This window comes from Saccopteryx bilineata, chromosome 10 (assembly GCF_036850765.1).
Source record: "Saccopteryx bilineata isolate mSacBil1 chromosome 10, mSacBil1_pri_phased_curated, whole genome shotgun sequence".
Classification (NCBI taxonomy): Eukaryota; Metazoa; Chordata; class Mammalia; order Chiroptera; family Emballonuridae; genus Saccopteryx; species Saccopteryx bilineata.
This window is the reverse complement of record NC_089499.1, coordinates 50,960,519-51,085,575: the sequence shown is the minus strand read 5'-3', so window position 1 is coordinate 51,085,575 and position 125,057 is coordinate 50,960,519. Positions and strand designations below refer to the sequence as shown.

General features: G+C 45.8%; 6 protein-coding genes across 15 annotated transcripts in view; 3 read left to right on the top strand and 3 right to left on the bottom strand.

Annotated features, from left to right (window-relative positions):
- Positions 1–15,332: 15,332 nt before the first annotated feature.
- Positions 15,333–28,115, bottom strand: TADA3 (transcriptional adaptor 3). Of its 2 annotated transcripts, none has more exons than XM_066245948.1 (10): positions 27,760–28,115; positions 27,366–27,423; positions 26,427–26,659; positions 24,725–24,975; positions 24,499–24,604; positions 22,731–22,872; positions 22,536–22,639; positions 20,294–20,403; positions 18,571–18,756; positions 15,333–15,918 (listed from the first exon to the last, which is right to left on the bottom strand). In XM_066245948.1, exons 1-10 carry the CDS (start codon positions 27,958–27,960, stop codon positions 15,726–15,728), a joined length of 1,584 nt encoding a protein of 527 aa, XP_066102045.1. In that variant the 5' UTR covers positions 27,961–28,115; the 3' UTR covers positions 15,333–15,725. The 2 variants fall into 2 exon arrangements, with proteins under 2 accessions (XP_066102045.1, XP_066102046.1); XM_066245949.1 differs by having other exon boundaries at positions 27,542–27,902.
- A 20-nt stretch (positions 28,116–28,135) lies between these two features.
- ARPC4 (actin related protein 2/3 complex subunit 4) lies at positions 28,136–42,427 on the top strand. Of its 2 annotated transcripts, none has more exons than XM_066245959.1 (6): positions 28,136–28,266; positions 33,380–33,498; positions 34,682–34,793; positions 36,063–36,158; positions 37,118–37,288; positions 41,560–42,427. In XM_066245959.1, exons 1-6 carry the CDS (start codon positions 28,264–28,266, stop codon positions 41,563–41,565), a joined length of 507 nt encoding a protein of 168 aa, XP_066102056.1. In that variant the 5' UTR covers positions 28,136–28,263; the 3' UTR covers positions 41,566–42,427. The 2 variants fall into 2 exon arrangements, with proteins under 2 accessions (XP_066102056.1, XP_066102055.1); XM_066245958.1 differs by having other exon boundaries at positions 28,217–28,314.
- A 3,373-nt stretch (positions 42,428–45,800) lies between these two features.
- On the top strand, positions 45,801–80,442 carry TTLL3 (tubulin tyrosine ligase like 3). The gene is given in 17 exon segments (XM_066245947.1): positions 45,801–46,248; positions 46,448–46,539; positions 50,742–50,910; positions 51,051–51,148; positions 51,990–52,118; positions 52,817–52,931; positions 53,511–53,609; positions 54,868–55,063; positions 61,294–61,442; positions 67,134–67,377; positions 68,758–69,193; positions 77,104–77,374; positions 78,190–78,416; positions 78,606–78,638; positions 78,640–78,732; positions 78,735–78,867; positions 78,870–80,442. Coding segments are annotated over 17 exon segments (2,937 nt in total). The 5' UTR covers positions 45,801–45,881; the 3' UTR covers positions 78,956–80,442.
- A 2,021-nt stretch (positions 80,443–82,463) lies between these two features.
- On the bottom strand, positions 82,464–93,495 carry RPUSD3 (RNA pseudouridine synthase D3). Of its 4 annotated transcripts, XM_066245950.1 has the most exons (9): positions 93,371–93,495; positions 92,917–93,056; positions 91,925–91,969; positions 91,694–91,793; positions 90,914–91,021; positions 90,749–90,833; positions 90,399–90,522; positions 87,260–87,399; positions 83,855–86,506 (listed from the first exon to the last, which is right to left on the bottom strand). In XM_066245950.1, the coding sequence occupies exons 1-9, from the start codon at positions 93,493–93,495 to the stop codon at positions 86,315–86,317; spliced, it is 1,059 nt and encodes a 352-aa protein (XP_066102047.1). In that variant the 3' UTR covers positions 83,855–86,314. The 4 variants fall into 4 exon arrangements, with proteins under 4 accessions (XP_066102051.1, XP_066102047.1, XP_066102048.1 ...); XM_066245954.1 differs by lacking the exons at positions 83,855–86,506; positions 87,260–87,399 and adding an exon at positions 82,464–83,514; XM_066245951.1 differs by lacking the exon at positions 91,925–91,969.
- Positions 93,496–99,507: 6,012 nt separating this feature from the next.
- CIDEC (cell death inducing DFFA like effector c) lies at positions 99,508–114,681 on the bottom strand. 5 transcript variants are annotated; one of them, XM_066245395.1, is made up of 6 exons: positions 114,632–114,681; positions 113,218–113,295; positions 110,433–110,586; positions 105,169–105,327; positions 104,896–105,083; positions 99,508–100,069 (listed from the first exon to the last, which is right to left on the bottom strand). In XM_066245395.1, exons 2-6 carry the CDS (start codon positions 113,268–113,270, stop codon positions 99,907–99,909), a joined length of 717 nt encoding a protein of 238 aa, XP_066101492.1. In that variant the 5' UTR covers positions 113,271–113,295; positions 114,632–114,681; the 3' UTR covers positions 99,508–99,906. The 5 variants fall into 5 exon arrangements, with proteins under 5 accessions (XP_066101492.1, XP_066101490.1, XP_066101491.1 ...); XM_066245393.1 differs by lacking the exon at positions 114,632–114,681 and adding an exon at positions 113,707–113,725; XM_066245394.1 differs by lacking the exon at positions 114,632–114,681 and adding an exon at positions 113,544–113,628.
- A 9,137-nt stretch (positions 114,682–123,818) lies between these two features.
- The window catches only part of JAGN1 (jagunal homolog 1), a 3,467-nt gene continuing 2,228 nt past the window's right edge, over positions 123,819–125,057 (top strand). Inside the window, exon 1 of the mRNA XM_066245627.1 lies at positions 123,819–124,036. Coding sequence (XP_066101724.1) covers positions 123,948–124,036 — 89 coding nt within the window. The 5' untranslated portion in view covers positions 123,819–123,947. The remainder of the gene's footprint in view (positions 124,037–125,057) is intronic.

The following is a 125,057-nucleotide window of genomic DNA, read 5'->3' as shown; positions in this document are numbered from 1 at the left end:
TGAATAAGAGAATTCTGAGATGATGGATGTGAAGTGCCTGTAGGGATTCAAAATATAAGAGCTACACTTAGTGTAGGCTGAGACTCAAATAAAAGACCTGATTTGTACAGGGATGGGGCAATGGGACAATTTCTGTCCTTCAAATCTTGCCCTGGCCTGTTGGCTGAGTAGTAGAGCATCAGCCCAGCGTGAGGAAATCTCGGGTTCAATTCCAAGTCAGTGCACATGGGAGAAGCAACCATCTGCTTCTTCAACCCTCCCTTCTCTCTCTCTCTCTCTCTCTCTCTCTCTCTCTCTCACTCTCTTCCTCCCTCTCCCACAGCCATGGCTTGAATGGTTCAAGCATGTTGGCCCTGGGCACTGAGGATGGCTCCATGGCCTCGCCTCAGGTGCTAAAATAGCTCAGTTGCTGAGCAACAGAGTAGTGGCCCCTGATAGAGCATTGCCCAGTAGGGGGCTTGCCAGGTGGATCCCGGTTGGGGTGCATATGGGAGTTTGTCTCTCTGCCTCCCTACCTCTCATTTAATAAAAAATAGTGTATATATATATCAGTATCTCAGACTGTCTAATCCATGGAAAAACATGTTTCATGTCCAGGGCTGAACCCCTAATCTCCCCTCCATACACACACCTCCAACACATCCACTAAGGTGAGGTTATCAAAAATTCCTGTTTATCTCATTAACATTCTCAAGGTGCTAAGGTAGCCTCTGTCCTTCTGAGGACTTGCATTTTTTTTTTCTAAGTGAGAGGAGGGGAGATAGTGAGATAGACAATAAACTCCCACGTGCACTCCGATTGGGATCCACCTGGCAACCCCTGTCTGGGGAGGATGCTCAAATCAGTCGAGCTATTTTTAGCACCTGAGGCTGATGCACTGGGACCAACTGAGCTATCTTCAGCATCTGGGGCCAATGCTGGAACCAATAGAGCCACTGGCTGCAGGAGAAGAAGAGGGAGAAAGGAGGAAAGCAAAAGAGTGAGAAGCAGCTGGTCACTACTCATGTGTGTCCTGACCAGGGATCGAACCCAGGCCACCAACACTCTATCCACTGAGCCACTGGCCAGAGCCAATATTCTCTTTCTTTCTTTCTTTTCTAAGATTTTATTTATTGATTCCAGAGAGAGGATAGAGAAAGAGAAAGGTGGTGGGGAAGAGCAGGCAAAATCAACTCATAGTAGTTCCTTCTCGTATGTCCCTTGACTGGGCAAGCATGTGGTTTCAAACCAGCAACCTCTGCATTCTAAGAGACACCTTATCTACTGCACCACCACAGATCAGGCTGAATCTTTCTTTCTTTCTTTCTTTCTTTCTTTCTTTCTTTCTTTCTTTCTTTCTTTCTCTTTCTGTTTTTGTTTGTTTGTTTTTTGTTTTGTTTTTTAGAGAGAGAGGAAGGGAAGGAGAGAGAGAGAAACATAGACCTGTTCCACTTATTTATTATTTATGCATTCCTTGGTTGATTCTTTTTTATTTTTTTCTTAGTGGAAGAGAGGGGGGGGGACAAACAGGGACAGACACACAGGCACACAGGAAGGGAGAGAAATGAGAACCATGAATTCTTCGTTGTAGTAACTTAGTTGTTCATTGATTACTTTCTCATACGTGCCTTGACCACGGGGCTCCAGCCAAACCAGTGACCCCTTGCTCAAGCCAGCAACCTTGGGCTCAAGCCAGTGACTTTGGACTTCAAGCCAGTAACCATGGGGTCATGTCTCTGATCCCATAATCATTAAGCCAGCAACCCTGTACTCAAGCTGGTAAACCCACGTTCAAGCTGGTGTCCTGGGGGTTTTGAACCTGAGTCCTCAGTCCCAGGCCGATGCTCTATCCACTGTGCCACCACCAGGTCAGGCTGGTTGATTCTTGTATGTGCCCTGACCAGGGATCAAACCCACAACCTTGGTATATTGGGCTGATGCTCTAACCAACTGAGTTACCCAGCCAGGGTAGCTTTCTTTTTTCTAGCAAGCACATTCTGTCTTTTTTTCTCTTAAAAATTTTTCCACTAGCCTGACCAGGCAGTAGCACAGTGGATAGAGCATCAGATTGGGATGTTGAGGTCTCAGATTCAAAACCCTGAGGTTGCCAACTTGAGCATGGGCTCACCAGCTTGAGCACAGGGTTGCAGGCTTGAGCGTGAGATTGTAGATGACCCCATGGTCACTGGATTGAGTCCAAAGGTCGCTGGCTTGAAGCTCAAAGGTTGCTGGCTTAAGCCCAAGGTCACTGGCTTGAGCAAGGGGTCTTGGTCTGCTGAAGGCCCATAGTCAAGGCACATATGAGAAGGCAATCAATGAACAACTAAGGCAGGGTAGTCAACCTTTTTATACCTACTGTCCACTTTTGTATCTCTGGTAGTAGTAAAATTTTCTAACTGCCCACCGATTCCACAGTAATGGTGATTTATAAAGTAGGGAAGTAACTTTACTTTATAAAATTTATAGAGCAGTGTTACAGCAAGTTAAAGCATATAATAATAATTACATACCAAGTACTTTAGGTCAGATTTTTGCTAAGTTTGGCAGAATAAATCTTTATAAAACAACTTACTATAGTTAAATCTATCTTTTTTTTTTTTTAAAGGAAAGGTTTTTTTTGTTTTTTTTTAATTTTTTTTTTATTCATTTTAGAGAGGAGAGGGAGAGAGAGAGAGAGAGAGAGAGAGAGAGAGAGAGAGAGAGAGAAGGGGGGGGAGGAGCTGGAAGCATCAACTCCCATATGTGCCTTGACCAGGCAAGCCCAGGGTTTCGAACCGGCGACCTCAGCATTTCCAGGTCGAGGCTTTATCCACTGCGCCACCACAGGTCAGGCCTAAATCTATCTTTTTATTTATACTTTGGTTGTTCCACTACCACCCACCATGAAAGCTGGAACGCCCACTAGGGGCGGAAGGGACCAGGTTGACTACCACTGAACTAAGGTGTCGCAACGAAAAACTGATGATTGATTCTTCTCATCTCTCTCCGTTCCTGTCTGTCTGTCTCTATCTGTCCCTCTCTCTGACTCTCTCTCTGTCTCTTTGAAAAATAAAAAAAAATTACATAAAATACTAAAAGTACACACAAGACCATTTTTGCCACTGATCAGATTCCTTCACTTGCCAAGTAACGGAATCCCAACCTAAGCCAATTTCATTAAAGAGAAACATATGGCTCACAATAGCTGACTCAAAATCAAAGGGAAAACACTAGGGATCAAGGTTTTGTAGACTGGGACTAGAAAAACAGTACCCTTAGAATTTGCTTTCTCTCATCTCTCCTTATTTCAATGTCTCTTTGCATGTTGTCTTCCTTTCTCCTGCAGAATGATCTCTACCTGGCAGGAAAGATAGTATGAGACAGCCCTAGCTTTCCATCTGAAAACAACAGAAAGAGAGCTATATACTTAGGAGAGGGCTGCTGGAGTGACATGTCTACCCTTTGGCTCCAGAAACTGTTGCCATGTAATCATGGACAAATGTACTTAATAAGCAGCCACACCACAGTCACAAGGAATGAAAAGGAGTATCTTGCCCAGAGGAAATAGGGTTGTTGGGCAGGCATGTACAACAAATTCATCCCAGCCCTGTTCCCATCAATCAGAAATAACAAGTGTTAATATTTTTTGGTACATATTCTTCTAGAGTTTTGGGGATGTATATCCACATATACATTACATCTACAGCTTCCACCCCTCAGTGAGCGTATTTCAAGGTATGAAAACAAAAAGGGTGTCAAGGAAAGTCAAACTTATGAAGAGAAAAAGGAAATAATCTTCTCTCCTTTGTTATTTAAAGGTGACAAAGTGACTAAGACATCTTCATCAATTCTTGAACCTGACAGAAAATAAGCCATTGGAGGAGTGAGTGGTATTCTAAGATTAGAGAAAATGGAAGAAGTCACAAGGAAAAGATGGAAAGATGGACAGGTTTGTTTATAAAACATTAAAATATTCCTAAACACACACACACACACACACACACACACACACACAAACATTAAAACATTCTTTAAATTTCTGTTGCTGGAAATAAACCAAAAAACCCATCCCCTACTTCAAAATTATAACCAACAGTAAACTTCAGACTACAGAAATGTTTTATGAACAATGGGTTAATATTTCTACTAATAAAGAACATAGCAGTCTATGGGCAATTGCCTCAGTGGTAGAGTGTCAGCCTGGCCAGTGGAAGTTCTGGGTTTGATGCCTGGTCAGGACACACACGAGAAGTGACCATCTGCTTATTCCTCCTTCAACTCCTGCTTCTCTCTCTCTCTCTTTCCATGGCATGATTGGTTCGAGCATATCAGCCTCTGGCGCTGAGGATGGTTCCATGGAGCATCGGCTTCAGGTGCTAAAATAGCTCGGTTGCAAGCGACCCCACATGGGCAGAGCATCGGCCCCAGATGGGCCTTGCCGGTGGACCTGATTTGCGGTGCATGTGGCAGTCTGTTTCTCTATCTCCCCTCCTCTCACTAAAAAAAATGGAAGAAAGAACGAGAGAGAGAGAGAGAGAGAAAGAAAGAGAGAGAGAGAGAGAGAGAGAACGAAAAAGGAAGGGAGCCTGAACTGTGGTGCCACAGTGGGATAAAGCGTCGACTTGGAACACAGAGGTTGCCGGTTTGAAACCCTGGGCTTGCCCGGTCAAGGCACATATGGGAGTTGATGCTTCCTGCTCCTCTCCCTTCTCTCTCTCTCTCCCCTCTCTCTAAAAATCAATAAATAAAATATTTTTAAAAAAGGAAAAGAAAGGGAGGGAGGGAGGGAGGACATAGCACTGGTCTGATTGCTCAGTTGGTTATAGCATTGTCCCAATATGCAAAGGTTGCCAGTCAGGGCACATACAGAACAGATCAATATTTCTGTCTCTCTCTTGCTCTCTCCCTTCCTCTCTCTCTAAAATCAATAAAAAAGGTACCCTGGCTGGATAGTTTGATTGGTTAGAACATCATCTCAATACATAAAGGTTGCCAGTTCGATCCCCGATCAGGGCACATACAGAAGCAGATCAACATTTCTCTCTCTCTCTCAAATCAATAAATAAATTTTAAAAAGTAAAATCAAGAAAAAATTTAAAAAATATTTTTTAAAGAGTTTATTTATTGCCCTGGCCGGTTGGCTCAGCGGTAGAGCGTCGGCCTAGCGTGCGGAGGACCCGGGTTCGATTCCCGGTCAGGGCACACAGGAGAAGCGCCCATTTGCTTCTCCACCCCTCCGCCGTGCTTTCCTCTCTGTCTCTCTCTTCCCCTCCCGCAGCCAAGGCTCCATTGGAGCAGAGATGGCCCGGTTGCTGGGGATGGCTCTGTGGCCTCTGCCTCAGGCGCTAGAGTGGCTCTGGTCGCAATATGGCGACGCCCAGGATGGGCAGAGCATCGCCCCCTGGTGGGCAGAGCGTCGCCCCTGGTGGGCGTGCTGGGTGGATCCCGGTCGGGCACATGCGGGAGTCTGTCTGACTGTCTCTCCCCGTTTCCAGCTTCAGAAAAATGAAAAAATGAAAAAAAAAAAAAGAGTTTATTTATTGATTTTACAGAAGGGGTGGGAAGTAAGAAGTATCAACTCATAGTTGCTTCACTTTTTTTTTAAGACTTTATTTATTCATTTTTGAGAGGAGAGAAGGAGTAGAGAGAGAGAGAAGGGGGAGGAGCAGGAAGCATCAACTCCCATATGTGCCTTGACTGGGCAAGCCTAGGGTTTCAAACCAGCAACTTCAGCATTATAGGTCAATGCTTTATTCACTGTGCCATCATAGATCAGGCTAAAAAATATCTTTAAACACTGATAACACCAGCCTGACCTGTGGTGGCACAGTGGATAAAGAGTCAACCTGTAACATTGCAGTTGCTGGTACGAAACCCTGGGCTTGCCTGGTCAAGGCACATATGCAAGTTGATGCTTCCTCCTCCTCCTCCTCCTCCTCCTCCTCCTCCTCCTCCTCCTCCTCCTTCTTCTTCTTCTCTCTCTCTCTCTTTCTCTCTCTCTCTCTCTTCTCCTCTCTAAAATGAATATATATAGTTTTTTTTTACAGAGACAGAGAGAGAGTCAGAGCGAGGGATAGATAGGGACAGACAGACAGGAACAGAGAGATGAGAAGAAGCATCAATCATTAGTTTTTGTTGCGCATTGCGACACCTTAGTTGTTCATTGCTTTCTCATATGTGCCTTGACCGCGGGCCTTCAGCAGACCAAGTAACCCCTTGCTTGAGCCAGCGACCTTGGGTCCAAGCTGGTGAGTTTTTGCTCAAACCAGATGAGCCTGTGCTCAAGCTGGCGACCTCAAGGTCTCAAACCTGGATCCTTGGCATCCCAGTCCAACGCTCTATCCACTGCGCCACTACCTGGTCAGGCAATAAATAAAGTCTTAAATTAAAAAAATAGGCCCTGGCCGGTTGGCTCAATGGTAGAGTGTTGGCCTGGCATGCAGGAGTCCCAGGTTCGATTCCTGGCCAGGGCACACAGGAGAAGCGCCCATCTGCTTCTTCACCCCTCTCCCTCTCCTTCCTCTCCGTCTCTCTCTTCCCCTCCCGCAGCCAAGGCTCCACTGGAGCAAAGATGGCCTGGGTGCTGAGGATGGCTCTATGGCCTCTGCCTCAGGTGCTAGAATGGCTCTGGTTGCAACAGAGCAACGCCCCCGGTGGGCATGCCAGGTGGATCCCAGTCGGACGCATGCAGGAGTCTGTCTGACTGCCTCCCTGTTTCCAACTTCAGAAAAATACAAAAATAAAAATAAAAACACAAGCCTGACCTGTGGTGGTGCAGAGGATAAAGCATCAACCTGGAAACGCTGAGGTTGCTGGTTCAGAACTCTGGGCTTGCCTGGTCAAGGCACATATGGGAGTTGATGCTTCCTGCTCCTCCTCCCTTCTCTCCCCCCCCTCTCTCCCCCCCTCTATAATGAATAAATAAATAAAAAATCTTTTAAAAAAATTTAAAAACAAGATAACTTAAAAAAAAAAATAGGCCCTGGCTGGTTGGCTCAGCGGTGGAGCGTCGGCCTGGCGTGCGGGGGGACCCGGGTTTGATTCCCGGCCAGGGCACATAGGAGAAGTGCCCATTTGCTTCTCCACCCCCCCCTCCTTCCTCTCTGTCTCTCTCTTCCCCTCCCGCAGCCAAGGCTCCATTGGAGCAGAGATGGCCCCGGGCGCTGGCGATGGCTCCTTGGCCTCTGCCCCAGGCGCTAGAGTGGCTCTGGTCGTGGCGGAGCGACGCCCCAGAGGGGCAGAGCATCGCCCCCTGGTGGGCGTGCCGGGTGGAGCCCGGTCGGGTGCATGCGGGAGTCTGTCTGACTGTCTCTCCCCGTTTCCAGCTTCAGAAAAATACAAAAAAAAGAAAAAATAAAAATAAATAAATAAAAACACAAAAACTGATAACACCAAAGAGTGATGCTAGTGTGAGCAATGGATACTTCTACATTTCTGGTGGATAAATGACTTTCTAAAAATCTTTTAAAAAGCAATTTGAAACCCTAGCCAGGTCACTCAGTGGATAGAGCATCTTCCTAGAGCACTGAGGTTGCAGGTTCATTCCTCAGCCAGGGCACATACAAGAAGCAACCAATGAATGTAAAACTAAATGGAATAACAAAGCAATGAGTTGATGCTTCTCTCTCTCTCTCTCTCTCTCTCTCATTCCCTTCTCCTTTCTGTCTCTATGTCTCCCTTCCTCTCTCTCTTTCTCTCAAATCAATGGGAAAAAATGTAAAAGCAATTTGGAAATATAAATTGAAGGCTTAAAGAATGTACAGGCCCTTTTGACCTAGGAATTCCTCTTCTGGGGATTATTTCAAGGAAATAATCCTAAATTAGTTCAAAGCAATATGCTCCAAGATATTGAAGAAATATTTTGGTGGGTGTGTACCAATTTGATGTTCAATTATTTAAATTTTATTTACCCAAAAACAATAAAGAAATAGAATGGGTTTGAATGTCATATCCATCACATCTTTTCTCTCCTGCTGTTGAAACAGTGATGGCACATTAAAAGACATTTGGAGTCAGACAGACCTGGGTTCAAACTGTGCTTCTACCCCTTACCAACTGTGGGATCTTGGACAAATCATTTCATTGTTTTGAGCCTCAGTTTCTTCACGTATAACATGGCATAATCATACTGATAATTATACTTAACTTGTAGAATTATTTTAGGCCCTGGCTGGTTGGCTCAGTGGTAGAGCATCAGCCCAGCATATGGATGTTTCAGGTTCAATTCTTAGTCAGGGCACACAGAAGAGATCATCTGCTTCTCCACCCTTCTCTCCCTTCTATCTCTCTCTTCCCCTCCTGCAGCCAAGGCTCTGTTGGAGCAGTTGGCCCCTGGCACTGAGGATGGCTCCATAGCCTCCCCTCAGGCACTAAAAATAGCTCGGTTGCCTAGCAATGGAACAATGGTCCCAGATGGGCAGAGCTTCACAGGGAAGGGGGCTTGCTGGGTGGATCCCGGTCAGGGGGCATGCGGGAGTCTGTCTCTCTGCCTCCCAGCTTCTCACTTAAGAAAAAAAAAATTGTAGATTTTAAAAATGAGACAACTTAGCCTGACCAGTCAGTGGCGCAGTGGATAGAGTGTCAGACTGGGATGCAGAGGACCCATGTACGAGACCCCGACGTCGCCAGCTTGAGTGCAGGCTCATCTGGTTTGAGCAAAATCCCACCAGCTTGAACCCAAGGTCACTGGCTCCAGCAAGGGGTTACTTGGTCTGCTGAAGGCCCGCGGCCAAAGCACATATGAGAAAGCAATCAATGAACAACTAAGGTGTTGCAACACACAATGAAAAACTAATGATTGATGCTTCTCATCTCTCTCTGTTCCTGTCTGTCCCTGTCTATCTCTCTCTCTGACTTACTCTCGGTCTCTGTAAAAATTAAATTAAAAAAAAAAAAAGAGGCCCTGGCCAGTTGGCTCAGTGGTGGAGCGTCAGCCTGGCGTGCAGGAGTCTCGGGTTCGATTCCCGGCCAGGGCACACAGGAGAAGTGCCTATCTGCTTCTCCACCCCTCCCTCTCTCCTTCCTCTCTGTCTCTCTCTTCCCCTCCCGCAGCCAGGACTCCATTGGAGCAAGGTTGGCCCAGGCACTGAGGATGGCTCCGTGGCCTCTGCCTCAGGCGCTAGAGTGGCTCTGGTTGTGGCAGAGTGGCGCTCCAGATGGGGGGCAGAGCATCGTCCGTCCCTTGGTGGACATGCTGGGTGGATCCCGGTGGGGCGCATACAGGAGTCTGTCTGACTGCCTCCCCATTTCCAACTTCAGAAAAATACCAAAAAAAAAAAAAAAGAGAGAGACAACTTAGAAAGTGCCTTTCACCCAGTAGGCTAGTTCCCTTGCTGTCACTTGGGTTCCCAGGATGTCCCTGGTGCATAGTAGTTGATCAATAAGAAATGAGACAGAGGAATTCTTTTCTCTTTTTCTAGACATCAGCTGTCCTAGGACAACTGCTTGTAATATTATTTCTTCTTCCATGATTGAAGCCCCACATATTCTAGTCAAGCTCCAAATTTGGAGTTTTCCTTCTGCCTCATGGTACTAATATGTACTTCTTACTTTATGAGGAGCAGAGATCTCTCCAATATTTACCAGGTCTCACTGATCTCTTTCGGCTAATACAGGCATATTTTGGAGCAACGATTCTTGTGCTTTTCTCTGATTCTCAACCCACAATACCTTTAATTTTGTATGTGGTAGTGCTGGCAGGTGCAGGAGGGACAGTTAGAATAGGGCCTCTAGAGTCTAAGACATGGCTTACAAAACTGGTTCACCACCAGTTATCTGATCTGGCCCTTCCCCTTTCTTTATCCTAGTTTCCTCATCTGTAAAATAAGGGTAAAAGTATTACCTGCTGTTGAGAGGAGCAAATAAGAGGATTCATGTAAAGGGCTTGACACCATCCTAGCTTGGTCTCTTACAGAATCATCCTCCCAGAGTTGTGTTTTAATAACATGCCCTGGGTTTTCATCCAAGGTTGTGAAAAGAAGTCACATGTAGCCTGACCAGGCAGTGGCGCAGTAGATAGAGCGTCAGACTGGGATGTGGAGGACCCAGGTTCGATCCTCGAGCTCTCTAGCTTGAGCGAGGGCTCATCTGGTTTGAGCAAAAGCTCACCAGCTTGAGCCCAAGGTCGCTGGCTTGAGCAAGGGGTTACTGGGTCTGCTGAAGGCCCGCAGTCAAGGCACATATGAGAAAGCAACCAATGAACAATTAAGGTGTTGCAATGTGCAACGAAAAACTAATGATTGATGCTTCTCACCTCTCTGTTCCTGTCTGCCTGTCCCTGTCTATCCCTCTCTCTGACTCTCTCTGTCTCTGAAAAAAAAAAAAAAGTCACATGTGAACTTTAATTTCCATTTGCTGTCAAATTTATAGAGAATATGATAAATACATGACTTCAGCTGAGAAATTCTCCAACATGAGAAATTATTTGAATATTTGCCAGGGAAACTGGGAGTTGCCCTTTCCTTTCATATCAAACATTCTGAGACTGATTCATCTTATTTCCATTTTGGCTTGGCTTCCAGGAAGCTTGCAGCTAAATCTAATGCTTAATAACTCCTATAGGCTTAACTTTATATTTGCATTTTATGAAAGTCATTGTATACATCCTTAATTTAAGTGAGAAGAAAAGGAAGGAAGGGAGGGATGGAGGGACAAAGGGAGGGAGGGAGGGAGAAAGGAAGAAAAAAAGAAAAAGAAAGAAAGAAAGAAAGAAAGAAAGAAAGAAAGAAAGAAAGAAAGAAAGAAAGAGAAAAAAGGGAAAAAAGGGAAGGAAGGGAAGGAAGGGTGGAAGGGAGGAAGGAAGGAAGGAAGGAAGGAAGGAAGGAAGGAAGGAAGGAAGGAAGGAAGGAAGGAAGGAAAAGCCTGACCTGTAATGGCGCAATGGATAAAGTGTTGACCTGGAATGCTGGGTTTGAAACCCTGGACTTGCCTGGTCAAAGCACATATGGGAGTTGATGCTTCCAGCTCTTCCCCTCTTCTCTGTCTCCCCTCTCTGAAATGAATAAATAAAATATTAAAATAAATAAAAATATTCAATAAATTTAAAAAATAAAAAAAGAAAGAAAGAAAAAGAAAGGAAAGAAGGAAGGAAGGGAGGGAGGGAGGAAAAGAAAGAGAGAGAGAGAAAGAAAGAAAGAAAGAAAGAAAGAAAGAAAGAAAAAGAAAGAAAGAAAGAAAGAAAGAAAGAAAGAAAGAAAGAAAGAAAGAAAGGAAGGAAGGAAGGAAGGAAGGAAGGAAGGAAGAAAGACTGGCCTGTGGTGGTGCAGCAGATAAAGCGTCGACCTGGAAATGCTGAGGTCGTCAGTTCAAAACCCTGGGTTTGCCTGGTCAGAGCACATATGGGAGTTGATGGTTTCTACTTCTCCTCCCTTCTCTCTCTCTCAGTCTCTCTCTCTTTCCTTTCTAAAAAATGAATAAAGACATAAAAAAATTAAAAAAAAGAAAGAAAGAAAGAAAGAAAGAGAAAGAAAGAAGCAAAAGGAAAGGGAAGGAAAGAAAAAAGGAAGGGAAGGAAGCAGGTATAGTTTGAAAAGTGTGCTTGGCATGCCAAATGCACACTGTATCAGCTAGAATATAGATTTTGTTTCTCTCACAGATACCCAAAATAACAGTGAATTGAATTTAAAAAATGTATGACAATCTGGCCATAAGCAGTCCCATGCTGATATGATGACTATAAGGTAAGAGCAGTGGTTCTCAAACTTTTTGAAGTTGGGGCACATTTAAAATCCTACAAATAATTGTAGTCAGGATCATCAATATCACTGTTTTCCACTTCCACATCTTGTCACAGGGGAAGGTCTTCAAGGGCAGTAACATGCATGCCACTGTCATCTCTTATAACCACAATGTCTTCTTTTTTATTATTTTTATTTTATTCATTTTTAGAGAGGAGAGAGAGAGGGAGAGAGAGACAGAGAAGGAGAGAGAGGAGAGAGAGACAGAGAGAGAAGAGGGGAGAAGCTGGAAGCATCAACTCCCATATGTGCCTTGACCAGGCAAGCCCAGGGTTTTGAACCGGTGACCTCAGCATTTCCAGGTCGACGCTTTATCCACTGCTCCACCACAGGTCAGGCCCACATGTCTTCTTCTAAAGTATCTCCTGAAGAACCTGCCTGAGACTCTCCTTGAGGAGGTGTCACTTCTTTCAGAAATATGTTCATGGTGATTTACTTGGTTTATTTATTTTTTTAATCACATTTGCTTGAAAGGAGATAATGCCTCATGAACACTCCTCTCTATTAATGAAAACCTTTTGGTGTTGGGGATCAAACTTTTTAAGGAGCATATTAAGATCTGCAAAAACTTCTGCTAAACCTTTCACTGTGGATTTTCTTAGGGGTTCTTCTTATGGGACCACTGTCATATATGCAGTACATTGTTGACTGAAACATCATTATATGGTGTGTGACCATATTTATATCTACCTTTCCCTTCTCACAATCCTACCTAATTTGTGGGCCTCAGATCCCATCCAACCTCCTTTGCAAAACTATGTTTCTGGAACTCTCTACCAGTGATGCCTACCTTTCTTATGATCTGGCCTAATGAATATGGAAGTGAGTGGTTAATTAAGAACAGGGGGCCTGACCAGGCAAGTGGTGCAGTGGTGCAGTGGTGCAGTGGACAGAGCATCTGACTTGGATGTGGAGGACCCAGGTTCGAGACCCCAAGGTCGCCAGCTTGAGCCCAAGGTTGCTGGCTTGAGCAAGGAAGGGGTCACTCGGTCTGCTGTAGTCCCCCGGTTAAGGCACATATGAGAAAGCAATCGATGAACAACTAAAAAGCCTCAACGAAGAATTGATGTTTCTCATCTCTCTCCCTTCCTATCTGTTTGTCCCTATCTGTCCCTCTCTCTGACTCTCTCTGTCTCTGACACACACACACACACACACACACACACACACACACACACACGGAAAAAAGAACAGGGGGTCTGCCTGGGCCAAGTTGCTCAGTTGATTAGCATGTTGTCCTGACGTGCTAAGGTTGCTGGTTTGATCCCTGGTCAGGGCACATATAAGAAACATATAAGGGCCTGACCTGTGGTGGCGCAGTGGATCCAGCATCAACCTGGAATGCTGAGGTTGCTGGTTTAAAACTCTGGGTTTGGCCTTGGCCGGTTGGCTCAGCGGTCGAGTGTCGGCCTGGCGTGCGGGGGACCCAAGTTCAATTCCCGGCCAGGGCACATAGGAGAAGTGCCCATTTGCTTCTCCACCCCCCCTCCTTCCTCTCTGTCTCTCTCCTCCCCTCCCGCAGCCAAGGCTCCATTGGAGCAGAGATGGCCCGGGCGCTGGGGATGGCTCCTTGGCCTCTGCCCCAGGCGCTAGAGTGGCTCTGGTCGCGGCAGAGCATCGCCCCCTGGTGGGCAGAGCATCACCCCTGGTGGGCGTGCTGGGTGGATCCCGGTCGGGTGCATGCGGGAGTCTGTCTGACTGTCTCTCCCCGTTTCCAGCTTCAGAAAAATACAAAAAACAAAACAAAAAACTCTGGGCTTGACTGATCAAGGCACATATGGGAGGGAGTTGATGCTTTCTACTCCTCCCCCCTTCTCTCTCTCTCTCTGTCTCCTCTAAAATAAATAAAAAAATTTAAAAAAAGAAACATATAAGAATCAACCTATAAATGCATAACTAAGTGAAACAATAAATTGATGTTTTTCAAATCAATCAATAAATTAAAATATAGAAAAAAGAACAGGTTCTGCAAGCAGTGCTGCCTCATCTGGCTGTCCGGATTGCGCACTGCACAAGCCTAGGAGCACAGTTCACATAGCTGTAGGGAATGAGTTGTGCAATAAAGAGCCTTTGTCTGCAAGTCAGATGGACTGAGTTTGAATCTTGGCTCAACCATGTATCAATTGTTTGACCTAGCAAGGTATGTAACCTAAAATGTTGTTAGCACCTACCATATGGGGTAGTTGAGAAGATTCAGTAATTTAATGAGTTTAGAATAGTGCCTGGTACAGAGCTAATATTTACTGAACACTTCATTCAATGAAATTAAGTGTGGTGTCTTTTCTCTTTTAGAAGGCTATAAACAACCTGGGGTCAAAGAGTCACTGAAAAACTGCAGCAGCTAGGCCCTGCACCTTAGTGGGAGGCAGGGCCTCATGCTGTTCTCTCTCTTTTAGGACCCTAGTCCACCCTTTTTGCCACAATTCACTTTTATTTTAATTTATTGATTGTAAAGAGAGAGAAGGGAGAGAGAGAAGTTCCACTTATTTATGCATTCATTGGTTAATTCTTATATGTGCCCTGATCAAGGATTGAACCAGCAACCTTGGCATATCAGGACAATGCTCTAACCAACTGAGCTCCCCAACCAGGGTGAAAATACACTTTTTTTTTAAGTGCAAGAAACAGAAAGGAAGAGAAATGAGAAGCATCAACTCATAGTGACCCCATGCTCAAGCTGGAGAACCCCAAGCTCAAGCTGGAGACCTTGGGGTTTTGAACCTCAGTCCTCAGCATCTCAGGCGGATGCTCTATCCATTGTGCCACCGCCTGGTCAGGCACCATCCTTATTTTTATGGCTTAGTTCATAGGTCATCTACTCAGAGAAGCTCCCCTTTCCCTCCCCCATGTGGACCTTAACCTTCCCACAGTAAATTGCAAATATTCTCAATTTGAAGAAGGGACAAAAACTCATTTATTCATCTGTATTTCCCAGACCTAGCTTCCTGCCTGGGTTATGGAAGAGTCACTGTTGCTGGCCTATCCAACATCCACCACCCTTTTCTCAGATTTTTGTTTGGTTCCACCATCTCTCCCCATTGCCTTGGGCTTAGAAAGCAAGCAAAAACTCACCAGTTTAAACCCATTAGAGTCATTCCTTGTCACAGTGGTTGATTCAGGAATGGGTGTGTGAGACTTAGCTTAGGCAAGACATAAGGGTATCTGGAAAAGGCTTCTTGCTCTTTTGGGTGGGCCATGGAAGCCAGCCAGCTCCTTCCTGTCTTCTCTTGTGCTTACTGTAAATGAGGAAGCATTTGGCCTCTGTTGACTGCTACTGGCTGCCACCAAACAGCTGGAGGAGAACCCACTTTAGGTGAAAGCTGACATCAGGGAGGACAGGGGAGGCACCTGGACCTTTGATGGCCCTGTTGAATTGGTGGATTAGCCAACCTTGGAGGTCATACTGCCTCAGGATCATCAAGCCTTTAGCCAACATTATTTCCTTGTTGTTAATACACTTTTGAGCTGGAGGTGTTGTTCCCTGCAGCCACAAGTATCCTCAGAATGTACTTCCTAATTGCTTTATGAGTAAGTGGCCCATTGGCAAGAGCCACCAAGCATGCCCTCCTGAATTTTTGCCATCCATACCAGTAACTTTCTACCCCACAATAAAAGACATTCAAAGATTCTGGATGCTTTTTAAAAAAAACACAGCAGTCACTTTATTCTTAAGTTTGAACTTTACAAAACCACAAAGGAGAAGTCCTTGAGGGGGAAGGGTAGATAAGTAGGGGTGGGGGAGGGGGGATGGTAAAGAGCGGGAAAAGGAAGGCCCAGAAATATTGTCTCCCTCATCTTGGGGACTATGCATAGACTGGGCCCCAGGCCAGCCCAGCAGGGCCTCCCGTGTCCTGGCTGTAGAGAGCTAGGCCAAAGATGATAGGGAAAGACCATAGTCCTTTAGAGACTGCTGCCATGTGACAACTGACAGTCAGCTATAGGCTGAGGCTTCCAGCAGCCCAAAGAAGGAAGTGGGCCTCCCTCACTTCCTCCCCCAGGCCAGGGGGAGGGAGACTGAGGCAAGGGTGAGGGTTACCCATCCAGCAGCTTTAGGATGCTCTCACGCTCCTTCAGAGTCTTCCAGGCCTGATCCTTCTCCTTTTTGGTGGGAGTCCGCTTCTTTTGCCGGGCAGCCATGATCTTGCGGAAGGCATCCATTACCTCATTGTCTGCCATGCGGACCCGCTGCCTCAGCTCCTGCCGGCTCACCTCCTCCTTTGCCAGCCTGTGGACCAGCAAGCCAGGTGTTATGGGAAGCCCACCTCCAGAGTGGGGCCCCTCCCTCTTCTAGACTGAGTCTACCCACCACCCCAGGCATTCCTGTTGAAGGTTTCAGGCCAAAAAGCAAAGTTACTGAACTGCATTTATAAGTTCCTACATGCTAGATACTCTTAAGCTCTTCAAATATATTAGCTCAGTTAATCCTCATAACAACCCTGTGAGGTAGGTACTATTAATCCTACGTTACCAGTGATGAAACTGAAGCTCAAGAAGGGTAACAAATGCCTCAAGATCCCACAACTAGCCTGACCAGGCGGTGGAGCAGTGGATAAAGCGTGGGACTGGGATGCAGAGGACCCAGGTTCGAGACCCCGAAGTTGCCAGCTTGAGCGCGGGCTCATCTGGTTTGAGCAAAGGCCCACCAGCTTGAACCCAAGGTCTCTGGCTCGAGCAAGGGGTTACTCGGTCTACTGAAGGCCCACGGTCAAGGCACGTATGAGAAAGCAATCAATGAACAACTAAGGTGTTGCAACGCACAATGAAAAACTAATGATTGATGCTTCTCATCTCTCTCCGTTCCTGTCTGTCCCTGTCTATCCCTCTCTCTGACTCACTCTGTCTCTGTAAAAAATAAATTAAAAAAAAAAAAATCCCACAACCAGTGAGTAGAAGATATGAATCAAGGCAGGCAGGCTCCCAAAAATCTTTTAAAGGTGTTCTGGTGCCAGCAGAAGACCTGCTTACTTTAGTATCCAAATTTCAGAGGAACCTAAGGATCAAGGGAGTTCCACTGGAGATGGTTGAGATGCCAAACCAACCCTTCTGAATGAAATCCAACTTAATAAATCCCATTAATGGTGGAGATGGAAGGTTGCTTTGAGATCAGATCTACTCCAACCTGGTAATTTTCCAGAAGGGGAGGCTGCTGCTCAGGGCAGAAAATACCTTAAGACTCTCCAGCTGGTCCTAGTCAGGACTAAGGGCTGCACTCTGGACTTCTAATAGCCCCAAGCTAGTTTCTTCACTGCCCATTACTTCTATATCCACACATCCCTGCTTCGCTCCCCCTCCCCCTCCCCCTCCCTTTCTCAGCATTTCTTTCATCTGTATTTTCCTCTTCTTACCCTTGAGAGGGAATTAGAAAAAGACTTTGGATTCAGCCTTGGGCTCAAGTCACAGCTTGGCTATTTATTGGCTGTGTGACCTTCAGCAAGGCACTATCTTCAGTAGGCCTTTATTTCCTCATTTGCTAAACAGGGAAGAAATACCACCTTCCCCTGGAATTGAGATTAAGTATAAGGTTGTATATAAAGCCCCCGGTACACAGTAGGCACTCATAACACCCTATTCTTAAACACCCTAGCAGCTTGTCAGCAACTACCTCTCCTCTTAATGGTGCACATCTTTACTTATCATCCACTTGGAGACTGCAAACCCTCCGCTCTGCCTCTCTTGCTATCCAAACGTTTAAGAGGTAGAGTTGGCCAAATGAGTGAGTGTGCCCTGCCCTGCTGGAGCTTTGTGAGGCAAAGAGATAGCACCTGCCTGTGAGAAGAAGACTTAGGTGGGCTGCTTCTCTATCTCCCCAATAAAAGGCACCGGCTACCATGATCTCCTTCCAGATGTTACCTATATCCTTGTAGCGACCAATGCAGAATAAGAGTCAATATAAAGCCTGACCTGTGGTGGCACAGTGGATAAAGCGTCGACCTGGAAATGCTGAGGTCGCCGGTTCGAAACCCTGAGCTTGCCTGGTCAAGGCACATATGGGAGTTGATGCTTCCTGCTCCTCCCCCCTGTCTCCCTCTCTCCTCTCTCTCTCTCTCTCTCTCTCTCTCTCTCTCTCTCTCTCCCTCCTCTAAAATGAAGAAATAAAATAAAAAAAAATTTAAGAAAAAAAAAGAGTCAATATAAAATGAATGACATTGTGACCAATTCCTTAAAGAACTGGTCTTAAAACACTGGGTAATTTCAGATGAAAGGCCAAAACAATCACAGATATTGAACAGAATGTTAACAGTTGATAAATCTAGGTGGAGAGTATATTGGTGTGCAGTGTACTGTTCCGCCAGATTACACATGAAATTTTTCATAAAAAAAACTTTGGAGAACAGAGAGACTAAGCATGAAAAGATTTTAAAAAAATCACACAACAACATGAATACAGTTACTACCACTGAACTGTACACTTAAAAATGGTTTAGAGCAGGGGTCTCAAACTCGCGACCCGCCGAACAATTTTGTGCGGCCCGCAGACTAATCCACGAAGTTCAAAATATTTTGGATAAAATTAAGTAAGCCCATGGATTAGTCTGCGGGCCGCACAAAATTGTTCAGCGGGCCGCATGCGGCCCGTGGGCCGCGAGTTTGAGACCCCTGGTTTAGAGGGTCAATTTTATATTACATGTTTTTCACCATAATTATAAGTAAATGAATAAATCACAGATGCCTGAGTCCTAGACTGCAGGATTAGAATCTATCCGAGACATAATCTGTGGGTTTGTGTGTGGCATTAACAATTTTTTCAAGGCTCTCCAAGTGATTTAGAAGTGCGGCCAAGTTTGGGAAGCCTGTTGTAAAGCCCCCACAAGGCGACAAGCAGTACCAAGGCCTTGTTGGCCAATCCCTGGCCCATACATCCTGTCTACACTCTCACCTCAGCAGGTCATGCTTCTTGGTGCGGTTGTGAGCGCTGAGAGCCTTCAGCTCAGCCTGCCGTTTGCGCAGCTCTGCGAGGACCTCATCCTCTGAGTCCTCTGCAGGGCGGTCCTCAGACTCCAGCAGGCCCTGGGCAATCAGCTCCTCCTTGATGCGGCTCTCCAAGGACTTGGTATGTGGCACACTGCAGGGGAAGGTAGCCCTCAGTTGAAGGGCCAGCTTGGAGGGGAAACCCCCTCAAGGTCTCTAAGGTTAGTGAATCCCTTCCTTTCTCTTTGGGCACCCTTCTATAGGTATGTAGACATAAAAATAAAGAGACAAATCTGGTCTTGTTTCAAACACAACATATATCTACTGCCAAAATAAATCATATATAATGAACATATATTTTATATGTTATCATACATACATACACAGTAGTCCTCCCTTATCAGAGAGGGATACGTTCTAAGACCCCTCCCCAAGTGGCTGCCTGAAACCATAGATAGTACAGAACTCTATATATACTGTTTTTTAAAATACTTATAACATTTAATTTACAAATTAGGCACAGTAAGATTAATAATAACTAATAAAACGGGACAATTATAACAATGTATTGTAATAAAAGTTACATGAATATGGCTTTGGCCAGTTGGCTCAGTGGTAGAGCATTGGACCAGTATGTGGATGTCCTGGGTTTAATTCCCAGTCAGGGCACACAGGAGAAGCAATCATCCGCTTCTCTACCCCTCCCCCTCCTCTCACACACACTCTCTCTCTCTCTCTCCCTCTCTCTCTCTCTCTCTCTTCCCCTTCAGCAGCCATGGCTTGATTGGTTTGAATGCATCTGCCCTAGGCACTGAGGATGGCTCAGTTGTGAGCATGCCCCCAAATGGGCAGAGCATTAGCCCCAGATGGGGGTTGCCAGGTGGATCCTGGTAGGGGTGCATACAGAGAAGTCTGTCTATCTTCCTTCCTCTTACCTGGAAAAGAAGGAAAAAAAAGTTATGTGAATATGGTCTCTATCTGATAACCAGTTGATAACTAAGATGGCTGGCTACTACATGAAACAGGTGGATAGAGGACAGTATGGACAAGCTGGACAAAGGGGTGATTCACATTCCAGACAAAATGGATGGCATATGATTTCAGGTGGCATGGATTTTATCATGCTACTCAGAACAGCACACAATTGAACAATTTTATTGCTGGAATTTTCCATTTAATATTTTTGGACCATACTACTGTTTTATATATTCCAGATATTGTTATATTATTTCCAGCCTTTTTTTATAGATCATTAGTTTTTATCCCTATGAATATACTTTAAAATATATCTTAAATAAAAAAGGATCACCATCTGAATTGTGCTACAGCTGATGTTTTCCTCACTCAGCACTGTATTGTTTACATCTTTCCATGTCAATTAACTACATTTCTCTAATATGATTAATGCTTGCAAGCTATTTTATCATATAGAGTTATGACAATTTAGCCAACCACTAAACTTCAATTGGACATTTAGGTTGTTTACAGTAGGAAAGTTGCTACGATGAATGATCCTGTGCTAAGACTGTGCGTGCTGGAATGCTGGGCCAGTATGCATATTTGAAACTTTCACTGGGCTTTCTCAAACTGCCCTTGGCCTCTCTATTAATTAAGACCTCCCCATGTCAGGATGGTCAGAAGTCAACAAAGGCAGGGGCCAGACTGTGGGTTGTGGATTGGATGTCACTCACCTGAAGGGCTTGTTCTGATTTCGGGGAGAGGTGCTTGCCCCGTCAGCCCCCGATTCTTTCCCAGACATGTCAGGAATAGGAGAGTCCTCCATAGGGGAAATAATATTTTCCTAGAAAACCAGATAAATGGGGTGGAAGGAGAAAGAGCTGCAGTATTTTCATTTTCCTGCTCCCCTCTGACTTAGATAGTCTTCACAGACTAGTAATATTCTTTCCCATCCTACCCAGTCCAGGAGAGCCTTTCCAGCCTCTAAAAAGCTTTGATCATTTTAGAAATCCGTTTTTTGTATTGGTTCCAAAAGAAGGAAGAAGGAAGCGCGGAAGAGTGAAGAGAGCACTCAATGACAGTAATGAGAACAGCTACAGTTTATTAAATAAGGTTTATACAATGTACCAGGTACACTGTGGCAGAGGCTGCTAGCTGTCCAAAAGCCATTCCTGCCTTTCTTCCACAGCAGCCAGGCTTACTGCTGCCCATATACATTACACTTACCAACTCCCTTGCAGTCAGGAATGCTCACCTGATAAATTCTCTCCAGTGGAAAGTGATCAGAAGACATAAAAGCCACAGCCAGTCATGGCCCACTAGCATCTACATCCACTCCTAGCTTTTTCTTTTCTTTTCTTTTTTTTTGGTTCATATTTTTTTTTAGAAAGGGGGGGGAGAGAGAGAGAGGAAAGAGAGAAGGGGAGGAGGAGCAGGAAGCATCAACTCCCATATGTGCCTTGACCAGGAAAGCCCAGGGTTTCGAACTGGCGACCTCAGCATTTCCAGGTCGACGCTTTATCCATTGCGCCACCACAGGTCAGGCCACTCCTAGCTTTTTCTGTGGGCTTTGAGTGACATCACACCCAGAGTGAACTTGTGCAGAATGCATGTTTAATATGGTAATGCTACCATAGCTGGTGTGCCTCTCTAATGACGTGGGGCAGAGACTCCCACCCTCACCCAAGCCAACAGATAGCATGTGCCCTAAACTGTTACATGAGAGAGAAATACACTATTGTGTCTGGGCCAGAGAGGAAACTGAGGCTCAATAAGGTGAAGGGAGTATGTGCCTAAGGTTAGACAGAGAGCATGAGGAAAGGGTTCCTGAACCTGAAGTTTATTTTTTTTTGTTTAAAAAAATTTATTGATTTTAGAGAGAGAGGAAGGGGGGGGGAGAGACAGAGAGAGAAAGAGAGAAAGGAGAGAGAGAGAGAGATTTGTTGTTCCACTTATTTATGTGGTTTTTTTTGTTTTTTTGTTTTTTTACAGAGACAGAGAGAGAGTCAGAGAGAGGGATAGATAGGGACAGACAGACAGGAACGGAGAGAGATGAGAAGCATCAATTATTAGTTTTTCATTGCGACACCTTAGTTGTTCATTAATTGCTTTCTCATATGTGTCTTGACCGTGGGCCTTCAGCAGACCAAGTAACTCCTTGCTCGAGCCAGCGACCTTGGGTCCATGCTGGTGAGCTTTGCTTAAACCAGGTGAGCCCGCGCTCAAGCTGGCGACCTCGGGGTCTTGAATCTGGGTCCTCGGCATCCCAGTCCAATGCTCTATCCACTGCACCACCGCCTAGTCAGGCTGCGTTGATTCTTATATGTGCTCTGACTGGAAAATGAACCGACAACTTTGGTGTATTAGGACAACACTCTAACCACCTGAGCTATCCAGCCAGGGTGAACCTAGAGTTTGAGTCTTGCTTCTATGTATTAGTTGTGTGACCTCAGCCAAACAGTATGTTTTTTTGAGTTTTAATTTTCTTGTATGTAACATGGGGCTAACCACTGTCCTTGCCTCCAACATGATGTGTGCAAAGCCATTTGCACAGGGCTCAGCCCTTAGCCAAAATGCAAGGAAAGTGACTGTGGCCCTTGCTGGATGGCTCGGTTGGGGTGTCGTCCCAATATGCAGAGGTTGCTGGTTTGGCCTCTCTCTGATTAGGGTACATACAGGAATGGATTGTTTCTGTCTCTCCCTCTGCTTTCCTCTCTCTATAAAATCAATAAAATAAAGTTGAGAAAAGAAGTAACTGTGAAGTAGTGGCTACCTTTGTGGGAGGTTAGAGACTCATGAGAGGAGCTTCTAGGATACTAATAATATTTTATTATACAATATGCTCATTTGTAAAAAGTTATCAAGCTATAATTTCATGATCAATATACTTTTCTAAACATATATTTTAATAAAATAGGAAATAAAACATTAAAACAGAAAGTAAACGTGATTGCTATTTTGGATTGGGGTGCTCACCTCCACCAAGGCCTGTAGAAGGCGCTGTGTCAGGGCACCAAATGGGCACCCATCTTCCGGCTGCTCATGCTGGGCCTCAGACTTCTTCAGCAGGGCATCTACATCTGCAGTAGGCAGAAAAGTGGTGGATAACTAGGCTTAAGTTCTGGGAACTCAAGTCCTTTCCTGGGGGAGGCAGTGAGGTGAGGGGCCTACCTTTAGTGTCCAGTTCGGTCAGTGGCCCCATGAGGCCTTTCTTCTTGTCAGCCACAGCTGCTGCCCGGGCACCGTCCTTCTGCTCCTCCAGCAGGTCCTCCTGGGCCCAGCGTTGGGAGTAGTGCTTTCCCAAGGGTGGGATCTGTAAAAGAGATCCCATAGGCTCAAAGAGCTAAACACATGTTCTTCATTCATTTCTTCTTTAATTCACCTGCCTCCCAAGTACCTAGCTCAGGGCAGAGGCCTGTGCCTGGTATTGGTAAAGAGAGACAAAGGAGATAAAATCTCCACATTCGGTCTAGTAAGGGAAACAGGTATATAAAGAACTAAAACACACACAGAAGCCAACATGGAGCTATTTCTAAGAACAAGGTACAGAATGTTGCATGTACGTGGACAATCTCAGGTCCTAGTTCTTGTCTCTAGAGGGTTAGGGTCAGGAGAAGAAATTCTCTTTTGTATTGCTTGAATTTATTACTGCCCATGTGGATTATTTTTTTCAAATAAAGTTTTAAAAAATTCAGATAAGTGGCCCTGGCCAGTTGGCTCAGTGGTAGAGCGTCGGCCTGGCATGCGGGGGACCCGGGTTCAATTCCCGGCCAGGGCACATAGGAGAAGTGCCCATTTGCTTCTCCACCCCCCCCCCCCCCCCTGTTCCTCTCTGTCTCTCTCTTCCCCTCCCGCAGCCAAGGCTCCACTGGAGCAAAGATGGCCCGGGCGCTGGGGATGGCTCCTTGGCCTCTGCCCCAGGCGCTAGAGTGGCTCTGGTCGCAGCAGAGTGACGCCCCGGAGGGGAAGAGCATTGCCCCCTGGTGGGCAGAGCGTCGCCCCTGGTGGGCGTGCCGGGTGGAGCCCGGTCGAGTGCATGCGGGAGTCTGTCTGACTGTCTCTCCCCATTTCCAGCTTCAGAAAAATACAAAAAAAAAAAAAAAAAAAAATTCAGACAAGTGACAGAGGTAGATCAAGGTCTGTGGCAGCCCAAAAAGATACCAACTTTCTGTTGGAGGAGTCTGCAAAGGCATTTTGGTGGAAGTAACACAAGTTCAGGGTTTGAAGGTGAGTCTGTTTGCCAAGAGAAGAATAGCATGTGCAAAGGCCCAGAGCCCAGCAAAGACCGTGTCATGGGCCTGCAGTAAGGGTAAGGTGCTTGGTGGAGCTGGTAAATGCAGCAGTGAAAAGAAGGAGCAGCCAAGGAAACTAGAGAGGGGCACTGGGTCTGTGCCACTAAGGACTGAGATATTTGGACTCAATCCTGTGGTTAATGGGAGCCAGGAGAAGACTGGGAGCAGGGCCATGTCATATCTGAACATGACAGTAGACCTATAGGAGAGTTCCCCCAACACTTCTATTTTCTATTTACACTTTCTTTAGTGGAATCTGTTTCACTTTCATCATCAAAGAAAATAAACTTTTACATGTTAAAGAAGAAAAATCTCCTCTGGAGGCTGAAAGTTTTAAGAGGCTGTTTGGGTAAAAGCTATTGGAAGTCTTGAACTTAAGCAGAGAGGATGGAGATATGGGACAAGGGAGAGCTTCACTGAAGTCAATGCCTTAGGATGTGGTAACCATATGAACAGAGTAGAAGGAAGACGATGCAAGGAGAAAGCTGAGACAGATTGAGTGTCTGGGTGGGTTAATGGGACAGACAGGAGACTGGGCAGGGTAGGAAAGGGAAGGAAAATGATATATGGCTTTGGGATCTTTGATTCTGAGGTACCTCCTAGCCCTTCTGTTCTCCACCATGTCTACTGAGGCTCAGGGTTTCTACCTTGTAATGTTCAGCTTCATCTTCTGGGGGTTTCAATAGCTCCTCTAGTGTGCGCACTTCTTCGCTGGTGATATCAGCACAGTAGGGTTCCACCGAAGCCCAGAACCTGCAGGGAGAAGCAGATCCTAAGTGGGTATCCCATGCCCCACCTCTCCACTGCCAGAGGCCTCTCCACTGTTTCCACTTCCCAAATCCCAATGCCCCTCTATCTTCTCTGGTCCAGAACCTGTTGGGGGCATCATTCTTGGGGATCCGCGGCACATCAATTGGGTCATCAGTGAATTCGTATTCCTGGATCTTGGGCTGGAGGTTTTTGGACTTAGGTCGCCCTGGGCCAGGGCCTGGTCCGTGCCCTGCCTTCCCTTCCAGTTTCTGCTTCTTGGGCTTCCCATGTTTGGGGGGGGCCCCAAGCTCATGGTCTCGACCCAGCTTCAGGAATCGTCGGTCACCTTTCTTATCCTGCCAGTCAGTGAGGATCTGAAATTCAGAGACTGTCACTGAGAGGGAGAAGAAAAGATACAGGACAACTCTTTCTGCCTGAAGAATTAGGATCTAGAACTTAAGGAAGTGCCAAGATCTTTCCCTATCCCTTTTTTATTTAGCAAACTCCTACTATCCTTCAAATTCGGCTCATTTTCTGGACTCATCTCACAAAATTTTATTCATATACTTCTAATCATATCATGCATTTGTCTGTACTCTTATTCACCTCTGCAGAACTGAGTAGCAAGGCCAAACAAATGACCCCAGAACATGGCTAGCTCTGGGGAAATAAGCTGGTGGTAACTTTTTGGAAAAGACAAGCAAGTACCTCAGCAAACCTTCACTTCAGTGGGAAGCCTTCTCCACATGTTATTCATCTTTTTAGATGCTAAATTGCAACGGGTTGTGCCACAGCCCTACTCAAAAAGCTTCGGTGAATTTCTAGGGCCCATAAATTGGCTCCATTCATCCTTTGAGGTCCAGTTGAAACGGCATCTTCTTCCTTTATAAGTTTCTGGCACTTTACACCTACACTGTAGGCCCAATTGTGCTGGATGGTCATACTAAAATGAACAGCGTACTTTGTCTTTTCAACTAGATTAAAACTACTGGAGACCAGGAAGCTCAGCTTAACCAGCTCTATTCCCCAGAATCTGGCATAGCATCTGGCACACAGGCCTCAGGGGATGTGTGTGCGATGAATAGAAATAATCAGAGTAATACCAATAATTAACATTTGAAATGCTGACTTACTTTTAGATATTGAGCTGAGCCTTTACCAAAAAAAAAAAAAAAAAAAAAAATCCTTATTAATCCTCACAAAAGCTCTGAGGTAGGTCTTATTTTTCAGCCCAGTTTATAGATAGGGAACTGAAGCTCAGAAATAGGATGTAACTTTCCCAAAGTCACATTGCTAGGAAACAGCAACAGTAGCAAGTGCTTAGACCAGGATTCAAAAGCAAGTCTCCTCATTCCAATCCTCTTAGTCCTAATAGTAACAAAACACCTGACACTGAGGCCAGGTTCTATCTATCAGTCAATGGTCATAGGCCTGATTCATATATAAAATTAAAAAGTGGATTGTATGGTCTCAAGAAACAAACAAACAAAAAAACACCTGACACTTGTCTGACCTCCCCTCCTTTTAGTTGGTAAACTCCCTGAAAGCCAGTATTGTCCTAATTACCTCTTTCTAGTGATTTGTATAGTACCCATAACATAATGGAGATTGGCAGTGGTGGAATGTCAATAAATGCTTAGTGAATTATCTTATAATTTATGAGGATCACGCATGTTCCTGCATATCACACAAGCCCAATTTGAGTTCTTCTCTCTCCCCGTCTAACCTTCTGTACTCCGGGCCTTAGCAGATGAGGCTAACTCAATGACCCATCCATAAACTGTCACAATCCATCCCTGGTGATGTCCCCTAAGTAGGGTATCACCTGGGTTTCAGCCTCCAATACTCGCAGGCGCCGGCTAGCAGAGGAAAGCAGGGTCTCAAGCTCCAGCTGCAGAGTGTCCAGCTCCTCGATGCCGATGCCATCATCCTCTGAGCGGGCTAGCACTGCCGTGTAGCGTGGACAAACTTTCAGGTGGTCCACAGACTTGAAGTCGTGGAACTGCAAGGGGCAGTCCTTCAGCTCACTCATGGCCCAGGATACAGGACCCTGTGGAGCTGGAGAGGAGAGGGCCATTGATGGGAGATAAAATGGCACAAGAAAAGTCCAAGGCCTCCTTCCATCTTTGGAGAGCCTCAAAGAGAGAGCCAGGCTTTAGTACCCTATTGACAAAATTGATGGCACAGCTCTTAGTCACAGAGCACCTTGTGCAACAAGCACAGTGCAGACATTTTACCAGCTTCTCAATGAATTCCTCACCCAGCCCTGTGAGAGGACCATGGTGATCTCCATTTTACAATAAGGAAACTAATACTCTGTAAGGATGTGCACATGCTCATTGACAAGGTACAATCTGAACACAGGTAGTTCTGAGATTCTGCTCCCTCACCAGCATGATATACTATGCTCTGTCTTCCTGAAGCTCTTCCCTTTTAGTCTACTTCTCCTGGGTTATGCTGACCCTCTGAGGTCCAAGCATCCTATTCTTACAGTGTCCATGTTTGGAAGTTCCTTGTGCCTCCGAGCCTTCTATTCTCACCCCTTCCCACCTTTGTCCCTGATAATGGTTAAGAATGTGGCTGGTAAGCCAGACCTACTTGGGTCCAAACCCACGGTTTACCATTCTCTATTTATGTGACACTGATAATGTTTTTGACCTTCTGGAGTCTCGGTTTTGCCATATCTAAAATGAGGACAAAAGAAGTCTGTTGCCCCATAATAAATCAGTCTGAATCTGTAGAATGGGGTAACAATAGCACCTACCTCCCCGGGATGTTCTGAGGATTAAGAGATGATGCTTGTCAAGAGCCCAATTCAGTGCCTGGCATAGAAGAAGTGGGACTGCTTAACGGTTGATCCCACCCGTGGGTCGCCCCAATGCCCCACCTTCAAGGTCCCGGTCCTCTCGGGACCCCCTAACGCGGCCCCTGCCCCTCTACCTCCTCACTCCGGTCATCTACGGCCCCCGGGCCGCGAAAGGGGGCGGGGAGTTCCGGTTGGTGGATCAACCACCCGGAACTGGCTCTGAGCAGGTCCCTTGCAGTTGACGCGGGGGCGGAGAAGAGCAAGGGCGAGCCTACAGTGGCTTGCAGGGAAGGGTTTGCTAGCCTCCAGCTAGCTTACTGCAGGTGGGGTGAGGGGTATGCCTCGGGTGTACCCTAGGGAACAGCCGGAGCTGGAGGGTGGGACTCGGCAGCCGGTTTTCGGTCAGGCGGCTAGTCCTGCCGAGCCCGAGGGGCTGGCCATAGGAGGGGCTCGGAGATAGAACGGGTAGCAGAGACGGAAGGAACGAAGGTCTCCTCTGTCTTGCCTTTTCCAAATATGGTTTCCAACCTGCGACCAGGCTGCACCATTGCATAACTATGGGGAATGAAAACGGCAAAGGGGACAAGAAACTCAAGAGTCAAAAGCGAGAGCTCATGGGTAACGGGAGAAGCTTGAGTACCGATTTGAACCTTAAAGAGTCTAAAAAGTCAATACAGGCCCAGCGGGAAAACATAAAGAACCAAGTGTTTCGAGACTCCCTTGACCCCGCTCGGAGCAGAGATGGTACCGTCCGGAAGTTCGGGCGGAGACTGCGGCTGCGCTTCTCGCGAAAGGGCAGGCGTCGCGGGCTTGGCCACTTCCGCACTTCCGCTTTCCGGCCCAGCCAGCCCCCGCGATGGTGAGAGTGCCGGGCCCCGGGCCAGGGACCCCCTACTCCTCGTCCCTGGTTTGTCTCGACGCTGTGGGTCTGGGGGAGATGCGGCTTTGCAGCGGAGAGGCCCGGGGCCGAGGGGATACTGGAGGGTTGGGGAACGATGAGGCTGGGAGAAGGAGGGTGGGGTAGGGGCCGAATTGAGGAAGGGTCAAGCAGGTGACGCCCTGGTTAGGAGCACATCTGGTGGCTTCATGTTCAGACTCTCGGGACAGGTAGGGAATACTACTGATGCTTGGAGGAAGCCAGAAGTGATACTTGCAAGGCTCGTGTGAGTGCCTCCTAGGCACATAGTAGGCCTCAGAGCCCGTTATTGGGGGCTGAGACAAGTGGTAGGACCATCTCCCCGGCTCAGAATAGAATTTCACTAAATACACTGCCTCTCTTCTCTCTTGCTTGCTTGACCACACAGTTTCCCAAGCGAAGCGTCTACACTTCCGTATCCCACTCTTTTCCTCCTTGCCTTGATTCTACCGGACTGAAGGATCTTTTGTGCTGCCTTCTCACAAGCCCCTTCCTGGTCAGAATTCAACCGTGTTATTCCTACTGTTGTAGTATGTAAGACCTGATAGCTGCTGCTCCCTTCCTCCCTGGAAATCCTCCTGTTTAATAAATGTGGGCGTTCCTGGGATATAAGTGATAACTATCTAGTTTCCTGGCTTTGATGACCTTATGTGTTCTTATAACTCCTGAATCTGCCTTCCTAACTCTCAAGGTTTGCCTAGATATCTTGAAGACACCTTGCCTCTGGATCACGACTCCACTTCTCCTGAACTTGCGTGTCCTGCTTTGTTCCTTATACTGGCCATACCTCGATTTTAAAAAAACCAAGTTTATTGCAGTATTACTTGAGACATCTATTTTAATCGTGAAAGGGCAGGCATCACAGCACCGGTCACCTAAAATTCAACCTTTTCAGATTTACCAACTATGAATTTGGCAAACAGAATCTTATAACCAGTACTGGAATCAAGATACTGAAGATTTCTATCACCTCCAAATGTTCCCTCAAGGCCCTGGCCAGTTGGCTCAGTAGATAGAGGGCTGGCCCAGGATGCAAACATCTGGGTTTGATCCACAGTCGGCACACATGAGAAGCAGCCATTGGCTTCTCCCCTCCCTTTCCCCCTTCTCTCCCTTTTCTTCTCTCGCAGCCAGGGGCTCAGTTGGTTCAAGCGTTGGCCCCAGGAGCTGAGGATAGCTTGGTTGATTTGAACATTGGCCCAAGATTGGGGTTGCTGGGTGGATCCTTGTCAGGGCGCATGTGGGAGTCTGTCTCACTATCTCCACTCCTCTCACTTAAAAAAAAAATTGTTGGCCGTGGCCGTTTGGCTCAGTGGTAGAGTGTTGGCCTGGCGTGCAGAAGTCCTGGGTTCGATTCCCGGCCAGGGCACACAGGAGAAGCGCCCATCTGCTTCTGCACCCCTCCCCCTCTCCTTCCTCTCTGTCTCTCTCTTCCCCTCCCTCAGCCAAGGCTCCGTTGGAGCAAAGATGGCCTGGGCGCTGGGGATGGCTCCTTGGCCTCTGCCCCAAGCGCTAGAATGGCTCTGGTCGCAACAGAGTGATGCCCCGGAAGGGCAGAGCATCGCCCCCTGGTGGGCAGAGCATCGCCCCCTGATGGGCATGCCGGGTGGATCCCCGTCGGGCGCATGCGGGAGTCTGTCTGACTGTCTCTCCCTGTTTCCAGCTTCAGAAAAATACAAAAAAAAATTGTTCCCTTCAGTCCCTTTGTAATCAATCCTCTCCCCCCAACCCCAGGCAAGTGCTGATCCCCCCCCCATTCCAGATTATCATATAAATGGAATTGTTATTGTTCAGTATGTAGCTTTTTTTTTTTCTTTTTTCTGAAGCTGGAAACAGGGAGAGACAGTCAGACAGACTCCCGCATGCGCCCGACCGGGATCCACCCGGCACGCCCACTAGGGGCGACGCTCTGCCCACCAGGGGGCGATGCTCTGCCCATCCTGGGCGTAGCCATGTTGCGACCAGAGCCACTCTAGCGCCTGAGGCAGAGGCCACAGAGCCATCCCCAGCGCCCGGGCCATCTTTGCTCCAATAGAGCCTTGGCTGCGGGAGGGGAAGAGAGAGACAGAGAGGAAAGCGCGGCGGAGGGGTGGAGAAGCAAATGGGCGCTTCTCCTGTGTGCCCTGGCCGGGAATCGAACCCGGGTCCTCCGCACGCTAGGCCGACGCTCTACCGCTGAGCCAACCGGCCAGGCCCGTATGTAGCTTATTTAATGTGGCTTCTTTCCACAACATATTTGAGATCTGTCCGTGTTGTATCAGCAGTTGTTCCTTTTTATTGCTGAGTAGTACACTGCTCACAAAAATTAGGAGATGTTTTATAGCTTCATATTCATTCTGAAATATCCCCTAATTTTTGTGAGCAGTAAGTTTCATTGTATTGATGTACTGTAGTTTGTTGGGAAGTGTTTTTATTCCACTATCATTTACTTCTTACGTCAGTCTAACACCTTGGATGCTCTCTGCTTGTCTTCTACAGCCCTAATCCAGGCTTTCATCAGCATTCTTTGAATAACTTTCTCCGCCTTGTCTCACTTACCTCTCCAGTCCACTTTCTTCTTTTGTTTGTTTGTTTTTAGTATTTTTCTGGAGTTAGAAACGGGGAGGCAGAGAGACAAACTCCTGCATGCACCTGACCAGGATCCACCCAGCAAGCCCACTAGGGGGTGATGCTCTGCCCATCTGGGGCGTTGCTGCAGTGCAACCAGAGCCATTCTAGCCCGAGGTGGAGACCATGGAGCCATCCTCAGCACCTGGGCCTACTTTGCTCCCATGGAGCCTTGGCTGTGGGAGGGGAAGAGATAGAAAGGAGAGGGGGAAGGGTGGAGAAGCAGATGGGCGCTTCTCCTGTGTGCCCTGGCCGGGAATCAAACCTGGGACTTCCACACACCTGGCCAATGCTCTACCACTGAGCCAACCGGCCAGGGTTTCAGTCCACTTTCCACAGAGGCTCCATGAAACTGTAGTTGAATAATTTCCCCCTCAGAAAGCTCCAGCAGTTCCTTATCACCATAAAAGAAGCTAAATAAACTCAGTGGCCTGGCATTTAAGATTCTCCATTAATGTCCAGGCTACCATTGCAGCCTCATCTACCAAATCTAAAATATTTCTCTTCTATACGGCAGCATTACTAGTACTGTGCCCTGTTATGTTATCCTATCCTGCTTAAGTTTTTACTTTCATTCATTCATTCATTGTACAGAAAACGAATAAAGCACTAACTATATAAAGGGTGGGACAAAATAAGTTTATAAGTTTATGTTTGTTCATATGGAAAATAATACAAAACTTAATAAATAATACAAGAATAAGCTCTGGCCCTAGCCAGATAGCACAGTTGAGTAGAGGGTCGTCCCTGTAAACCAAGGTTGTATCAATAGATTTGGTCCCTGGTTAGGACACATGAGAATGAACCAATGAATGCATAAATGGTAAAATAACAAATTGGTTTCTCTCTCTTTTCCTTCCTCCCCCCTTTTTCTCTCTAAAATGAATTTTTTAAAAATCTGAGAAAAAAGAATCTATGTTTTGTGTATTTATAACTGTCAATCTACTTTTGCCCCACCCTGTATATTAGGCACTAACTGAGCCAGGTATAGGGCATGTAGATTTGAATAAAGTAGAAATAGTCTATTGACTGTGAGAGTCTAGTGAAGGAGAGATCACTTTTCTAAAGCTCTATAAAGAACGTGTCATTGTAAATGATAAGAAATGCTATGGAGAAGTTAAGAAAGACTTCTCTGAGGAAAGAAGAGACCTTCCCTGAATAAGTCAACATCTAAAGCATGACTTAGGCAAAGAGAGTTGAAAAGCCTGCAGATGGATGGTTCAGCATGTGTGAAACCCTGAAACGAGAAGAACTTTGCTAATATAAGGAAATGAAGATGAGTTAATGTAGCTAGAGGCTGATTCTTCTAGTGGGAATGCCCTTATTTTTCTTTTTCTCATTGTAAAATTCTAATCCTTTTCCATCTTCAAATCAAAGCCAATTTCTTGTACAAATGTAACTTGTAAATCTAACCATGTCACAATTATCCTTTATATCATAGATTTCCTTCCCCACTGAGCTACACTGCTCACAAAAATTAGAGAATACTTTATTGCTTCATATTCATTTGAAATATCCCCTAATTTTTGTGAGCAGTATATTTAAGGGTAGATATGGTCTTAATCTTTGAATTTCCAGTCCCCAGCTCAGTGCCTGGCACATAGTAGATTTATCTATTTGTTGATTCAAAAGGTAGATGGAGGACAGTCATTCACCTGTGTGCCTCTGGACCAGTTTCTCAACGTCAGCTCTATATGCAGCTGAATATATAAATATATATATTTTTTAACTTTCCCATTGATTTGAGACAGAGAAGCATCAACTCTCTGTTTCACTTAGTTGGTCCATTTAGTTGTGTCCTCACTGGTTGCTTCTCACATGTGCCCTGACTGGGGATGGAACCCATGACCTCAGCATGCTGGGACAATGCTCTATCCACTGAACAACCTGGCCAAAGCTGAATAATTCTTTGTTGTTTATTGTAGAATGTTTAGTGGTTTGCCTGGCCTGTATCTACTCAGTGGCAGTAGCACTCCCATTTCAAGTAGTGTCAGTGAAAAATATTTTAACATTGCTGAATGCCCCCTTGAGGGCATAACTGTACCCTGTTGAGAACTACTGCTGTAGACTTAGAATAGAAAGCACCTTAAAGACCTAGTCTGCTCCATTTACTTTGGTGTCTGAGAGCCCAGAACCCTCAATACTTTCTGGCTCCTGAGTAGCTAGAGCAGGGGGCCAGTGGGTTTGGCTAGGCCCTTGGTCGGCAAACTGCGGCTCATGAGCCACATGAGGTTCTTTGGCCCCTTGAGTGTGGCTCTTCCACAAAATACCACGTGCGGGTTCTACCTCGATAAGGAATGTACCTACCTATATAGTTTAAGTTTGAAAAGTTTGGCTCTCAAAAGAAATTTCAATAATTGTATTGTTGATATTTGGCTCTGTTGACTAACGAGTTTGCCGACCACTGGGCTAGGCAGATTCTGATCCTCCTTTGGGGTTTTTCCTACAGACTGCCACTCTCCGCCCCTACCTGAGTGCCGTGCGGGCCACACTGCAGGCTGCCCTCTGCCTGGAGAATTTCTCCTCCCAGGTTGTGGAACGACACAATAAGCCGGAGGTGGAAGTCAGGTAGGGAAGGGAAAGGTTAGGGTGGGGGTGATAAGTGCAGCCTCAGAGATAACTGTTTCTAGAATGTACCATGAACTTTCATTCTGGAGTTGTCAGAAAAACAGCAGTTCACACATATTTTGTCTTGCTGTCAGATGAACAATGACCCCCAATTTGGAGTTCAGAAAATAGGGTCAGTGGGTTGGCAGGACAAAACCCAGGGGAGAAACTACTCTGGAGCCAAGATTGCTTGATACAATGTATGACTTCTCAGAGTAGAGCTGTCTGAGAAGTATCTCCTCCAGTATTTTTGAACCCACTGGCAGTTTAAGGAGAGGATGGAGAATTGAGTTATCTTAGATGCTACCTCCATTCTTTTCTAATTTAAAGATAAGGCTTTTTTTCCCCAACCAACCTGGACTCTCATCTTCTCCAAATATTCTGCCTTTTGGGTTATATCTCTTACCTAGTTTATGTTTTGTAAACAATTATTTTTTTTTACCATTTCAAGTTTAATCTGGGACATATATAATAGATACATGGTGTAACCACACTATGTTGTATGATTTAAATTTTAAATGACAAGATGTTAGCGTGTGCTGTTATGTTATTTAACATATATGGTTTCTACAAGGCATTTTAATATGGCAACAGCTCACAGATGCCGCACCACATTTAATTATCATTATGTAGATCTAGGGATGCAGAGGCATCAAAATGGGAACTGAGCTGAGAGGGGTCTTAATGCTGAATCATTAGGGATTGATAATTAAAAGATGCCAAACTGTGTTAGCTTATCCTTTTCTCTACGGCAGCCTCTCTCTTCTCATTCCTTAAATAGTGTGTGGGTTTGCCTATAGTTATTAGAAGAACAGTTTTCATTTGAAAAGCTCTTACTGTGTGGCAGGCATTCTACTGGACACAACCCATTTTGATCTCTCAGTCCTTGCCAGTGAAATAGGAATCAGTCATTTTATAGATGAGAAAATTGATATTCCGATAAGGTAACTTGCCTAAGGAAAATAAAAGATGAAGCTGGATTTCAAAACCTTTTCGCCATGACTCCAAAGCCTGTGCTCTTCCATTGGAGAATACACTCACTGGCCCCCATCTTAGAGCATGCCTGCTTCTGAATCTCCTCTTCCTTGGACTCTGCAGAATCTCAGATAGTGATTCCATTACCTTTGTGACATTGTGTTTTCAGGAGTAGCAAAGAGCTCTTGTTACAACCTGTGACCATCAGCAGGAATGAGAAGGAAAAAGTTCTGATCGAGGGCTCCATCAACTCTGTCCGGGTCAGCATTGCTGTGAAACAGGTGAGCTCACCACAGAACCCCTGCCTCTCCAGGAGGCCAGAGATCCCCATCGGAGAGATCAGGGTGATGTAAACCCAGGCTCTGTTTCCTAGAATGTACCTGGAAACGATTTTCCAAGCTCAACAGGTCAGTAGAATAAAGAGTGAGCAGCTATATCTTCTAGGCCTTGCTTTGGATTAGAAGTCAGGAAATGTAGCAGCCAAAGCCGTGGGCCAGTTTGGTGTTAGCTCATAGAAACAATCCTAAGAAATGAAGAGTAAGTTCAGTTCAGAAAAATAAATAGTACCAGTACCAATTTGATAGTCATAAACTCTGAAAGTAAGATTCAGGGTAAAAAACAAAGTACAATTTCTTATGTTTCCTCCAACAACATTTTACAAATGTCTGACATTCCTATCACCCCCATAATTTCTGTCCTGTCTGTTTACCACCTGGACAGTAATAGATTCCATTAAATTAACTTAGTTTCTTTAAAAGAAACTATGTCATAGAGGAAAAACATCACTTGGCCAAAGAAATGAACATAATAAAAACAAAACAATTATTTTGTTGCCTACAGAAAGCTCCACTGCCGAGGCCTGCTCTCTGTTAAAAGAAGAGATTACCATGTATTGGGGACTGTTGGAGCATACCAGTACCCAGCTGCAAAATTCTTCCTTCAGAAATATTGAGAGTTAAGCAGAAAGAAACTGGGAATTTTTTGGTGTTCAATGTTATTAAAGCGAAGACCACCAAAGGTTATCTCTGATACCCTAGGTGAGGTCTATCACAGACTAGAAAATGTAGCATTCGTGAAATGAGAAAGGGGAAGGCATCTTTGTTTATAAGTGAGGACAAGGGAAGGATTGGATAGAAGACTGAAGTTCACCACAATTACCTGTCTGGAATGGGCAAGGATAAGATCATGATAATGCACTGTTTGGGAGGCTCTAGTGTTATAGACCCTCTTTTCAGTTGGCAACCAAATGTCCCATGAGTCAAAAGTTCAGGCAGTGATTGCTCTCAGTACCAAATCCCACAGCCCCCAGTGAGCCTGGGGGAAATTGAGTCAGAAGATCAGGCTACAGGTTTTTGTTGGTCTAGGGCAGTAGTTTTCAACTGCTATAGTCATTGGCTCTGTGATCTTATACAGCAGGAAGGTGGTTAACTCTTTTGTGGACCAGCATAAAATTTCTGGAAGACTGGCACTGATCTGTGGACTAGTGGTTGAAAAACACTGGTCTAGGGTATCAACTTTAGGGAAACAATATTTCTGCTCTGATCTCATAGGCTGATGAGATTGAGAAGATTTTATGCCACAAGTTCATGCGCTTCATGATGATGCGAGCAGAGAATTTCTTTATCCTTCGAAGGAAACCAGTGGAGGTGAGACCATGTGATTCACATGTTCATAATACCCAGGATTCTATTACTGAGTCTACTGTCACTGTCATGGGATTGTTTCTAGAACCAGGATTGCTACTTCTCCAGCTGCAGGGCAGCCACCCAGTGCTTGAGTTGAGAGTCAACCTCCATCTCAGCTAGAGTGGGAGTAAGGAGGGGGGGGGATAAGCTTAGGAGAAGTTGGGTCTGCTTCAGCCATGGAAAAGGCAAAAAAGAGCAGATGCATTGCTGAGCTTTCCAGAGTCTATTGTCTAGCAGCATAAAGGACATAATGAGTCAAATCTTTTCTAAGCTCTGCCACCAACTGATTTTATAGTCTCTGAAGGACACAGTTGACATTGGGTCAGTTGCTGACTTTGTACTTGAGTCCTCTCAACAGACTTCCTATCAGATTGGCTTTTAATATATCTGGTGACTGAGCAACTACCATACAGCAGTATGTACCATCATCGGATACATCAGAGGTGTTGGACAAGTTCATCCTCATTCTGAACTAAAATCTTTCCCCTGGTTCTAGACCTGAGGCCATTCAGATCCACACACAATCCATCTGATAGTTAAAGATGCCATCCTATTCCTCTCCTATAGCAGCTTTTTTCTCCAGAAAAGATGTTCCCTGTTTGATTAGAGTCTCCTATAACAAGATTTCAAATCCCTTCACTCTCCCTTGACTCATTCTGAATGCAACTGTTTGTGTCACAGATAGTCTTCCTAAGACAACTGATATACACAAAATCCTCAACTGGGTTCAATGCCTAGGATCCAACATAGACACCCAACAGAGCAATGTGACTGAAAGGTGTGCAGCTTAAGAGACAATCACAACCAGCTGGAAGCATGTGACTGAGTGTATACCGAGGACATGGCCAGCTAAGTTCCTCCCTGGGATACTAATATTCTTGTGTTTCTTCTCTTCTTCTTCCCTTGTCTTCTTGCTCTAGGGGTATGACATCAGTTTTCTGATCACCAACTTCCATACGGAGCAGATGTATAAACACAAGTTGGTGGACTTTGTGATTCACTTCATGGAGGAAATCGACAAAGAGATCAGTGAGATGAAGCTGTCGGTCAATGCCCGTGCCCGCATTGTGGCTGAGGAGTTCCTCAAGAATGTAAGTAGTAACCTTCCTGGTTCCTTCAGAGGTAGAAGGAGCCGTGGGTCCTGTTGAGAACTTAGCATCTTTCAGGAAAGTGGTGCCAATGTATGAATATTTCCTGAGGTCTCTAGGATCTCTGGTGGGTGGCAAATCAGCAAGGTGCCTTGGGGCTGGAGGACTTGAGGATCATCTTTGAGAGCTGCAGGGCATTTTCCTTAACTGGATGTCTGGAGGATACCTCTCTTAGTCTTTCATAGGGACTTAGATACTAATTTCTACATCAAAAAAAAAATACAGAGTCCCTCCCTATATCTAGTTAAAACCCCAAGTGAAGCGAATTAAATCCACATGTGAATTTTCTAGGAACATAGGAAAGTTAATTATAGTGCAATTTTATTTCTCAAACAGATTTAGATATTTTCATTCAGCATCTGTTTCTCAGGCTTAAAGTCACGATTTTTTTTTTTTTTTTGTATTTTTTCTGAAGCTGGAAACGGGGAGAGACAGACAGACTCCCGCATGCGCCCGACTGGGATCCATCCGGCACGCCCACCAGGGGCGAGGCTCTGCCCCTCCGGGGCGTCGGGGCGTAGGGGCGTAGCTCTGCCGCGACCAGAGCCACTCTAGCACCTGGGGCAGAGGCCAAGGAGCCATCCCCAGCGCCCGGGCCATCTTTGCTCCAATGGAGCCTTGGCTGCCGGAGGAGAAGAGAGAGACAGAGAGGAAGGAGGGGGGGGATGGAGAAGCAAATGGACGCTTCTCCTATGTGCCCTGGCCAGGAATCGAACCCTGGTCCCCTGCACGCCAGGTCGACGCTCTACCACTGAGCCAACCAGCCAGGGCCAAAGTCACGATTTCTTCAACCTATTTTTCATCACTTTCCTGGCCTAAGTCCTATGGGTCCCTCTTCAGTGGTGCCTTTCTAGCTGAAAGGACTACAGCCCTCTGAAGAGGAAGAATTGTAAACGTTGATCTGATGACACAGTTGTTCTTGTTTAGATATTCAGGACATGCCTTCTGATTTTTCTTTTTGTTTTTCAAACCAATCTTTGATTTGTTGACATGTTCTACTCAGAGTTGACTGTTATCTCTAGATGGTAGATTTAATGTTTATTCCTACCAGTCCATACAGGCCCAAAAGGAGTTAAGATCCCTAAAAATGGTTATTACGCCTGCTTTCCTTGGGCTTTAATTATACTAAGGGCAGCCAGCATGCAAAGTAGCTGTACTGTGCACACAGGGTAGCGTGCTTGTTCAGATCACACAGGCTGTGGAGTCAGACCACCTGGGTGTGAGTCCACATTTCACTGCCTGCTCAGGCATGGGACTGAACCTCTCACCCAAGCCTGTTTTCTCAGTGACAAAGCAAAAGACTGAGTAATTACATAATATGAACCTTTCAGTGTGGTTAAACGATGAGAAAATCTATGTGAAGCATATCACTTGGCACATAGTAAGTGTTCTATATATTGTAGCACCAAAGTTTTATGACCCTGGCTGGGTAGTTCAGTTGGTTAGAGCGTCATCCTGACACACCAAGGTTGTGAATTGGATCCCTGGTTAGGGCAAATATAAGAAACAGCCAGTGGATGCATAATTAAGTGGAACAACAACAAAAAATTTTTTTTAAATAAGTGGAACAACAAATTGATATTTTTCTCTCTCCCTCTCTCTCTAAAATCAATACTTTTTTTTTTAAAGATTTTATTTATTGCCTAACCAGGAGGTGGCACAGTGGATAGAGCATCGACCTGAGACACTGAAGACCCAGGTTTGAAACTTCGAGGTCTACAGCTTGAGTGTGGATTCATCCAACTTGAGCGTGGGCTCACCAGCTAAAACATGGGGTTGCCAGCTTGAACTTGGGATCATAGACACATGACCCCATGGTTGCTGACTTGAGCAAGGGGTCACTGGCTCAGCTAGAGCCCCTTGGTCAAGGCACGTATGACAAAAGCAATCAATGAACAACTAAAGTGCCACAATTATAAGCTGATACTTCTTACCTCTTCACCTTCCTGTCTATCTCTGTCTCTTGCTCGCTCGCTTAAAAAAAAAAATTATTTGCCTGACCTGTGGTGGCGCAGTGGATAAAGTGTCGACCTGGAACACTGAGGTTGCCGGTTCAAAACCCTGGGCTTGCCTGGTCAAGGCACATATGGGAGTTGATGCTTCCTGCTCCTCCCCCCTTTCTCTCTCTGTCTTTCTCTCTCTCCTCTCTAAAATGAATAAAAATAAAAATCTTTTAAAAAAATTATTTATTGTCTTTACAGAGAGAGGAGAGAGAGGGTTGGGGAGTGAGAAGTATCAACTCACAGTTGCTTCACTTTAGTTATTCATTGATTGATGGTTTGTTGTCTGTGGCTTAACCAGGCAAGCCCAGGCTTCTTTTTTTGTGTGTGGCAGAGACAAAGAGTCAGAGAGAGGGACAGATAGGAACAGACAGGAAGGGAGAAGAAAGATGAGAAATATCAATTCTTCATTGTGGTTCCTTAGTTGTTCATTGATTGATTTCTCATATGTGCCTTGACCGAGGGGCCTGCAACAGACCGAGTGACCCCTTGCTTGAGCCAGTGACCTTGTGCTCAAGCTGGTGAGTATTGCCCAAACCAGATGAGCCCACGCTCAAGCTGGCGACCTTGGGGTCTCAAACCTGGGTTCTCCACATCCCAGTCTGATGCTCTATCCACTGTGCTACCACCTGATCAGGCAAGCCTAGGCTTTTGAACCAGCAACCTTAGCATTCCACTTCGACGCTCTTATCCACTGTGCTACCACAGGCCAGTATAAAATAAATAAATAAATAAAAAATAACCTTTAAAAAAGTTTTATCGCTAGGGCACTAAGAGACCTTTGGATTTAACTAAAGAAAAATAGTTCGTACTCTACTTTATTATTTAGCTCATTCATTCATCAGTCATATTTATGATAATTACATTTTTATATATATTTTTATAAATAAATTTTTATTAATTTTAATGGGGCATTTTTATATTTATACAACTAAAAACACATTCACTTCTCATTTAATACCTTAAACAATCTTTGAGGCAGGTATTGATTCCCATTTTACAGATGAGTAAACTAGGGCTCTGGAAGTTACATCACCTGCCCAAGGCCCCTCATCCAGTTAGTGGGACTTCCAGACTCTAAGCTCTAGAATAGTACTTTGGCATTTGACAGGAATCACACAGTGAGGTGTGTGCAGGCGTCATGTAGGTAATGTACATGAGTGAAGTGGGTTGTGTGGGGACCCAGTAAGCACATGCCTCATGTGAAGAGGATCACCACTACACAACTTCATTTTATAGTTTTTCGAGAGAATTCAAAATCTGGATTTTTCTTCAAAGGCTCCCATATTTTCAAGGTTGGCAGCCAATTCACATTATTTTTTTTTAATTTTTTTGTATTTTTCTGAAGTTGGAAACGGGGAGGCAGTCAGACTCCTGCATGCGCCTGATCGGGATCCACCCAGCATGCCCACCAGGGGGTGATGCTCCGCCCATCTGGGGGCGTTGCTCTGCCACAACCAGAGCCATTCTAGCGCCTGAGGCAGAGGCCATAGAGCCATCCTCAGCACCCGGGCCAACTTTGCTCCAATGGAGTCTTGGGTGCAGGAGGGGAAGAGAGAGACAGAGAGGAAGGAAAGGGGGAGGGGTGGAGAAGCAGATGGGCGCTTCTCCTGTGTGCCCTGGCCGAGAATTGAACCCGGGACTCCTGCACGCCAGGCCGACGCTCTACCACTGAGCCAACCGGCCAGGGCCCATTCACATTCTTATAAATACTGGGCCAAACTGCTCTTTTTTGGGCTGGGCCATTCATTGATTACAGCCTCTGGTCTGTAAAATGTTCAGGGCTGTTCTTGGCACCAAGGGGGCTGCTTGATGGCAGAAAATGTTTCAAGGGACTTTCCTAGTTAGAGGACCACACAGAGCTTGACACTAAGTACTCAACCCTCTGAGTCCCCAAACCCTTGTGTCTCTAAAAGCAACCTCCATTCACCAAGCAAGATGCTGTCACAGTGCTTTATAGCAGCGTTCACAACATGGCCAAGGGGAGCTGTAGAAAATCCCATACCACCTTTAATTTCTCTGCCTTGTCTAGTGCTAATTTTAGGGCCAGTGCCCCAAAGGTCACTGCTAAATTACAACATGTCCACAGGGGTGTCCTGGGACCCAACCCTGGACCTCAGAGATCTTAGTGGCAGCTCTCATATCAGCCCACCTCGACACCCTAGCAGGCCTAAGCAGTACATATCATTCACTATCTCTTGGTTCTCTTGACAGTTTTAAACATCTGGCTGGATCTCGTGGCCTTTCCCTTCAGAATCCCGTGTCTCTGCGAAGGCGTCCTGGAGTTACTTCTTGGAGCAGCAGCGGACGCAGAGGAGGGGAACTGGGTTGGGGTGGGCATTAGATGCGGGAGGGGGGTGGTACGCTTGCTAGCTGGCAACAAAGCAGCAGTGGATCTGCCCCAAGGCCATATGTGCCTGGTCAGGCTGGCTTCTGATGTTCAGTCCCTGGGGCCGGGACAGTTTTTTTTTAACGTCTTTGAACTTAAACTCTGTGCTTGTAGGAGACTGTAACCTTTTTGTCTTTTTTTTTTTTTTAAACAAACAACCTCCACCTCCAGTGGCTGTGACTGGTCCCAGTGATTGTACCATATTGGTCGCTGTGGGTCTGGGCGGGCCTGGAGCCAGAAGGCGACTACTATTTCTCCCCCAAGCCGCCCCATGTGAAAAGGGAGGGAAGTTTCAGACTCTAGTTCCTCTCCCTTGCCCTCTTATTCTCAAGCCTTCTTGGGCCCAAGAGAAGTGGTGGCCAGCTTCCTGAACTCGGTCTGAAAATGGCGCTCAGCACTGGTTCAGGACAAGGGCTGAACCAGTGGCCATCAGCCTTGTCTAGGAGCTGGAGCCAGAAAGCCAGGCAACCTCTGGCCTCGGGGGCTACTCCCAGCTGAGAAGGGCCACTGTTTCGCCTTGTCTGTCAGTGCAGTGCCTGTGCTAGAAGTGGAGCGGTGAGTCCTAAGAGATTCCCGTCTGGGGCCCTCCCACCTGCTCTGGCTCCTATGCTCCCATGCTAGCTCTACCTTTTCTTATTCTGGTGGGTCCTCCCTCTCCTGATTAAAGTTTCTTGCCCCTTTGGGGCTGCATGAGGTCTGTGATCTGTTTGCATATATGAAAAGAGGAGAAGTGGGCTTTTTCCCCCCTAAGACAGTGTGGCTGGTACTTAAGGGCCCCAATCTAGAGATCTCCATTGCAGTCTAGGCACCATCCATTTCTAAAACTGCCCTCTCTGCCTATAAAGAGCTTTGATCCTTTTCACTTAATGAGCTCTTTTGACCTAAAAGTCAACCTCAGAGATAATGATCTCACTTTATGGCTAAGGAAACTCTGGTTCCATGAGATGCAGCAGCTTGCCCCAAATCTAGCCAGTGAGCAAAAGGGTAGATAGACTTCAGCCCTGGCTAGGTGACTCAGTGAATAGAGCATCATCCTGGCACACTGAGGTCATGGGTTCCATCCCCAGTCAGGGCACTTAAGAGAAGCAACCAAAGTACACAGCTAACTGGAACAATGAGTTGGCGCTCCCCACTCTCAACCCTGTCTCTCTCGCTTCTGGTTCCTTTTTTTTAAATCAGTGGAAATTTTTAAAAATAAGAACCTGACTGGTGGTGGTGCAGTGGATAGAGCATTGATCTGGGACACTGAGGTCCCAGGTTTGAAACCCCAGAGGTTGCTAGTTTCAGTGCATGGGATCATCAAAATGATCCCATGGTCACTGTTTTGAGCCCAAGGTTGCTGGTTTGATGGCCCCACCCCCAAGGCATATATGAGAAGCAAGCAATGAACAACTAAAGTGATGCAACTTGCCTCAAAAAAAATTTTTAAAGGGTAGACTATTGCCTCTACTGATTACTATGCTAAAATTAGTCGGTAGTCACATGTGGCTGTTTACATTTAAATTATTCAAACTAAATAGGGTTTAAAGTTCACTTCCTCATTCTCACCAGCAACATTTCAAGTGCTCAAATAGCTACCAGTGACTAATGCTTTCAGATAGTACATATATATGTAGAACATTTCATCATCACAGAAGCTCTGTTGGACACTGCCAGACTTCTTGGTGAAACTGCAAAGTCAAAAACACTTGTGTTTGAGTCCCAACTCTTGCTGCTGAATTTTAGCAAGTTATTTAAATTGTTCCTCAGTTTTTTGGGGTTTTTTTTTTTTTTTTGTATTTTTCTGAAGTGAAAAGGGGGGAGGCAGAGACAGACTCCTGCATGCTTCCAAACAGGATCCACCATGCATGCCCACTAGGGGGTAATGTTCTGCCCATCTGGGCCATTGCTTTGTTGCAACTGGAGCCATTCTAGCACCTGAGGCAGAGGCCATGGAGCCATCCTCAGTGCCCGGGCCAGCTTTGCTCCAATGGAGCCTTGGCTGCAGGAGAGGAAGAGAGAAATAGAGGAAGGAGAGTGGGAAGAGTGGAGAAGCAAATGGGCACTTATCCTGTGTGCCCTGGCCGGGAATTGAACCTGGGACTTCTACGCACCAGGCCAACGGTCTACCGCTGAGCCAACTGGCTAGGGCCTGTTCCTCAGTTTCTTAATCTAGAATATGGAGATAATGAATGTAAACTGACATAGTACCTGCTCTACAGGTAGTAAATACACAATAGCTGATCTTTCCACCACCCAACTATTTAAGCTGATAACTTCCATCATGCTAGACTTGGGGAAAAACATTACCCCTGGCTTGGAGAGACTTGGGGGACTATTAAAAGAGCCAGGTATGTAAATGGGTATGCTGAAGTGTTTCATATTCACTAATATAAATGTGGGCCCCACAAGGCATATATTTATGGAAGAGGTTGCCAGGAAATTTCAGAAGGGTTGGCCTTTGAGTTGAGCTTTCAAAAGAGTTTCTTTCAGATGGCCAAAGGGTCTCTTTAAAGTGATAGAAAGGTAATAAAGGGAGGAGGGGTTGGGGCTTAGGGCAGCTTGGACAGCTACCATACCCTTTATGACATTTCTGTGACCTCCCCATCACTTGCAGAATGAGGTGTGCCCTCCTCTGGGGCATGTCACTGTGTTCTAGCTTTGTAGTGAATGCTAAAAGTGCCTGCAGATGTTCGCTATAGAGTAGGACAGCTGCTCACGCAACCCTCAGGACTGCATTGCCTGGGTGAGCCACCAAAACTCTTGTCATGGATCTCCCAGGATCTGGAACTCCTAAAACCAGATTTGCTGCCCGATGAGAACAGGCTGGATGGTTTCCAATCAGCTGGACCTCTCAGGGCAGGGGAGGGGGGAGCCCAGTCACCAGCCAGTGGGTTGGGAGGGTGATCTGGTGGTTGGGTTTGGCTAGACAGCTAAGTGGAGGACCCACCTTCACTGAATGGGCAGATCTAGCTAGTGACAACACAAAGCTAGTTGTTTGGACCAGGATATTCTTTCCTGGACTCTGCCTAAACGGGCATTGCTAAAGTTTGCTTCTCAAATAACCTTTGATTTCCATGACAAATGGACAACCTTTATGAGTAATAACACAGGGTTATATATTTTTGTTTTTGCCACAGAGATAGGGGCAGACAAATGGGAAGGGAGAGAAATGAGAAGCATTAAGTCTTCGCGTGGCACCTTAGTTGCTCATTGATTACTTTTCATATGTGCCTTGACTGAAGGGGTTGTCTACAGCAAAGCTAATGACCCCTTGCTCAAGCCAGCAACCTTTGGGCTCAAGCCCGCACCCTGTGCTCAAGTTGGGGACCTCTGGGTTTTGAACCTGGGTCCCCTGTGTCCCAGTCCAACACTCTGTCCCCTGTGCCACCACCTGGTCAGGCAACATGGGCTTATGTTTAAGAGTGAGGCCTTAGCCTGAAACAACTCATGGGTCAGGGACCAGCCCATTGCCTAGCACAGTGGTAGTCAACCTGGTCCCTACAGCCCACTAGTGGGCGTTCCAGCTTTCATGGTGGGCGGTAGTGGAGCAACCAAAGTATAAATAAAAGATAGATTTAACTATAGTAAGTTGTTTTATAAAGATTTATTCTGCCAAACTTAGCGAAAATCTGACATAAAGTACTTGGTATGTAATTATTATATGCTTTAATTTGCTGTAACTCTGCTTTATACATTTTATAAAGTAAAGTTACTTCCCTACTTTATAAATCACCATTACTGTGGAATCGGTGGGCGGTTAGAAAATTTTACTATTAACAGAGATACAAAAGTGGGCAGTAGGTATAAAAAGGTTGACTACCCCTGGCTAACACATGGTCCTTTGTAAATACTGCGGACTGACTGAAACCCCAGGAAGTACTCCATGAGGAACCATGGCACTGATAGTAAGGGCAGCCCAGTGCTATGCGCTTTCATCAGCGCTTTTGCACATCAAGAGTTGGGCAGGTGAGGTTTGGAGTTCGCCTGCTGGAAAGAGATTCAGAGCCAAACAACCGGGGCCTGACTATGGCGGGTAATGGTTCCCAAGGAGACAACAAATAGAGGGCGGAGCCTCGGAACCGAAGACCCAGCTTCGGTCTCTGCAGGGCTCTCAGGCGGTGGCGCAGGGCGTAGGGGGGGAGCGGGCACGCGCGGCGAAGGCCGCATGCAGGGCCCCCGCCTTGCCGTGCTGCTGAGTAGGGGGGAGCTGAGGGTCACAAACCGGGGCTCTGCCGCCTCGAATGGCCAGGAGGGCGGCCCGGTATGCACCTGCGGCTTCCCGTGTCACTGGGCACGCTGCCACTTAGCGTTCCAGCCTCCAGAGACGCTGCCATGGCCCGGGCCCGCCTCCGCCCTACCAGACCCAGCTCGAGCAGCTGGCGAACGCCCAGCCGGCAGCCCCGCCTTAGTGCGCTGCCTAAGCCGCACCTTCGAGTCGCTAGCCCTCTGCACTCACGCCCAGGGCGCCTCGGATCTACGCCCTCTTGGGCCCTCTCACACCCTAGCCCTTGATGATGCAGGGCTGCAAGACGGTGAGGCCCATTTCAGTCGGCTCATCCTGGCCCGAAGCGGTGGTGGCGAGGACGAGGAGTTTAGGGTGGTGAAATGGGATTCGGGAGAAGAGTGATAGAGGTTGGGCATCCGGATGAAGGGTAGAGATATCGAAGGAGCGTGGGCTTTGGGAGCCAGGGGAGATGCCAGGCTGAGCTTTCACTACGCATCTTTTCGCAGGTTCCCTTGTACTCTGGCCAGGATTGTCCAAGGCGTCTAATCACATGGGCCGTCTCAGAAATGCCAAGATCCACGTGGAGAGAGCTGTCAAGGTTGGAGGGGGTTGGGGGGTGGAGTTCTAGAGTGGTTCAGCCTGCCTCTCTGAACTATTTTATTAACATTCTTAAAAAAACAAGGCCCTGGCCCTGGACGTTTGGCTCAGCGGTAGAGCGTTGGCCTGGCGTGCGGGGGACCCGGGTTCGATTCCCGGCCAGGGCACATAGGAGAAGCGCTCATTTGCTTCTCCACCCCCCCCCCCTTCCTCTCTGTCTCTCTCTTCCCCTCCTGCAGCCAAGGCTCCATTGGAGCAAAGATGGCCCGGGCTCTGGGGATGGCTCCTTGGCCTCTGCCCCAGGCGTTAGAGTGGCTCTGGTTGCGGCAGAGCGACCTCCCGGAGGGGCAGAGCGACCTCCCGGAGGGGCAGAGCATCGCCCCCTGATGGGCAGAGCATCGCCCCTGGTGGGCGTGCCAGGTGAAGCCCGGTCGGGCGCATGCGGGAGTCTGTCTGACTGTCTCTCCCAGTTTCCAGCTTCAGAAAAATACAAAAAAAACCCCCAAAAAACAAGACCCTGGACGGTTAGTTCAGTGGGTTAGCGCGTGCTCCCCAAACACCAAGGTTGCAGATTCCATCCTCAGTCAGGGCACAGTCAGAAGTGGCCAATGAATGCACAACTAAGTGGAACAACAAATGAATGCTTCTCTCTTTCTTTCTCCCTCTTTCCTCCCTCTCTCTGATCCTTTATCTCTCTCTCTAAAATCAATCAATAAAAGAAAAATATTTTAAATTAAAAAATATGTCAGTCTTTAAACAAACAACCCTGATCCCACACCTATCTTTAAATACCTCCCTATTTTTCTTTTTTTTGGGTGACACAGGGAGACACAGGGTACACCTCCCTATTTTTGATACCCTTTCTCTTAGCATACTTGTCTACTTCTTTACCTGGGATTCACTTCTCAGCTCTCACCACTCTGCTTCTGTGCCCTTCCCCACTTGCTTCTGGTAACCACTCTAGTCAGGGTCACTAGGGACCTCCCAGGAGCATCCCCTTTTCTGTCCTAATCTGATTGGGCACCCTGTGTCCTTCTCTACTGCTGCCCCACACATCCTTTCCTCTTTGCTATCTGCTCACTCCTGGTTTTTCTTTCTCCCTCCCTGCTGCTGATTTTTGAAGGTACCTGGGACTTTAGTGGGTCCCCGGATCCCTCCAATACATGTTTCCTTGGCTGTGAGTCCAGACTGTGTACTGTGCCCTCGACCTGTCCTTTCCTGCCCAGCCTGTGTTCTGACTAAACGCTAGGTAGATCTAGTCACCTACTTGACATTTCCATCCAGAGAACTTACAAGCATTTTCACATTTCAAACCATACTCTTGATTTTCCTGCCTAAATCAATCTTCACTAGTCTCTGGTCTTTCCCATCTCCTAGTTGCTTATGCCAGAAATCTGATCTTTGCTCACCCAACCACATATCTATTCCCATCAGCAAAACCAAGTCATCTCTTTCCTAACAAGTCTCAACTCTATTACCTTCTCCCCTTCTCTGTTGTAGCCACCCTCATTCTACCCATTTGTGATTTCTCTCCTACACAAACCACAACAGCCTTCTAACTGGCCTCCTTGCTTCCATCTTTGTCTCCTTTATCCAGTCTCCATACAGCAGCATGTCAAACTTATAAAGCCTCCAGTCACAGCATTCCCTCACTTCGCCTTTAGTGTTTCACACTGCTGTTGATATAAAATTCAAAACCACTTCCAGGGCCTGTAGGGCCTTCCACTGACTAGCCATGACATACCTCCTCAAACTCTCTCTTCATTTCTACCCTCACCCTGGCCTCCTTCTAGTTCCTTTAGACCTTTCTCCAGCTTTAAGACCTTTACACTTGCTTTCCCCTTTGCCTGAACCACCATTTGCCCAGCTCTGTAAATCATAGCTTCTTCTCCACCTTCCCTGACTGTGTATGTGGTATTTCTAGTTTCTCTGGATCTCCAGTAAGTATCCAGTTTTTGGAGCCAGTCAACCTGGATTTAAATCCCTGCTTTTTCACTTAACTGTGTGTCTAAGCTACTCAATCTCTCTATGCCCCTGTTTCATAACCAGTTAAATGAGGATGATGGCATCTGTTTTCCTCTCCTCTCCTCTCCTCTCCTCTCCTCTCCTCTCCTCTCCTCTCCTCTCCTCTCCTCTCCTCTCCTCTCCCTCTCCCTCTCCCTCTCCCTCTCCCTCTCCCTCTCCTCTCCCTCTCCTCTCCCTCTCCTCTCCCTCTCCTCCCCTCTCCTTTCTCCTTTCCTTTCCTAGGAGGGGAGGCAGAGAGACAGATTCTCGCATGCGCCCTGATTGGTATCCACCTAGCAAGCCCACTGGAGGGCAATGCTCTGCCCATCTGGGGCCGTAGCTCCACTGCTCAGCAGCTGAGCCATTGCATTCCTTTAGCACCTGAGGTGGAAGCCATGGAGCCATCCTCGGCAGGATAATGGCCTCTATTAAAAATACATGTTGCCTGACCTACGGTGGCACAGTGGATAAAGCATTCAACCTGGAGTGCTGAGGTTGCTGGTTCGAAGCCCTGGGCTTGCCTGGTCAAAGCACATACCAGAAGTGACTACTATGAGATGATGATTCCTGCTTCTCCTCACCCCCCTTTCTTACTCTCTCTCCTCTCTCTGGAAATCAATAAATTAAAAACAAACAAACATGTTATTGCCCTGGCTGGTTGGCTCAGTGGTAGAGCGTCGGCCTGGCGTGCAGGAGTCCCGGGTTCAATTCCCGGCCAGGGCACACAGGAGAAGTGCCCATCTGCTTCTCCACCCCTCCCCCTCTCCTTCCTCTCTGTCTCTCTCTTCTCCTCCCACAGCCAAGGCTCCATTGGAGCAAAGTTGGCCCGGGTGCTGAGGATGGCTCTGTGGCCTCTGCCTCAAGTGCTAAAATGGCTCTGGTTGCAACAGAGCGACGCCCCAGATGGGCAGAGCATCGCCCCCTGGTGGGCATGCCGGGTGGATCTCAGTCGGGCGCATGCAGGAGTCTGACTGCCTCTGTTTCCAACTTCAGAAAAATACAGGGAAAAAAACCAAACAGGTTATTGTTAGTAATGTATATAAATGCTTTAGCACATAGTAGGTGTTTGGTAAATATTAGCAATTACCATTATAATTTTGACCATGCATATCTATTTACCTACTTGTTTATAATCTGTCTCCCCTACTAGAATATATTTATTATTATTATTTTTTACAGGGACAGAGAGTCAGAGAGAGGGATAGATAGGGACAGACAGACAGGAACAGAGAGAGATGAGAAGCATCAATCATCAGTTTTTCATTGGGACTCCTTAGTTGTTCATTGATTGCTTTCTCATATGTGCCTTGACCACGGGCCTTCAGCAGACCGAGTAACCCCCTGCTCAAGCCAGCAACCTCGGGTCCAACCTAGTGAGCTTTCTTTGGCTCAAGCCAGATGAACCCACACTCAAGCTGGCAACCTCGGAGTCTCGAACCTGGGTCCTTCTGCATCCCAGTCCGACGCTCTATTCACTGTGTCACCACCCGGTCAGGTTCCCCTACTAGAATATAAAAATCTCCCAGGCTCTGGCCATGTAGCTCAGCTGGTCAGATCGTCATCTCAATATGCCAAAGTTGCAGGTTTGATTTCTGGTCAGGACACATAAAAGAATCAAACAATGAATGCATAAATAAGTAGAACAACAAATCGATGTTTCTTGCTTTTTCTCTCCCTTTCCCTTCCTCTCTCTTTAAAAATTAATTAAAATTTTTCTCTCTTTTTTTTTTTTCACGAGAGAGACAGAGACAGAAAGAGGAAGAGATGAGGACAGACAGACAGGAAGGGAGAGAAATGAGAAGCATCAACTTGTAGTTGCAGCACCTTAGTTGTTCCTTGATTGCTTTGTCATGCATGCCTAGACCAGGGGGCTACAGCTGAGCCAGTGACTCCTTGCTCAAGCCAGTGACCATGGGTCATGGCTATGATCCCATGCTTAAGCCAGAGACCCTGTGCTCAAGCCACATGAGCCTATGCTCAAGCCAGCGACCTCAGGGATTTGAACCTAGGTCCTCAGTGTCCCAGGTCAGTGTTCTATCCACTGTGCCACTGCCTGGTCAGGCTAAAACAATTTTAAAATAACTAAAAATCTGAAGGCAGAACCCATAACTGTTGGTTGACCATCCCCTATGTCTGGCACATACTCATACTACTATGTCTGAATACTTACTGAACAAGTAACCTTCTCTCACCTAACAGCAGAAGAAGATCTTTATGATCCATGGGTGCTACCCAGTAATCCGGTGCCTCTTGCGCCAGAGGGGCTGGGTGGAGAAGAAGATGGTACATTCCTCAGGCACTGCCCTGGCGCCACCCCAGAAAAATCTGGATAGCTCAGTAATGGGTGATAGCGACACCACTGAGGATGGTGAGCAGTTCCCTCCCTTTCTGTAAGCTGTCTCTCCTGAGTCCCTTTCCTTTGGTTCCCGCTGTCCCAAGGTTGAGACTTTGTTATGGGCCTAGGAGCATGGACAGGGGCTTCACCAGACCTGGGCTCTGCATTTTCAGAGGATGAAGTTGAGAACGAGGTGCTCCAGCCACCACAACTGTTCAGCTTCGATGATGTACTGGAATTTGATGACCTGGAGGAGACACATGATCTGATGGTGAGGGCCCAGGGGTCTGACAGGGGTTTGCTTAGTTGGAGGGAGAGCACTAGAATCCAACTGGATGACCTCACACAGGTTCTTTCCTTCTCTGAGCCCCAGTTTCCCCATCTGTGGTAAAACCTGATTGCTTCTCTAAAGCCTGGATGGGCCAGCAGAGTGGTGAGGGACAATGACCTCAGCATCCCTGGGAGCTCTGTCCACTGTGCCACCACCTGGTCAGGCCAAATTGCCATTTTTATATGTCAGGAAAGGTTGAGTATTGGCAATTTCACATGGTGTAAACTTCTGAGCCCTTGGACAAGTCACTTACCCTCTTCGTGCCTCAGTTTCCTCATTTGTGAAATGGGATAACTATAGCACCTGCCTCATAAGGTTGTGATGAGGATTAAATGAGTTGACACAGAAAGCACTTAGAACATGGTCTAGCATGTGATATTATTGTTTATTAATAAACTTACTCTCAAAGTTGTAGAAAAGACAGAGACGTAGAGCCTTTGTCACATGCTATGTGCCTATAAGTTTGAGGTCATCATCCTACTGCAGAGCAAGTCATTGATGGCCATAGGGCAGAACAAGGTGTGATATTCAGCTATATAGCTTAGTCACTGCCTAGGGGCATTTGGCCACAGAAGGCTGCAAGCCCACCTCCTCTCTGCTCACTATGTGTGCCCTGGAGGAAGAGCTGTCCTTTTTTATTTTACACGAAGATGGTATGTGGGCTAGAGGCCACCTTAGAAGCATTCTCTCTTTTCATCCACTCACCCTGCTCAGCAGGAAGGAAGAAGCCTCCTCTAGCCTTGTGCTGCCCACACCAGTCTCCCCTATCTCCTCTCCCCAGTCCCGCATGGTTCGGAATGAGATCCCCTACTTCATCTGGACCACTCGGAGGGATGTGCTGGACTTTCGCTTCCTCTCAAAGGATCAAGTGATAAACCACTATGCCCGGGCTGGCTCCTTTACCACAAAGGTGGGCTCCCTTAGGGAGTAGGCATGGCAGTTACCAACCCCCCAGCCCTTGGGCTGGCAACCCAATTCCCTGCTCTCCTTCTCTGTAAGAAAGATTTCTCAGGAGGTATTTGGTATATAATTCAGTGAGATTTGAAGTCCGACAGATCTGGGTTCAAATCCAACCCCTTGCAGAATGTCTGGCACATGTAGATATTGACAATAGATTCCAGGATACAAATGGATTCTAGAGGCAGAAGAAACACCGAGTCCAATGATTACCTTCTAAGTAGAGGATATCCGAATGATGGATCTATTCTCTTACCTGGTTTATTAACAGGTGACTCCATCACTCTGAGCTGCAGTTTCCTCATCTTTAAATGAGAATTTAAAATTATCTTTTAGGATTGTGGTAAAATGAAGTCTTTATAATTGGGACCTGCTAGTGTACTTTTTGATGTGGGCTGGGAAAGATTCCTAGAGGAAGCAGATCTTTAAGAATGTGAAAGGGTGGATAGGAGGGATATGGGGCATTCTCGGTAAAGGGACTGCATGGTATGAATATGTCAGGCATACCAAGTGTGCAGAGGCTCTGAGAATGTCCAGACAGAGACTCCCTAAGCTGCCTGGGGATGTGCCGGGGTGGGGAACCCCTGGAAGGTTATCTGGGAAAGCCCCCCTCCCCTGCCCCGCCTGCTCCCTCAGAAGCTAACTCCATAGGTGGGTCTGTGTCTCAATCTCCGGAATTTGCCATGGTTTGATGAGGCTGATGCTGACTCCTTCTTCCCACGCTGCTACCGCCTGGGAGCCGAGGATGACAAAAAGGCCTTCATAGGTAAGTAAATGTCCAGCTCTGTGCCTGGACCCCTCCGGCTGAAGAATGAAGGCTTTCGCCCTGGCTCATGTTGGAGAGCAAAGGACTTCTCTCCTCATGCTCTTGTCCACCCCAGCAGAATCCCTTCACTGCCCCTAATCCTTATTTTTCCCTAATATGCCTTCCTTAATGAGCCTCCTAGCTTGGTCAGCCCAGACTTCTAGAAGATCTTAGATAGTTTAATTTATATTCTAGAGCAGGTCCTAAAAGTTGGTCAGTGAACTGAGTCTGGAATCCAGAGTAGGTTCCAGCCTGTGTCAAATTCCACTGGGTAGAATAAGTATCAAAAGTCTATCAGGAACAGAAGAGAGAAGTCAGACAAGTCTAGGTCTGATTCTGAAGGCAGAATATGAGCCAAGTCAGGTCAGACTCTAGGTCTGGTTCTATAGTTGTAACAAGAGCCAGGTTCTAACCCAGGTTCTAGAGACAGAAAGTAGCCAGGTTCTGGATCCAAAATGGGGCAGATCATGATCAGGTTCCAAAACCAGAACAAGGCCGGAGCCTAAGGGCTGAGTAGAGTGTTCCCTACCCCGGGAGCAGAGGACTTCTGGTTGACAGCTGCCCGCAGCGTTCTCAAGCTGGTGGTCAAGTCTGAGTGGAAGTCATATTCTCTCCAGGCAGAAGAGGAAGAGGCCCCAGGTAAGTGTGGTGTGGTTCCCTCCACTGCTCCACCAATTTATCCTCCCACACATCCACCCATCCATTCATTATTCATCCACACATCTATGTATTCTCCATATCCATCTGCCCTTCCACCACCCCTTCCCACCAAACCATCCATAAATTTATCCTGCCATCTGTTCTTCCATCCATCTCATCTATCTACCTACCTACTCATCCACAGAACCACTGATCTCACATTTGCCTACCATTTATCCATCCATCCATCCATCCATCCATCCATCCATCCATCCATCCATCTCCCTGCCCATCCCCACACTGTTGATCTCATTCACTTACCTTCTCTCAGCAATACACTTTTCTATCGCTCCACTCCTCTGCCTTCCTACCTGTCCTTTCACAGACCCATCTCCCCATCTATCCACCTGCTTTTCCATCCTCCTATCCACCACCTGTGTATCCTCCAGTCCATCCACTTATTTATTATTCTGTCCCAGCTACCTACCAACCTATCTTCCTGTTCATTTGTTAATCTACTGCCTTATTCGGCTCTCCCATGGTGCTGGCATGTGCCCAAGCTCTCTAGTAAGGACAGATTAAGTCCTGCCTATAGGGAACTTAGGTCTCTGGAGGAGGGAGTAGTGCAACCATGTAGTTTTAGGTTGACTGAGGACCCCTGTGTCTTATGGAGAGGGACACAGAGAAGGCCACATTCCATATTGGCCCAACCCATTGCTTTCCCTTTCCTTTTCTGGACTTAACTACTACCTCAAAGTCCCCATGTTGTAATCCAGGAGGCTGTCATCCAGGGACATAAGGGGTAGTCTACTGGGAGGTGGGAAATCCCTGCCTCTTTCAGAGGGAGACCTCCCCATTGCTACTCCCTGGGTGTGTCAGGTGCAAAGAAGACTGTTGTGTGCCAGGATCAGGCACAGGGCCTTGTGTGTGTGTCAGAGGACCCAGTAGCAGAGAGGCTGCAGGTGTGTCTGGGGCTATAGGTACGGAGGCCCTGGGGATGGCTGGGGTGGGTTCTCAAGTGAGTGACAGGTCCTGGGACAGTGGGGGCCAAGGGTGAACACTAGGGCCTCTGGTAAATTTAGAACAAAACCTCAGGTAACTGACAGGTCCCAAGGCAGTAAGGGATACAGGTGTGTGCTGGACCTCAAGTGTGTTTAGGATGAGTCCTCAGGTAAGTGACAGGTGTTGGAGCTATGGGTGCCATGGCAAGTGTCATGTTACCTGTCAGTTAGTGACAGACCCCTCCCTACCTCTGCAGGAGACAAGAAGCCCAAGAAACTGGAGAAAAGGCCGGTGATGGTGTCCCCAGAGTTTGTGGATGAGGCTCTGTGTGCCTGTGAGGAGCACCTTAGCAACCTGGCCCACCGAGATATTGACAGTGACCTGAAGGCCCCGCTGTACCTCAGCCCTATGGGCTGGTCCCTCTTCCTCCAACGCTACTACCAAGTGGTCCAGTGAGTACCTCTGCAGCTATGGCGTGGGGCACAGGCAGGTGCTCCTTGCTAGGGGGCTTCCATGTTCTGAGCTAATTCTCAGGGACAAACCTCTCTTTCTAGTGCAGGTCCTCATCTCTTCCCTAAGTTTCTCCCTTTGCTCACCTTGTTACTCTCCTGCTCAATAACTCTCAGGGGCTACCACTGTCTTTATGATGGCATACAAACCATTCTTTCTGGATCTTGGCATAGCATATTCACAAGGATCATAGTTGTGCTGTCAGAGAGACAGTTCAAGTCCTGGCTTTGCAACTTTCAAGTTCTGTGACCTTGGGAATGTCACTAATCTCTGAGCTTTACTTTTCTCAAAAGTATATTAAAAATCTATGCATAGTAGATTTTAAAAAAATGTCTTTCTCAAAGGTAGGATTAGACAGTATAATTTGTATTATGTTCTGAGCAGAGACTATTAAGAATCTATTAAATCATTTAGATTTTATCCTAGAAACCAGTGTTTCCCAAAGTGTGTTACATTAGATGTTAATTCTACAGGATATAAATCAGTTTTGTAGAAAAAAGAGCTTTTGTGGTCAATCATATTTAGAAAACATTGGGTTAAACAAAGTTAATTAAAACAAGTGTCACCTGACCTGTAGTGGCGCAGTGGATAAAGCGTTGACCTGGAAACGCTGAGGTCGCCGGTTCAAAACCCTGGGTTTGCCTGGTCAAGGCACATATGGGAGTTGATGCTTCCTGCTCCTCCCTCCCCCTTTTCTCTCTCTCTCTCTCTCTCTCTCTCTCTCTCTCTCTCTCTCTCCTCTCTAAAAATTAATTTAAAAAAATTAAAAATTGCCCTGGCTGGTTGGCTCAGCGGTAGAGCGTCGGCCTAGCGTGCGGAGGACCCGGGTTCGATTCCCGGCCAGGGCACACAGGAGAAGCGCCCATTTGCTTCTCCACCCCTCCGCCGCGCTTTCCTCTCTGTCTCTCTCTTCCCCTCCCGCAGCCAAGGCTCCATTGGAGCAGAGATGGCCCGGGCGCTGGGCATGGCTCTGTGGCCTCTGCGGCCTCTGCCTCAGGCGCTAGAGTGGCTCTGGTAGCAATATGGCGACGCCCAGGATGGGCAGAGCACCGCCCCCTGGTGGGCAGAGCACCGCCCCTGGTGGGCGTGCCGGGTGGATCCCGGTGGGGCGCATGCGGGAGTCTGTCTGACTGTCTCTCCCTGTTTCCAGCTTCAGAAAAATGAAAAAAAAAAAAAAAAAAAAAAATTAAAAATTAAAACAGTGTCTGTTGTGCAGGGCTTTTAAAAATCTATTGGTCCCAGAGAGAGAGATTATGCAATACAGCAGATCCTCAAATAACGTTGTTTTCTTATAACATTGATGAAATGCTGTAGGAACTTAACTTTTGTTTGTATCAATTAGCCTATGGTAAAGTTGGTTTTGTTACACATCAATTAGTTGTAGAACCTATCTACAACGTGAGGACTTACTATGTATCCTTTTTTTTTTTTAAGTTTACTGACTTCAATTTGTTGTTCCACTTTTTTTTTTTTTTACAGAGACAGAGAGAGGGATAGATAGGGACAGACAGTAACAGAGAGAGATGAGAAGTATCAATCATCAGTTTTTCGTTGCGACACCTTAGTTGTTCATTGATTGCTTTCTCATATGTGCCTTGACCGTGGGCCTTCAGCAGACTGGGTAACCCTTTGCTCGAGCCAGCGACCTTGGGTCCAAGCTGGTGAGCTTTTTTTTTTTTCTCAAGCCAGATGAGCCTGCGCTCAAACTGGCGACCTCGGGGTCTCGAACCTGGGTCCTTCCGCATCCCAGTCCGAAGCTCTATTTACTGTGCCACCACCTGGTCAGGCAGATTCTATGATTTGATAGGGGAGACTGAAGAACTAATAAATGAACTTTAAATGACATACTGAGCAAACCCATACCATTGATAATTCATTTGTATCTTTTTTTTATTAAATTTTAAAATTTATTGTATTAATATGAATTCAAGTGTCCCACTCAATATAACAACCTCAACCCCCCACAACATGCCCCCATCATTTGTATCTTTTTTATTTATTTATTTATTTTATTTATTCATTTTAGAGAGGAGAGAGAGTGGGGAGAGAGAGAGAGAGAGAGAGAGAGAGAGACAGGGGGGAGGAGCTGGAAGCATCAACTCCCATATGTGCCTTGACCAGGCAAGCCCAGGGTTTCAAACCGGCAACCTCAGCATTTCCAGGTCGATGCTTTATCCACTGCGCCACCACAGGTCAGGCTGTATCTTTTTTAAATGTCAGAAAATGAATGTCTGACCAGATGATGGTGCAGTGGATAGAATGTAGACCTGGAATGCTGAGGACCCAGGTTAGAAACCCCAAGTTCACCTGCTTGAGCATGGGCGCAGGCTCACCAGCTTGAGTGTTGGGTTGCTGGCTTGAGCATGGAATCATAGACATGACCCCATTATCACTGGCTTGAGCCAAAGATCACTGGCTTGAAGCCTAAGATCGCTGGCTTGAGCAAAGAGTCACTGGCTTGACTGTAGCCCCTGGTCAAGGCATATATGAGAAAGCATTCAATGAACAACTAAAGTGCTGCAGCTATGAATTGATCCTTCTCATCTCTCTCCCTGTGTCTCTCGCTCTCACCTTCATTTAAAAAAAGTCAGAAGCCCTGGCCGGTTGGCTCAGCAGTAGAGCATTGGCCTGGCGTGCAGGAGTCCTGGGTTCAATTCCTGGCCAGGGCACACAGGAGAGGCGCCCATTTGCTTCTCCACCCCTCCCCCTCTCCTTCCTCTCTGTCTCTCTCTTCCCCTCCTGCACCCAAGGCTCTATTGGAGCAAAGATGGCCCGGGCACTGGGGATGGCTCTGGATGCAACAGAGCGACGCCGCAGAGGGGCAAAGCATCGCCCCCTGGTGGGCATGCCGGGTGGATCCCAGTCGGGCACATGCGGGAGTCTGTCTGACTGCCTCCCGGTTTCCAGCTTCGGAAAAATGAAAAAAAAAAAAGTCGGAAAATGAAAATGACCTTGTATTTTCCCCTTAGCTACTAGAATATGTAAAGCCACCCTCCTTAAACTAAGAATTATCAAGTCTGAGTTAGAGCATTATGTGAAAAGAATGTGAGTCCTATTTCTTTCTGGGTGTAGGGCAAGTTCTAGAGGGCTAGAGGAACCTCTCAAAAGTCAGAATTTCATAATATATATATATATGCATCATATGACATACACTGTTGAATTGTCCAGTACAGATAGTTAGCATTCATTAATTCATTCATTTAATAGTTACTGCTATGTTTCTCAACATGTTTCCCCCTATACCCTTTTCTACCTGCCCCCACCCACCTTCACCTTTCCCTCTGGTAATCACCATGCTGTTTGTGTTTCTCAACTTTTTATTTATTTATTTTAGAGAGGGGGAGGGAGGGAAAGAAGGGCAGAGGGAGGAGCAGGAAGCGCCAACTCTCACATGTGCCTTGACCAGGCAAGCCTGGGGCTGCGAACCATTCCAGGTCAATGCTTTATCTACTGCTCCACCACAGGTCAGGCTCTGTTTCTCAACTTTTTAAAACAAATCCATGACTCAGCAGCTAGGCTTTTATCAAGATTGACTTTCCACAAACACACTGGTTGTTTTCTCTTTTTGCTAAAAATAAAATCAGATTGTCATGTTGAGCATACTTTTAATTTTTTTAAAATTTTAAACTTTATTTTTTCATTTTATTAATTTTTTTGCAAGACAGAGAGAGGGAAAGGTAGGGACGGACAGGAAGGGAGAGAGATAAGAAGCATCAGTTCTTCATGTGACACCTTAGTTGTTCATTGATTGCTTTCTCATATGTGTCTTGACCAGGGGGCTACAGCAGAGCAAGAGATCCCTTGTTCAAGCCAGAGACCTTGGGCTTCAAGTTAGTGACCTTTTGGCCCAACCCAGTGACATGGGGTCATGTCTATGATCCCACGCTGAAGCCAGTGATCCTGCACTCAAGCTGAATGAGCTTGTGCTCAAGTTGGGGACTTAGGTGTTTCGAACCTGGGTACTCTGCGTTCCAGTCTGATGCTCTATCCACTGCGCCACCACTTGGTCAGGCTCTTTTTTTTTATGTTTATTTTATTGATTTTAGAGAGAGGAAAGGAGAGTATGAGAGAGAGAGAGAGAGAGAGAGAGACAGGAACATTGATTTGTTCCTGTGTGTGCCCTGACAGGGGATCAAACCGGCAACCTCTGCTCTTCGGGACGACGCTCTAACCAACCGAGCTCTCTGGCCAGGGCTGAACATACTTTTTCAAATTACACGTGCCCCTACTACCTCTATGTGACACTTTTCTGGGCCAAATCACAGACTTACTGAGCAGATTCTTTGTGCTATGGCTCATAGAAAAGTTACCAGTAAACCTAGAAATAAAAAGGTCAGGACTTTGATGTGAATAAGAGGCCCTGCTACACCCTTCCGCCTGGCTGTCCCTGTTCTTGGCACTATCCCAGTGGTTGGTGCTGCCTTCTTAGTAAGAGAGATAAGTTCTCCATGGCTGAAGACATTCAAGAGGCTAAGATGTTAAAGAGAGGTTAGCACCGAGTGAAGGCTTCCTTTCTATTCAGTTAGGAGAGAAGAAATGGGAGAGTTTGGATGAGGCAACCATCTGGGATATTTTGTGACTTGGTTTAGTTCAGGACATTTTGTGCCCTGTAGGGAACAGGGTATCTCTTTGTCCATGAACCCCAATCTGTGCAGATCAGTTGTGGAGGCAAGCTCATGCCAAAGTACTTGCTTATCCAACCATTCATTCATTTAACAAACTTTAAGGGAGTGCCAAATAAGTGCCAGATGTACTGCCTGGGGATAGGAACACACAAATAAGCATAGATGTCAGGTGGTAGGTGATAGGAAGGGAAGAGAAATAAAGCACGGAGATGTATAACACAGATGAGCTTGAAAAGAATTAGACTAGGAAAGGACTCATCTGTCAACCAGTGTTAGGTACAGATTAGAAGGGGAACGCAGGGCCTGGCCTGTTAGCACAGTCAGTTAAGAGTGTCATCTCAAAACAACAAGGTTGTGGATTCCATCCCCAGTCAGAGCCCACATAGGAAGCAACCAAAAAATGTAAGACAGAGTGGAACGACAAATGCTTCCCTTCCCCCTCCTCTCTCTTTCCCTTCCTCTTCCTGTCTTTCTAAAAATCAATAAAAAGTAAGCCCTGGCCTGATAGTTCAGTTGGTTGGAGCATCACCCCAGAGCATGGAGGTTGCAGGTTCGATTCCCTGGTCAGGGCACATACAGGAGCAGCTCAATGTACCTGTCTCTCTCTCTCCCTCCCTCTCTCTCTAAAAAAAAAAAAAAAAAGAGAGAGAGAGAGGAATGCACCCCCAAAAGCACTTTTAAGTAGAGGAATCAGGTAGGAAAGAGTGTATGTCCTGGTTCAACCACTTAACTCAGTTTGTGGCCTTGGGCAAGACTCTTAACTTTCCAAGCTTCCGTTTACACTGTTCTAAAATGGGAACAGTAAAACCTTCCTGGCAAGGCCATGGGGAGGATTAGTGATTATATATGTAAAGCCTTTGGTACTGAGCCTGGCTCTAGATGCAGTACAATTAAATTCTGCCAAGGTAATTTTTTTTTAAGCAAGAGAGAAAGGAGACAGACAGACAGGAAGGGAGAGAGATGAGAAGCATCAATTCATAGTTGCAACACTTTAGTTGTTCATTGATTGCTTCTAATATGTGCCTTAACCAGGGGGCTCTAGCCGAGCCAGTGACCCCTTGCTCAAGCCAGCGACCTTGAGCTTCAAGCCAGTGACCTTGGGCTTCAAGCCAGATGTAACCACACTCAAGCCTGATGAGCCCGTGCTCAAGCCAGCAACCTCAGGGTTTTAAACCTGGGACCTCATTTTCCTAGGTAGCCACACTATCCATTCACCACCAATGGTCAGGCCAAAGTCAATTTTAATGTGATGGAAAAGGGAGGTGGCAGAAAATGGAGTGTTGGAATGGGTGGGGGATGCAATAAGTGGCATTTTCCCATCCTCTCCCATTCCAGCAGTCTGGGTGGCTCCCTGGGCTGATTAGAATTTGGGGGACAGCTTAAAGGTAGATATAGAGGTTTAGAAGAGATCTATCTGGATCTTTAGGGAGGGGAGGGCATGACCAATGTTGGTAGGACCATGGCCAGGAGGGCTTGTGTCTCCCTTTGCCTGTCTACCATGCTGCCCCCAGACCCAGCCCTGCCCAAGACCCATCATCTCCCCACAGTGAGGGGGCAGAACTCAAGCACCTCAAGGCTCAGGTCCAGCGCTGTGAGGACGTCCTGCAGCAGCTGCGTGCCGTGTTGCCCCAGATGGACATGGAAGGAGATCGCAACATCTGGATTGTGAAGCCAGGAGCCAAATCCCGTGGCCGAGGTGGGTGTTAGCCCCTAATTCCTACACTAACACCCTACAGCCTACCTCCCCAACTAGAGACCAGGGCTGTCGGTAGTGCAGGCCCTATTGGAGCCAAATAATCTGGATTTGAATCCCAGCTCTGCTATCAATATGATGTGTGACCTTGAGCAAGTTATATCTCACCTCTTTGACCTTCAGTTCTCTCAACTATGAGAGATAGTAATACATCCTATGAGGTGAGACTACAAGAGGTAATATGTGTAAGGCTCAGTATGGTGCCTGGCACAGAGTAATCATCCCATAAACGCTGGCTGCTGTGATGATGCCAGCTTCTCCTCTCCTGCCCTCAGAGTTGGCTTGATGCTTTAGGTAGGTCTGTTGATACTCACGTGCAGGTGCTTATCATCTAGGGATCTCAGATTTGACCAGCGCATCCTTGTGAGGTATACAATAGTGGTTAAGGTTATGGGCAGTAGTGGGATTCAAATTATTTAACCACCAGTTCTCTGCCCTAATGACCGTTTTAAGTATAAAAAAAAAATGATATACCGAAAGATAGTTTATCATTTCATGGATTTAACTTTTAAATAAGAATAAAAGAGGTATACAAAACTAAATTATGTTATAAGAGTTTTAGCCCTGGCCGGTTGGCTCAGCGGTAGAGCGTTGGCCTAGCGTGCGGAGGACCGGGGTTCGATTCCCGGCCAGGGCACACAGGAGAAGCGCCCATTTGCTTCTCCACCCCTCCGCCGCGCTTTCCTCTCTGTCTCTCTCTTCCCCTCCCGCAGCCAAGGCTCCATTGGAGCAAAGATGGCCCGGGCGCTGGGGATGGCTCTGTGGCCTCTGCCTCAGGCGCTAGAGTGGCTCTGGTCGCAACATGGCGACGCCCAGGATGGGCAGAGCATCGCCCCCTGGTGGGCAGAGCGTCGCCCCTGGTGGGCGTGCCGGGTGGATCCCGGTCGGGCGCATGCGGGAGTCTGTCTGACTGTCTCTCCCTGTTTCCAGCTTCAGAAAAATGAAAAAAAAAAAAAAAAAAAAAAAGAGTTTTAAAATATTAATGAAGAAATATTAAATAATAACTGAAAAACAATAAAGCTGTTATTTAAGATATTTCCATATTACATATTGATTGGCATCCTCACCTGCAATTTTTTTTCACTTATGGATGGAATGAATATTACTCCAGGCGCTTAGAATATGCTGTTGCGGGTCCTGGCCAGTTGGTTCAGTGGTAGAGCGTCATATCGGTGTGTGGAAGTCCCAGATTCAATTCTCACAGGACACACAGGAGAAGCACCCATTTGCTTCCCTACCCTTCCCCCTCTCCTTTCTCTCTATCTCTCTCTTCCCCTCCCACAACCAAGGATCCATTGGAGCAAAGTTGGCCCGGGTGCTGAGGATGACTTCATGGCCTCTGCTTCAGGTGCTAAAATGGCTCCGGTTGCAACAGAGCAACGCCCTCCAGTGGGCTTGCTGGGTGGAAACTGATTGGGCACATGCAGGAGTCTGTCTCTCTGCTCTCTGCCTCCCCACTTCTCACTTGAGAAAAATACAAAAAAAAAAAAAAAAAGACTATGTTGTTGTACAGATGAATGTTAAAAAAAAGAGTAAGGAATGTAAATTTGTGATTTTCACATTGGGCAGGTGCCCAGGCACTCACCTTAGGGAGAAACCTGATTACAAAAGCCATTTTAACAACTGGTTCAACAAACTCAACAAAAAAATTAGGTATTGCTTCTACAGAACCAGTCTGAACCAGCTGAACCCACCACTGGATATGATAATGGAAGCTATTATTATGGCTGCTCAGTCCAATGTGAATGGAATCTGAACAGGAGAGCCAGTAAGCTGGGGTGGTGCCTTAGTCCAGCCTTTAAAAACTGCTAAGGAGCCTTACCTGTGGTGGTGCAGTGGATAAAGCGTCGACCTGGAATGCTGAGGTCGCCGGTTCAAAACCCTGGGATTACCTGGTCAAGGCACATAGGGGAGTTGATGCTTCCTGCTCCTCCCCTCTTCTCTCTCTCTCTCTCTCTCTCTCTCTCTGTGTCTCTCTCTCTCCTCCTTATCTCCTCTCTAAAATGAATAAATAAAGTCTTAAAAAAAAACTGTTAAGGAGCCTGACCTGTGGTGGCACAGCAGATAAAGTGTTGACCTGGAACGTTGAGGTCACCGGTTCAAAACCCTGGGCTTGCCTGGTAAAGGCACATATGGGAGTTGATATTTCCTGCTCCTCCCCCTTCTCTCTCTCTCTCCTTTCGAAATTGAATAAATAAAATCTTTTTAAAAAACCCACAAATGGCCCTGGCCGGTTGGCTCAGCGGTAGAGCGTCGGCCTGGCGTGCAGGAGTCCCGGGTTCGATTCCCGGCCAGGGCACACAGGAGAGGCGCCCATTTGCTTCTCCACTCCTCCTCCTCTCCTTCCTCTCTGTCTCTCTCTTCCCCTCCCGCAGTGAGGCTCCATTGGAGCAAAGATGGCCCGGGCCCTGGGGATGGCTCTGTGGCCTCTGTCTCAGGCGCTAGAATGGCTCTGGACACAACAGAGCGACGCCCCAGAGGGGCAAAGCATTGCCCCCTGATGGGCATGCCAGGTGGATCCTGGTCGGGCGCATGCAGGAGTCTGACTGCCTCCCCGTTTCCAGCTTCGGAAAAATGAAAAAAAAAAAACCCACAAAAACTGTTAAGGACTTCTAAGATGTAGAAAACAGACTTTTGGCAGATCCTTCTAAATACTTCATCCAATACCTTGGATGAATTTGTTTATGTCTAATTGAAGCTGTTACATCTCTGGAGACTGTGGGAGACTTTCTTAGGGTGTCACTTCAAAATCAACATTGTGGTCTTTCTTTTTCTACCTTGGAAATAGTTTCGTTCGTTTTTTCCAAGTATGAAAAAATATTTTTATTATATTAAAAATAAAGATTAGACAATACAGAAAAGCAGAAGAAAGCAGAGCCACCTTGACTTCACTGAGATGATTACTGTAACCTCTTGGTGTATTTCTTTCTACAATTCCTTTGATGCATTTGGAGAGAGAGGTATTTATTTTATTTTAAATAAAAGCATACTATGCTGTAGCCTCCTTTTTTAAAAATAATTTTCTATATCAATTAGTATTATTTATTCTTTGCATAGTTCTTTTTTCTTAACAATAGATCTTGGGGATCACCCTATTTTAGTACATCTAAATCTGCTTTTTTCTCTGTTTCTAACTTATTGTTATGGACACTTTAAAAATACACAAACTAGCAAAAATAACACAATGAGTTCCTGTGTACCTAGCATGAAATTTAAATTTTTTCTCTCTGTTTTTAGAAAAATTTAGTTGAAATGTATATATAATATACCTTATTGAAAAGGGTACACGTTTTGAGTATACAAGTCAATGAGTTGTCACATTTGAGGAAATAGCACCCAGGTCATGAAATAAAACATTACCTATACTGGACCCCCACCCACATTTCCTCCCAGTTTCTACCTCCCCACAATGATGATCCCTATTCTGATTTTTTTTTAAATTTTTTTTTTTACAGAGACAGAGAGAGAGAGACAGAGAGAGGGATAGGTAGGGACAGACAGACAGGAATGGAGAGAGATGAGAAGCATCAATCATAAGTTTTTCGTTGCGACACCTTAGTTGTTCATTGATTGCTTTCTCATATGTGCCTTGACCACAGGCCTTCAGCAGACGGAGCGAGTAGCCCCTTGCTCGAGCCAGCAACCTTGGAAGCTGGTGAGCCTTGCTTAAACCAGATGAGCCCACGCTCAAGCTGGCGACCTCGGGGTCTCGAACCTGGGTCTTCCTCACCCCAGTCCGACGCTCTATCCACTGTGCCACCGCCTGGTCAGGCCCTATTCTGATTTATAATACCATAGATTAGTGTTACCTGTTTGTGAACTTTATACAAAAGTATATTATGTACTCATACCTCGTTCTGTTTTACAGCTGTGTAGTCTAATCTTGTTTGGCTGTACTGTCACAGATTTACCTAATCCTTTTCTGATGGGTGTTTAGATAGCTGCCAGTTTTTCCCCTATTTGTTTATAGATTGATTGCTACTATAAACAACACTAATGAACATCCTGTACAGAGATCTGTGGCCTTTCCATTTATTTCTAGATAAATTCCTAGAAATGAAATTGCTGAGTCAAAGGGCATGAACAGTCTCAATCTTTTTTACACAATGCATCATGTTTTGGGGAATCTTGGTGATCAGTCTGGTCATTTGAGAAAGGATCTGGCTTGGTAACCAGTCACAAAACATTCTGTGTCATTGGCAGGAGATCAGATTGTTTGGGGACCAAACAGTGAAGGAACGAGATTGATTTGTGAGTGTGTGGTATGTGGTTTGCAATGCAATTCTGATATTTATCAGCATTAAAATGATGCCTTATAAGATACTTAACTTCACTAAGCCCTGGCCAGGATAGCTTGGTTGGTTAGTGTCATCCCAAAGCACATAGGTTGCCAGTTCAGTCCCTGGTCAGGGCACATACAGGAACAGGTCAATGTTCCTGTCTCTCTCTCTCTATCTCTCTCTCTCTCTCTCTCTCTCTCTCTAAGGAAAATAAAAAAGATACTTCACTAGTTATAAAAAAGATAAAATTAAAATAAGATACCATTTTCTACCCAGGAGAATGGTGCAAATAAATAATCAGCAGTGTTGAGTAGGATGTGGGCAAACACAATATCATATGCTCTGCTGAGAGTGCAGATCATTGGCAATATAAATGGAAAAACACACATGCCCTGGAGCCAGAAAATCTACAGCTAAAAATTTATTGTATAGGTGACTAATAATAATAGTATGAGTTAACACTTACTGAATTTTCACCATATGCCAAGCACTATTCTAAATCTTTAACATGTTTAAATGTGTAGAATCCTATGAAACAGGCACATGTAGACTCTCCCACAACCTGGAAGGATATGCATAGAACCTGGAGGCCACAGTTGGCTGCCTCTGAGGAAGGAGACATAATCTTTTTTTGTACTGTCTACTTTGGTTTCTTGTTTTATATTATTAATTATATTGAAAAAAACTAATCAAAGTCATATGTGCATACAGTTAAAAATGAATTCCAGTGCTGTTTGAATTTTTATTCATGTATATATTCTTTTTCAATCAAACTTGACTTTTTCTTTATTTTAATGAGAGAGGCACAGAGGGAGACAGACAGGAAGGGAGAGAGATGAGAAGCATCAACTCATAGTTGTGGCACTTTATAGTTGTTCATTGATTGCTTTCTCATATGTGCCTTGATTGGGGGGCTCTAGCTAAGACAGTGACCCCTTGCTCAAGCCAGCGACCTTGGGCTTCAAGCCAGTGACCTTTGGGCTCAAGCCAGCAACCAGGGATCATGTCTATGAATCCATGCTCAAGCTGGTGTCCCTGCACTCAAGGTGGTGAGCCTGCGCTCAAGCATGATGAGCCCGTGCTCAAGCCAGCTACCTTGGGGTTTTGAACCTGTGTCCTCAGCATCCCAGGTTGACACTCTATCCACTGCACCACTACCTAGTCAGGAAAAACTGACTAATTTTAAATCCTTAGCAGATTTTCAACTTTTCCAAAGGCAACAGGGTTCTGATTGAGGCAGGCATCCCTACCCACTTAGCCCTATCATTTTTATGGAGATGAGAACTCTGGTGAGCTGTCCATGGTCCTCAGCCCAAGCCTGACCTGGTCCCTGATCACCCTATTTCTCCCTTAGGAATCATGTGCATGGACCACCTGGAGGAGATGCTTAAACTGGTGGACGGCAACCCCATGATGATGAAGGATGGCAAGTGGGTTGTGCAGAAGTATATTGAGCGGCCCCTGCTCATCTTTGGCACCAAGTTTGACCTGAGACAGTGGTTCCTGGTGACTAACTGGAACCCACTTACTGTGTGGTTCTACCGCGACAGCTACATTCGCTTTTCCACACAGCCCTTCTCCCTGAAGAACCTGGACAAGTGAGCCCCGCCACTTACCTCCCATTAGCTCCAGGTCTAGTTGGGGAATTGGCAAGGAACAAGCAATTCTTGTGCAATGCTGGGCTCCAAACACAGACTCTGCAGGCAGAGAGGCAGGCCCTCCACCCAGCCATCATCCTTCCACCCACCAGATACATACTGAGTGTGTACCCTGTGCCATTCTCTGTTCCAGGCACTTGGGACACAATAGTGAACAAAATAAGAGCCAGCTCTCGTGAGATCACAGTCTAGCAAGGAGAAACAGAAAAGCAATGAACATAATAAGTAAAATAATCAAATAGGCTAAAAGGTGATATGAAAAAGGAAGAATGGAGAGCAGGATAAAAGGGGTGGGTCAGGAGAAATTTCATAAGAGAGAGGCAATTACAACATCATTAACTTGGGTGAAAGGAAACCTGTCTGAGCCCTGGATTCAAATTCCATCTTTGTGGCTTCTGAGCTGTGTGACTTCGGTCAAGTGAAAACCCACTTAAGCTTCAGTTTCCACATCTGAAGAATGGAAGTACCATGAAACTCATAGCTGTCAACAAAGCACAACTTACAAAGTGCTTTGTAAGTGGCAGGTGCTAAGTGCATTACCCAGTGAAATGGGTACTGTACTCCCATTTTTTTTAACAGAGACAGAGTCAGAGAGAGGGATAGATAGGGACAGACAGACAGGAACGGAGAGAGATGAGAGATGAGAAGCATCAATCATCAGGTTTTTGTTGCGACACCTTAGCTGTTCATTGATTGCTTTCTCATATGTGCCTTAACTGTGGGGCTACATCAGACCGAGTAACCCCTTGCTCGAGCCAGCGACCTTGGGTCCAAGCTGGTGAGCTTTGCTCAAACCAGATGAGCCCACGCTCAAGCTGGTGACCTCGGGGTCTTGAACCTGGGTCCTCCGCATCCCAGTCTGACGCTCTATCCACTGTGCCACTGCCTGTTCAGGCTGTATCCCCATTTTTATAGATGTGAAAGGAGCACTAGGATTAAACGACTTGCCTAAGATCTCACAATTAGTTGGTGGCGAAGATAGGATTTGAGCACACATCTTAGTGAATATAGGTCTTATACTCTTACCCACCTTCCAGGCACTGGAAGGGTTAACTGACACTATCCCCAAAGCACTTAGCACTGTGTTCTCCACAGTTAGTGCCCTCAAAAGAGGTCCTGAGAGATAAGGTTCGTTTTAATAGTCTAAACTCTAGATGAATGTTATGGACCACAGGTCTTTGTCCTCTCCAGCAGGACCCCATTTCAAGTTAAAGAGTCCATGGTGGCCTAGGGCTGGATCCAGGCTTTGCCTGCCTTCCCCAGGCTTGGGTGGGATGAGCAAAGGAGCCCAGACCATCAGCTTTTTGCCCTCTACCCCAGCTCAGTGCACCTGTGCAACAACTCCATCCAGAAGCACCTGGAGAATTCACGCTATCGGCACCCGCTGCTGCCCTCAGACAACATGTGGTCAAGCCAGAAGTTCCAGGCCCACCTGCAGGACATGGGGGCCCCAGATGTTTGGTCCACTGTCATGGTGCCTGGCATGAAGTCCGCAGTGATCCATGCTCTTCAGACCTCCCAGGACACCGTGCAGTGTCGGAAGGCTAGCTTTGAGCTCTATGGTGCGGACTTTGTGTTTGGCGAAAACTTCAAGCCCTGGCTGATTGAGATCAATGCCAGCCCCACCATGGCGCCCTCCACGTGTGTCACTGCCCGGCTCTGTGCCGACGTGCAAGCCGACACCCTGCGCGTGGTCATTGACCGGCGGCTGGACCGAAATTGTGACACAGGAGCCTTTGAGCTCATCTACAAGCAGGTAGGTGAGGTGGCCAGGCCCAGACAGGACCCCAGAGAGTCCTGCCTCCTTCCAGGCAGCCCCATAGTGAAGCATAAAGCACTGCAGTCAGACCCAGTTCAAATCCTGGTCCTGTCAGTGATTTAGTTCATCTGTTTTCTCATCTTTAAGGTGGAGAAGCTACTACCTTCTTTTTCATGGGGTTTGAGAGGATGAAATGAGTTACTTCATGTGGGTAATATTTTTAGAGAGATATGTAGCACGGTATTCCTAAACCTCCCTGGGTTCAAATCTCTGCTCAACAATACAAACTGTGTGACTTTGAACAATTTCCTAATCTCTAGGAAGAAGGGAGGGGGGGGTCTCAGTTTCCTTATCTGTAAAGCGCAAATGAAAACAGTACTTACCTCATAAATTTGTGAGAATTAAATGAGTTGAAAGCATGTTAGAATATGCCTAGCACATACTAAATGCTACAGAGGTTTTAGCTGTTGTTGTTATTACCTAATAAGGTTAGGTGTCTCATGATAATTGGTATTACCTGTACAGTGCCTGGATATATAGTAAATCCGTTAGTGAAAGTCGCTGCTGCTGTTCTTATAGACACTCCCACCCAAAAGGATAGTAAGGATGGGAAATACACAGGAATCATTGGTCCATGCAAATTCTGAAATCCAGCCTTAGCATACATTTCTAGTTTTGCTAGTAAGACCCACTGTTACTTCCTAGGAGTTCTCCATGGCTCTTGCTTCCATTCATTGGGATCTCAGTTCAGCTTGGATTCATCCTTCCTTTTTCATGAACATTCTCAATAGTTCTTAGTCTGTTATCTGCTCTTAGAAATTTGGGAGTACAAAAACGTCTTTCGCCTGACCAGGTGGTGGCGCAGTGGATGGAGCGTCGAACTGGGATGCGGAGGACCCAGGTTCGAGATCCCGAGGTTGCCAGCTTGAGTGCGGGCTCATCTGGTTTGAGCAAGGCTCACCAGCTTGGACCCAAGGTCACTGGCTCTAGCAAGGGGTTACTTGGTCTGCTGAAGGCCCACGGTCAAGGCACATATGAGAAGGCAATCAATGAACAACTAAGGTGTCGCATCATGCAACGAAAAACTAATGATTGATGCTTCTCATCTCTCTGTTCTTGTCTGTCGGTCCTTGTCAATCCCTCTCTCTCTGTCTCTGTTAATAAATAAATAAAATAAAAAATAAAATTAACACCTTTAATTTTTTTTATTTATTTACTTTTTTAGATTTTACTTAGTCATTTTTATTAGAGAAAGAGGGGAGAGAGAGAGAGGAAGAGATAGAGAGAGAACAGGGGGAGGAGCAGGAAGCATCAACTCCCATATGTGCCTTGACCAGGTAATCCCAGGGTTTTGAACCAGCGACCTCAGCATTCCAGGTTGATGCTTTATCCACTGCGCCACCACAGGTCAAGAAATTAACACTTTTAAAACAAAACCTCTTTCATTTCATATTGCATCTGTCCCAAGTTTATATTTTTATTTATTTTTTTATTTGTGACATTTGGTTTATATTTTTATTTTTTGTATTTTTCTTAAGTGAGAAGTGAGGAGGCAGAGAGACAGACTTCCACATGCACCAGAACTGGGATTCACCTGGCAAGCCCACTAGGGGTTGATGCTCTACCCATCTGAGGCCATTGCTCCATTGCAACTGGAACCATTTTAGTACCTGAGGCAAGGCCATGGTGCCATCCTCAGCACCCGGGCCATCTTGCTCCAGTGGAGCCTTGACTGTGGGAGGGGAAGAGAGAGATAGAAAGAAAGGAGAGGGGGAAGGGTGGAGAAGCAGATGGTCGCTTCTCCTATGTGCCCTGACCAGGATTCGAATCCAAGACATTCACACACAGGACCAGCACTCTACCACTGTTCCAACTGGCTAGGGCCTAGCCAGCGACCTTTGGGCTCAAGCCAGCAACCATGGGGTCATGTCTATGATCCCACACTCAAGCCAGCAAGCCTGTGCTCAAGCTGGTGACTTTGGGGTTTTGAACCTGGGTCCTCTGCGTTCTAGTCTGATGCCCCAGTCCAATGCTCTATCCACTGTGCCACTGCCTGGTCAGACCAAGTTGATAATTTAATTTAATTTAATTAATTATTGTTTTGTGACAGAGACAGAGAGAGAGGGACAGACAGGGAGAGAGTTGAGAAGCACCAATTCTTTGTTGTGGCACCTTAGTTGTTCACTGATTGCTTTCTCATATGTGCCTTGACCGTGGGGTTACAGCAGACCAAGTGACCTCTTGCTTAAGCCAGTGGTCTTGGGCTCAAGCTGATGAGCCTTGCTCAAACCAGATGAGCCTGCGCTAAGCTGGTGACCTCGGGGCTTCGAACCTGGGTCCTCCACATCCCAATCCAACACTCTATCCACTGTGCCATTATCTGGTCAGGCCAAGTTGATAATTTTTTTTCTTTTTGTATTTTTCTGAAGCTGGAAACGGGGAGAGACAGTCAGACAGACTCCCGCATGCGCCCGACCGGGATCCACCCAGCACGCCCACCAGGGGCAAAGCTCTGCCCACCAGGGGGCGTCGCTCTGCCGCGACCCGAGCCACTCTAGTGCCTGGGGCAGAGGCCAAGGAGCCATCCCCAGCGCCCGGGCCATCTTTGCTCCAATGGAGCCTTGGCTGCGGGAGGGGAAGAGAGAGACAGAGAGGAAGGAGGGGGGGTGGTGGAGAAGCAAATGGGCACTTCTCCTATGTGCCCTGGCCAGGAATCGAACCCGGGTCCCCCGCACGCCAAGCCGACGCTCTACCGCTGAGTCAACCAGCCAGGGCCCAAGTTGAAAATTTTAAAAGTCTTTGTTTCACCTTGGCTGGTTGGCTCAGTGGTAGAGCGTTGGCCTGGCGTGCAAGAGTCCCGGGTTCAATTCCTGGCCAGGGCACACAGGAGAAGTGCCCATCTGATTCTCCACCTCTCCCCCTCTCCTTTCTCTCTATCTCTCTCTTCCCCTCCCGCAGTCAAGGCTCCACTGGAGCAAGATGGCCCGGGTGCTGAGGATGGCACCATGGCCTTGCCTCAGGTACTAAAATGGTTGCAACAGAGCGATGCCCCAGATGGGCAGAGCATTGCCCCCTGGTGGGCATGTTGGGTGGATCCCGGTCGGGTGCATGCGGGAGTCTGTCTGACTGCCTCCCCATTTCCAACTTCAGAAAAAATACAAAAAAAATAAAAAATTAAAGCCTTTGTTTCTTTTTTTTAATTTTATTTATTTATTTATTAGTGAGTGAAAGTCAGAGACAGGCAGGAAGAGAGATGAGAAGCATCAACTTATAGTTGCAGCACCTTAGTTCATTGATTGCTTTCTATTTTTTTAAAAATGTTTATTTTATTGATTTTAGAGAGAGGAAGGGAGAGAAAGAGAGAGGGATAGAAACATTGCTCTGTTTCTGTATGTGCCATGACCAGGAATTGAACCAAAAACCTCTGTGCTTTGGGATGATACTCTTAACCAACCAAGCTATCCGGCCAGGGCTGATTGCTTTCTTGTATGTGCCTTGGTCCCAGGGTCTCCAGCCAAGCCAGTGACCCCTTGCTCAAGCCAGCGATCTTGGGCTCAAACCAGTGACCATGGGGTCGTATCTATGATCCCACACTCAAGCCAGCAATCCTGTGCTCAAGCTGGTGAGCCTGCGCTCAAACTGGTGCCCTCACGGTTTTGAACCTGGGTCCTCAGCATCCCAGGCCAACGCTCTATCCACTGTGTCACTGCCTGATCAGGCAAACTTTTGTTTCTTATATATCAATTTATAATCCATTCTATTATACAAAAGCCATGTCCACAAATCTAAGAGCTCTTCTCTCTTCTGTGAGACTGCTGTAGCACACAGCCCTCAAAATTATAGAAGCCCTGCTATTTAGCAGACCTCTGCTATCTCCAAATGTGTTAGAGATTGAAACATAAGACCTACAGGTAAGCCTTTGGGATGCTTAAAAGATTTGTAGCTACTTTTTAAAGGGTCTCTCTGGCATGACTTAGATGTCTCTGAAATTTTGTTACTGTTTTTAAAAATTGAGATGTAATTGATATAACATTATATTCATTTCAGTTGTACAACATAGTGATTTGATATTTGTATGTATTGTGAAGTGATCAGCACAATAAGTCTAGTTAACATTCAGTACCACATGTAGTTAGCAAATTTTTTCTTGTGATGAAAGCTTGAAGATCTATTGTCTTAGCAACTTCCAAATATACATCACAGTATTATTAATTATAGTCTCCATGCTATACATTACATTCCCATGACTTATTTATTTTTATAACTGGAAATTTAAACCTTTTGACCACCTTCACCCATTTCACTCATTCCTTCATCCTCCCATCTCTGGCAACCACTCATAGATACATTCTCTGTATCTATGAGTTCAGTTGTTTTGTTTGATTTTGGGTGGTTTTTTTTTTCTTTTTTAAAGATTCTACATATAAGTGAGCTCATATGGAATTTGTTTTTCTCTGTCTGACTTATTTTACTTAGTATAATGCCCTTAAGGTCCATCCATGTTTGTTGCAAATAGCAAGATTTCCTTCTTTTTATGGCTGAATAATATTCCATTGTGTGTGCGCGCGCGCGCACCACATTTTTGTTATCCATTTCTTTCTTTTTTTTTTTCTTTCTTTTTCTTTTGTTTTTTCTTCTGAAGCTGGAAACGGGGAGAGACGGTCAGACAGACTCCCGCATGCGTCCGACCGGGATCCACCCGGCACGCCCACCAGGGGCGAAGCTCTGCCCACCAGCGGGCGACACTCTGCCCCTCAGGGGCATCACTCTGCCGCGACCAGAGCCACTCTAGCGCCTGGGGCAGAGGCCAAGGAGCCATCCCCAGCGTGCCCGGGGTCATCTTTGCTCCAATGGAGCCTTGGCTGCGGGAGGGGAAGAGAGAGACAGAGAGGAAGGAGGGGGGGTGGTGGAGAAGCAAATGGGCACTTCTCCTATGTGCCCTGGCCAGGAATCGAACCCAGTTCCCCCGCACACCAGGCCGACGCTCTACCGCTGAGCCAACCGGCCAGGGCCTGCATATATATTTTTGAGTTAGCATTTTGCTTCCTTTGAATTAATGCCCATAAGTGAAATTTACTGGATCATATGATAGTCCTATGCCACCGCCTTGTCAGGCGCCATTGGTATTTTGATAGAAATTGCATTGAATCCATAGATTGCTTTGGCTAGTATAGCCACTTTATTTATTTATTTATTTATTTATTTATTTATTTATTTATTTAGTGACAGAGACAGATAGGGACAGACAGGAAGGGAGAGAGATAAGAAGCATCAGTTCTTCGTTGTGGCTCCTTAGTTCTTTATTGATTGCTTTCTCATATGTGTCTTGACCAGGGGGCTGCAGCAGAGTGAGTGACCCCTTGCTTAAGCTAGCAACCTTGGGCTTCAAGCCAGCGGCCTTTGGGCTCAAGATAGCGACCCCACGCTCAAGTCGGATGAACCTGCACTCAAGCTGGTGACCTTGGGGTTTCGAACCTGGTTCCTCTGCATCTCAGTCCGATGCTCTATCCTCTGCACCACTACCTGGTCAGGCAGTATTATGAACACTTTAACAATATTAATTCTTCCAACCCATAAACACAAAATATCTTCCCATTTATTTGTGTCTTAATTTCTTTCCTTAGTTTTTGGTGTACAGGTCTTGCACCTTCTTGGTTAAATTTATTCCTAGGTGTCCTTTTTGATGCTTTTTTATGTCTTTTAATCTAGAACAGCCCCATTGCCCCCCAAACCCCAGTTTGGATCTTTTGAAGGAACCAGGCTGATTGTTTTGTAAAACTGTCCCACATTCTGGGTTTATCTGATTGTTTCTTTGGGGCGGTTTTTATCTTCTGTTATCTGAATATCCTGTAAACTAGAAGTTAGGTCAAACAGCTTGATGAGGTTCAGGTTAACATTTTTGACAAGACCACTTGAGAGGTGATGTTGGGTACCTCATACAGTGGCAAAAAGCACACACTGTCACAGCGTCTCACAATTAATGATGCCAAGCCTGACCATGGGGTTAAGGTAGTGGCTACCAGATCTCTCCATTGTAAGCTGTATCCTCCTCTTTGCAATGATCAGTTGTTTTGTAAGATGATACTTTGGCCCTGTGCAAATGATACATTTTCCTGTCATCCTACTCGTTTTGATACCCAGTTTAATTTTTGCCTTTTGTATTAGTTACAAAATGGTAAGTTTCTGATTCTCTGTTTCCTTCTCCATTTATTACCTGATTCTTCTCTAAAGATGAGCTTTTTCTAGTCGGACTTTTCAGAAACTCTGATATCTGGATTTTTTATTTTTATTTTTGTATTTTTCCGAAGCTGGAAACAGGGAGAGACAGACAGACTCCCGCATGCGCCCGACCGGGATCCACCCGGCATGCTCACCAGGGGGCAATGCTCTGCCCCTCCGGGGCATCGCTCTGTTGCAACCAGAGCCACTCTAGCGCCTGGGTCAGAGGCCAAGGAGCCATCCCCAGCGCCCGGGCCATCTTTGCTCCAATGGAGCCTCACTGCGGGAGGGGAAGAGAGAGACAGAGAGGAAAGAGAGGGAGAGGGGTGGAGAAGCAGATGGGTGCTTCTCCTGTGTGCCCTGGCTGGGAATCGAACCCGGGACCCCTTGCACGCCAGGCTGACGCTCTACCACTGAGCCAACCGGCCAGGGCTTGATAGCTGGATTTTTAACAAGCTCCAAATGACCCTGTTTAGATGGATTTTAATCAGGATACTGTGATGACAGAGAAAACACCTCAAACTAGTTCTGAGTGAAAAGAAGGGGTTTTAGCAAAACACAAGGAGCTCTCCTGGAGCCTACCTGTAAGATGTACAGCCTGGCTTTTTTTTTTTAATTATTTTTATTTATTTATTCATTTTAGAGGGGGGCGAGAGAGAGAGAGAGAGAGAAGGGGGGAGGAGCAGGAAGCATCAACTCCCATATGTGCCTTGACCAGGCAAGCTCAGGGTTTTGAACCGGCGACCTCAGCATTCCAGGTTGACGCTTTATCCACTGCGCCACCACAGGTCAGGCGTACAGCCTGGCTTTATAGGAACTGAAATTACACAGGAGCAATTTCTCTGCCTCCCTGTGCATATCTGCTACTTCATCCCCTCCACAGAATGCCATCTTTAAGCTCTTAGTTTCTGCTTCCATGTAACTTGGGTTCACATGATGCTCTAGGCAGGTTCTAAGTCTCTTATATGTCTGGATGTCATAACTCAACTTCTCTCTGCAGAGAATCCAGTTCCACTCAGGAAGCTTCCCATTGGAGTGGCCTGTGGAGTAGAGAGAGCCTCACATATACCAGCAGGGGCCAGGGCATTTTAGAAGGGCAAGGGCATGGAGAGGTGGTAGTGGAGGTGTGGGTGAGACTACCTGGCCTTTCTGCGTTACTAATCCTAGGGGCTCGGTGACACTCTAGGGCAGCGGTTCTCAACCTGTGGGTCGCGACCCCGGCGGGGGTCGAACAACCAAAACACATTTGTCGTTCGACCCCCGCCAGGGTTGCGTCCCACAGGTTGAGAACTGCTGCTCTAGGGACTGATTTAGGCCTCCAGGGCCAGACCCCTGCAGGGGTCTCCGAACTTTTTACACAGGGGCCAGTTAACTGTCCCTCAGACCATTGGAGGGCTGCCAAATACAGTGGTCCTCTCACTGACCACCAATGAAAGAGGTGCCCCTTCCAGAAGTGCAGTGGGGGCTGGATAAATGGCCTCAGGGGGCCGCATTGTGGCCCGCGGGGCAGGCCGTAGTTTGGGGATGCCTGCTTATCGGATAGAGGTAGGCTTCCCCTTTCTGAGCTCAGAAATGTCTCCTAACTAGGTGTCCCAGAAACTAATACCATCCATCTCTGCCCTGTCCCTTAGGTATAAAATTCCATCAGTACTGTCTGAGCAGGCCTTGTCTCCCTTTCTTCCTCATAGCCTGCTGTGGAGGTGCCCCAGTATGTGGGTATCCAGCTCTTAGTAGAGGGCTCCACTATCAAGAAGGCCATGGCGATGTGTCACCGGCGGACAGGGGTCCGCACAGCACTCCCTCACCTGCTGACCCAGCGAGGCTCTGGGGAAGGCAAGGACACGGAGACCCTTATCCACATGTCAGCTCCTGGGAAAGTTCCTGGGGCCAGGAGCGTGGAGCACACTGAGAAACTAGACTCTGCTGTCACTACATCGATCTCTGGGAAGAGGAAGAAAGGCAAGGCAAAAAGTGCTATAGCTCTGGTCCACCCCAGTATCCAGAAGTGGGAGCCCCCCAGCACAAGGAAGAGCTGCATTTTCACCATGACCTTTGCTAGTGGGGATAGGCAACCCCACCCCTTGAATAGATTGCCATTGAGAAACCAGACCCTGAGTAAGACCATTCCCCCCAAACACCCCAGAGTCCCAAGGCAATTTCTTCCTGCTCTCCAAGCCCCCCTAACCACCTGAATTTGCCCCTTACTCTCACCCCACCAAAGAGCCACCAGTAGCAAGTAAAAGCCAACACTTGCAAAGTGTTTTATATAAATACACAACCAAATGAGTATTGTCCCCTCCAAAAGAGTCATCCTGCAAGGTAGTTATTTCAAAGGTGCCAGGACTCATTCCCAGGTAGAGTTCTCTCCAGAGCCCAGATCTCCCTGCCACAGTGTGCTGCCTTGGCCTCCATGCAAAGTTGCCTCTGGGAGAAAGGAACTTTGCTACCTAGCCAGCTCTTGTAGTTCCTCACAACCTAGTGAGATAGGTACTATTATCCTCATTTTCCAGGTGAGGTATCAGGAAGTTTCAGGAAGTTGCCCGAGGTTGCACAGCTCAGAAGGGGTAGAGATGGGATGCAGACTCAGGTCTGTTGGACTCCAAACCTTGTGTCCTCCCCATGACCTCTGGAGGAGGAACTGGGAGGGCTCCATCTGTCTTCATATGCCCCAGCCTTCATCTTCCCCCACTTCCTGCTACACACACACCCCTTGAGGGGTAGCTGATCAACCTTGGGTCCTCCCCAGGCCTTCACAGTGCCTCTTACTCCCACAGCCCCTTACCACTTCCCCAGCCTCCGCACCAAGGCCTGGCTACCTTCTGTCCATGTGCTCCAACCCCAGGGGCAGGTCCTCAGACTGCAGCACAGCAAGCTGGTGGGCTCTAAGGCCCTGGTGACTACAGGCAAGGCCTTGATGATTCTACCTACCGCCAAGGTTTTGCTTTCCCTCCCACCTAACCCTGAACTCAAGCAGGCACCCACTGTCCTGAAACCAAGAAAGGTGGGCCTCAGACTATGACTTGTACCCTGGTGGGCAGTGCTGAGTGCTTGGGTCAGGGCTGGAGGGCACAGGCAGAGGGCAGCTCCGAGGCTGGCTGGAGCCCCAGGGGAGGGCTAGTTTCCCTCGGAATTCCCTTCCTGGACAAATTCCTGATTGTGTCTTCCCCTTCTTCCCTCCTTTCACACCAAGGCTGTTGCTCCCAAGCGCCTTCGTGGTCTCCATTCTGGAGGTGCCTTGCGGTCTCTACCCTTTGAATTTGGAAATCTTTCTAGCACATGTAGGAAGATCAAGGCCAAAGGCGAGTTCAAGGTCAGACTCTGTGACCGACCCAAGGCTGAAGCATGCTTCGTGAAGATGCTGAGCGTTCCAGGACCCCTACCCCTAATCAGTGCTCACCAGGGGTTTGGGGACATAGGGGGGGATGTGAGGCTAGAGAAGCCCTTGCTTCAGGCCTCATTGCCCCCATCCCAGATGCAGTGCCAAATAAAAAGGAGCAAGTAAAGTATTCTTGGCTTGGCTCCATTTCTATTGGAGAGTAGAGGATAGAGTTGGGCTCTGTACCCCAAGGTCCAGAACAAGAGGCCATCAGCAACTCCTCCAGGAAGCAAGGCCCAAATCTCCCACATCGCAGCAAACATGGGGCTTCCTGTTCACGAATTCTCTCGATCTTTGAAAGGGAAGATAAGCCTTTACAGAAGGGAAACTGAGTCTAAATGAGGAGACATGGCTTGCCCAAGCCTTCATCTTCCCCCACTGGGCAGTGGGAAGAAGTCTGATTGTCAGAATGGCTGACCACAGGGAGTCCTCCAAGTCCTCAAGACCAGAGGAGGAGCTGGGCTGACAGCTAACAGGCACAAGATTTACATCAGGAGATACAGGGAGAAGAGTGGTCCCTGCTTGAACCTCAGCACTCCTCTAGAGGGAGTGGGTCTGTCCCTTCTTCAGCAAGGGTCCAAAGTCACCTAAAAAGAAAATATCCAACAAGCCATACCTGTCTGAAAAGTCAGGTATTTCTTAGTTGTAATGGATTGAATGGACCCCCCACCACCACCACCAAAGATATGTCTACCTAGAACAGGGGTTGGGAACCTATGGCTCACGAGCCAGATGTGGCTCTTTTGATGACTACATCTGGCTTGCAGACAAATCTTTAATAAAAAAAATAATGTTAAAAATATAAAACATTCTCATGTATCACAATCCATTCATTTCCTGCCGCTCATGTTCATGGTTGCGGGTGGCTGGAGCCAATCACAGCTGTCCTCCAGGACAACACCAAATTTTTATTGGATAATGCCTAACGTACACGGGTCGTTGTGAGGTCAAGAAGTAAACTTCCTTCCTTTTAATCAAGTAGTCAGCTAGCTAATTGCAGAAACCCTTTTGACGAAGAAGATGGCTAAAAGAAAAAAAGATGAGGAATATCGTACTTTTCAGTAGGAATGGACAGAGGAATTCGTCTTTGTGGAGAGAGCAGGTTCTGCAGTGTGTCTAATATGCAATGATAAAATTGCATCAATGAAACGGTCAAATGTAAAGCGGCACTTCGACACACACCATACTACATTTGCATCGAAATATCCAGCGGGGGACAGCAGGAAGAAAGCATGTCAAGAGCTACTGTGCAGAGTGCAAGCTAGTCAGCAGCAACTCCGTGTTTGGACCCAACAAGGCTAGCTTTGCTGGTGCTTTAGCAATTGTGAGAAACAGAAAGCCATTCACAGATGGGGAGTATGCCAAAACATTCATGCTTCATGTTGCCAATGAACTTTTTGACGACTTTTCGGATAAAGACAAGATAATCAAATGAATAAAAGACATGCCTCTGTCAGCAAGAACTGTTCATGATCATACCATCATGATGGCAAATCAAATTGAGGCAACACAAGTGAAGGACATAAATGCAGCAGCATTCTTTTCTCTCGCTTTGGATGGGTCAACAGACATAAGCCATTTATCCCAGTTCAGTGTGATTGCAAGGTAGGCTGTGTGAGGAAAGTCTTGCTGGTTTGCCTAGGAAAGAGACAACAAGAGGGGAGGATTTATTCAAGTCTTTCACTGAGTTCGCTAAAGGAAAAAATCTACCGATGGATAAACTTATTTCGGTGTGTACTGATGGTGCACAGTGGGGAAAAACAGAGGACTTGTAGCGCTACTTCGTGAACATGAAAAGAGACCCATCCTAAGTTTTCACTGCATCCTACATCAGGAGGCGCTTTGTGCTCAGATGTGTGGCGAGCAGCTTGGTGAGGTGATGTTGCTGGTCATTTGGGTGGTCTTTATTGTTGCCTGAGCTTTAAATGATTGCCAGTTTAAAACACTACTGGATGAAGTTGGGAATAATTATCCTGGTCTGCTTCTGCACAGCAATGTGCGTTGGTGCTCAGCTATTTCGCGGCTTGTCTGAGCGAAATCCGGACTTTTATTGAAATGAAAAACGTCGAGCATCCTGAGTTAACTAACACTGAGTGGCTCCTGAAGTTCTACTATCTCGTGGACATGACTGAACATCTGAACCGGCTCAATGTGAAAATGCAAGGCGTTGGAAATACAGTTTTATCCCTTCAACAAGCAGTGTTTGCATTTGAAAAGGCGAAAGATTTATACGATCTGAAGAGAAACCAGAGCATAGTGTTTGCATTTGAAAACAAGCTGGAACTCTTCATTGCTGACATTAAAACAGGTTGTTTACTACAGTGGTCCCCAACCCCTGGGCCGCGGACCGGTACCTGTCCGTGGGCCATTTGGTACCAGTTCGCAGAGAAAATAAATAACTTACATTATTTCTGCTTTATTTATATTTAAGTCTGAACGATGTTTTATTTTTTTTATTTTTTTTAAATTTTTTAAAACTTTTTAAAATTTTTTACAGAGATGGAGAGTGAGTCAGAGAGAGGGATAGACAGGGACAGACAGACATGAATGGAGAGAGATGAGAAGTATCAATCACTAGTTTTTCGTTGTGTGTTGCAACACCTTAGTTGTTCATTGATTGCTTTCTCATATGTGCCTTGACCGCGGGCCTTCAACAGACTGAGTAACCCCTTGCTGGAGCCAGCGACCTTGGGTTCAAGCTGGTGGGCTTTTGCTCAAACTAGATGAGCCCGCGCTCAAGCTGGTGACCACGGGGTCTCGAACCTGGGTCCTTCCGCATCCCAGTCCGACGCTCTATCCACTGCACCACCGCCTGGTCAGGCCGATGTTTTATTTTAAAAAAATGACCAGATTCCCTCTGTTACATCCATCTAAGACTCACTCTTGACACTTGTCTCGGTCACGTGATACATTTATTCGTCCCACCCTGAAGGCTGGTCCGTGAAAATATTTTATGACATTAAACCGGTCCGTGGCCCTAAAAAGGTTGGGGACTACTGGTTTACTACACTTTGAAAAACTGGGAAGAGTTTAAAGATGCATGCATAGCAAGTGACCCTGCTCAACATCTTGATCTCCAGCGGCTAGCGGGCTTCACATCTAATCTCCTGCTGTCATTCAAAGCACACTTTGATGAATTTCGTGAGCGCACTTGTCTTGTTTTTTTTTTTTTTTTTTTTTTTAGCGCACTCGTCTTTTTAAGTTCATCACCCATCCACGGAGTGTGCAGTGGACTGTGCTGACCTGCATTACATCCCTGGTGTTTCCGTTAGAGATTTTGAGCTACAAGCTGCTGACGTGAAGGCCTCAGACATGTGGGTGAATAAGTTCAAGTCACTGAATGAAGATTTGGAAAGACTTGCACAACAGCAAGCAGAGTTGGTGAGCAAATACAAGTAGGGAGAAATGAAAAAACTTCAACCAGAGGACCAGCTGATTGTCAAAACTTGGAACACACTTCCTGTCACATACCACACACTGCAGCGTGTGAGTATTGCTGTACTGACGTTTGGCTCTACGTATGCCTGTGAGCAGTCTTTCTCACATCTAAAGAACTTTAAGACCAACCTATGATCACGTTTAATGGATGGAAGTCTCAACACCTGCATGAAGCTTGACCTCACCACGTATCAACCAGACTACAAAGCCATCAGCAAAACCATGCAGCACCAGAAGTCGCATTAATGGTAAGAAGTACTTTATTCATCATTGGTTAGCAACAGCATAACAACGTTATAAAAAGAATTCAGACTTATTGTACTTTAAAAGTGTTGGTCTAACATAAAATGCACACATTTACTTGTATTTAGTGTTAAACATATTGTATGGCTCTCACGGAATTACATTTTAAAATATGTGGTGTTCATGGCTCTCTCAGCCAAAAATGTTCCCAAACCCTGACCTAGAACCTACTAATATAACTTTATTTGGTAAAAGGGTCTTTGTAGATGTAATATCTTATAAAGATCTTCAGATGAGATCATCATGGATTATCCATCTGGGCCCTAAATCCAATAAGACCTTATAAGACCATGATGGTGAACCTATGACGCGTGTCAGCACTGACACGCGTAGCCATTTTCGATGACACGCGGCCCCAGAGATGTATGGGGCCGCATGCCAAGAAGGACGTTTCATCCTCGGATCCTGCATGGCCAGGTGCAGTAGTCGAGGATAAATCATAAATCATTTGCTGTAGTGTAGACACTCTGTGCTGGAGATCTGTAGGTCAAAACAACAGAACTCTGGCACAGAGTGTCTAGTTCTGGGACTTCCGGTTAGGCCGTTAGGGGATCTTTGACCTCACTTCCGACCAGCGGAGCAGGGAGTAGCAGAATGCCATGAGGGACGCATCTCTGGGGGCCCTGTGATCGCCATTACCAGCAACCACATAACCACAGCAACCATCATCCAATCTACTGTTCTGGGGTGTCGTGGATTTCTAATTGATCATTATTACTGAGATAAGTGAGGGAGAGGCTGGGAGAGGCGAGGGCCTGTGCTATGGGTGCCATTTCCTGCCATTAGAAATAGCGGCAGCCATCTTAATTTACAGAAGATGCAACTTGCAGAATTTCAAGACAGCATCTGGGCTCAGGTGTTTGTCGACTTGACGTCAAAGCTTGAGAATCTGGAAAGCTGCCGCTTGGAGAATCAAGAGAAGTGCCACTACGAACAGGAAATTTGGAGTGCCTGGAACCGATTACCAGACACTTTTAGCACCCTGAAAAATATAGCAATGGCTTTACTCACAATTTTTCCCTCTACGTACTTTAGTGAGACCTTATTCTCAGCGTTAAGTAATATCAAAACCAACAAAAGAAACAGATTGACAGATGAAGTTAGTAGCATTTGCTTGGGCTTGTACAAAATACCAACCTTCAATTGAAGATTTAGCCAATGAAATTCAGCAACAAAAAAGTCACTAATAGGCAGGTTAGTTAAAGAACTCCCCCTCCTCCTCACTTATCTTAGTTCACGGCACCCCACACAAGTTAAATAATATCAAAACCAACAAAAGAAACTGACTGACAGATGAGCAAAGAAGTCACTAAGCAGGTAAGTTAAATAATTAGTTTTTGGTTTATTAAATAGTTATATATTGCAATTATACATTTTTGTTATTTAAACTATAAATATTGCGAAATTATGGTTTTTTCTCGAAGTGATACACCACCCGAGTTATACTCGGTTTTTTGGCAAATTTTGACACACCAAGCTCAAAAGATTGCCCATCACTGTTATAAGAGCTAGAAGAGCCTGACTTGTGGTGGTGCAGTGGATAAAGTGTCGACCTGGAACACCAAGGTCGCTGGTTTGAAACCTTGGGCTTGCCTGGTCAAGGCACATATGGAAGTTGATGCTTCCTCCTTCTCTCTCTCTATAAAATGAATAAAAAAATAAAGAAAGAAATGAGAAGGAAAAAGCCAGAAGAGAAGGCACAAACTCGAGAAGGCCATGTGAAGATGGAGGCAGAGATTGTTGTGATGTAGCCAAGGTATGCTTGGAGCCACCAAGAGGCCAGAAAGGATTCTTTTGTAGAACCTTCAGAGAGAGCACAGTCATGTCAATAACCTTGACATCAGACTCCTGGCCTCCAGAACCTTGAGAGAATCAGTTACTGTTTTTTTAAGTCATTTGGATTGTGGTAACTTGCCATGGCAGCCCTAGTAAACTAATACATTGGGAAAATGAAGATACATGTACTCTGATCCAGAAATTCTTGCATGACAACCAGGAAATGCTTACAAGCAGGTTGACAACCTACAACATTGTGGTAACAGCTGAATGAACCAACTGTCCATTAACAGAATGGATAAACTGGAATATTCAAGCACTGGAATTCAAATTCCATGCTATACAACACAGAGGCATTGCTCAATATGGAGTGAGAGCAAATTGCAAAAGTATACAGCGTGATTCTATTTACAGAAATTTGGGAAATAAGCAAAATGAAATATATCTTTTAAGGATGCATACATATGTGGTAAAACTTAAAAAGACAAGCAAGGAAAGAATTCTTCCATGAGATCACTAGTTCCAACCTAGACTGAATCTCCTAGAGAACTTTTAAGGAAGACTGATGCTAGGGTCTCCTCCCCAGATTTAAACCAGGATCTTTGGGATATATAATCATGGGGATTTAAAAAAGCTTCCTGAGGGGCTATGTATAGGGATTCTAATGTGGGTTAGGGCTGAGAACTACTACTCTACGAGAGACAATGTTTCTATTTCATGCCCTGAGTGATTATATAGGTGTCACCTTATAATTATTCTTTAAATCAGAGATGTTTTATCACTCTATATGTTGAATATATTTCACAATTTTTTAAAGTAAAAAAAGAACCCTCATCTTTGCTTACACAAGGTTCCCTAAAGTGGTCAAATTCATAGAGACAAAGGAAAATGGTGGCTGCTGGGGGCAGGGAGGGAGAATGGGGACTTAGTGTGTAATGGGGACAGAGTTTCAGTTCTGCAAAATGAAGAGTTCTGGAGATGGGGACAATAATGGTGGCAAAACACTGTGACTGTGCTAATGCCACTGAACTGTGCATTCAACAATGATTAAGGTGATAAATCTTGCTAGGTTATTTTACCACAATTTTAAAATCTAACATCTCTTCCCAGCTAGAACTGGAACAGAGGCCTGACCTGTGGTGGCACAGTGGATAAAGCATCAACCTGGAACGCTGCGGTTGATGGTTCGAAACCCTGGGCTTGCCTGGTCAAGGCACATATGGGAGTTGATGCTTCCTGCTCCTCCTCCTCCTCCTCTCCTCTCCTCTCTAAAATGAATTTTTAAAAAAATCTTAAAAAAAATTGGAGCAGAAACAGCCAAATAAAAAGCCACACTTTGAATGCAGCAGAAAGCATGGTTGGTCCATGATAAACATTTACTTTCTCAACAAATCCTCAGAATCATATTACACGTTAGGTACATTTATTATCTCAAGTCCAGAAAAGTGAAGTTATTCTTCTTTTTTTTTTTTTTTTTTATATTTCTGAAGCTGGAAACAGGGAGAGACAGTCAGACAGACTCCCGCATGCGCCCGACCGGGATCCACCCGGCACGCCCACCATGGGGCGAGGCTCTGCCCACCAGGGAGCGATGCTCTGCCCATCCTGGGCGTCGCCATGTTGCAACCAGAGCCACTCTAGCGCCTGGGGTGGAGGCCACAGAGCCATCCCCAGCGCCTGGGCCATCTTTGCTCCAATGGAGCCTTGGCTGCGGGAGGGGAAGAGAGAGACAGAGAGGGAAAGCGCGGCAGAGGGGTGGAGAAGCAAATGGGCGCTTCTCCTGTGTGCCCTGGCCGGGAATCGAACCCAGGTCCTCCGCACGCTAGGCCGAGAAGTTATTCTTCTTAACACCACACAGACAGTGGCCTAGCCAGGATTCAGTCTGTCTGGTTATAGAGCCCACAGCCTTAAACCATGACCTCACTGCATGTTGAGCACTCCTTCTCCTCAGGTCTGCAGTCCCCCCACTCATCACTTTCCAGTAGGAACAGCAGGGAGAGGGAGGACTACTGTTGGCGGAGCCCCAGGCGCTGTAGGGTCCTGGAGAAATAACTGGGCAAGGGTGCAAAAAGCTCTATGGGGGCATCCATGGGCCTGGTGCCTGGGAGTTGGAGACAATACAGGTGGAGATGTAAGGGCATCTGAGCAGCCTGGGAAGGTGTCAGGCAGAGGCATCTGAGGAGGGCTTCATCCAGGACCTGGGGTAGGAGAGACATTTCAGCATTCAGCCAGGTCAGTTCCAACCAGCTCTAACCAAAATAGGAGTGAGGCAAGTACTTCCACTTTCCCTCCACATCCATAGTTAGTTATTCCATTTCCTACACATTCATGCATACATACACACTATGGCAGACACTGGCTAGGGGTTCACCAAATCAGCTGCCTGGGCATATAGTTTAGAGGACATGTGATTGAGTGAGTTCTAGCCAATAGAGTGGGAGTGTATGGTTGTATGCCACTTCTAGACCTGGCCCATAAAAATCTCCCACATGAAACTGCACTGTCCCCACTTATCTGCTAGGTAGCAATAGCCTGGGTTCTTGAGTAACCGTTGGAGCAAAGCCCACTTCTATCTCATCCCCATTAATTGCACTTCATATGGAGGGATATTAATGTGTTAACACTCTGGAGGCTACTCTATTAGAGCTGACAGTTACCCTAACACACATAACCTCTTTTACCCCTTATGTCAGAGACTCAAAGAATGGCAGGCTTAGAGGGCCTTTAGTAATCAGCTAGTTCAACTCCCTTGTGGAACAGATGAGCAGAATGAAGCCCAAGAGAGGGGTGCCACTTGCTCAGGGCCATACAACAGGACAGGACTACCAATAGCCTTGGAAGCCAAGGGACTGCCTCCTAGTCCCCAGGGACATAGGTAATGTCTGGAGATGCTGCCCACCCTCGTCCCCCAGCCCATTCCCAGAAGACATAAGACAGGTGGGCTTAGATACCTGTCTTTGGGATTTGGTGCTCTCAGCTGGCAGTAGAAAGCGCTGGCCCAGGACAGTGCCCACGCGGGCAGAATACCTGTGGTCTCCGAGCACAGGGCAGAGCTGTAGTACCATGTGAACCTGAAGCTGACTGGGGAACACTGGGAGACAGAGGCAGGACAGATGGTGAGCAGCTGCTCTCTCTGTCCTACCCAGTACTGTCTCTCGCATTTCCTTTGGGAAAATACCACCACCCCATTCTCAGATAAGGTAGTTTCAGTGAGTTTGATGCTACTGCCCTGGCCTCCAGAGTAGGGCACATGACCAGGTCAGGATAGTCATAGCTGTCAATCCACCTGGCCTGTGGGACTCACCCATGAAGACAGGCAACCCTGAATTTATTTTTGAAGCTACTTCCTGATGACATCCTATTAGCCTCTGGACCAGCCAAATTTTGAGAGCCAATAAACTCCTTTTTTTTTGCTTATACCAATTTGAACTAGCTTTTGGGAAACTTATAACCAAAAATATATTGACAAATACAGAAATGTAGGCTATGTGCTAGACATGGTACAAAATGTTTCACATATATAAACTTATTTAATCTTCATGACAACAGTGTAAGATTGGTCATACCATCATTTTGGAAGACCAAAGCTCAAAAAGAAGTGATCTGCCGCCTGACCAGGCAGTGGCACAGTGGATAGAGCGTTAGACTGGGACGTGGAGGACCCAGGTTCGAAATCCCGAGGTCACCAGCTTGAGCACAGGCTCACTAGGTCTGCTGTAGCCCCCGCAATCAATGAACAACTAAAGTGCCGCAATGAAGAATTGATGCTTCTCATCTCTCTCCCTTCCTGTCTATCTGTCTGTCTCTCAGTCTCTCTCTGTCTCTGTCACAAAAAAAAAAAAAAAAAAAAAAAAATTTGCCTACAACCATAAACTGGGATTTAAACCCAGGAGCTGTACTCTGCTTCCATGTCAGGTAATCTAAAAATTCTCTTGCTATAAACCATCTAGAAACACCGGGAAAATATAACAATCATCCTTTTAAATACACTGCTGGGCATCCAGGAGTCAGGTACCCAACACCAAAACAGAAAAAGGAGAACAAACCCAGGACACAGAAGAACTCCATTTTAACTATCCTAGGGGTACTGCCAATCTTGATACCCAGGCAGTTTAGGTTTAAGTAGCTACCCTAGGAGCCAGGGATGAGGTATGGTTGCCCTAGTGAAACCTAGCAGGGCTGCATCTTCAGTGAAAGGATGGACCAGGAGAAAAAGCCAGCCACCAAGGAAGGCAGATGATTACCTTAGGATCTGATAAGAAGAATGAACAAGTTTTCCCCTGGTAATTCACAGCCATCAAGTTTGGGGCTATAATACTTCTTGAATATCTGAACTTCCAACCAAGACACTAATATTTAGGGAGGTCCTGAAGTAGTGATAGCCCTAAGGCACTGAACAGAAGCAAAGGCAGAACCTCTCCGAGAGGCCCCACTCTCAATGAGGCAATAAAGGATCTCCGCAGATGAAGGTCCAGTTGAACCTGAATTGACAATATCGAATCACAGTGTTGGAGTCAGTGGGAAACACAACAGAATACACCTTCAAGAAGTTCAGAAAATGGAATTATAGAAATACAATTGTTTTAAATTATTAAAGAAAAAAACAAATAATATGGGTAATAAAGCATGCCATATTTTTTTAAAGGCCATTTGTATTTATAAAAGAACCAGATAGAACTTCTAGAAGTAAAAAATACAGTCAATAGATAAAATGGCAGATTAGATCCAACTAAAGAGAAAATTACTCAAGTGGCAAATAGATTTAAAGAAATTACTGGTCACAGCACACAGGAGAAGTGACCATCTGCTTCTCTACCCCTCCCCCTCTGTCTGTCTCTCTGTCTCTCTGTCTCTCTCCTTTCTCTCTCTCTCTCTCTCTTCCCTTTCCATAGCCATGGCCAGAATGTTTCGAGCAAAGTTGGCCCCAGGTACTGAGGATGGTTCCCTGGCCACACCTCAGGCACTAAAATAACTTTGTTGCAGAGCATCACTTAGTAGGATACTTGCTGGGTGGATCCCGGTTGGGGTGCATGTGGGAGTCTGTCTCTGCCTCCCTGCCTCTCACTTAATAAAAAAAGAAAGAAAGAAATGCAGCAGATATAAAGAAATGAAAAGTTAATAGACAGCAAATACAACGAGAAGGTTAGATATGTCTATTAGGCATTGAAAAGAGAATAGAGAGAATGCAAGAGGCACAATCTTGAAAAGAGGATTTTCCAGGACTGATGAAATATACTAATCTTCGGATTCAGGAAGAACAGTGAATCACAAGATGAATACTGTGGTACTTTGAGATACGAACAGACCAACATACGAATTTTTTTTTTTTTTTTACAGAGTCAGAGAGAGGGATAGATAGGGCAGACAGACAGGAACAGAGAGAGATGAGCAGCATCAATCATTAGTTTTTCGTTGCGCATTGCAACACCTTAGTTGTTCATTGATTGCTTTCTCATATGTGCCTTGACCATGGGGCTATAGCAGACTGAGTAATCCCTTGCTCAAGCCAGTGACCTTGGGTCCAAGCTGGTGAGCTTTGCTCAAACCAGATGAGCCCATGCTCAAGCTTGCAATCTCGGGGTCTCAAACATCCCAGTCTGACAATCTATCCAGTGCACCACCGCCTGGTTAGGCCCAGCATACGAATTTTTTAAGATACGAGTCAGCGAAATTATGAGATATGAGTCGTGATTTGGAAAGCTGCCGCTAATTGGCGCACGGGTCCAGTATCGGCAGTTTGATATACAAGTTGACTGACTTACAAGCTCGGTTACAGAACTAAATTCGTATCTCAAGGTACCACTGTAAAACTAAACCCCTACATCTAGATTCATCATAGGGAAACTACAGAACAACAGCGACAAAGAGAAGACCCTGAGATCAGTAACTAAGAAAAAGGAGATGAGCTACTTTAAAGGAATGACCATTAGACAGTAGAAACGTTTCCTTCTCCAGCTGGGCCTGGTCACATACATGCTTGGGGTCCATCAAATGCTCCCCAGGCTGCTGCTAACACCACCACCTTCCTCCCACCCCTATCCCTCCCCAGCCAAATACAGTTCTAAAGTCTAGCTAGGGCTCTAGACTCACCTGTTAGTGGTTGTAGCTGGACCAGGGCACAGCCAGAGCCTGTGGCCACCACACGGAAATGGCTTAGGGTCCTCTTGACACCTTCCAGGATGTCCTTTCGGGACGGGGCCTTCACTGGAACTACCTGTGGTATCAATCCCCGAGAATGAACAAGCTTCACGCACACCTGGGAGCTCTACTCAGACTCTTCCTGCTCCCAACAGACTGAGGGCAAACAGAGTAGGCAGTGGTCACTTGTCTGTTTTAGGAGACTGGGGAGCCAGCCAACCCAAGTTTATAACCTTTACTCCTCTGTAAGGGTAATATGTCCAGAGAGTTCCCTCCTATCCCCCCCCCAGACCCTGACTCACGAGACCAACGCCATCAATGTGTTCCAGTTTCAGAGCTGCTGGGATCTTCCCCTCAGAAGTAGCTGGGATCCCATCAGTGACAGCCCTGAGAAAGAGGTGGGAGGAGGTCACACAGTGGCTTGCCGGACCTCCCCACTGCCCCAGCAGCCTCCCAGCACCTCTCACCAGTATGTGACTGTGGGTCTCTGGGATCTTCGCGAGTGGGCAAAGAACTTCCGGAGGCGGCTTGCTGTCTGGGGACAATTGGAGAGGAGTACAAGGCCAGAGGTGTCCCTGAAGGAAGGGGACAAATCACAAAAGTTAAAGTCCCTTGGGCTCACTCTCAAAAAAGAGAAACCCTGACCTGCTTAAGGCCAAACAGTAACACCAGACCATAACCTACCTCCTTCCGAGACAAAAGGCTTCCTTATGTTTGATAATAACATGACTCTCATTTTGCCCTGACCCTCAGGGGGCTCAGTGTCAAATGTCATAACAACACCAAATGCTAAGTATCTACAATGTATTAGGAATTTTATACATATTAATTCTGAAATAATTAAATTCCCCACAAACAAGCCAAGGAGTTAGTGGAATTGCAAAAATATTTCTTCTCAAGTACCATCACTAATTGATAGCAGTTAGAGGAAAGAATATCAGTGATCAACTCCCAATGCCTTCCACGAGTATGGGCTTGGAAAAGTGATTGCATACTGAGCATTTGTACTATTAGCTCCATCTTATAAGAAGGAAACTGAGGCTTAGTGAGATTTCATGCTTTGTCTAAGATGACAGTTTGTGTATGAGGATTTGAACCTAGATCTGTCTCCTCCCTCCTTTACCTTGTATTCTATCTCTGTGATCCCAAAACACCCATAGAAATGTCTCAGCTTATTTCCAAGCAACTGTTTCCCAACCCTAAATGGCTGCCTGTCCTCCTACTTTCTTGTCACCCCCACCACTTACTTCTCAGATGCTTGGACAACATGGAGCTCCCGCTCCCCAAACCCCAGGGACTGGCTCAGCTCTGGCAGCACAGAGAACAATGTCAGCTCTCCTGGTTTTCCTGGGAAAAAGGAAGGAAAAATGTAACTTGCTTCCAGAGGCAACTTTATCCCACCATTCCCTTCTTTTTACTATTCCCTCCCTCAGAGCCATTAAATCCCCTTTCAGTACATCTCATTCCCCGGCCCATACCTGTCACTTGAAGACCTTGCGGCTTGTTCAGCGTCACTAGTGGTCCTAAAACATTCATTACAGAAACATCGACAGCAAAAACAGCAATTAAGAGTTTACAAAGCACTTTCTCAACTCATCTTATCATGTGGGCCCACTAGACTCTCAGACATGAGTTGTCAACCACAGTCTAAACCAGCGGTTCTCAACCTGTGGGTCGTGACCCCTGTGTTTTGGTCGATCGACCCCCACCGGGGTCGTGACCCACAGGTTGAGAACCACTGCTCTAAACTGAACTTCCTGTCCCTCACATATGCTAACCTCGCTGACACCTCAGGGCTTTGACATGTGCTGTTTTCTCTGTCCCAGATTTTCACATGTCTGGCTCTTTCATGTCATCTTGGCTCAGATGTCACCACCAGAGAGACATAATTCTGCAACCTAATGTCTGCCCTGGTCCTACAGTTCTTCATAGTTGTAACACTTTTATTCATAGTACTGATCACTAGTAAGTACTTTATTTCCTGTTTAATCCATTTCTCCCAATAAAATGTTGGCTCCTTGAGAGCAGGAACCATATTTAGGTATCTTGTATAGCCATGACTAGCACAGTGCCTGGAACATAGCCTATGCTCAATAAATAGTTGAGAAAATTATTAAATTGCTGAATGAGGCTCTAATTGTTATTTTCCTAAAGCCACGCAGCAAGGTGATTACAGAGCCTAGATCTGACCAAAGCTTGTGTTTTGTCCACCAGTAAGCAACTTGTTACAGCAATTCCCATTCTGAAGTGCCTACTGTGTTCAAGACTTTCTAATTTTCACCCTCACTCCACACTCCATCCCCATAATGCTGAGGTTCAGAGAGATTGTGTAGTTCACCCTGCTCATGCCTCTAAAGAAGGCTGACCAGATTTTGACCGCAAAGGCTTTAGTCCCATACAGTCCCCCAGAAGGTTCGGAGCGGCAGGCTCTCCTCCCACGTCTCTGTGCAGCTGTCTCTCTCACCCTCACCTTTCTGGTCCACAACAGATGCTCTCAATACATCGATCAGCTCCTCCCGACTAAGGTTCTCTAGCTGCAGAAGCCCTGGGAAGGGCTGATTTCCCAGGGATCCCAATCGTTTGCTGGAGTCTGGAGATTGCAGCTGACGCCTGGAAAAGATGGGGTAAGCAACAAAGGAAGGGAATCCTTTTCCCGAAGTGCTGCCCATTTTTATCGCCACACCTCTTTCCAAATCCTACAAATGCCTCAGAAAGCCTGGGCTGAGCGCTCCGAATATTTAGGTTTGACTTTCCCCATTTTACAGAGGAGAAAACTGAGGCTCAGAGAGGACTAGAGACTATTGTGCCGTCACACAGCAGAACAGACATTACAACCCATATCTTCCTAACTCCAGATCCTGCACACACCTTCCACCAGCCCCATTCTCCCTCCCTCCCACACGAAGTGGGGGGGATGCAATCACCGGGCCTCGGTGCCAAAGCCTGCGACCGCGCGAGCTGCGCACAGGCCTGGTTCCCACCACCAGCCACTCCAGACACGGCCCAAAACACGGTAGCCACTCATCTTCGGTGCAACATCAGTACGCATGTGTCCAGAGGGCGGGCCCCATGCTCCCACAGCACGCTGACTGGTCAGATTAACTGTCAATTGGATTAGCAAGAAAGGCGGGCTTTAGAGCCGTGAGAAGGCGGGACTTGGACTTCCGGCTGGGGGTACCTGTGCGTTTGGTGCAACGGGCACAGGACAGAGAAGGGATTTCTTTGTGCCAAAGAAGTTGTCTTGGGACAAAACCGATTGGAAAGGTTAAGATTTTTCTGAATACTGTTCCAATCTTAGGAGATTTCTGACTTCAAAGAGCCACTGTTATGCACAATATCGTAAGGTATCTTGGGGAGAAAGATGCATACCCTTTGGCCCAGTGAACTTGTTTGGAAGAACAGCCTGGTGCATAATCCAGAAGGAGAAAAAGGGCGGAGGCAGAAAAAGATTAACTAAACCATTATTTATCAAAGCAAAAATAAAACAAGTCTCAAAGTTGGAAACATAAATTGCCCTGTGATTAGCTTTATAGGAGAAATAAATCTAATACATCACACATTCAACATTTTCTTTTTTTTTTTTTTTAATTTTAAGCAGTGGTTAAATTCAGCCATTTCGAACGGTTCAGTGAAACTGATACCTAGTTTTTTGTTGAGTTCAGCAAACCGGCTGTTAAAATGACACTTGTAATTAGGGTTCTCTCTAAGGTGGGCACCTACGCAGCCGCCCAATGTGGAAGTCACGAATTTACACTCCTTACTCTTTTTTAACATTCATCTGCACAACAGCATATCCTAAGTGCTGGGAGTAATGTTCATTTTGTCCATAGGTAAAAAAAAATTGCAAGTGAGGACACCAATAAAGAAGCAATACACAAATATCTTAACAGTTTTATTGTCTTTTTTTTTGGTCAGGTATTATTTAATATTTTTTCATTAATATTTTAAAACTCATAATCTAATTTTGTGTGCCTCTTTTATTGTTCTTAAGTGTTAAATGCATGAAATAATAAACTACCTTTCAGTATATCATTTTTTATACTTAAAATGGTCATTAGGGCAGAAAACTGGTTGTTAAATTACTTGAATCCCACCACTGACTCTTTTTTTTTTTTCTCAGAGACAGAGAGAAAGTCAGAGAGAGGGATAGACAGGGACAGACAGACAGGAATGGAGAGATGAGAAGCATCAATCATTAGTTTTTCATTGCGCATTGCGACACCTTAGTTGTTCATTGATTGCTTTCTCATATGTGCCTTGACCATGGGCCTTCAGCAGACCTAGTAACTCCTTGCTCGAGCCAGCGACCTTGGGTCCAAGCTGGTGAGCTTTTGCTCAAACCAGGTGAGCTCACGCTCAAGCTGGTGACCTCGGGGTCTCGAACCTGGATCCTCGGCATCCCAGTCCGACGCTCTATCCACTACGCCACTGCTTGGTCAGGCCCACCACTGACTCTTAACTCTATTCCAGGCCCTGACATCTGTGAATTGAAAACACAGATCAGCAAGAACCAGGTACTACTTACAGGAAGTTCAACCAAGTGGATGCAGTTCAGATCAAAGCATGATAACACACCTTGCTAAACCCTGTATAAAGGGCATAAGGGAAGGAGCCTGACCAGGCAGTGGCACAATGGAGAGAGCATAGGACTGGGACACAGAGGACCCAGGTTCAAAACGCCGAGGTTGCCAGTTGAGCCTGGGGTCGCTGGATTGAGCATGGAATCATAGACATGACCCCTTGGTTACTGGCTTGAGCCCAAAGGGTCGCTGGCTTGAAGAGCAAGGTCACTCACTGGCTTGAATTCAAGGTTGCTGGCTTGAGCAAGGGGTCACTCATTCTGCTGTAGCCCCCCAGTCAAGGCACATATGAGAAAGCAATCAATGAACAACTTCGGTGCCACAACAAAGAATTGATGCTTCTCATCTCTCTCTCTTCCTGTCTGTCCTTCTCTCTGTCTCTTTCTCATTCTGTCTTTGTCACACAAAAAAAAGTTAAATTAAATTTTAAAAGAAGGGCATAAGGGAGATTTTTAACATGCTAGGAATGGTTACATACTGTATAAATTTGCTCAAATTTAATTGAACACATCCATACCATGCACCTATTAAGAAATGTATAGGTCTATATGTTCTGATATGACTCAATCTCCAGAAAATATTAGGTCAAAAAAGCAAGGTGGGCCTGACCTGTGGTGGTGCAGTGGATAAAGCATCTACCTGGAAAGCTGAGGTTGCTGGTTCAAAACCTGGTCTTTTGTTTTTGTTTTTGTTTTTTTGTTTTACAGAGACAGAGAGAGAGTCAGAGAGAGGGATGGATAGGGACAGACAGACAGGAATGGAGAGAGATGAGAAGCATCAATCATTAGTTTTTTGTTGGGACACCTTAGTTGTTCATTGATTGCTTTCTCATATGTGCCTTGTCCGCGGGCCTTCAGCAGACCGAGAAACTGCTTGCTCTAGCCAGAGATCTTGGGTTCAAGCTGGTGAGCTTTGCTCAAGCCAGATGAGCCTACGCTCAAGCTGGCGAGCTTGGGGTCTCAACCCTGGGTCCTCCGCATTCCAGTCTGACACTCTATCCACTGCGCCACCGCCTGGTCAGGCTCAAAACCTGGTCTTGCTGGATCAAGGCACATATGAGAAATGAGTTGATGCTTCCCACTCCTCCCCCCTTCTCTCTCTCTCTCACTCTTCTCTCTAAAATTAATTAAAAAAACTTTTAACAAGCTCTGGCCTATGGTGGCACAGTGGATAAAGTGTTAACCTGGAATGTTTATGTTTCCAGTTCGAAACCCCGGGCTTGCCTGGTCAAGGTCAAGGCACATACCAGACACAACTACTTACTACAATTTGATCTTTCTGCCCCCCCCCCATTTTTCTCTCTCTCAAATCAATTTTTTTTTAAAAGTACATTTTAGCCCTGGCCTGATAGCACTGTTCCAAAGCTCAGAAGTTGCCAGTTCGATCCCCAGTTAGAGAACACACAGGAACAGATCCTTGTTACTCTTTCTCTCTCTCTCTCTCTCTCTCTCTCTCTCTCTCTCTCTCTCTCTCCCCCTCTCTTCTTCTTTCACTAAAATCAGTAAATAAAAATTAAAAAATAAAGCAAGATGAAAGGCAATGTTACTAGAATATGTATATATTGAATATATACAGTCATGTGCCGCATAATGACATTTTGGTCAACTATGGATCACATGTGATATTGGGCCCATAAAATTATAATGGAGTTGAAATATTACTATCACCTAGTGACATCATAGCTGTTGTAATGTCATTGTAATAGCACTGTAATGTCATAGCACAATGCATTACATGTTTGTGGTGATGCTGGTGTAAATAAACCTACTGTCCTGCTTTTCATATAAAAGTATAGTGCATACAATTATGTACAGTACATAATACTTGAAAATGATAATAAATGACTATGGGACTGGTTTATGTATTCACTATACTATACTTTTTATCATTAGAGTGTACTCTTTCTACTTATTAAAAAAGTTTGCTATAAAACAATGTGCCAGCCCAGGCCAGATAGTGCAGTTGGTTAGAGCATCGTCCAGAAGTGCAGAGGTTGCTGGTTCGATCCCTGGTCAGGGCACATACAGGAACAGCTTGATGTTCCTGTCTCTCTCTCTCTCTCTCTCTCTCTCTCTCTCTCCCTGCTTCTCTCTAATAAACAAGTAAATATTTTTTAAAAATAGGTTAAAAGTAAAAAAATAAAAATAGATAATAGATAGAACTAAATTTTTTAAAAAGACTGTGTGATTCTATTTACATGACATTTTAGAAAATGCAAACTACAGTGTGTCTGTAAAGTCATGGTGCACTGTTGACCGGTCACAGGAAAGCAACAAAAGATGATAGAAATGTGAAATCTGCACCAAATAAAAGGAAAACCCTCCCAGGTTCTGTAGGATGATGTGGTGGCATGTGCGCATGCGCAGATGATGATGCAACACCGTGTATACAGCGGAGCAGCCCACGGTCATGCCAGTCGAGATGTGGACGGTACAGAGGAAAGTTTAGTGTGTTCTGTGGCTCGCTAAATTCGAATCCGTGACCAAAGTGCAACGTGAATATTGGTGCATTTATAACGAAGCGCCACCACATAGGAATAACATTACTCGGTGAGATAAGCAGTTGAAGGAAACCAACAGTTTGGTGGAGAAACCCCATTCCGGTAGACCATCTTTCAGTGACAAGTCTGTAGAGGCTATACGGGATAGCTACATAAGGAGCCCTAAAAAAATCTGTGCATGAGCCCACATCAAACTGCACTGAATAGGTATGAAACTGGGAGAGCTTTCCTTTTATTTGGTGCAGATTTCACATTTCTATCGTCTTTTGTTGCTTTCCTGTGACCGGTCAAAAGTGCACCATGACTTTACGAACACACTGTATATTAGAAGAAAACCAAGTGGATGCCAGGGGCTTGGGGAGGTTGGGGGGATGGGGATTGACTAGAAAGGGATGCTGGGATTGGTGTTACATACTGTATAAATTTACTCAAATTTAATTGAACTATGTACCTTAAAAAGGGTAAATTTTATTGTATGTAAGTTATACCTCAAAAAGTTTTTTTGTAATTCAAAGATTTAAATAAATCAATTTTTAAATAGATGTACACAAACATAGATGGAACTGGTAAGAAGTCTGGCAAGAGTGAAAGTGGTTTTATCTTGTTTTGGGCTTGGACAATAGTGTGCTTTGTCATAGGCCCTACGGTATTTTAGAATCCTTCTTCTGAAAGGTCTCTTGTGCATTTATATGTACCAGCTTGAACATGATGGAAAGACTAAGGCAGAGTGGCTGGGACACAGCTTGCCTCAACTGCAACAGACCTCTCCTCCACTGGTTCTGCTTGGCCCCAGGAGGGGCCATTCCCCTACTTGGACTGGCTTTTAGCCCCGCTGAGCTTGAGCTCCCACGCTCTTTGAAATTTTCCTTCCACAAGCCCCAGCCTCATTAAAGTCTGCCCTCTCCTGTTCACTGCCAACTGCTGGTGTGACTCCATTAAGCTCCAAGCTCCTTGAAGAAAAGGAAGAGCCTACGTTTTCCTGAGCTCGGGCAGCTCAGTGCCAAGAGTCAATTAATCAACACTCATTTGTGAAACTCCGAATCTCAGGAGAAGGGGAAGTGAGGACAAGTTCCAAGCTTCTGCCACCTCCAGACCAACTCAGTAATTGACTAACTCGACAGGAGGAGCAGGTAGGCTACAGCCTCAGCAAAAGGTGACCAGGAACAGCTTCTGTGCTGATATAAACATCATGCCTCCATGTGAGAAGGTCCATCCATGGGGCCAGCATGGCACTGAGCCAGGGCCTCTAGCCTTAACTGCAAGAACAGGAAAACCCAGAATAGTAAGTGTTCTCCTCCCACACACGGCTGCAGGGCAAGGTCAGCTGCCAGCATTAACTCTCCAACTCTAGCTTTCCTGACCCAGGTCTTTGTCTTTGTTCATAATAAACCCGAACAGACGTTAAGTAAGGGTCAGAAATAACACATTTTTGAATCTGAGAGTTACAGACTAAAGCACAATTACCTGAAAATCTAGCCTTTCTAGATTATCTTGTTTGAGGTGCCCTATATTAAAAAATGCCAGCTCACACTGATGAGAAATTAGTATTTTTTGTGATTTCCTGACAGCTCACTTTGACATCCTGAGGTTCTGGCAAGCTAGGGAAGGCATTAAAGGAGAGTTGTGTTATAGCTTGGTTAGTGTTTACCACCTAAACACTTAAAAGGTTGTAATAAAATGGAACAGTGAGAAATTAGAAGAGTGCCTAATCCAACCCTGCTGATCAAAGCCCTTCTGACAGGCAAATTTATTTTGTAGATTGTTATTTAGTGTATGGATTATATAGTTTGCTCAAGTCTCTGATTAGGTAGATGTTAGTTCCAGAATCAACTGCAAAATTATTTTGGCAGAAAAAGTGCTGCTTCCTATAACTCCCTGTTTTAGAGAATGATTTGACAATAGAGTCCTCTTTTCCGTTAGACCTTTCCAAACTTCCAGAGAGAACCCAACCCTCATCCCCAAAGAACTCAGGCAAAGAAGATGAATTGATATAAATCATTTATTGTGAACTCTATAATTTTATACACTAGTGGGCCTGACAATTCACTTAAGAGTGTTGGTTATGGGAGCCAGGAGGTGGGGTGTGTGATGAAAGTAAAGCATGTGAACACAGGTAGCTGAGGAGCAGACTTCGTGCCTAGGCTGCTAATGACCAGTCTTGGTCAGCTAAACCTTGCGCAGAAAAGAGCTGAGCCTCGCCAAAAAACTCTCAGTTCTCCTTTGGCCAGCCCACCCAGGTTTCCAGCCTTTCCTCACTGCTTCCACATTCATAGTCCTGTGGGGTGAGGGAGATGTAGAGAGGTAAGAAGCTCTCTAACTGCCAGGCTTATGGTCCCCAGTCTAGTCCTTGGCTAGGGATGGCCTCCAAGGACTTGGGCTTTCATTGCAGTATCTTCAGACAGGTTGGGATGAGGGATGGGGCCTTGCCCTTGGGGGGCTGCCCTCCCTCTGTGGCATCCAGAAGCTGCTGCATGTAACAGGAGGTGCCGAGCAGCACGTGGCCTGTGGCCTGCATGCTGAAGAGTGTCCAGCGAAGAGCTTCCCTGGGTGGAATAAGAAGGTAGTAAAAACAGAAAGGAAACCACTGCCTGCATCTCCTCAGTGCTCCTCCCCCATGCTCCTTTAATAATTTCATAACTTGGCCCTGGCCGGTTGGTTTAGCGGTAGAGCGTCGGCCGAGCGTCGGCCTATCGTGCGGAGGACCAGGGTTCGATTCCCAGCCAGGGCACACAGGAGAAGCGCCCATTTGCTTCTCCACCCCTCCGCCGCGCCTTCCTCTCTGTCTCTCTCTTCCCCTCCTGCAGCCAAGGCTCCATTGGAGCAAAGATGGCCTGGGCGCTGGGGATGGCTCTGTGGCCTCTGCCTCAGGCGCTAGAGTGGCTCTGGTCGCAACATGGCAACGCCCAGGATGGGCAGAGCATCGCCCCCTGGTGGGCAGAGCGTCGCCCCATGGTGGGCGTGCCGGGTGGATCCCAGTTGGGCGCATGCGGGAGTCTGTCTGACTGTCTCTCCCTGTTTCCAGCTTCAGAAAAATGCAAAAAAAAAAAAAAAAGAAAAGAAAAAGAAAATAATAATTTCATAACTTGTAGAGTTATATGCAAATAGGAACAGATGCTGCCTTCCCTCAGCAAATGAGAAAGGGTCTACAGGCATTGCCTGCAATCATATTTTAATTGAGGTGTCCATAATTCAGGCTCATTTAACAAGGCCTTTTATTTTTGTAATACTACTACTTTGGACCAGTCATATTGATCTACGTAACATGAAGATCATAACTCTGCTCTTCACAGTATCTGTTCCAGACTCTGAGGCCTTGCCAGGTCATTCTGGTCGAGCTAATTTTCAGAGTGCTGGACAGGAAGGTATCATTTGATCCCACACAGGGTAAACAGGTTGAAATAACATAAATCATGAGGCCTGATGTATAGAAGAGTAGGGGAAACGTGGGGTCAAGAGTAGCTGGTTGAGCCTGACCTGTGGTGGCGCAGTGGATAAAGCGTCAACCTGGAAATGCTGAGGTCGCCGGTTCAAAACCCTGGGCTTGCCTGGTCAAGGCACATATGGGAGTTGATGCTTCCAGCTCCTCCCCCCTTCTCTCTCTCTCTCTCTCTCTCTCTCTCTCTCTGTCTCTCCCTCTCCTCTCTAAAATGAATAAAAAATAAAAAAAATTTAAAGAGTAGCTGGTTGAATGCTTGACTATTTTAACCCAGTTATTAGCCAAATCTGTTTAAAAGAGATAGGTGAGAGTCATGGGGGGTGTCAGTCCTAGGGGGAGAACAAAGGAAAATAAATACTTCATGGATATTAAAACTTGTCTTCTATTAACCTTCATTGAATAAATTATAGTTGAAATGAGGGGGGGCCAAAAGACAATTAGAACCATAAACATCTATACATAAATTTAGTTTTAAAATGTAAAGGTTATTATACCTGAGACATATACCCATTTCTCAAATTACAGTACTGAGGCTTAAAACCAGTTGTTCAGCAATAAATAGGAATGAAATTCTGACATGTCACAGCATGGATGAACCTTTAAAACATGCTAAATAGCACGACCAGGCAGTGGCACAGTGGATAGAGTGTCGACTTGGGATGCTGGGGACCCAGGTTTGAAACCTCCAGGTCACCAGCTTAAGCGCAGGCTCACTAGCTTTAACACGGGGTCACCAGCTTGAGCGTGGAATCATAGACATGACCACATGGTTGCTGGCTTGAGCCCAAGGTCACTGGCTTGAGCAAGGAGTTACTGGATCAGCTGTAGTCCCCCAGTCAAGACACATAGGAGAAGCAATCAATGAACAACTAAGGTGACACAACAAGTTGATGATTCTCATCTCTCTCCCTTCCTGTCTGTTCCTATCTGTCTGTCTGTCTCTCTCTCTCCCTAAACAAACAAGAAAACCAAAACATGCTAAATAAAATAAGCCAGACACAAAAGGACAAGTTTTGTATGATTCCATTTGTATGAAGGCCCTAGAATAAGCAAATTAGCAGAGACAGAAAGTAGAACAGAGTTTAGAAGGGGCCAGGGGGAGGGGCTGTGGAGTTAGTGTTGAATGGGTACAGAGTTTAATTTTGAGATGATGAAAATGTTCTCGAAATGAATAGTGGTGATAGTTGCACAATACTGTGAATGTCACTGAATTGTATACCTAAGAGTAGTTAAAATGGTAAACTTTATGTGATGTATATTTTAGCAAAATTTAAAAACCAACAACTAGCCAATACTAATATGTCACTACACTGACTGCAATTTGCAATTCTTTTTGTGATACCAAGATGTCTCCTGTATTTAGATCCGAGAGTCCCAATTCCCCTAAATGGACTGAAACTTCTTCTTCTTCTTTTTTTTACAGTGACAGAGAGAGAGTCAGAGAGAGGGATAGACAGGGACAGACAGGAATGGAGAGAGATGAGAAACATCAATCATTAGTTTTTTGTTGCGACACCTTAGTTGTTCATTGATTGCTTTCTCATATGTGCCTTGACTGTGGGCCTTCAGCAGACCGAGTAACTCCTTGCTCGAGCCAGCGACCTTGGGTCCAAGCTGGTGAGCTTTGCTCAAACCAGATGAGCTTGCGCTCAAGCTGGCGACCTCGGGGTCTCAAACCTGGGTCCTCTGCATCCCAGTCCAACGCTCTATCCACTGCACCACCACCCGGTCAGGCTGGACTGAAACTTCTTGCTCTAGATTTTGAAATCTGCAAACTACGTGCAGCAAGCCCAGAGACGGCATGATATGGTATAGGAGGAAAATGGAATTTCTAACCACAGAGCCAGACTCAAGCCTGCCACTGAGTGTCACCTTTGGCAAGCAGAACCACACAGCCTCAGGTCCCTCACCTGCGGACTGGGTGTGCAGAGAATAAAGTCAGAAAGCCAAGAAGGTCTGATAGGCGCTAGCTACCTATGTTCTGGCACAACTCAGGAGACCCTGAGCAGAATTTCTCAGAAGACCCCTGGGAACAAGGATCATTCATTCTACAATTATTTGAATTACTGCTATCTGCCAGCATGCATCAAGGTCCTAGAGGCAAAAAAATTTCTTGCCCTCATGGAGCTTGTTCTGACATCTTGTTTTTTAGCTTACATCATTGGGCCAGGAACACAGTGGGTACTCAAAAAATACCAAATGAAGCAACTGGAGGAGAAGAATCTGTCAGAAGAAACAGGCAAGTTGGCATGCTCTACTGGTCCTTAGCTTTGTGGCTTTGTATTGATTAGATAGATGGCCTCTGCCCTGGTGGCTACCTCCATCTAATGGGGTAAAATGCTCCAGAGCACTGCTCTGGAGAATCAACCTGGAATGCTGAGGTTGCCGGTTCAAAACCCTGGGCTTGCCTAGTCAAAGTATCAACATATGGGAGTTGATGCTTCCTGCTCCTCCCCGCCTTCTCTCTCTCCTCTCAAAAATGAACACTTATTATTATTATTTTTTACAGAGATAGAGAGAGAGCGACAGAGAGAAGGGCAGTTAGGGACAGACAGACAGGAAGGTACAGAGATGAGAAGCATCAATTCTTTGTAGCAGCACCTTAGTTGTTCATTGATTGCTTTCTCATATGTGCCTTGACTGGGGGACTACAGCAGAGCGAGTGACCCCTTGCTCAAGACCCCTTGGACTTCAAGCCAGCGACCTTTGGGCTCAAGCCAGTGACCATGGGGTCATGTCTATGATCCCATGCTCAAGCCAGCAATCCGTACTCAAGTCAGATAAGCCCGCACTCACACCAATGACTTCAGAGTTTTGAACCTGGGTCCTCTGCATTCCAGTCCCACGCTCTATCCACTGCTCTATCCTGGTCAGGCAAAGAAGGAATAAATTTTTTTTAAATGTTTTAAAAAGTAAATTTCTATCTTTAAAAAGAAGTAGAGTAAACTCTAATAAATCTAAAACAAAGTTTTAAGAAGCCTGACCAGGCAGTGGCGCAGCGGATAGAGCGTCGAACTGGGATGCGGAAGACCCAGGTTCGAGACCCCGAGGTCGCCAGCTTGAGCATGGGCTCATGTGGTTTGAGCAAAGCTCACCAGCTTGGACCCAAGGTCGCTGGTTTGAGCAAGAAGTTATTCGGCCTGCTGAAGGCCCATGGTCAAGGCACACATATAAGAAAGCAATCAATGAACAACTAAGGTGTTGCAATGAAAAACTGATGATTAATGCTTCTCATCTCTCTCCTCTCTCCATTCCTGTCTGTTTGTCCCTATCTATCCCTCTCTCTGACTCTCTCTCTGTCTCTGTAAAAAAATAAAATAAAATAAAAATATATATATTTAAGAAAAATGGTAAAGTAAAAAGTTTTAAAAAATTATTACATGATACAAATGGCTATTGTCCATAGACATGCATCTTAATTCTGTCCTGTGAAGGGACAATTTTTTCACCCTCCCACCCCATGGGGAAATCCAATTTTGTATCTATAAATGTATTTCAGTATTCTTGATGGACCTGGATATAGGCGGGATTTTGAATTCTCCTTTGAACTGATTGTAACTTCTTGCTGGGTTTCTCATTAATTAATGAGTTTGATAAAATCTTTGACATATGTTCATTTTTAACAGTTAATTGGGAGACTAACTAGGAAAACTTACTACTTTAAGTGAATAAAAAGATTGTTAAAGTAGAAGATAATTAAAAAAACTAAATATATACCAGTTCTACCTGGCAGATTATGTGTACTCCTTTGGCATACACTAGTGAAATCTAAAGGACTAGTTCAGCCATAAGTTCTAGACCAATGCTAACTGTAATGCTTTGTCAGCATCACTACCAGTTCCAGGCTCTAAAAGGCTGCGGTCTATGTGAACAGATAGGGGCTCTCCCATTGTTGCATACCCAACTACCCCCAGCTAGTCCCAATTCACTCACTTCATGATGCGCTTGGCCCCATAGCAATGCAGATTGTAGGAAAGGGAATATGTGCCATAGAGAGTTGCCTTTACATTCAGACAGCCAATGAAGTCCTGTGGGTTCAACTTGTACAGGTCAAAAGTTACACGAGCCACGTCGATCTTCTTGGCAGGCTTACGAGAGAGGGAAAGTTGGTTCCTAGAGCCCTGCATCAAGATAAGCATGTGGTTGGCACCCCTCAAGGACTTCTCCCAGACTCCCAATGTCTTCCCTCCATAGGTGCCACCTCACCTGCTCTGATGGGGGCTGCCATTTCTGCCCCTTCTGAAGAACCATGAACACTGTGTCGTCTGCCAGGGTTTGGAAATAATCTTCTGTCTCTACAGCTGTGCCATCTTCTTCCAGCACCAAAAAAAAGGGTTTGTCTGCCAATATCAGGATGTCCCGGACCTGGGGAAGAAGGTTAGCAATGCTTTTGCCAACCACATGCAGCCACAGAGCTGGTATGAGGTGCCATAACTAAGTAGTAAGTTTTCCTAGTTAGTCTCCCAATCAACTGTTAAAAATGAACACATGTCAAAGATTTTATTGAACTCATTAATTAATGAGAAACCCAGCAAGAAGTTACATCACATCACCTCAGCTGCCAAGGAAAGAACAAGTGGGCCAGGGTCTATGGAATGCGACTGGAACTCAAGCTCTTGCTGTGAGATTACCATCCAGAGACTCTGTGTTTTGGTACCTGGCATTATGGTTAATATTCTAGAACAGTGCTGTCCAATAAAAATATAATGGGAGTCACATATGTAATTTTCTATTGAGATATAACTCATATGCTATAAGATTCACCCTTTTAAACTATAGAATTGAGTGTTTTCCAGTTTAGTCACAAAGTTATGAAACCGCCACCACTACCTAATTTCAGAACCAAAAGAAACCCAGTACCCATTAGCAGTCATTCCCCATTCCCCAACCCATGGCACCTCTACCCTACAGAATTTGCCTGTTCTGGACATTTCATATAAACAGAATCATACATTATATGGTCTTTTTAGACTGGCTTATTAGTATGTTTTTTTTTTTATTAGTATGTTTTTAAGGTTCATCCATGTTGTAACATGATTCATTTCTCTTTATGGCTGAATAATACTCTTTTTTTTTTTTTTAAGTGAGAGGAGGGGAGATAGAGAGACAGACTTGCACATATGTCCCGACCAGGATCCACACGGCAACCCCTTACTGAGGCTGATGCTCGAATCAACACAGCTATCCTTAGTGCCAGGACCAACACTCAAACCAGTGCAGCCACTGGTTGTGAAAGAGGAAGAGGAAAAGAAGGGGAGACAGAGGAGAAGAGGAGCAGATGGTCACTTCTCATGTGTGCTCTGACCAGAGATCGAACCGGCAACCTCTGCACTTTGGGATGATGCTTTAACCAACTGAGCTATCTGGCCAGGGACAATGTTTTTGAGAAACTGCCAAACTGTTTTCAAAAGCAGCTGCATCATTTTATATTCCACCAGCAATATATGAGGGTTCCAATTTCTCTACAACCTCATCAGCACCTGTTATTGTCTTTTATTTTACCCAGTCAAGTAGTGATGAAGTGATTCTGATTTGCATTTCCTTAATGACTAAGATGTGAATATACTTTCATGTGTTGTTACCATTTTTATATCTTTTCCACAGAAACATCCACTCACACCCTTTGCCCATTTTTAATTGGATTGTCTTTTTATTGTTAAATAAATTATGAGTTATTTATATATTTTTGATACTAGACCCTTATGAGATATGCGATTCACAAATATTTTCTCTGATTCTGTGGGTTGTCTTTCATTTTTTTAAAAGTTAAAAAAAAAATTTTTGTTCTTTTCATTTTTTTGTTTTTTGTTTTTGTTTTTTTTTTTTTTTAATTGTGTTGTATTTTTTATTTATTTATTTATTTATTTTACAGAGACAGAGAGTAAGTCAGAGAGAGGGATAGACAGGGACAGACAGACAGGAACGGAGAGAGATGAGAAGCATCAATCATCAGTTTCTCGTTGCGCGTTGCGACTTCTTAGTTGTTCATTGATTGCTTTCTCACATGTGCCTTGACCGTGGGCCTTCAGCAGACCGAGTAACCCCCTGCTGGAGCCAGCGACCTTGGGTCCAAGCTGGTGAGCTCTTTGCTCAAGCCAGATGAGCCGGCGCTCAAGCTGGCGACCTCGGGGTCTCAAACCTGGGTCCTTCCGCATCCCAGTCCGACGCTCTATCCACTGCGCCACCACCTGGTCAGGCTTCATTTTTTGATAGTGTCTATTGATACACACACAAAATTTGTTTTGTTCTCTTCGATGCGCAATTTTTTTTTTTCAGAGACAGAGAGAGAGTCAGAGAGAGGGAATAGATAGGGACAGACAGACAGGAACAAAGAGAGATGAGAAGCACCAATCATCAGTTTTTCGTTGCGACACCTTAGTTGTTCATTGATTGCTTTCTCATATGTGCCTTGACCGGGGGCCTTCAGCAGACTGAGTAACCCTTTGCTCAAGCCAGCGACCTTGGGTCCAAGCTGGTGAGCTTTGCTCAAACCACATGAGCCTGCACTCAAGTTGGCGACCTCGGGGTCTCGAACCTGGGTCCTCCACATCCCAGTCCGACGCTCTATCCACTGCGCCGCCTGGTCAAATAATGCACAAAAATTTTTAATGTTGATTTCCCCCTCTTTGGCTGCTTGTGCTTTGGTGCCATATTTAAGAAACCAAGATCATGAAGACCTATACCTATGTTTCCTCTAAGGGTTTTGTAGTTTTAGCTCTGCATTTAGCTCTTTAATCTATTTTGACTTAATTTTGTACATAATGTTAGCTTGAGATTGTTTTAAAATTAATTTTTCTTAAAAAATCTTCTAATGGCTTACTGTTATCTTGTACATGAAGCCCAAATGTTCTCTGTCATAGTCAATAAAGGACTTCGTACTATATAGTCTTTGTCAACCACGTCTCCTCACCGTCGCTCCCATCACTCTGCTGCTGCTTTCTTTCAGTTGCCAGATTTGGAAAGGCAGTCTAGGTAGACAATGTCTTCCCTGCTCTATCGGTCAAGTTTACTTCTAACCTGTGGTTCATCTTAGAAAGCTGGATCCTCCCTGCTATTTCTCCCTGCATCCTCTGGAGTTAGAAATTTCTCTGACTAGGAATTCCCAAACTCAGTGGCTATAAGAATCTCCCAAAGATGCCCTGGATGGGTATCTTGGTTGCTTAGAACATGGTCCCGATGCACAAGGGTTGCAGGTTTGTTCCCTGGTCAGGGCACACACAGGAACACCTCAGTGTTTTTGTCTGTCTCTCTTGCTCTCCCTTCCTCTCTCTAAAAGAATCAATAAATTAAAAAAAAAAAACCTCTTGAAGAACCTGCTAAAAATGACAATTCCTGTACCTTACTCATGACCTTATCAGTTTTAGGGGGAGAAGTCTGGGAAGCCATGTGTGTTTTTTTGTTTTATTTTGTTTTTTTTAGTGAGAGAGATAGACAGACAGAGACAGACAGACTGGAAGGGAGAGAAACGAGAAGCATTAATTCTTGCCTGACCTTTGGATAAAGCATTGACTTGGAACAATGAGCTCGCTGATTCAAAGCCCTGGGCGTACCTGGTCAAGGCACACATGGAAGTTGATGCTTCCTGCTCCTCCCTCCCTTTTCTCTCTCTCTTTTTCTCTCTCTTCTCTCTCTAAAAATGAATAAAAAAGAATAAAAAACAATTCTTCGCTGCAGCACCTTAGTTGTTCACTGACTGCTTTCTCATATGTGCCTTGACTGGGGGACTACAGCAGAGCAAGTGATCCCTTGCTCAAGCCAGCAACCTTTGGGCTCAAGCCAGCAACCCTGCGGTCATGTCTATGATCCCACACTCAAGTCAGCGACCCTGCAGTCAGGCTGGTGAGCCCGCACTCAAGCCAGACGAGCCCACACACAAGCCAGCAACCATAGGGTTTCGAATCTGGGTCCTTCATATCCCAGTCCAATGCTCTATCCACTGTGTCACCACCTAGTCAGGTTAAAGGAGCCTTTTGATTCAAGGCACAAAAAATGTAGTCTAGCACAACCAGAAGCCTCATAAGAAGAAACTGGCTCCCAGGAAGACTGAACCTAATTCAGAGAAGTGAGGGAGAGAACTTAGAATAGAGGATTAGGTCAGAAATATAACATATGCCTGACCTGTGGTGGCGCAGTGGATGGAGCGTCGACCTGGAACACTGAGGTCGCTGGTTCGAAACCCTGGGCTTGCCTGGTCAAGGCACATATGGGAGTTGATGCTTCCAGCTCTTTCCCCCCTTCTCTCTCTCTCTGTTTCTCTCTCTCTCCCCCTCTCTCTCTCCTCTCTAAAAATGAATAAATAAAATTAAAAAAAATAAAATAAATAAAAATTAAAAAAAAAACAAACATATTTCTATATGTTAAACAGACTAGTAATTGAAAACTGTTTCAATCACTTGATTTGTCAGGCATCTGGACTTGCAGGTGAGCGGGTCTCACCCCTGGAGCTGATAAGCTAGTGGGGCAGTGAAGCACATGACTAATACAAAGCCAGAATAGATGACGCTGTAGGTCGAGCAGTGGGAGAAGGCATCCCCAACCAAGTGGAGAGGGATCCTAGAAGTGGGGAAGAGTGTTGTTCTTGCCCACTTTTACTACCTGAGTTGTATATCCTTGTTTTCCTCCTTTGGAAGCTTACCTGATTAATAGTTTGAAGAAAGTCTTTCAGCCTGACCAGGTGGTGGCGCAGTGGATAGAGCGTCAGACTGGGATGAGGAGAACCCAGGTTCGAGACCCTGAGGTCACCAGCTTGAGTGCGGACTCATCTGGTTTGAGCAAAGCTCACCAGCTTGGACCCAAGGTCGCTGGCTCAAGCAAGGGGTTACTCGGTCTGCTGAAGGCCCACGGTCAAGGCACATATGAGAAAGCAATCAATGAACAACTAAGGTGTCGCAATGAAAAACTAATGATTGATGCTTCTCATCTCTCTCCGTTTCTGTCTGTCCCTATCTATCTCTCTCTCTGTCACTGTAAAAAAAAAAAAAAAAAAAGAAAGAAAGTCTTTCATAGTTACTAAATAATCCTAACATGGAAGGCCAGTGTAGAAGACAGACTGAGGAGAAATGTCCTGGCTAAAGGGAGGTGATGGGGAAGAGAATGTCTAAAATCTTGTCCATTTCCCCAACTGCTAGGTACTTCCACAAGTTTAAGTACATCTGAAAAAAGCAACCTAAGGATCCTTTCAGGAAGAAACTATGCTCTGAAAATACCATTGATTGTTGGTATAGGAAGGCAATATACTGCCCTAGCCCTGTCAACAAATATGCATCATTAATCAATTGGGTAGCACTCCAGGAAGTGCTACCAACCCATTTGAGCTAGCATCAGAAAGGATAGCTTTTCACCATGTAAGCCAAGGACTCCATTCTTGCTAAATGCCCAGTTCATGATCTAGAGGACAGAGGCAGCTGGCAGGGCCAACTCTGAGCCAAGGTCTCAGTGGGTAGACTGTGTAGAGGTCAGCTGCTCCTGACCTTGTGCAGAAGGTCCTCCAGGCTGTGTGCCATGATGCCTTTCCGCACACTCCGGTCCTCGGTGCTCACTCTGCAGGGCCGGGCTCTAAGGGCTTCCGGGCTGGGCTCTGACAACAGCTGCTGGGTCACCACCGAGGTGCTCACTGCCACATACCTGGGGGTAGTTTTAGGGCATCAGAATAAGCTGTCTTCTGCTTCCCAGCTCTCACTCCATAGCAGGATAATTCACTTCCCTATTCCTCTAGGCTGAGCTCACCATATTCCTCTTCCCCTGCCACCTTACAAACCTGCTCTAGTTTTACTCAAAAGTCAGCTACTTTAGAGCATCCTCCCCATACACCAAGTTGCAGGTTCAGTCCTTGGACAAGGCACATCAAGACCTAATCAACGAATGCATGAATTAGTGGAACAACAAATCGATGTCTCTCTCTCTCTTTCTCCCTTCCTCTTTCTCTCAAATCAATAATTTTTTTTACAAAAGTAATATAAAAAAAGTCAGCTACATCAGTGCATCTCAGACATGAATGGGTATGTAAGTCCTCTGGGGATCTTGGTGAAACACAAATTTTGATTCAGTAAGTCTGGGCCAGGTGTGAGATTCTATGTCTAATAAGTTCTCAAGTGATACTGACTCTGCTGGTTCTCAGGCATGAGGAGGAACAAGGTGATAGAAGACCCACCCCACATTCTTCCAATTCCACTTTCTTCTCTTAGCTTCACTCTTCTCACCTGTAAAGTGAGGTGAAGTGGTGAAGCTGACATCAGTATAAGGTATTTTTTAGCTCTGACATACACAGTCTAGAACCAAATGAGTGGAGGAAACCTGAGATTTGAAGTCAGGCAGGCCAAAGTTTGAATCCTCACCCCGTTACTCATTTGTTAAGTGATTGAGAACATTCACTACGTGCCTCAGTTTCCTCATCTATTAATTTGTTAAACCAATCCCCGCTTCCCAAAGTTGTGGTGAGGTTTAAAGGAGATAAAAAATGAAGAACCAAATCCCAGGCCGGGTAGCTCTGTTGGTTAAAGCATCTTCCTGATAGGCCAAGGTTGCAGGTTCGATCCTCAGTCAGAACACATATAAAAGTCAATCAATGAATGCATGAACAAGTGGAACAACAAACTGATGTCTCTCTACTTCCCCCCCCCCCGTCTCTTCCTCTCCCTCTCTCTCTAAAAAATCAGTAAATTAAAAACTAAATTCAAAGCCCTGGCTGGTTGGCTCAGTGGTAGAGCATCGGCCTGGCATGCAGGAGTCCCAGGTTCGATTCCCGGCCAGGGCACACAAGAGAAGCGCCCATCTGCTTCTCTACCCCTCCTCCTCTCCTTCCTCTCTGTTTCTATCTTCCCCTCCCGCAGCCAAGGCTCCATTGGAGCAAAGTTGGCCCGGGCGCTGAGGATGGCTCTGTGACCTCTGCTTCAGGCACTAGAATGGCTCTGGTTGCAACAGAGCAACGCCCCAGATGGGCAGAGTATCGCCCCCTGGTGGGCATGCCGGGTGGATCCTGGTCAGGCACATGTGGGAGTCTGTCTGACTGCCTCTCTGTTTCCAGCTTCAGAAAAATAAAAAATAAAAAGTAAAAATTAAATTCAAGATCTGAAAACAGTCCAAGTGCCTGTCAGTTGACAAGTGGATTAAAAAGCTGTGGAATACTACATGGCCATGAAAAAGAAGGAAATTTTACCTTTTGCAACAACATGGATGGACCTGGAGATTATTATGCTAAGTGAAGTAAGCCAGGCAGAGAAAGACAAATATCATATGATCTCACTTATATGTGGAATCTAATGAATACAATAAACTGAGCAACAAAATAGAAACAGAGGCCTGACCAGGCAGTGGCACAGTGGATGGAGCGTCGGACTGGGATGTGGAAGGACCCAGGTTCGAGACCCCGAGGTTGCCAGCTTGAGCGCAGGCTCATCTGGTTTGAGCAAAGGCTCACCAGCTTGGACTCAAGGTTGCTGGCTCAAGCAAGGGGTTGCTTGGTTTGCTGAAGGCCCGCGGTCAGGGCACATATGGGAAGGCAATCAATGAACAACTAAGGTGTTGCAACGCGCAACAAAAAACTAATGATTGATGCTTCTCATCTCTCCGCTTCTGTCTGTCTGTCCCTGTCTATCCCTCTCTCTGACTCTATCTCTGAAAAAAAAAAAAATAGAAACAGAGGCAGTGTCACAAGGAACAGAAGAAGAGCTGTCGGAGGGGGGGATGAAGGGTTGAGATCAAAGAAAGTGAAGGGATTAGCCAAATTATACATATATATATAAATAATTATATATATATAACACATAGTTATATATATAACAAATAGTTATATATATATATATATATATATATATATATATATATATATATATATATATATAACACATAGATACAGATAACAGGGCAGCAAGTCCCAGAGGGAAAGACAGGATGGAAAGAGACTTTGCATGGGGCATGGGGGTACGATGCAGGGGTTTGAGGGTGCTATATTGAGTGAGACACTTGAAACCATGTTAACACAATAAGTTAAAAATTAAAAAAAGTTTGCAAACTAAAAATGAAATTTAAATTAAATTAAAAATAAAATAAAAGCACCAAGCACAATGTGTACCAGCATTGGCACCACCTGAGGGCTTGTTAGAAGTGCAGAATCTCAGGTCCCACTTCCATCCTCCTGAATCAAAATCTGCATTTTATCAAAATACCCAAGTGACTTATGTGCCACCGAAATTTAAGAAGCTCTGCCCTACAGTTCATAGGTAGCTCCTCTTCCCTTCTACCTTTGGTGCTCCTCACCTTGAAAGGGACTTGGGGTAGAGAAGGCTGAGGGACTTCATGGCATATTCCATTCTTGTCAGCAGGACTGCTTTGGACCTAGAAAGGAAGAAGAAACAGCTCATTGCCGTGGGTGGAGGGTTTCCTCTCTCTCATCATTTGACACAGTATACCCCACCCCCGTCCATTAGGCCTCTTCATTGGTTCCCCTTTCAATTCACAGACACTTGCCCCAGCCCTTCTCCTATCTAACCCCATGCACAACCACTGTCACCAAATTGGAGACCCCCTCCGTGCCTAGGTTTAACCCCACTCAGCAGCTGCTCCACCCTCCCTACCCCACTCACTCCATGTTTCTCTGACTCTAACTCTGATCACACTGATCAGGGTTCCCAAGTCAGGGCTAAAAAGGCCCAGCCTAGTTAACTCTTGTCCCTGGGGGCAAAGTCCACTTTATGCTGGCAGGAGGTGAGTCACAGCACCTCACACAGCTGTGGACTATTCCCTCACCTACAGTCCAGAGACATCACGGGTCAAGCCCTTGCAGGCCAGGCGTCCCACTCTAAGCTTGCTCTCTCCCGTGGGTCCTTGAGCAATCCAAACCCTCCTGAGGCTTTCCACTGACTAAAAAGATTTTTTGCAATTATGAAGATAGTCTTCAGCTATTTTCTCCATTTCCGGAGGAGCTAGCTCCATGAGGCTACTGAGCACTTGAAATGTTGCTAGTATGCCTAAGGAACTGGATTTTTAATTTTATTTAATGCTAAATAATTTAAATTTAACAGCCACTGTGTCTTACGGCTACTGGCAACCATACCGGACAGCACAGCTTTAGCTGACAGCCTTGGGCTCCCCTGCCACCACTTTATCACCTAAACCTCTCTGCTCCAGTTCTTGTATACTCCAAGCCTTTGCACAGGCAGTTCCCTCCACCCTCAATGCCTTCTTCCCACCCAGGGCTAAATGTTCGTAGCTTTGATGTCCCAGTTGCATTGCTTTCTACTCCTTGGAAAGCCTTCTTACAGGGCTCACAGATTTCCCCCTTCATCCTGCCCTTCCTACTTCCAAGTCAAGTGTCTGTGTCTGTCTTAGCTCAGACCCTGGGTGCCTGGCCCTCAGATGTGCTCCTCAATCTTAACCCCCAGCACAGAGAGGGCCTGGCACAGAGCAAGGGCGTCAAGGAGTCTTCATGGAAAAAAAGACCCCACCCTAGTCAGGTAAAATTTCTCTTTCTTTCTAAAAACTTGGGGAAGGGGGCTCCTCAGGCCTGTCTTGTGAAAGCACTCTCCTGCACTTTGCATTACCCAAGTCTGTTTGTTTTGGCCTCACTCTTCACTCCCACTCCCTATCCATAGCAAAACTCTGCCAAGCCCTACCTCACCTGCTCTCCAAGAGCCAAAGAACAAAACATCCCCAAACAAAAAAACCTCCTTACCTCCCCCTCACAGCCTCCTAACCTTGTAATACTGCCCTACTCAATCCCAGCCCTCCCTCCATTTTATTTCCAGCTCCGGGGAAGCCCCTCCCCCAGCCTTAGCGCCAGCTAGGGGAAAGAGCGTGGGGAGTGAGTGTACTGCTCTCTCAGCCTTGGCTAACTTCTAGAGAAGACCCTGGAGGAGGGGCGGGGGCATGTTAGGACAGCTCTGGTGCAAGGTTTGGCCAGGACGTGATATCAGGCACAGAGGGCACAGAAAACAGGCCCATGTGGATTGTGGCTCCAGCTCTGCCTATGTTAGTTGTTTGAGTGTAGACAAGTTGCCTTATCTCCTCTGTATCTCTCCCTGTACAACAGGGAATAATGATTCATGTGTCAAAGGATTGAGATGAGACCTAACCAGGTAGTGGCGCAATGGATAAAGCATCGGACTGGGACGCAGAAGACCCAGGTTCAAAAACTCAAGGTTGCCCAGCTTGAGTACGGGCTCACCAGCTTGAGCATGGGGTCACTGGCTTGAACATGGGATCATACACATGACCTAAAGGTTGCTGGCTTGAGCCCAAGGTCCTAGCTTGCACAAGGGGTCACTTACTCTGCTGCAGCCCCCTGGTAATGGCACATATGAGAAAGCAATCAATTAACAACTAAGGTGCCACAACGAAGAATTGATGCTTCTCATGTCTCTCCCTTCCTGCCTGCCTAGCAGAAATCTGTACTGGCTTAGAGGTTAAGATCTGTGACCCAACAACTCTACTCCTACATAGACAGCAACTCTATTCCCAGATAGACAGATAGATAGTAGATATCTACTCCTAGATAGATACATGTATAATCTCAAAGAGACATAAAAACGTATGTCCATACAAAAACTTATACATGAGTGTTTATAGCATGATTGATAATAGCCAAAAGTTAGAGACAACTAAACTGTTCATGATTTTATTGATGAATGAATAAAAAAATGTGGTATACCCATAAATAGAACATTGTCAATAAAAAGGATAGATGCTATTACATGGATGAACTTTGAAACCACATGCAAAGTGAAAGAAGCCAGTCACAACAGATTGCATACATATTTTTATGACTCCACTGGTATGAAATGTCCAAAACAGGCAAAAACTATAAAGGCAGAAAATATATTAACTGTTGCTTAAGACTGGGAAAGGGAGGAGAAGAGGGAGTGATTTTCAGGGAAGACAAATATGATCTAATACATAATCACAATTTATTTTGGCAATGATTGCACAACCCTGTAAATATACTAAAAGCCACTGAATTGTACACATAAGTGTTATGAATGGTATGGTATGAGAACTATATCTCAATAATGCAGTTTCTTTTTGTGTGTGTGACAGACAGAGAGAGACAGAGAGAGGGACAGATAAGGATAGACAGCAGGAATTCTTGATTGCAGCACCTTAGTTGCTCATTGACTATTTTCTCATATGTGCCTTGATGGGGGGTGGGGTGCTACAGCAGAGCAAGTGACCCCTTGCTCAAGCCAGCAACCTTGGGCTCAAGCCAGCGACTATGGGGTCATGTCTATGATCTTACATTCAAGCCAGCAACCTTGAGGTTTCAATCCTGGGTCCTCTGTGTCCCAGTCTGATGCTCTATCCACTGCTTCACTGCCTGGTCAGGCAATAATACAGTTTTTTTAATGAGCCCAAACTCATCTTTCTTTTAGCACAGGTTTGCTCACACTAGTACATCAGAATCACGTTGAAGGTTGTTATAATTCAGATTGCTGGGCTCCACCCCAGAGTTTCTGTCTAAATGTGTCTGGAGTGGGACCTAAGAAAGTATATTTCTGGCCTGACCTGTGATGACGCAGTGGATAAAGCGTCGACCTGGAACACTGAGGTTGCCGGTTCAAAACCCTGCACTTGTCTGGTCAAGGCACATATGGGAGATGATGCTTCCTGCTCCTCCCCCTTTTCTCTCTCTCCTCTCTACAATGAATAAATTTAAAAAAATTTAAAAAAGACAGTGTATTTCTAACAGATTCCTATGTGATGCTGAAAATGTGGCTACTAAGGTACAACACATTGAAAATCAACAGTCTAGCACTAGCTGTGTGATGTACCTACTCAAAGCTTCAGTTGGTTCTGACAAATGAGGATTCAGAATTGAAAGGTTGAAACTAGGCGAATGATCCACTGGCGAGGGGGAAAAGCCTATTGTCAGTCTTCCTTGGCAACTGGCAGGTAGGTATATACCCCCCACTAGGTCAGACCTGGAGGGACTCCAGCTGGACTGCCTCATCCTATTCGGGAGAGCTGACAGGCTAAGCCCTTTGCACCCAAATGGAAGGTGGCCGTAAGGAAAGGGGAAAGCCTCCTTTCAGCTTCTCTTAGCAACTTGCAGGTCGGTATAAACCCCCCACTAGGTCAGACCTAGAGAGAATTCCAGCTGGACTGCCTTATCCTATACAAGATAGCTGACAGGCTAAACCCCTTCCCAGGTCTATGAGTGGGCACTGGGGAGAGCCGAACTGAAACACAAGGCTGGTATGTTCCAAATGGAAAATTTATTTAAAACACCTGGGGCAGGCAGACTGAAACAGACCAAAGCCCTGTCGGAGGCCAGGGAGGGAGGGATTGAGCAGGGTTTATACAGGTTAGTCAGGGGTCTTGCAAAAAGTGACTGATGTCGCTGCCTCTATAGGTGCAAAATAATATTTTCTCGTGTGTGCATTGGAGTGGCACCACAGCTCCTCCAAATTGTTTATCTCCTGGCTCAACTGTCTAAAAAAGTCCTGGGCTTGTTCAAAAGGTCCCAGCTTGCAGAGGCTTCAAGCAAGCCAGTCTTCCCTCCTCCCACAGGTTTGCACTGGCAGCTGATTTATCAGAAGACAGTGTCTCTGGTCCTGTGGCTAGGCTTTTACAAACACCTATTGTGATTTAAACTCCTCTAATTGTCAGGTGCCTTCCCAATGTAAGCTTTCTCTGACATTTCTGCAAAGGTGAACTTTTTGCTACATTTCAAAGTGAAGGCCAGGAAGCCATTAGAAAGAGAATAGCAAGAAAATTAACTACAACCTCACAGTGAGGGATGAGAATGTTCTGTTTTGAGCCCTAGTAGGAAGTTGGGTGAGGGAAATTTGAGTTTTAAAGGGCTCTGAATTTAAAGGAGTCCTGAACCTAAACCTAACAAAAATAATCCTAACCCCACTGGTTTTGTTTTTGTTTTTGTTTTTTTGAAGGGACAGAGAGAGAGAGACAGAGAGAGGGACAGATAGGGACAGACAGACAGGAAGGAAGAGAGATGAGAAGCATCAACTCTTCATTGCAGCTCCTTAGTTGTTCATTGATTGCTTTCTCATATGTGCCTTGACTGGGGGGCTACCGCAGAATGAGTGACCCCATGTTCAAGCCAGCAACCCCATGCTCAAGCTGGTGAGCTCACCTATAAGCTGGCAACCTCGGGATTTTGAACCTGGGTCCTCTGCATCCCAGTCTGATGCTCTACCAACTGTGCCACCGTCTGGTCAGGCAACCCCATTGGGTTTTCATGAAGAGTAAATGAGATAATTATGAAATGTACTTACTGTAGAGCTTACTACATTCATCAGGCTTAATAAGTAGCTATAATAATAATATTATTAATGCTACTATAATAATTATTTTTATCTAAATTATTAATACATTATTATTATTTATTTTTATTCAGTGAGAGGCAGGGAGGCAGAGACATTCTCCTGAATGCACCTTGACCAGGATCTACTTGGCAAGCCCACTAAGGGGGGGATGCTCTGCCCATCTGAGGCCATTGGTGTGTTGTTATGAACAGAGCTACTTCAGCTTCTGAGGCAAGGCCATGGAGCAATCCTCAGTACCTGGGGCCAACTTGATCAAAAATTTTGAGCCATGGCTGTGGGAGTGGGGGAGAGAGAGAGAGAAAAGGGGGAGGGGTGAAGAAGTAGATGGTTGCTTCTCCTGTGTGCCCTGACCGAGAATCGGACCGGGGGCTTCCACACACTGGGCCGACACTCTACCGCTGAGCCAACAGGCCAGGGCCTATTATTATTGTGTTTAGATCTAAATATTTCTCAGGAGGAGTTACAAGGCAACTATCATTTATTCCTTCAACAACTATTTATTAGTAAGGTGACCAACTTTTTAACAATGAAAAGGAAGACAAAAATAAAGAACCAATATTAACTAATTGAAGAAAACAATATTGTAAATAAAAGAAACATTTTATTTATTGCAACAATAATACACTATAATATGATAAATGCATAATAAAAACATTTTAAATATTTTATATTATAATTATGCTTACATGCCTATTAATTTTTAATAATTATTATTTAAAAAGTACCTATTTAAATACAAATATATCATATCACACACAATGGATTGACTCTGCATCGATCAAATACGGACATTTACAGATTAGTCTTCCAATATCAAAAAGGAGGACATGTAGGAGAACACTTTTTGAGGGACGGAACTTACAAAAGAAAGACTGTCCTCCCTAAAGGAGGACAATTGGTCACCTTACTATTAGTTATTTACTATGTGCCAGCCTTCCTAAGCGGGAAGAATATACCTGGAAACGAGGTAGCTTTGTTCCACACTTCAAGGAGTTGACATTACTGGGGGGGGGGGGGTGTGCGCCGGGGACTCTAACCATAAACAAATATACAAATAAACAAAATAATTTCAGATAATGATGCTCTGGAAAGAAAACAAACAAGGGAGCCTGACCTGTGGTGGCGCAGTGGATAAAGCGTCGACCTGGAAATGCTGAGGTTGCCGGTTCGAAACCCTGGGCTTGCCTGGTCAAGGCACATATGGGAGTTGATGCTTCCAGCTCCTCCCCCCTTCTCTCTCTCTCTGTCTCTCTCCTCTCTCTCTCTCTGTCTTTCCCTTTCCTCTCTAAAATGAATAAATAAAAAATTAAAAAAAAAAATCCTTAAAAAAAAAAAAAAAAAAAAAAAGAAAACAAACAAGAGATATAATAGCAAATGGCTGGAGAGATAGATTGACCTTGGGCCTAGGAAAGTCTGAGTGGAGAGGAGGTGAGCTTTCAGCTAAATTCTGGCTGATGCGAAGCCAGTCTTTTGAAGCCCTGAACTGTCATGGTCTACTTGTGCTGCTATAAAAGAATGCCATAGACTAGCGGTTTATAAACAACAGTTTATTTTTCACAATTCTGGAGTCCAGTAAGTCCAAGATCAAGGCACCAGTAGATTTAAGGTTTGGTGAGGACAGGCTTTCTGGTTCACAGACAGCCCCTTTTCTCTCTGTCTTACCATGGTGGAGAGGCAAGGGAGTCTCTTTAATAAAGACACTAATCCCACCTCCCAAAAAACCCACCTCCAAATTCCATTACATTGGGGATTAGGTTTCCTTTTTTTTTTTTTTAATTTTTAAAAAGTTTTATTTATGGATTTTAGAGAGGGAGGAAGGGAGAGAGAAAGAAACATTGACCTGTACTGTGCCTTGAACAGGACGTTCATTTGTGTACTGGGACAAAGCTCTAACCAACTGGATCTGTCCCACCAGGGTGGGGATTCGTAAGAACTGGGTGGGGGGAGGCAAAAACATTTAGACTAGCGGTTTATAAACAACAGTACTGGTCCGTGGGCCATTTGGTACCGGTCTGCAGAGAAAGAATAAATAACTTACATTATTTCCGTTTTATTTATATTTAAGTCTGAATGATGTTTTATTTTTAAAAAATGACCAGATTCCCTCTGTTACATCCATCTAAGACTCACTCTTTTTTTTTTATAAATAAATTTTTATTTTAATGGGGTGACATCAATAAATCAGGGTACATATATTCAAAGAAAACATGTCCAGGTTATCTTGTCATTCAATTCTGTTGCATACCCATCACCCAAAGTTAGATTGTCCTCCGTCACCTTCTATCTAGTTTTCTTTGTGCCTCTCCCCCCCTCCCCCTCTCTCCCCTTCCCTCCCCCCGCTCCCCCTCCCCCCGTAACCACACACTCTTGTCCATGTCTCTTAGTCTCGTTTTTTATGTCCCACCAATGTATGGAATCCTGCAGTTCTTGTTTTTTTCTGATTTACTTATTTCACTAAGACTCACTCTTGACGCCTGTCTCGGTCACGTGATGCATTTATCAGTCCCACCCTAGAGGCCGGTCTGTGAAAATATTTTCTGACATTAAACCGGTCCGTGGCCCAAAAAAGGTTGGGGACCACTGATCTACAGCATTCTGCCTGAGCCTGGAAGCCAGTCTTTTGAAGTGGGGGGGGGGCAGGGAACATCTCCCACTCACCCACCCCCAGCCCCAGGCAAAGGAAATATCAAGGCAAAGGATTTGAGAAAAGAATGAGCAAGGTGAGGGGACAAGAACACAAATCACTAAATTTAAGGCCAAGAGCCAGAAGAAACATATAAACAAATACTTCAGGGGACTCACCAATGAATAGAATGTCAGCCTGGGACATTGAGGACTCAGGTTTGAAACCTCAAGGTGGCCAGCTTGAGCACAGGTTCATCAGGCTTGAGCGCCAGCTCATCAGCTTGAAAATGGGGTTGCTAGCTTGAATGTGAAGTCATAGACATGACCCTATGGTCACCGGCTTGAAGCCCAAGGTCGCTGGCTTGAGCAAGGAGTCACTGGCTCAGCTGGAGCCCCCTCCTCCATCAAGGCATATATGAGAAAGCAATCAATGAACAAATAAGTTACCAGCAACTATGAGTTGATGCTTCTCATCTTTCCCTTCCTGTCTGTTCCTGTCTGTCTCTCTAAAAAACAAACAAACAAAAAAGAAACACCCCTAAGCCCCCAAACACTTCAGGGATAAAGTTCTGGGGCAGAGTTGTGGCCCCTCCCTTGGACATTCACACCTCAAACATCTATTGAACATTCAAGGGTGACTGGTGTCCCATGATAGGCAAATGAATGACTAAGAAGCAAGCTGGGCCCTGGCCGGTTGGCTCAGTGGTAGAGTGTCGGCCTGGCGTGCAGAAGTCCCGGGTTTGATTCCCAGCCAGGGCACACAAGAGAAGCGCCCATCTGCTTCTCCACCCCTCCCCCTCTCCTTCCTCTCTGTCTCTCTCTTCCCCTCCCGCAGCCGAGGCTCCATTGGAGCAAAGATGGCCTGGGCACTGGGGATGGCTCCTTGGCCTCTGCCCCAGGCGCTAGAGTGGCTCTGGTCGCGGCAGAGCTACGCCCTGGTGGGCAGAGCATCGCCCCTGGTGGGCATGCCGGGTGGATCCCGGTCGGGCGCATGCGGGAGTCTGTCTGTCTCTCCCCGTTTCTAGCTTCAGAAAAATACAAAAAAAAAAAAAAAAAAAAAAGAAGAAGCAGGCTGGCCCTGATGAGCACTGAGTACACATCATAGACAGAGTACACAATAAAGATAAAGGTAAAGATAACCATTAGCCAAAGACAGAGAAATATCTGTGTGTGTGGGGGAGCCTAGGGGAGAAGGGAAGAAATGGGAGAATGGCTCCATGAACCTGAGGATTCTTCACAGTGCTTAGGAGAAAAGGATGGTTTTGACTCAGTGGCATTAAAATTTTATTTAATTGATTTTTAGAGAGAGCAGAAAGGAGAAAGAGAAACATCAATTTGTTGTTCCACTTAATTATGTATTCATTGCTTGTTTTTTGTGCCCTGACCTTAGTGTATCAGGACTACATTCTAAACAACTGAGCTAGCTATCCTGCCAGGACTTCAGCAGCATTGCTTGAGTTTTTACACTAGACCAGGCATAGTGGGATAATGGAAACACTTTTTTGGCTCTTCTCTCTTTGAGGAGATCACATTCTAATGGGCAAGGCAGATGTCTGAGCATTGTTCTCAACTCTGAAGAGCATAAAATCATTTGAAATACCTTGGAGCTGAGGTCAAGTACGACTCAAAATTGAGGAGCCAAAAAAAAGTGTACATTCAACTACATTAAAAATAATTCAGCATATAAAACTTGTAATACCATGAGTAAAGTCAGACACAGAATAAATAGGAAAAATATATTGCAGCTAATAGTATAGATAAGAGGCCAGTAGTATCCCTCTCCCTGTCTCCCCCATCTCTCTCTTTTATCTATATTTAAATGAAGAAGACAGTAGAGCCTGACCCGGTGGTGGCGCAGTGGATAGAGCGTCGGACTGGGATGCCCAAGACCCAGGTTCGAGACCCTGAGGTCGCCAGCTTGAGTGCGGGCTCATCTGGTTTGAGCAAAAGCTCACCAGCTTGGACCGAAGGTCGTTGGCTTGAGCAAGGGGTTACTTGGTCTGCTGAAGGCCTGCGGTCAGGGCACATATGAGAAAGCAATCAATGAACAACTAAGGTGTCGCAACGAAAAACTAATGATTGATGCTTCTCATCTCTCTCTGTTCCTGTCTGTCCCTGTCTATCCCTCTCTCTGACTCTCTGTCTCTAAAAAAAAAAAATAGCATAACGACATTTTTATTTTATGCATTAATGTTTTTATTGGGGTAAAATGTACATAACATAAAATTAAACATTTTAAGTGTACAGTTCAGTGACATTGCTTTCACATTATTACACAAACCATCAACACATACATCTCCAGAACGGTTTGCATAGCCCTTTCCATACCCTTTAAACAACTCCTCATTCCCTCCTCTACCAGCCCCAGGCAACCACCATTCAACTTTCTCTACATAATTTTTCTTTAATGACCTTGATATTTGAAAAGTACAGTCCATTTATCTTGTAGAATATCCTTCAATTTTAGTTTATGTCATCTCTTCATGATTAGATCCAGGTTAAGTATCTTTGGCAGGAATATCACAGAACTGATGCTGAGAATCAGAAGTATAAGGTGTCATTACTGCTCAAGTTAACTTTGATTGCTTGGTTAAAGGGATGTGCAAAAGTTGTCTCCAAAGATACCGTTTTCTCTTTGTAATGATTATGTAATCCATGGGTAGATACTTCGAGATTGTGTGGTGTGAGCTTTCACAAAATCAGTTTCCTCACTGTGAAGTGAGGACAGCGGCCCCTCAAACTTACATTAGAGCTCAAGAAAGTAAAAGTGTTCAAAAGTGCTCCGATCCAAACAGAAGGCAAAAACATGTAAGTGCGGGGCGGGACCGGTCTTGGCGTATCATGGTTAATTTCCAGCGCTCTCCATTGGAGAGGAGGGCGGGGCCGGGAGAGACCGCAGCGTGTAAGCGTGCACGTGCGCAAGAGGAGATTGATCACAGAGTCGGTCCTCCTGAGATAGAGAGGCCGGAAGTTGTTCTCAGAGAACCGTGCGACTGTTGCGTTTCCGGAGCTGAGACGGCGTGAATAGGGTCTGCAAGGGGCAGTGGATCGGCTTGAAGGGCTCTTGTGTTTTGGGCGGGGCCGATGGCGTCTCGGGCGGGCCCGCGAGCTCCTGGCAGCGACGGCAGTGACTTCCAGCACCGGGAGCGTGTAGCCATGCACTATCAAATGAGGTATGACGTGAGGCAAGGAGCACGGAGGCCTCCCTGGAGCTTACAGGGCCTGGGAAGCGACGCCCCCCGGCCTTAGGCTGTTACTCCCCAGACAGTCACCGCTCACCTGCCAAGTCTCCTCCTCCCGTGACGACCCAGGGCCTTTCCCCAATCCTGGAACGCGCACTCGCTCCTATGGGTCTGCCCCTTGTGCCGTGAAGGGGTATAGACTCGGCTGGGTTGCTCCAATCACAGTGATGCTGGCCCCTTGTTTGACTGCGAGTACCTAATTCTAATTGAGCCTCACTTTCCTCACCTGCAGAAGGAAAATAGTAATCGACCTTTTAGGGCTATGAGCTACTAATTCGTATAAAGGACGAGTGTAAGATCTAGCACAAAATACAAGTCTTCACAACACGTGGTAGCTGTTATACCTGGGGGCTTTTGGGGGACTATGGGCCTTAAAGACCAGGCTTTCCCTCCCTAAAATATATTTAATAAACACCCCCACTTAAGGGGTATTTCCACATTTCCCTTTCAACAAATGTTTTTTGAGCTTCTGTCAGTCATGCATTTTGTGCGAGACCCTGAGGATATACTAGCAAGCAAAAGCAGACCTGGTCTTTGTATGCATGTTCTATCTTCAATAAAAAAGCCTATTAACAAAACAAAAAAAACTTAGTCCCTGTCTTCATGAATCTTGGAAGTCTAGAGATGACTGGCTTTCCTACCTTTTTGCACTTTCTATAGAGAACATTTTTAAATTGTTAGAGAGACAGAGTAAGGGAGAGAAAGGGAATTCATTTGTTGTTCAACTTGGTTATGTACTCAACGTTCTCTTCCTGTGTGTGCACTTGACCTGGGTTCAAACTTGCAACCTTGTCATTTCAGGTGACTAACCGGCCAGGGCCTATAGTGAACTTTTTTCTGTGTGTGTGACAGAAACAGAGAGAGGGACAGACAGGAAGGGAGAGAGACAAGAAGCATCAACTCCTCGTTGCAGCACCTTAGTTGTTCACTGACTGCTCTCCCATATGTGCCT

Bases quoted from the DNA above. Each gene is read 5' to 3' on its own strand.
- ARPC4 (XM_066245958.1), top strand. From the start codon at position 28,264: ATGGTGAGAGTGCCGGGCCCCGGGCCAGGGACCCCCTACTCCTCGTCC. The intron at 33,499-34,681 runs GTAGGGAAGGGA...TTGTGTTTTCAG, and splicing joins AAGCCGGAGGTGGAAGTCAG to GAGTAGCAAAGAGCTCTTGT. The intron at 34,794-36,062 runs GTGAGCTCACCA...CTGATCTCATAG, and splicing joins TCAGCATTGCTGTGAAACAG to GCTGATGAGATTGAGAAGAT.
- CIDEC (XM_066245393.1), bottom strand. The intron at 110,587-113,217 runs GTGAGGAGCACC...AACTACCCCCAG, and splicing joins TACCCCAAGTCCCTTTCAAG to GTATGTGGCAGTGAGCACCT. The intron at 105,328-110,432 runs GTCAGGAGCAGC...CTTCTTCCCCAG, and splicing joins TGGAGGACCTTCTGCACAAG to GTCCGGGACATCCTGATATT.
- RPUSD3 (XM_066245950.1), bottom strand. From the start codon at position 93,495: ATGCGTACTGATGTTGCACCGAAGATGAGTGGCTACCGTGTTTTGGGC. The intron at 91,794-91,924 runs GTATGGGCCGGG...CCTTTTTCCCAG, and splicing joins GCAAGGTCTTCAAGTGACAG to GAAAACCAGGAGAGCTGACA. The intron at 86,507-87,259 runs GTATCTAAGCCC...CTCCTACCCCAG, and splicing joins GCACCAAATCCCAAAGACAG to GTCCTGGATGAAGCCCTCCT.
- TADA3 (XM_066245948.1), bottom strand. From the start codon at position 27,960: ATGCAATGGTGCAGCCTGGTCGCAGGTTGGAAACCATATTTGGAAAAG. The intron at 26,660-27,365 runs GTAGGTGCTATT...TCTCCTCTCCAG, and splicing joins CCTCAGAACATCCCGGGGAG to CTCCACAGGGTCCTGTATCC. The intron at 15,919-18,570 runs GTGAGAGTGTAG...GCTGGTCCACAG, and splicing joins AAGAAGCATGACCTGCTGAG to GCTGGCAAAGGAGGAGGTGA.